The sequence below is a fragment of the Canis lupus genome, chromosome 21, assembly GCF_003254725.2.
Source record: "Canis lupus dingo isolate Sandy chromosome 21, ASM325472v2, whole genome shotgun sequence".
NCBI classification, from domain to species: domain Eukaryota; kingdom Metazoa; phylum Chordata; class Mammalia; order Carnivora; family Canidae; genus Canis; species Canis lupus.
The window spans coordinates 20909817-21024876 of NC_064263.1; the positions used below are offsets into that span (position 1 = coordinate 20909817).

Sequence of the window (115060 nt, forward strand, 5' to 3'; positions counted from 1 at the left end):
ATTTATAGTGTGACCTCAGCTAGGTTAAAATACAAATTTTAAAAAAGATTGAAAGAAAATATGCCAGTTGCCTCTGGGTAATATAATATGGCTGATTAATTTCTTCCATGTCTTTATAAATTTTGTACAATGAACATGTATTTTCGTAATCAGAAACTAATAAAGGAATATTTTTTAAAACTAGGCTCCGGGGCAGCCCTGTTGGCTCAGCGGGTTTAGCGCCACCTCCAGCCCAGGACGTGATCCCGGAAACCCAGGATCGAGTCCCACATCGAGCTCCCTGCATGGAGCCTGCTTCTCCCTCTGCCTGTGTCTCTGCCTCTCTCTCTGTGTGTGTCTCTATGAATAAATAAATAAAAATGTTTTTTTTAAAAGAATCTATAAAAAAAAACTAGGCTCCATGTTTTATTTTTCACAGCCTTTCTCAGTATGACACTGGTCATACTGCAAAGGAGTATGCTGCAAAGGAGATTACATGCACAACCTCCATAGTCTCCACTATAACACTATAACACTCAAGAGTGTGCCAATGCCAGAGTCCCACTAGATAAGGAATAGAATCCTAATGCCTGAGATAGGGATGTCTTAGCCAAGAAACTTCAAACCCTGAAATTCCAGATTCTCCTTAATTCTCTGTTGCAGCAGGAGCAGCTCATTTCCTCTTGTGAGAAGAAAGCAGTCTGCTCTTACCTGGAGATGCTACGAAAGCCTGAACTAAGGCAGGTACTTGATGACACTTGCCCTACTCAATATCTAACCCATCGGCCCATTGGCTGCCAGGCTAATTGTCAGAATCAGGACTGGCCTGGGCTAGAAAAGAAGCATCTCTGTCCTGGAAGGAGATGACTTCTACACCAAATGTATTGTAGACCCTGGCTGATGTGTGCTGAAAGGAAGCAGGGGAGCCTATGTGGAGATTGATCCTGAAAGTATTAGACATAAGGGAATGGATGGAATACAAGGTTGGATAGGGGGAAAAAACCCTCTCAGGATTGTTGGATATGGAGTGTGAGCAGACACTGATTATACCAGGGGCCCCAAAACATCATTACAGGCCTCTGGTTACAATGAGGAATTTATTTTTTTTTATTTATTTTATTTTTAAAAAAGATTTTATTTATTTATTCATGACAGACACACACACAGAGAGAGAGAGAGAGGCAGAGACATAGGCAGAGGAATAAGCAGGCTCCATGCAGGGAGCCGATGTGGGACTCGATCCTGGGTCTCCAGGATTACACCCTGGGCTGAAGCCAGCACTAAACTGCTGGGCCACCGGGGCTGCCCTACAATGAGGAATTTAGAAGCCAAATGATAAAAAGGACTTCTAGCCCAAACCCATTTCACAATGGTGAAATACATTCATAGACCTACCCTGTGGTTAATCCCCCAATTTTTGAGAGCACAGATTGATATATATTTAGCAGATATCAGATTCTTTATCTTAGTTTCCTGATCTTTATAGTAGAAAGTGCCAACTGGAAACTCCTTGATATTACCTGGCCAGCCCACTGCTGCAGCCAGCCCAGAGGATAAATGAAAAGCAACACTGCACCCACAAGGAATTACAGAGATTAGTACCATCATAAAAAGACTTAAAGGAAGCAAGAGTGTTCATCCCATTATATCCCTATTCAAGTCAACTCTGTGGCCTCTGCAAAAAGCAAATAGAACCTGATAGATGATGGTGAACTATCATAAACCTAACCAACTTGTAACCTTAATTGTAGCTGCCATGCTGAATGTGGTATCCTAACTATAATGCAACCTCTGGCACTTGAAAGGTAACTACTGATCTGACAAACGTGTTCTTCACCATTGCTAAAGAGGATCAAAATCACCTTACCTAGGGTGTCTTGCTGGCTCAGTTGGAAGAGCATGTGACTCTTGATCTCAGGGTTGTAAGTTTGAGACCCACACTGTGTGTAGAGCTTACATACACACATACATAAATAAATTATCAAAAATAAATAAATAATCTTTTAAAAAAAATTTTGTTTATCTGAGGCCGAGAGAGAGGGCACAAGCAAGGAGGAAAGGCAGAGGGAGAGGCATAAGAAGACTCCTTACTGAGCAGGGTGCCTAACATGGGGCTCAATCTCAGGACCCTGAGATCGTGACCTGAGCCGAAGGCAGTCACTTAACCAACTAAGCCACCCAGGCGCCCTTATAAACAAACTTTAAAAAAAAAAAAGTCTACCTTTATCTGAAAAGGCTACAAAACCTTCATTTACTTTCTTGTCCCAGGTCCATGTCAACTCTCTTGCTCTGTCACAGAGTGGTCTATAAACCCCTTGATCATCTTCTCATTCCAGAAAACATCAACAGTGGTCCACTAGAATGATGACATCATGCTAGAAGTCCTGGTAGGCAGGAAAGTACCTTAGATGCCCCCAAAGACATGAGTGTTCCAGAGGCTGGGAGATAAATTCCCATGAAGATTCAAGGGCTTGCCATGTTAGAGAAGTTTTCAGTGATTCAATGGCTAGGGTATGTAGAACATCCCATCTAAGGTAAAGGACAAGTTATTGCACAAGCATTCCTATCACTGAGAAAGAGCCACAATGCTTGGTAGATTTTGGAGGCAGTATATCTTAGACTACAAATGCTGCTCTAATTATCTGAATGCTTGAAAGGCTGCCAGTTCCGTTTGGAGCTCAGAGCAAGAGGGTTCTACAGAAGATTCAGTCTGTAGTGTAAGTTACCCTGATACTAAGGCATGTGACCCAGATCTGTGGGGCATAAGAATGTTGTGTACCATCTTTGAAAAACTCTATAAAGAGAGTTGCAGGCTTAGAGTTCTGGGGCAAGACCATGCCTTCTGTGGTGGAGAGCCACTCATCATTTAAAAACAGATTGTGGCATGCTACAGGGCCATAGTAGAGAGTAATTGCTTGGGATACCATACCATGGGATACCATATTTGGTAGGCTGAATAGTGGACTATTGGAACTATTGGAATAGTGGACTCCCAAAAGATATCTATGTCTTATTCCCTGGAACCTGTGAATTCCACCTTACATGGCAAAACAGAGTTTTCAAATGTGATTAAGTTATGCATCTCGGGGTACCCGAGTGGCTCAGTGGTTGAACATATGCCTTTGGCTCAGGTTGTGATCCCAGGGTCCTGGGATTGAGTCCCACATAAGGCTCCCTATAGGGGGCCTGCTTCTCCCTCTGCCTATGCCTCTGCCTCTCTCTGTGTGTCTCTCATGAAAAAAATAAAATCTTTTTAAAAAAGCATGTTGATATGGGGGAGATTATTCTAGGCTATTCAAGTGGACCCTAAATGCAATCACATGTATCCTTATGAGAGAGAAGCAGAAAGAGACCTGACATGCAGAGAAGGAAAGAAGGCATGTGACCATGGAGGCAGAGACTGAAATAATGCATCCACAAGTCAAGAAATGCTAGCAGGCACCAGAGGCTAAAGAGGCAGGGAACAGATTTTTCCCCTTGAGCCTCCAGAGGGAGCATAGCCTGTTGAGACCTTGATTTCAGCCCAATGAAACTGATTTTGAACTTCTGGTCTCCAGAATCGTGAGACAATGCATTTCCATGGTTTTAAGCCACTGAGTTTGTGGTAAATTTGTTACAGCAGTCACAGGAAACTAATACATCAAGTTACTATACAATTGGAGCTGCCCATTATGAGTATTATCAGATCCACCAAGCCATAAGGACTGCAACAGCAATCCACTGTAGGTTGGAAGTGGCACACTTGGTATTGGGCCCAAACAGGTCCAGAAAGCATAGTTACAATAGGCTCAGATTCCCATGTCACTTACCTCTAATGTACTAACATCTCTTCCTGAACTCATACTTATATAGCCTTTGTGGAGAGGGGGGTCAGCCCACATAACATATTGACAGAGAAGGAAAAAATTCAAACCTATTTGAGAGATGGGTTGGTGCAACTTGTTGGTACTAGTCAAAAACGGACAGCTGCCTCATGACTCAGGGATGACTGTAAAGGTTAGTGGTTAAGGGAAAATCTTACCAAGGGACATAGGCAGAAGGAGAAGCCAGCTTCTTACAGGAAGCCCAATGCAGGACTCCATCCCAGGACCCTGGAATCATGACCTGAGGCAAAGGCAGATACTCAACCACTGAGACACCCAGGAACCCCTACAATCAATAATATTCTTGATTAATCACTTTAGGAGGACAGAAAAGTAGCCTGAGGTACAGTTCTACATTTCTCCTGAGCAATAGTAAATGACTTGAAGTGGGTGGTTAGAGACTTGGAAGAAACAATATTGGAAGATTGGATTAAAGAAATCTGGGGAAGAGATATGTGGATAATAGACCTGTGAGAGTCAGTATATATATATGTCTCTGTATCTGAAGTTACAGCTTTGGGACCAACTGCAGCCACAGGAATTGAGACTTGTTTCACTAATTCTCTTAGGTTATCAAGTGATTGCAGCCAGCAGCCACCCAAAAGGACTCCACCCAAAATGATCCACTTGACCTAGAGGAAGGCATAAAGTGTGCCTGAATGGTGCTAGATTGGGCGGGGGGAGGGGGGTGCTGTGTCTCATTTCTTAATCCAGCCATTGTGCACAATGTCTACCTTCACACAGATGCAACCTCACAGTGCCTGGCCCAGGCCCACCACACACCTCTCATTTCCAGCCTCCCAGCCCCTTTGAGTTGCCACAAGGGATAAATATGGGAGTTCACTTAACAGTCATTTACAAGGCACCTAGATGTTCCATAGGGCCACTCTTGACCAATGGGAGATAAATGGATAAATATTTCTCTTTCTTCCCTGAGCAAGATGGTCTTTTTTTTTTTTTAAAGATGGTCTTTAAATGCATTTCACAGAGCTTCTCAGAAGGTCTCCCATATTTGAGAAACCAGTTGCCCTTAAAGGTAGTAAGTCAACAACTCATCCTTGTATTTGCTCTGTTTCATTCTATTTCCTTTGCTCAAGTTTCCAGGAGCATAACCATATCAAATTAAACTCCTCACATATAGATCTGTCTCAAGCTCTGCTTTCAGGAGAATCTAGGCTAAGACAAATGTTTTAAGGCTTTAATCAGAATTGGGAGGCTAAATAAATAGTATGGTCAAAAAAGACCTCTTTGAAAAAAAAAAGAATTAGGAGGCTATTCTGGACTTCTGTCTTCAGTGGCTGGGGATTGGAGTCACATGTCCTCCATTGTGTGCCAACATTAAACAATGTTATTGTTCATAAAACATCATAAATGTTTTCTTTCAATGAAATCAGGTCACCTGGTGACAATCAGCAATCCTTATGCTCTTATGATAGTCTGCTTTCATCTTTCTGCCACTTGATATCCAAGGTAAATATTAATATAATATTAATATTGGTCTCATCTTCTGATGTTGATAAGGGAAAGGATCCAAACATCAAGATGCTCAATGACATCTGGATTCTTCTGGGCTTATGGACAGAGTGCCACAAAGCATGGAACACTCATGAAGACAATGTTGGAAGAGACCCCATGGCAAACACTTCCAAGTCAAGGTCAAAACACTAGGGGCTAGTACAGAAGAGATTTTTTTCTCTTCCCTATATAATTCTTCAAAATATCAAATTGGCAGCTAGGAGAGAAAAGTAGCACAGTGCTTAAGAATGCAGGTACCAACACCAGATGGACTGGTGTGAATTCCAGCTCCATCACCCACCAGCCATGGATACCCAAATAAATTTTGCTTCTTGTTTTTTAAGATTTTATTTTTAAGTAATATCTATACCCAATGTGGAGCTCAAACTTACAACACTGAGATCAAGAGTTTCATGCTCTACAGATTGAGCCAGCCAGGTGCCCCACCTGAGCAAGTTTCTCAAACTGTCCAAAGTTGTCTGCCCATAATGTTTACATAAATGAGATGTCTTTTGTGTCACATTTAGCTCATTGTTTGGCATAGGTAAATGTACGCTAATAGTTGAATAATTGTTATTAATCACATCCTAGTTCACATGGAGCTGGGCTCCAATCAAATATTCTAAAATTTTGTGCGTTATACCTGTTTTTGCCTTTAAGTTATACCAGAACCCCTAAAAGCAAAGATGACTGAAATGGGGATCCTGGCAGCAGCAACAAAATCCATTACAGGAAACAACCCACTGGATACCCTTCAGATCTCAAAAATATAGGTTGTTGGCACAGTGGCTCAGTGATATCAATGAACTAAGAATAAATGAAAACTAATCATCTAGCTCTCACAAACTCTTGCCTCTGAGGACTCATGATAGGTAGCTCAAGTTGTTCTCTCCCAAACAGGGAGAAGCAGCTGTGACTGAAACTTTACCAAGAATACGACATGGGGTCCTCAGTTCCCTCAGAAATCCTGCAGATGAGGCACCTGGGTGGCGCAGTCAGTTAAGCGTCCAACTCTTGATTCCAGCTCAGGTCATGATCTCAGGGTTGTGAGATCGGTGTGGAGCCTGCTTAAGATTCTCACTATATATAAAACAAAAAGAAAAAAATGAAATCCTACAGAACTTTTCAGAAAATTTCATAGACAATAAACCTGGTTAAGGAAGTAGTGCACTTGTAGTGTAAGTAGTATGTGCACTTGCATGCAGGATGTATGTGTGCACATGCACACACACACACACACAGCTGCTTGAGAGCTGAGTATAGGAAAAGACTGATGGGATTTAATACATAAAGCTGGTGAGGGATAAAAGGCAGCTCACTCAACATCCAGCTTGCTGAGGCATTAGGGGAGGGTAAGGAACAAGCAGGTGGAGAAACCTGGTATTGCTGAATAATATACTAGAACAATTTCAGGTTGGCCCTCTGCTTTGAAATCACTTCTTGTGCAGTGGCAGTATGTAGCCAATGTAGTTCATCTGAGGAGTAGTAATGGCTAACTGAAAACTTCCCCCAATACCCCCAATATCCTCCCCCCCCCCCCGCTGTAATGATTTGAAAGCACTTCTTAGCCATCAAATCAAATTCAAGACAACTGTCTCTTTAAACAGGAAAACCTTTCCCAAACCATCCCTTACCCCCAGCAGATTCCTGCTGGTCTTCCCAGACAGAACTGTGTCATCAGGCCTAGCTTCCAGAGAAGCTGAAAGATCAACTATTTAACTTTTCCATTCTCTTTAGAAAAAGTGGAAAAGGGAGAAGGGGATTGGGCATGGAGGTTGAGATAGTCAGTTCACAGTGAGTTTGCAGGTACAGGGTTAGAGAGGTGAACAATTGGATAGTGGATTTCATTGCAACATCATGAGTTCAGTGTGAGATTTATTGAGCTTGAGGCAGATGATAAACTGAATCCCTGGAACCTGTGAATATTACTGTATATGGAAAAAAGTGACTTTGCAGTAATGATTACATATTGGGATGGGGAGATTATCTTGGATTATCCAGGGAGCCCTAGATTGAATCACATATGTCCTTATAAGAGGGACACACAGGGAGACATGACTCCAGAAAAGCAATAGATGTGACAATAGAATGAAGAGGTTACAGTTATGTAAGGAAAGGGCCAGGGAATGCAGACAACTTCTAGAAGCTGAGAAAGAAAACAGATTCTCCCCTCAGAGTCTCCAGAAGGAACAAAACCTAATGACATCATGACTTTAGCCTACTGAGACTGATTTAAGACTTCTGAACTCCAGAACTGTAAGAGTATAAATTTTTACTGTTTTAAGCTTACACTTTGTTTGTGGGAATGTGTTACAACAAGAATAGGAAAATGCAAGTTGCCTTTAAAACAACTAAGAGATGGCACCCGGGGGGGTCAGCAGTTGAGCATCTGCCTTCAGCTCAGGGCATGATCCCGAGGTCCTGGGATTGAGTGAGTCCTGCATCAGGCTCCCCCTGAGGAGCCTGCTTCTCCCTCTGTCTGTGTCTCTGCCTCTCTCTCTGTGTCTCTCATGAATAAATAAATAAATAATCTAAAAAAAAAACATCTAAGAGAGATCAGTTAGATGCATATAAGGGTCTGGAGGTACAAGAAGAGGGCTGGGCTTGAGATATACATTTTAGTGTCATATTTAGATGGGTAGTATTTGAAGATGTAAGAGGGCATAAGCTCCTGTGAAGAGAGTTGAGTGTCCCCTACATGCTATGCTGTCCATCTTTCAGCCCGAAAAGGATGACTTAGCTTCTCCGAAACATTATTTATTGAATCTCTCTTCTGTCCCGGCATCCTATCAAGCTATTTATGTGCACTCTCATTTAATCCTCACAACCACCTTATGGGGTAGATACCATTTTTTATCTCCTATTTACAGAAAAGGAAACCGAGGCTTGGAGAGATTAGTCGTGTCCAAGATCAGACGGTGCATCATGCAGACTAAGTCCATCCCTCCGCGTTGGCCCTTAGGGCCCATGCACCAGCAGCACTGGCACGATCTAAGAGTTTGTTAGGCCTCCTGAATCAGAACCTGAATCTTTACAAGATCCCCAAGTTATGTATACACTGTGTGACAGGCCCGAGACTCAAGCCTGCCTCCAGAATGGATGGGTCCCCGTCGGGCAGGTGCTGCACCAAGAGCCTAGCTCTGAGTCCTAGAAGCACCAGACGTTTTCACCTCTGTATCTTAGCTCCCATCATTGTCTCCGTTCTGGTGCCGGATTAGGCACCTCCAGAACTCTCAGGTGCTTTCGTCTCCTGTAACTCTTGGGTCCCAGCGCCGTCTCCTCCACTTCTCCCTCGCCTGGGTACCCCAACGCCTGGGTACCCCATGCTGCAAGGCACATGCAGGAAACGCCAGAGCAGGCGTGTGCAGCAACTATTCCAGAGGAAGTATGAAGTAGCTGACGAAACTTAGCCTGCCATCCTAAGAGACCTGCGCAGACGCAGCCCTTCCAAGCCGAGCCCCAGCGAGACGCTGGACAGTGGGGGGGAAAAACGGGCCAGCAGGAGATTTAAACGCCAGAGCTCCGCCGTCCCACAGGCGGACTGGCTCAGCGCATGCGCGGAGCGGCCGGCGCCGGCTCAGAAGGCCCTCCCCGCATGCGCGGGAGCCCGGATGCGGATCCGATTGGTTCCAAGCGCGCGACGCTGCGGCAATGGCTGCCCCCGGAGTTGCGGCGTGTGGTGGAAATTGGTTCTCGGCTCTGGCGCTCGGGGTGACTCTCCTCAAATGCCTTCTCATCCCCACCTAGTAAGGGACCCGCGCCGCGGTTGGTCAGAGCGGGAATGAGGAGCGTGGACGCCCGTGGGTGGGAGGAGGAAAGGGGGCTTGGAAGTCGGGCGCTGTGCTTCCCATGCCGCGGATTGATCGTTACCTTTTTTTTTTTTAAGATTTTATTTATTTATTCATGACAGACACTGAGAGAGAGAGAGAGAGAGAGAGGCAAGACACAGGCAAGACACAGGCAGAGGGAGAAGCAGGCTCCACGCAGGAAGCCCGACGCGGGACCCGATCCGGGGTCTCCGGGGTCACGCCCTGGGCCGAAGGCGGCGCCAAACCGCTGAGCCGCCCGGATTGATCGTCGCTCGACCTGAGAACTAGATCACAGCCCTGGTCGCTGGCTTCGGCGTTTCTAAGCCTTGGGTCCTCATCTTAGTGTGCAGGTTAAGGACACCCACCTCCGTCGTTCACTCAGCGGTAGTTCGCAGTGGCCCGGTGGCGAGCCACCAAGTCCTGGAGGTGCTGTGAGGAGAAAGACGTTTCCGGGTTCTGCCCTCGATAGAATTCGTGGGGGCAGATGGACAGAAACGATAGTGTTAGGATCTGTGAAGGAAATAGAGTCACTGCGGGTCTTTTCTCCTTGAGGAGGTGATGTTTAAGTTAAAATTCGAAGGATGAAGGAAGCAATGTAAAACAGCTCAGTCACAGGAGAGAATAAACGTGAAGGAGGCCTTTGTGGTAGGAAAGAACTCAGCGTTCTGGGGACAGCAATGCCCATTGTTGCTGAAGAGCAATATGGCAGGAGGAGAGTGGCACAGGATGAGGTGGGCAGTGGCCAGATCACACAAGGTTAGGCCATTTGAAAAATGGAGGGGCAAGTCTGAAAGCATGGAAACCAGTGAGGAAGCAACCACCAAGTAATGCGTATTCTGCGGGAACTCAATATTTGTTAATATTAGCTTCCACCATCTGTTCTTCCTTCCTAAATCTTATGCAGTGATTTCGCCCTTCCTCTAGGTCTCCCTACCCTTTCCCAGGTTTTGGTTTACTGATAATGTTTGCTTCAGTTCTTGGTGATAACCTGTTGGGTATGGAAGGAAGAGTTGTATGTATAGAGTGTGCATCCACACTGATGTGTATATGTACTTATATAAGCAATGAAGTGTGTGTAGGTTTAGACTTACACTTAGGAAAAGGAGGAGTTGGCCAAACTTTCTGCATCACTGAAAGGAAATAAACTTCTTTCCATTTTAAAGGCAAATTGGAAAAACCCTTCTAAAATGTGAGAAATTCCTTTCAAATCAGAGTGAAAGGGAATTTTTGCATATAAAGTGATGTTTTTTGCTTTAGTTACTTAAGCCTAGAGATGGGTCTTCAGGGTTGTTTCTTTGGTCCAGGATTAAGAATGTATGTAGTTGTAGTTAATGCTCTGCTTCTCAAACTGTAAAACCCGGGGATGTGAGAGGGAAGCTACAGGATAAATGTAAATATAGTCAGCAAAGTGTTAACTGCTTTTTACATACCAGGTATTGTGGGTAGGCAATACAGGGGAGGACAGAATGGATATGATCACTAACCCTGTAAGAGTGTAGTTTTGTGGGATAACAGTTCCAGACACAAATCAACACAAATATGTAATTACATAACTATACTTGTGTTAAAAGCATTACGAAGGAAAAGAATGGGATTCTATAAGGGGACTAACCCGGGGGACTTACTTTAGATTGGGTGTCAGGGAAAGCCTCTGAGGAATTGACATGTAGTTGAAGGCCTGAAGATAGGCCCAGTACATATCTTTTGATAAACATGGGTAAATGCATTTCTGTTGAGTACTGTATATACTTAGAAATGGAATTGCTAAGTCGTGGCTATCAATTTTGAATTGTGATTTTGAGGCATCTGTAGAAAATTTCAGTGTCAGCAGAAATTTGGGGATGTCTGTCTCTAGAACTCAGAAAAGAGATCAAACTTGTATTGTGGTATGGGAGTCATTGTACAGTTGATAATGGACGCAATAAGTATGAATAAGATCATCCAGAGCGGAGTAAGTTCCATAAAAAGAGGACCAAGAACTAAACTTACGGGAACACCAGCATTTACCTGGTGAATACTGAAATGGAAAGCCATGGAACAGACATAGAAGGGGTTGGCTAGGAAACTCAGGAGAGTTGTCACCGGAAAGATTGTATAAAACATTGAGAAGTGTTCATCGGGTTTTGCTGCGGAATTCATAGTTGACTTTGGTGAGTAGTTAACTTAGCAAGAATGTATTGAGCCCATCCACGTATCAGGGGCTCTTCAAGATGTGGAGGGGAAGTACAGCAGTGGACAAACAGAAAAAAATTATTCTAAAGAGGGAAAAGGGTATAGAATATTCCACCCCAAAATAAGGCTCTTTGGCCTAAGGATTATTGGGGGCTGATTATTTGGAGAAACTGCAGACACAGGAAAATCTCTGAAAGCAGAGTAGAAGTTGCCCTTTTATAAAGAAAATTTAGGGGATCCCTGGGTGGCGCAGCGGTTTGACGCCTGCCTTTGGCCCAGGGCGCGATCCTGGAGACCCGGGATCGAATCCCAGGTTGGGCTCCTGGTGTATGGAGCCTGCTTCTCCCTCTGCCTGTGTCTCTGCCTCTCTCTCTCTCTCTCTCTCTCTCTCTCTGTGTGACTATCATAAATAAAGAAAGAAAGAAAAAAAGAAAATAAAATTTACAGTAGCAAGGGGGCCTGTATTGGGAAAGGAGCTGTTACCAGAGATCCCTTTTTCACCTGAGAGACTAATCTGCTGGGAGGGCAACCTTTGTGCACCAAACATCCTCTTCTGGCTCTAGTAAATTGCCGTATCCCCATTGGAAAGCCCAGGCCCCTATCCCTTTCCTCAGCTTAGGGTGGTATATAAGCCTCAATCATTTGGCTGCCTTCTAAATCTCCTATCTTTCTCTGTTCTTTTGGGGCTTTCATATATACATGTATTCTTAAAATTGGCTTTTTTTTTTTCTCCTATTAATCTGTTTTATGGCAGTTTAATTCTTTGGCCAGTTACAGAATTTACAAGGGTAGAAGAGAACCTGTTTCTTTCCCTGCAGTGGAGATGCTTGACTATATTTATGTATAGTGAGGAATTTGGAGACATGGGAAAGGCATGGCAGGAGCCTTTTCCACCTTTGCTTTCTGATGAACTCCTACTTATCCCTGAAGATCTAGTTGGTGTGTGAAGCATTTTCCAGATAATGAATTTTGTTAGAATTCTTTATGAGGGATCCCTGGGTGGCGCAGCGGTTTGGCGCCTGCCTTTGGCCCGGGGCGCGATCCTGGAAACCCGGGATCGAATCCCACATCGGGCTCCCGGCGGGTGGAGCCTGCTTCTCCCTCTGCCTGTGTCTCTGCCTCTCTCTCTCTCTGTGTGTGACTATCATAAATAAATAAAAATTTAAAAAAAGAAAGAATTCTTTATGAGCAAGAGTAAGTTACTTCTGAGCAAGAATAGCCAGAGGACTTCTGTTGTTTAAGTAGGACTTTTGGTCAGCCCTTCAGATAACTCTAAGAACCTTTTCACTTTTATATAGATCCCCAACTTTTCCAGAAGGCCAGATAAGTACAGTGTTTCAGGATTATGTAATGCCTGTTTGTGTTTTTATAGGATCATGAATATCACTATACAGGAGTGTTTGTCCATTTAAAAGTATAATTTTAGAAATGTGAAATGGAGGGGCCCCTGGGTGGCTCAGCCGGTTGAGTATCCAAATTTTAATCTCAGCTGGGGTCTTGATCTCACGGTCATGAGTTTAAGCCTCCAGCTGGGCACTACACCAGGTGTGGTATCTACTGTTTAAAAAAAAAAAAGAAATGTAAAATTAATAAATGTGACAAAATCTCATTTCACTCATCCGATTGTTTTGAATAGCCATTCCACAGATTTTGAAGTACACCGAAACTGGCTTGCTATCACTCACAGTTTGCCAATATCACAGTGGTATTATGAGGTAAGTTTTAATTTTCACTTTTTCGGTGGCTTATCTATTATGGTGATAATGTGATATCATATAAATACTACTGATGTTAAAACAGTTTTCCAGGAGAAAAAGTTTTCCATGTAATTATAAGTCTAATTAATCTTCATAAAAATTGTCTTTTTTACTCCATTCTGTCCTCTGGCACTATTAGGGAATCCTATTACTTCAAAATGAGTTTCCCAAACTATAAATTGGGAATTATAATATTCGCCACACTCTTTTTGAAAGAATTTGGGATTAAGAGGAAAAATTGGATTCTAGGCCTGGCTCTGCCATAGCACAGAAAATATATTTCATTTCTCTGAGCCTTAGTTTCTCATCTGGCACATAAGGATTTGGAATGAATTATTTCTAAGATCCTATTCCCTATATTTAGTGATTTATGAGAAAAGGAATAGTCAAATGTGATATGCAGGCTTCTGGTAATATAAAGCATTCTCTTCTATTATTTATAAAACCTATGTATTTTTGTTTCTGGTATGAATTACTAAGCTGCAAATGGTATTTCATGAAAAACAGACATCACTTCAGAAGTGTCTTCGTCAAAAACAGCACTCTGCTGCAGGGAGATTTTTTTTTTTTAAGACAATCTAAAGCTTTCTGTGAATTTGTTCTTGCTTTGAAGGGGGTTTTTTTGGCCAGATCAGAACAATCCTTAATAGCTTAAGAACAATGACCTGAAGGACCAAGTTCCTTCTTATATATAAATTTGTGATGGGAATATTAAGAATCGGTAAGCAATTACTTTAAAATAAAGCGTTTACTTTAAAGTATTTCAGTTTGCATGTATGCAGACCAATTAAAAGACATTATATGTGGCATAGTGGTCAAGAGTTTGGGCTTTTTATTTCAGACTGTGTCTGTGTGACTTGCAGCGCTGCCACTTAATGCCCAAGCTTGAGTTCTCAAAGCCTCAACACACCTAACTATTAATGATAATAAGTATTAGAGTGAAGTGAATATAATGCTTATAGTACTTAGCACAGTGCTTAGAACAGAAGTGCTCAGTAAACATTATTAAGGGTTAATAATTGGCATTATTCATATAATGACTCTTAGACTGTAAATGAAAAGGCAGCTCCTGTCTCCCCTCTCTTTCTGACCATTTCCTCTTTGTTTCCTTTGCCAGCTCTCCCTCACCTGCACACCCTTCCAACAGCTGATACTCTTCTAGGGTTCTCTTTGTGGTCCTTGTGTTTTTAATTCTGTAGTTTTCTGGATGTTCTTTCTCATTTACTCCTATAACTTTCACTACTATCTGTTATTTTAGGACTCCTAAAACTCTATGTAGGCCAGAGCTGTTTTCTTTATCAGTTTATTTTGGATAAAAGAGGCTTATGTAAAAGATATCCTTGGAGCCCTGGCTGGCTCAGTCACTAGAGCATGTGAGTCTTGATCTTGGGGTTGTGAGTTCAAGCCCCACATTGGGTGTAGAGCTCACTTTAATTAAAAAAAAAAAAAAGATGTTCTAGTAATGGTATACTACTTTGTTCTTTCTGCTCTCCTCAAAAATAACAACAAAAGCCAACAAGGAGTAAAACTCCGTTCTGGGCAAGGCTTGACTACATGTGAGAAGAGGCTCACAGTAGGAGATAAGGCTGAAGAGGTACATTCAGTCAGGTCTGGAAGGGTCTCTCTGTCATACTAAAGGGAGTAAACATGTGAACAGTGGACTGCTTAACTGTGACTTCTAACCTGCCTTTCTGCTCTGGCTTTGCTTAAATTGATTGGTTAACTGATTGGGAAAGACACCCAAAATACCCATAGTAAATATTTACAGAATGAACACAGTTGTTTTGAATCTTCGTATGAAGAGGTTGGATGTTTCTGTATTTGAAGATACAGCTCTTGGAGAGAGCAAGATAAGAGTCCCTCATGTACAGCAGTGTGGTAGCAGCCAAGGGCGTTACAGCTCAGACCAGATATCATGAAACCAGCACAGACTGACGACAGCCAGAACTGATAACCAGCAGAACCAGAAGAAGCCTGCAAAGACCCAAGACTGATTAGACTCCTTTAAAGGAGGATGACTTTTTCAGCAAACTGTTAGGCTCTTCAGACGCTGACCTTTTCACTGCATTCAACCTCTGGAGAGTGACAATTTGCAGCAAAAGTCTTCCCCTTTTAAAGGAGTCTAATCAGTCTTGGGTCTTTGCAGGCTTCTTCTGGTTCTGCTGGTTATCAGTTCTGGCTGTCGTCAGTCTGTGCTGGTTTCATGATATCTGGTCTGAGCTGTAACGCCCTTGGCTGCTACCACACTGCTGTACATGAGTCCTTGCTTGACGTGAGTGACTCCATCTTGATTTCTACAGCTCTGTTGTAGTGGCTTACTGAGCTAATGGATTTGGAGTCAGGAGACCCCAGTTCTGAGTTCCAGCTCTACCCGGTATTAGTTAAATGACGGAACTGTTCACTTGGGAGAAAATGATAGCTAGTAGCTTCACAGGCTTCCAAGCTCTTTAAGTAAAAAAAATGGCCCCAGATGGAAATCCTTGAGATCAAGAGAACCTTCTGGGTTAGATTTGGAAAGTCTTAGGCAGCCCCGGTGGCTCAGCGGTTTAGCACCACCTTCAGGCTGGGGCGTGATCCTGGAGACCCAGGATCGAGTCCCACATCAGGCTCCCTGCATGGAGCCTGCTTCTCCCTCTGCCTGTGTCTCTGCCTCTCTCTGTGTGTGTCTCTCATGAATAAATAAATAAAATCTTTTAAAAAAGAATGATTTGGAAAGTCTTTAGGGAATAAGGACAGCATATAGAGAGCCTCTGAGTGATGTGGGATTGAGAATAGCTAAGAAAGGACAAGGACACTTTGTTTTGGAAAAAAGACAACCTCCCAGGCAGCACTTGTCCCTCCCAATTTTTTTCTGTGCTTCCTGGTCCTTATTTTAAAGTAATAAACGTGTGAATAAGATAAAGTAAGAGAAAACCTCATAGATGTTCTATAGGGTAAATAGCTTTTTAAGCATAGAGTGAACTCTAACATGGAAAACTGTAGCTGGGAACTGCAGATGTTATTGAAGTCAAAGTTAATAATGACTTCCTTGGAATTACATGGAGTTTTAATTTCTAAACTCGTTTCTTAAGTATCTATACCGTAGTAAGAAAACATTGTTGATCATTTGCTATTAAATGTGAGTTTATTTATAAATTATGCAAATACTGCTTTATTAATATACTGTTAAAAATAGGCACTAAAAAGGATGAGATTAAAAAATAGAATTTCTAATTTTTCTATCTACAGTTTATTTTTTTTTAATTTATTTATGATAGTCACACACAGAGAGAGAGAGAGAGAGAGAGAGGCAGAGACACAGGCAGAGGGAGAAGCAGGCTCCATGCACCGGGAGCCCGACGTGGGATTCAATCCCGGGTCTCCAGGATCGCGCCCTGGGCCAAAGGCAGGCGCTAAACCGCTGCGCCACCCAGGGATCCCTCTATCTACAGTTTAATAGCTCATCTTGTTCACAGTCCACATTGGAAACTTGGAATTAGGGAAGGAAACTTCTTGTGAGGGAAAGCTTAATGGGTATGTTCTTAGCTTGAGTGCCCTAGGAGAGCCTCTGGGTTTGCCTCTTCTAAGGCTTCTACATTTTTATACTTGCAGGGGGAGTAGCTAGGCTACATCTGATCTGGACCTAAAGTTGTCATTTATCCTTACCATTAACAAAGAGCTGACAAATAGTTTGTCTGAGCCCCTATTACCTCATTTTATACCACAGAATGACCCTAAATAGTAGTCCTGTGGGCACCCAGTTAGTACCCAGTGAACCCTCAGTGCAATTCCAGAAGGAGAGGGCTTTTCCATTGAAAGGAGCAACAAACACAGAATAGGGAGATTATTAGGTCTGAGCTCTTAGAGGTGCAAGGTCCAAGTTTAGTTTCAGGGACAGTCTATGGTGAGAATAATGATTTTTTAAGTGGTAGTAAATAATGTTTATTGATACTGGTTCAATGCTATATAAACAGTATTTTGTATATGTATATAAAATTTAATAAATAACCCATAAAGTATGTACTACTACTCTGTTGTTTGGATGAGGAAACAGACTTAGAGAAATCTAAAAAAATAATATCCTGAAATTACATACTTCATTTTCATATACTCTACATTTCATATGATCTGCATTTATATTTACTTGTTAGTAACTGTCATTCACTTAACTAATGATTAATAATATACCAGGTACTTACTAAATGTTCAGAATACAGAAATGGCAAAGAGTGGCTTTTGCTCTCTTAACTTCAGTATCTCATAACCTATTGGAACAAAAGGTAAATAGCATTTGTCTTTCTTTTTTTTTTTTTTTAAGATTTTATTTATTTATTCATGAGAGAGACAGAGACACAGGTAGAGGGAGAAGCAGGCTCCATGTCGGGAGCCCGATGCGGAACTCGATCCTGGGTCTCCAGGATCATGCCCTGGGCCGAAGGCGGCGCTAAACTGTTGAGCCACCCAGGCTGCCCCTAGCATTTGTCTTTCATTTTGCCATTTATAACTGTATTTCATATGTATTATATCAACTAACCCTTACAATATGTATTTTACAAATAGGAAAATTGAGTCTGAGTTAGAACTTGAACCCAAGCTAGTGAATCATTTGTTATGCTATAGCTCCCTTTTTATATTTAGATAAGCAGCATTGTATCAAAACCAAGTTTATTACTGCAAGTTTCATTAATTTCCTTTTGAAATATTGTTGATTCTAGTTAAGGAAATTGAAGACCATATTAGGGGATCCCTGGGTGGCTCAGTGGTTTAGCGCCACCTTTGGCCCAGGGCGCGATCCTGGAGTCCCTGGATCGAGTTCCATGTCCGGCTCCCAGCATGGAGCCTGCTTCTCCCTCCTCCTGTGTCTCTGCCTCTCTCTCTCTCTCTCATAAATAAATAAATCTTTTAAAAAAAATTGAAGACCATATTAAATAACTTAGGAACCAGGTGTGGTTGGTGTTCTGCTCAGTCTTCCATAGGAATTACTCTATTAATTTAGGTCATTTTTTGTTGTTGTTGTTTATTTATTTGGGGTAATCTCCAACCCAAACATGGGGCTCAAACTCACAACCCCCAAATCAAGAGTCACATGTTCTTCCAACTGAGCCAGTCATGCACCATAGGTCATATCTTAAACGGGATTTCATTTCATGTGTTTTCTTAAAGACTAGAGAATGAAGATTTTTAATCTTTATATCCACTTTGTTTATTGAGTTATTTAGGACATGTTCTATCTTTGATTTTTACCACAGGCAACTTCAGAGTGGACCTTGGATTACCCTCCATTTTTTGCATGGTTTGAATATGCCTTATCACATGTTGCCAAATATTTTGATCAAGAGATGCTGAATATCCATAATCTGAATTACTCCAGCTCAAGGACCTTGCTTTTCCAGAGATTTTCTGTCATCTTTACAGATGCACTCTTTGTGTATGCTGTCCACGAGTAAGTCTGAGAATGTCATTTTATATGGAAGGTGTTGAGGACATAATATAGTATTAAGTAGCATTAACTGGTTCCTCATTTGGGGAAAAGTAAGTTCATATAATTGCAACTGCTAGAACAGTCTCGAACTCTGTATTTATGTTTTAAATGATAGAGTGAGTAATTACAGTAAACAGTCTCACTGAATCTTGTGGAAGAAAATGTGGGTTAAGGTAGAATTACAAGACCGAGGTGAAACAAGAAATTGTGAACATTGTGAAAGTGGTCCCAAATAGAGTTCTGTCTCCATTTCTCCTGCGTAGAATGGCTCTGTATGCTTTTCCTTCCGTTCTTGTGGCCGGCCCCCAGAGTCTTCTGTGACATACCCTACTCTTTAGGATATACATCCATACATACAGCACACACACATGCATTGTGCTGACTGCCAGTGGAATTTCCATTCTAGTAAACTCAGGAAATCTTACTGAGTATTTTTATTTGTTGTTTCTGGATTCTTTCCTTCATGAAGACCCTTTGCTAATTTTAAGTTATGTTTATATTTTATATTTTTATGTTTTGAATCTTCTGTTATAAGTTAATTTTTACTTGAATACACGTATATACAACATCTTGTACAGTGACTTCCAGGTAGTAAGTTCTCAGTTAATGTTAGTTTCTATTCTGTCCTTACTCCTGCAGGTACAGTTGTGACAGAGCACTAACTATGTCCCTTCAGTGAGCCTTATCACAAATGGATCATTTCTCTTTTGAGGCCCTGAACCCTTGCCCCATTCAGGAAAGAATTCCCGTGGGAATGCTTTAACCTCTGCTCTTTATCATGGAGTATTTCCTGTTTGACCCCTCACTTTCAATCTGTTTGTGACCTAGGAAGAGTTGGAAGGGAAGGCTTTTTTTTTTTTTTTTTTTTTTTTTTTTTTTTAAGGGAAGGCTATTTGTAATATATGCCTTTAAACTCAAAACATTTGAATTCAAGCTCCCAGGGAGAACATATATATAGGCAGAAAGAGGAGGGAGTAGAATTTATTTTCATTTGCAATGTTGAGGGAGCAGTTAAGATATAAATTGTTGAGACCTTATGTGCCAGCTCCCAGAATCAGACACCAACTATAGATAGTAACTTACTTAATTTTCTCAATTATCCTGTAAGGTTACTGTCTCTCTTGATGAGGGAACAGGCTCCATGGAGGAAAAGCAGGTTACCTTTTGGTAATCCCCTTTTCACTGCATCTTTATTGTCTATTTCTTTTGGCTTAGATTCCTGTTTTTAGGATTTGCCAATATTCAAGTGAAACACATTTTTAAGAATCTTTTTATAGGATTATACAGCTGTGTCAAAATTTTGGAAAACAGAAAATGACATATACACATAAAGTAAAAAATTACCCATACTTTTCCACTCAAAGCTATCACTATCAATATTTTGATACATATTATTTCACCCTCTCTTCTGTATCTGAATATAATTTTTGTAAAATAAAGATAGGACAATAATTTTTTGTCACCTTTTTGTTTTTTAAGATTTTATTTATTTACTCATGAGAGACACAGAGAGAGAGAGAGAGAGAGAGAGGCAGAGGAAGAGGCAGGCTCCATGCAGGGAGCCCGATGTGAGACTCGATCCCACCCTGAGCCAAAGGCAGACGCTCAACTGCTGAGCCACCCAGGCGTCCCTCATAGCTCTATTTTTAATTTGGCTGGTATGATATATAATTTAGAGTGCTGTATCATCTCAGTATGCTTTTTTTTTAAATATAGTTGACATACAGTGTTATGTTGTTATATTAGTCTCAGATATGGTCTGCATTTTTTACTCAAGGCTGATACAGTGTGTGCCCTCTCAATTTTCAAAATCCTCAATTTTCAAAATAAAATTGAGTTTATGGTGGTTGTTTTTTAATTTTTCATTTTATTAAATGAAGACTTTGTTTCAAATCATCATAGCTGAGAAAGAGACATGGAACTGTCCCTGAGTTCTTTGTTTCTGCTGTCACCTTTGTAAACAGTCAAGAACAGCCTGGATAGTTTATCAGGAACAGCTAATAAAATGGATCTGAGTGTATCAGAGTATACTCTGTACTAGTCTTGTGATATTCTAATGAAGATGAAAGTTATTTCTGCTTCCTTCCTGCTGTATAGGTGCTGTAAATGCATTGATGGGAAAAAAGCAGGTAAAGAACTTACAGAGAAGCCAAAGTTTATCCTATCAGTGTTACTGCTGTGGAACTTCGGGTTGTTAATTGTGGACCGTATCCTTAACATTTTCTGTACTATTCTCTTACTTATTCTGTTATATATATTAAGTATAAGATTATTTCTACAATGATGATTCTGAAATGTGAGCTGCTATTGAAAATGGGTCAGTGGGTTCCCCAAACTGTGGTTTCTTCGGGTTCTCCAACTATACCAGACTGATTGTTAGCGCATTTTGTCTCTGAAAAGTTAATGATGTTCAAGAACCAGTTAAAGCACTAGTAAGTTAAGCAGTATGCTGGGGTTTGTTAACTGTCTTTAATCATATATCTTAAATAGTTTTATAATATGTTATTCTAAATACCTTTCCTAGGAAACAGCCTACCTTAGTGTTGTTTGTGGGAACAGATAGGCCTTCATGCTTTTCCACCATCTTGTCTTACCACAAATTAACAGGCAAAGTTCTTTTTTTAAAAAAAAAAAAGTTTATATATATATATATATATATATATATATATATATATATATATATATAATTTATTTATTCAGGAGAGACACAGAGAGAGAGAAGCAGAGACACAGGCAGAGGGAGAAGCAGGCTCCATGCAGGGAGCCTGACGTAGGACTCGATCCTGGGTCTCCAGATTACGCTCTGGGCCAAAGGTGGCACTAAACCACTGAGCTACCCAGGCTGCCCAACAGGCAAAGTTCTTAAATCCAGAAGATTTGAGTGAAAATCTCAATGGTAAAAGCCTAATATTCACAATTTTCATAAAGGTAACCACGTATGAGGAAAACACCCAGACTTTGGTTGAAGTCTGACCTGGCCTCATCTCTTAGCTATGGCATTGCAGTAGCTTTAGGCCATATGTGGATTAATGGCTCTGAGCTCTAACTTCCTCACAGGTTCATTGTGAGGCTTACTAAGTAAGATTGTGTATTGATACTCTATACAAGGTGCTACATGCTAGTGGCCTTAAGTAGCTGTTAGGTCCCTTACCTTCTCATCCCTTTTTTTTTTTTCAAAAGATTTTATTTATTTATTCATAGACACACAGAGAGAGAGGCAGAGACACAAGCAGGTTCCACGCAGGGAGCCCGACGTGGGACTCGATTCCAGGTCCCCAGGATCACACCCCAGGCTGCAGGCGGCGCCAAACCGCTGCACTACCAGGGCTGCCCACCTTCTCATCCCTTAATCTAAAAAACAAAACCAAAAGATTTGCCCCATAGCTGCTGGGTCTTTAAGGTAGAAAAAAACATGGGAAAGTTTCCTGGTTTTCTTCTTAAACACAATTTTTTTATGCCCTATAATAATCCTTGACAATATATACACTTTAATAGAGTTTGTCTGATTTGATTCTGTTTACAGAAAACACATTTATGAGACGTCCAAACTGGGAGGAATATTTTTGTCTTTAGTTTTCTCATTAGGAAAGCGTTTACATTTTTATACCCAGTCTGCTAACACAGTTCAATTAAAATTTGATATCCTCTGTTGTCTTTCCTTAACCTAAGTCCAGATATTCATTTCCAGTACAATGGTTTTTTATTTGGATTAATGTTACTCTCCATTGCACGATTGTTTCAGGTAAATACAAAATAGGCTGATGAGATTTTTTTCCCCTTAGGTCTTGGTTGGTGCTTATAAAGGCAGCAGTATAATGAGTGATAGGCAGACTTATTTGACCAACTGTTTTGAATTGCCAAGCACTGTAGACACTTGCATTGAGTGTTTCTCTCAAATCCTGTCTTCTCTTTTGATAATAACTTTCTTCTTTTTATGCGTAGACTCTAAAAACTTGTTAGAGGGTGGCCGGCCTGAAATATACTTGAGGTGCTGTATTTGGTTCAAATCATTTATCTACAATGAAATCTTTAGTTTTTACCATGTAATAACTGATGGTAGGGTTTTACCATCAGAAGCAGGTAGCATGGTGACAGAAAGCATGGGATTTGAAATCAGAAGACTTGAGTTGAAATCCTGACTGACCCTAATAAACTATGACTCAGTGCTCACACAAATGCACTGGCTACTTTGGGTTAGGTACGTTATATTATATATAATATTGAGTAAACCTCACAACTACTCTGTGAAGTTGTAATTACTGTATTGTATTGTAAACCTCACAACTATTCTGTGAAGTTGTAATTATTACCCTCCTCTTTGTAGAGGAAGAAATCAGAAGTTCGGATTTCTGGGGCACCCCTCTGTATGCTGGCTCAGAATCCTTAGCATCAGGGTTTCAGGCTCTACAGAGAATTTTGATTCACAGTCATGTTTGGGAACCATTAACCCAAGCAAATCATTTAACCCCTCAGCCTCAGTTTTTGCATCTATAAAATGAAGTGTACCATTTGTTACATTCTTATTTGTAAAATGGGACTTCCTACTTGGGCTCCTGGGTGGCTCAGTTGGTTGTGAGCATCCAACTCTTGATCTCAGCTCAGGTCTTGATCTAAGGGTTGTGAGTTCAAGCCTTGCGTTGGGCTCTATAGTGGGTGCAGAGCCTACTTAAAATGGGGCTTCCTACCTCACAAGGACTTTGGAAAGATCAAATTTGATAATTTGTTTTAAAGTTCTTTGTCAACTATAAATGTCTAGTTTTTTTCTTCTAACCATAAAAAGCCACATAGTACTTAGAACGTAATTGGCATTCAATGATTGTTGAATAAAAGTTAGCTATAGAACCAGCTAGACTTTCTCTGAATCTCAAATAAATTATAAAATGGGTGACAAGAGATCTGAAACCCCCCATTCTCTTTCCTCATCATTCCTCATTCATCTATTCTAGACCACACCCAATGAGACAGTGAGAGAAGGAACTTGGCATTTCATGGTCCCTTTGGCAGTTTCCTTGCTGGACCACAGGAACATTATCTCATTTGATCCCCAGATTCCTGTGAGGTAGGTAGAATTCAGATTTATTTAGTTAAGTCAACTTGGGATTTTTTTTTGTTTGCTTTAAATCAGATTACCTTTAGTAGGGTCAAGTACTGTACTTGGTGCCTTCAGCCTGATAGTACTATATGTTTCCTTACCTGTAACAGCAGATTTAAATGGTTCTCTGGTAGCATAACATCATATATATTCTTTCGTACCCTCATTCCCAGCTCCTCCATGGAAATCAGCTCCAGCTGTTGTAAAACTGTAAAGGCGGGAAGGGTGATTGAATTCTCTGGGCTGTAGATCTTTAAAGAGAATTTGTAATGTGTTGTTATGATGTGTCCTGTATCTCAGCATCAAGCTTAGTATTGAGTAAATACTTTTTGCAGAAATGAACTAGGCTCAGTATAAAAACTAATGAATCACTTGCCTGTTTTCATCTTAGCTTGCATGTAGAATATTTGCCTGAATTTTAAAAATGTTTTATTATAGCAAACTTAAATCATATACAAAAGTAGAGAAAATACTACAGTGATCTACATACATGCACATACACACATCCCAGACATAGTATTTCATTAACTAGTTCAGAATATATGTTTTAAAATATGTATTTTTAATTACAGTAAAATACACATAAAATTAACTATCTTAACCATTTTTGAGTGTATAGTCTAGTATTGTTAAGTATATTCACATTGTCATGTAACCGATCTCCAGTGGGTTTTTTTAAGGAATTTATTTTTTTTTAAGATTTTATTTATTTATTCATGAGAGACACAGAGGCAGAGACACAGGCAGAGGGAGAAGCAGGCTCCATGCAGGGAGCCTGATGTGGGACTTGATCCTGGGACTCCAGGATCACGTCCTGGGCTGAAGGCAGGCGCTAAACCGCCAAGCCACCGGTGCTGCCAGGGATTTAATTTTTATAAATAGTTTTAGATTTATGGAAAAGTTGCAAAGATAGTGCAGAGTTCCTGTACCCCTCACCCATTTTCCCCTAATGTTACCGTCTTCTATAAAACTATGATACTGGGCAGCTCTGGTGGCTCAGCGGTTTAGCGCTGCCTTCGGCCTAGAGTGTGATCCTGGAGACCTGGGAACGAGTCCCTCATCGGGCTCCCTGCAGGGAGCCTGCTTCTCCCTCTGCCTGTGTCTCTGCCTCTCTCTCTCTCCTTTCTGTGTATGCTCATGAATAAATAAATGAAATCTTAAAAAAAAAAAAAAAAAAACTATGATACTTTCATCAAGACTAAGAAACCATGCTACACACCTGAAACTAATACAACACTGTATGTTAACTAATTGGCATTAGAATTAAAACTTTTTAAAAAAACAAAGACTGAAAAACTGACATTGGTGCAGATTTCACCAGTTTTTCCACTAATGTTCTTTTTTCTATTCCAAGATCCAATCAGGATACTGTATTACTACATTTAGTTTACCCTGAATTTTAAAGTAATGTTTCCCTTTTAAATCTCCTAGAAAAGGCATATGGAAGGAGCATTGCTCTTTGCTGTTCTTCTACATTTCAAGCACATCTACCTCTATGTAGCACCAGCTTATGGTATATACCTGCTGCGGTCTTACTGTTTCACTGCAAATAAACCAGGTAAGTTTCAGTGATAATACCAAAACCTTTATTTTATTTTTGCTTGACTTGGTAGCTTGCTTCATGAGAAGATTTTATACATACCTCTCAGCTATTGATCCTACAAACCCTTTGCCCATTCTGACTTTTCTGTGCCCTTGCCACAAGTAGATATTAGCGTACTATCAGGGGACACTTCTGGTTTTAGCACATTGTATAAGTTATGGTTTTCCATACTCCTAGAGTAATGGTAATGTTCCTTTTCTGTAGATGGGTCCATCCGATGGAACAGTTTCAGCTTTATCCGTCTTATTTCCCTGGGACTAATTGTTTTCCTAGTTTCTGCTCTTTCGTTGGGTCCTTTTCTAGCCTTGGTAAGTCTTATTTTCTTAATAAAGTAATATGTGTTTTTTGTTGTTGCTGATATTGTTGTTTAGAAAAAATAATAAAACCAAGAATGTATAAAATAAACAAAACTACCTTTTTCTTAGTCTTCCCCAGTGTGACTCCCCAAAGATAGGATGGTATTCTTTCTGACATTTTTGTTAATATTCAAACATGTATGTGTATATTTATATGTTTTACTCATGTCTTGCACACACAGGCACACACAGAATCGATGATCACTTTTCACAGATTTCCATATTTGCTAATTTGCCTACCTACTATAATTTATTTGTAACCCCCAAATCAGTACTCAGGGTGCTTTCACAGTCAATCACTGACAGCAAACATTCAAAGTACCTAAAATATTACACATGTTCAATAGATATTTTTCCCTTCTTCCCACACCCTGAATTCAAGTAATTAATTTTAATTCCGGCTAAAACTGAAAAGCATCACATCTTTTGTAAAGTCTTCCTTGGGGCCACCTTCTCTTCAGTAGACTTGAATAAGCTGCACTCTTTGTCCTCCTTTGCACCTCATAAATTCTTCTCTTATTATACTTCTCCCATAACAGTACTGGACTGGTATTCAGTGTATCTTGTCCCCCTAACAGATGAGAAGGTTAGACAAGAGGAGTTTGTGACAGTTGCTCAGGATCACACAACTACTCAAAGGAACAAAGACTGCAACTTAAAACTTTCCACACACCACGTCACAGATAGTTCCTTAGTTCTCTTATTGTTTTGTTGTTGTTGTTTAGTTTTCTTTTCGAATCTGGAAAAGATTGATCATCACTGTTGAATCTCTTTTCTACAGAACCAACTGCCTCAAGTCTTGTCTCGACTCTTCCCTTTCAAGAGGGGCCTCTGCCATGCATATTGGGCTCCAAACTTCTGGGCTTTGTACAATGCTTTGGACAAAGTGCTCTCCGTCATCGGTATAGTAGCAAGCCTTCTTACTTAGATGATGAATTTGGAAAGGATGAGTCACATTGAGAAATGGAAAACAGTGCTTTGTGCTTTGAATGGGCCTGAACTATTTGTCTAGCCATAAATTCCAGCTTTCAGCTCTAGGAACTCAGGCTTCAGTGCAGTAGACAAACTGTCTGTGCTCCTTACGAAAGCTGTCTGTGGCCGTGAGCTTGTTGATCCTTTCCTGGGGGAAAATATAAAATATTTAGACATTCTCAAAGTAATTTTTGCCTTAAGACAGTATTCAGGGATCCCTGGGTGGTGCAGTGGTTTGGCACCTGCCTTTGGCCCAGGGCGCAATCCTGGAGACCCGGGATCGAATCCCACGTCGGGCTCCCGGTGCATGGAGCCTGCTTCTCCCTCTGCCTATGTCTCTGCCTCTTTCTCTCTCTCTCTCTCTCTCTCTCTCTCTCTCTCTGACTATCATAAGTTTAAAAAAAAAATAAAAATAAAAATAAAAAATAAATAAAAGACAGTATTCAGCAGGGAAACGTAGTCTAGCCTGGGTGGCTCAGTGGTTCAGTGCATGATCCCAGTTTGGGGATCGAGTTCCACATCAGGCTCCCTGCATGGAGCCTGCTTCTCCCTCTGCCTATGTTTCTGCCTCTCTCTGTGTCTCTCATGAATAAATAAATAAAATCTTTAAAAAAAAAAAAGTTTGGGTAGTGATAAAAATATATATATATCTTGAGATCATCCTACTGAAAATAATTCATTCTGGAATAATTCTCAGTAGTTTGTGAATATAGCCTAACTTGATGGGAAATGGTGGGATCAAGAGAAAGAAAGGTCTGCAAATTCTGTCTCTAATGGGCCAGATAGTAAATAGCTTAGGCTTTGCAGACCACATAGTGTTTTTGTTTGTTTGCTTTATAACTTTGGAAAATATAAAAAAACTCTTTGTAGCTTTAGGGCTATACCAAAATGAGGGGATTGCTCACAGGCTGGGGATTTGGCCCTCAGGCTAGACTTTGCCAACCCCTGATCTAGAGTCTGATGACTTGGTTGGAGGTCCACCTGCATAAATTAATGGCTCTGTGGCATTGATCAAGTCACTTGATCTTCTAGCAATTATAATAAAGGGCTAATATAAGTGACTGTACCCGTGCAGCATGTTGTAAGAAACACACAATAATAAAGAAATACCGGGTTGTTGGTAGCAGGGGCTTTGGAGCCAGACAGACCTGGGTTTAATTCTACCACTTATCCCTTGTGTGACTTTGGACAACTTACACATCCCTCTGTGCCTTAGGGGCCTGAAAGTAATGGCTACAAAACTCTTGGCACATAATAGCTGCTCTTACTATTTTTGGTGCATACTTGTAGGAAATCATAATGTGATGTTCTCCCTCACCCACTATGAATCCAGCCTTGATGTTCATGGATCCTTACAAGGAATTTCTTAACATTTATATTTCAGAAACCTTAAACAACCAGCATGGTTATGAGATTCAAGGGCCACTTTCCTTGTCTGACTCAGGAAGCTACCCTGTATATTATCTTATTTATCCGTCTCCTCAGAGATGTCTTACCTGGAAAGTCAGTGGCAGGGAAATCATTACTAGCTTTAAGAGTGAATCATCAGACTGAAGAGAAAAGGAAAGAGGTTTAATGAATACAAAATATTTTGGTAGTCTGCACCTTGCTGCATTTCACTGATTTTTTTTTTAATGGATCAGTTGTTTAATTAGGTTCTTTGTAAGAAATTTAGAACACCAATTTGTGAGGGTAAACTCCATTTGTGAGAGAAAACACAGAGCGGAGGTAGCCCTGAAGCTGAGGAACAGCTTTGATTTTTGGCAGAATTTGCGAGTCCACAGCTTTCTGATCAACCTTGCGCTGCTCTGTAATCTCGTATTTCTCCTCTGTGTCAAAAATCTCCCCTTCCTGGTGTCTGGGTTTACACAGCTTCTTCTTGAAATAAGCATCAGTGAGATGTTTGGGGATTTTCACACTGCTTATATCAATTTTGGTGGAAGTGGCAATGACAAATTTCTGGTGTGTTCTACGCAGAGGAACTCGGTTGAGGGCCAGAGGTCCAGTCACAAGTAGCAAGCCACTGCTCAGTTGCTTCAGGAAAACTACCCTCTTGCCTCTGTGGCACCCAGTAAGGATGATCAAAATGGTCCCAGGAGTGATGCTAGCTCGCAACTGTCTCAAATGCTGACTGAAAGGTTTTTTGCCATGGCTCAACAGCTTGCGAGGCATATCTTCAGTAGATAATACCTAGGCATTTTGCGAAGTTTAACCACTCGGGTACCACCATTCTTGTCACCACCAACTGGTTTTGTAACGGTAGCAGGAACCTTCTCCTTCTTTTTCTTTTCAACCCTGGATTTAGCTGCCAAATACTTCCTCTTGTACATGGCTTTTCTGGAATACATAGCCGATCGAGAATATCTGCCAATTCCTCTGACTAGGACAGGGTTTTGGCTGCAGTGGGGCTTCCCCTTCTTTGGCGTTTTAGCCTTGAGGTTACCCTTCTTTGCCTTGCCACCAGCATTAACCTTCTTGGCTTCAGGTTTCTTCTCCTTAATATCCGGCTTCTCGGCTTTTTCGCCCGCCATCTTGCAAGATGGAAAAGAGCCATTTCACTGATTTTAAATGGCATTAGGCCCATGCAGGTGCTCAGATTGTCTGTTCTATTAGCTTATTTGGGATAGGGTTTGCTTCATCATCCTCAGACTTGGTTCATTTAATAAGTATTCCTTGAACCCCTAAGTACTGGGGCTGGAAATGAACTAATCATCATTTCCGCCTTTAAGAAACCCAATTGTAGTGGAGAAGTAAGTCCATAAACAGATAACAGAGACATGTACAAGGTCCATAGATACATATGTGTATCTAGCCCACAAGAAAATCAGCTCTACTTTTTAATTTAAAACCTTTCTCAGTTAAGGGAGTGAATTAGGAGTTAACTTTGCAAAGTGAGTAGGCCATTCTAAGCAAAGGGGACAAGTGTGGAGAGTGCTATGTCCCATCGGTAGTGGCCATGCCACATTTAATAAAGTGTAGGAGATGAAGCTGGAGTGGTAGGAAGGAGCTAGATCATGGAAGATACTCTATGCCATGCTTGAGAATATGGACTTTACTCTGTAGGCAATGAAGGATTCCAAGTTGGGGTGTGATGTGATCAGACCTACATTTTAAAAGCCTGCTTTATTTTCGAAGTGACCCCAGATTGCTCTTCATGCCACCTGCAAGCAAAGATCATTTTAGCTGCATGAATTCCCTATTCCAATGCAAACACTTCTTTGCATTGTATAATCTCAAGACCAGGGCATTTTAAGTAGAGTAGTACAGAATTGAGTTAATATATCCTGACCTTGAAGCAGCAATAAGATTTAGTAGCTTTTTCTTCCTCAAGGAGTTGGTAAAATGTGGTGTGCTATTGATGAAAATTAAACAATCTCTACGTATTCTGTAGGTTTGGAATTGAAACTGCTTGATCCCAACAAAATTCCCAAGGCTTCAATGACAAGTGGTTTGGTTCAGCAGTTCCAACACACAGTCCTTCCTTCAGTGACCCCCTTGGCCACCCTCATCTGTACTCTGATGGCCATATTGGTAAGAATTCACCCACAGTACTCATTTCTTGAGTTTTCTCTGTTTCTCTCTTGTATGGCTGGTTAATTTCAGCTTTCCAGTTTTTCCAGCTGTAGGACAAATACCATGATCCTGCTGCAAATGGAGGTATTTCATAGCAATTCTTGAGTAACTTTGAACACCTGAAGGAAAGATTACTAGTAAAACCCCTTTGAGAAAGATCCTCATTGCAGCTGTCAGATCGTCTGTTCACCCTCCAATGAGGAAAAAGGAAAAGCCCAGGGAGGAGGGGGCAAGGATTGCACTGTGGAGAAAGAAGGAAATGTGTGTAGTGGGGACATCCAGGTTTCTGTTGTTTTCATCCATGCTAACTAGTCAAAAATCCACAGTTGTCTCAACTGCATGGATATTTTTGTTTTGATGACGACTGCAGGTTAGAATCAGCAATGGCTATTTGAGCATCAAACATTGAATCTAACATGAGTCAGATGCTGATAGAGGCTTCATTCATAGCTTTTTTTTGTTAGGAATCACAGTGCTCTCAATTTCATGATATAATTTTAGCAACATTCAATATAAACTCAACCTTACCAACAATTATACTCAGCTTTAATTTTAGTTTCTAAAAGACCAAGCCTCACAAGACACCTGACCCCCACTTAATTAAGTGGCAGTACTAGTAGGTAATTAAGCTCTGCTGGCCTATTTGTTCCCATGTTCTAAGGTAAAAAAACTTTTATTTATCTTTATGTATTTTTTCAAACTTTTTAAAAATCTCAGCCTCATAAGCTGCATATGGCAGGCCATAGTTTTATTATAAAATACAGTCTAGGGGCAGCTGGGTGGCTCAGTGATTGAGTGTCTGTCTTTGGGTCAGGTCGTGATCCCCGGGTCCTGGGATTGAGTCTTGCGTCAGGCTCCCCATTGGGAGCCTGCTTCTCCCTCTACCTATGTCTCTGCCTCTTTCTGTGTGTCTCTCATGAATAAATAAATAAAATCATAAATAAATAAAAATGCTCCAGGCCACAAAGCTGGGTATGTGTTTATTAACATAGCAAAATCTAATTTATTAAAAAAAAATCTAATTTATTATTAGCCCCAGAATGTTGATGAACTTTTGCAGTTTAGCCTAATAGGTTCAGTGACTACTAATTAACTAATTGTGAAGGTATAATAAGGGGTTTTATTGGATATCCTAGAACTTAATTTTGTCATTTATCTTAATTAATTTTATCATTTATTATTATTATTATTATTATTATTATTATTACTTTAATGAGTTAAATATTTCCAAAAGCCTTTTTTCTCTCAGTGGTTTTTTTATAACTTCTGGTGGAGCGTTAAAGTGATGAATTATCCCAGTTTAATGGAGAATAGTCTAAGATCTATGGTTTTTGAGAGATGATATTAATTGTATTTGTCTGAACAATGTTTCTGTAAAGCCTGTTTTAAATGATATTGAAGTTTTACCTTTGCCTGTTGTTTCTAGCCCTCTGTTTTCTGTCTTTGGTTTAAACCTCAAGGGCCTAGAGGCTTTCTCCGATGTCTAATTCTTTGTGCCTTGAGCTCCTTCCTGTTTGGGTGGCACGTCCATGAAAAAGCCATACTCCTCGCAGTTCTCCCAATGAGGTAAGCATGTAGCTCAGCTGGCATTTCTGGCATATTTCACAATTGACCCTCTTGTTTTCTATTTGATCTGTTCCTTCTAGACCTGTTCAGTGGGATGGGCAAAGGCAAAGATGTACAGGAACAGATTTATACTAGGACAGGACAGGGACGCTTAACTTGGGATCCCTGGACCTGTGAAATTGCATGTATAGTTCTGCACTTTTTTTGTTAAGGGGTACTTTAGTGATTAAGAACCATGGCGCCAGGCTATTAGATCTGGATATTGAATGGCAGCATAGTATAGAAAAGTGTGGGCTTTGGTGTCATCACATCTGAGGAAATAAGGTTCCATAGTTGTTGTTGTTTCTTCTTCTTCTTCTTCTTCTTCTTCTTCTTCTTCTTCTTCTTCTTCTTTTTTAAGATTGTATTTATTTATTCAGGAGAGACACAGAGAGGGAGAGAGAGAGGCAGAGACACAGGCAGAGGGAGAAGCGGGTTCCATGCAGGGAGCCTGACGTGGGACTCTATTCCAGGTCTCCAGGATCAGGCCCTGGGCCAAAGGTGGTGCTAAACTGCTGAGCCACCCAGGCTGCCCTCCACAGTTTCTTCTTAAGTATTGTTAGTCAAAGTAAGGATTGAGTCCATTGTGGAATAAAATCTAACTTGTATAGCACTTCGCATTTTGCAGAACTCTTCTTGGGGTATTGGTAGGGGTTGTTTTGCTTTTTACATGTTTTTTTCTTTTTGAGCCTCACAACAACCTTTAACGTAATTAGGATAAATGGATATCATCCTGTCTTAACATCTACAGAAACTGGGGCTCAGAGAGTTTCAGTGACTTAATCCAAAGCCATACAACTACCAAGTAGCACAGCTAGGACTTAAACCAGATGTTATGATGCTGATTCCTATCATCTTTTCACTGTACCATGCTTGAAAAAAATTAAGTGCAATAGTATCCATTTTTGTATAAAATTAAAATTAAAACCAGATAGATAGATAGATAGATAGATAGATAGATAGATAGATAGTAATAGAATTAGCCTTTTTTTCTTGAGGTTTTTCTTAAATCCTGAGAGAAATTATTTAAGGTTTGAAGGAACCTTAAGCAAATTTGTCACATCAGTATATGGCTTCTTTAGATTCATTCAGCAATTTGGAGTTTCCAAAATAAGAAATAGAGCAAAAGTTCTGTCTTTAGTTAGAATTCATACCAAGCATCATCAGGCACATTAAACATTAAACTACCAAGTTCTGTTTCCCTGGCTATCACCACTAGGCAGCTCCCAATCCCACAACATCCCTTTCTCTGGAGAAGGCAGTTCTTCAGGGAAGCAGGACTCTTTTTGACTACTCCCGGTCTATGTGGTACATTCTTTTATGAGCTGCTAAATTTCCCCACTAAATTAATATTCTCAATTGAATTGTACTTGTAGCAAAGATCAGTATGCTATCTTATGCTTAAGCCAGTTCTAGAAATAATAATAATTGCAGTTTATTCAAGCTCTCTCAGTGTAAGTTTCAGTTGTTACTTTAAGGAATTATTATAAGAATTTTTATTTTTAGCCTTCTGTCTGTGGGAAAAGCAGGAGATGCTTCAATTTTTCTGATTCTGACCACAACAGGACATTATTCCCTCTTCCCTCTGCTCTTCACTGCACCAGGTAAACAGCTTTTCTTTTTTCTTTTTAAGAGAAAGAGATTTGATTGCCATGCCCTATGCCCTTTTCATCAGGGCCTAGAGATCAATACTGAGTTAAACAACCTTAAAATCTCTTGGAAGGAAAGAGTTCATCCACTGTCTTAAATAAAACTCCTAATTTGTCCCTAATCCTCATTATCTTTAGGTGTTACAAAAATGCACAGTTAAGCTGAAAAAGCATTGCTAACACTATATAGCTGCATCAGTGTGTTTATATTGCCTTAAGTATCACAAATCTTTTTCTTATCAATTGGATTATCATCTGTATTTTTTTTATTCTTTTAACAGAACTTCCCATTAAAATTTTACTCATGTTACTGTTTACCATCTATAGTATTTCCTCACTGAAGACTCTATTCAGGTAATCCAAAAGAGTACATTTAAAATTATGTTTGCTCTTGTGAAATGTTTATTGCCAAATGGTCAGCTAAGCCTTTTAAGAATATTTTTTACGTTACGACAGTAATAGAACATTTACGAATTGGCAAATTTTTTTTAAGGGAGAAATTACCCATAATCCTGTCATTCTGACATAACAACATAGTTCATGTCTTTATTTTTAGGGAGTATTTGAGAAGGGACTAAATTAAAACCTTATATGAAAAAATTGGAATGTAAAATATGAATTCTGAGTAAAACCACATAAATATAGATGCATAAAGCTAAAATATATATAAAAATTCTTGCCATAGAATTATGGGTGGAATTTCTTCTCTTTTAAACTTAATATAACATTATCTGTATAATTTTTTTTAAGATTTTATTTATTATCTGAGGGATGCCCGGGTGGCTTAGCAGTTGAACATCTGCTTTTGGCTCAGAGGGTTATCCTGGGATCCAGGATCCAGTCCCGCATTGGGCTCCTTGTGGAAAGCCTGGTTCTTCCTCTGCCTGTGTCTCTGCCTCTCTCTCGAATAAATAAATAAAATCTTTAAATTTTTTTTAATTAAAAAAATTTTTATTATTTTAGAGAGAAACCGTGTACATGAGCAAGGAATGGGGTAGAAGGGCAGGGAGAGAATCCCAGACTGACTCCCCCCCGATGCAGGGCTCGATCCCATGACCCTGAGATCATGACTGGAATGGAAACCAAGAGTCAGAGCTTAACCGACTGAGCCTCCCAGGCACCTCTGTATAATTTTTTATTAAAGTTTCCCTGTGATTCATATCTAATTGTATCCACGAGCCTTTTTTACTTAATTATATTAAAACTCAGATATAACCATGGGACCTAGCAATTTGACTCTGAGGTATATACCCAAAAAGAACTGAAGACAGGGACTCGAACAGATCCGTGTACACCAGTGCTCATTGCAGCATTATCCACAGTAGCCGAAAGGTGGAAACAACTCAAGTGTCTATCAGCCAGAGAATGGATAAAGAGAATGTGATGTGTACATGCAGTAGAATACTGGCCACCTGGAGAGGGGAATGAAGCACTGACACATTAGAACATGGATGAACCCTGAAAAACTTAGGCTAAGTGAGCTAAGCCAGACTCAAAAGGACAAAGATTGTATAAAATATCCAAAATAGGCAAATTCATAGAGACAAAGTAAATTAGAAGGTACAGAGTAGGGATGGGGGAAGAGGAATGTGGAATGGATTATTGCTTAATATTTCCAGAGTTCTTTTGGGGTGATAAAAATGTTTTAAAAATGGGTAGTGGTGATTGTAGCAGCATTGTCAGTATACTCAATGGTACTGAAATTCACACTTAAAAATGGTTAAATAGCAAATTATGTTATTTTACCAAAACAAACATTTTAAAAACCATCAATTATGTATCATTTACCATATCTTACTCCATTATCACAGCATCTAGCTGCCTTTCCGCTTTCAGACACATAGCTGATTCTCCTGGCAGCTTCAGCCAGGGGACAGTGTAGGTAGATAACAATTGGGTGAATTTGGATTGTTTGAGATAATGCAATGGCGTATCATTATCAATTTTTTCTAAATGTGGAATTTAATGCACTCTTTTGACTATGGCTTTGACTGTTCCTCAGGTCAGGACAGTGCAGATGGGAAGCTTTAGCTGAGGAATGTTTGCTAAACCAGAATGATTCATTTAAAATAGACTTTTCTCCTTTTTTCTTCAGAAAAGAAAAGACTCTTTTTAATTGGATGGAAACTTTCTACCTTCTCGGCCTGGCACCTCTGGAAATCTTCTGTGAATTTGTATTCCCTTTCACCTCCTGGAAGCTGAAGTACCCCTTTATCCCTTTGTTACTGACCTCAGTGTATTGTGCAGTGGGCATCACATATGCTTGGTTCAGACTGTATGTTTCAGTATTGACTGACCCTCCTGTCGGCAAGACAAAGAAACAATGAATAAAGGAACTGCTGGGATGTATTCCAAGCAATTATTTCATGGGAAATTAATCAGAACTTGAAGAAAGTTGCTGGTGGCATGAGCCATTCATTTCATTTGTTCTGTTTGGAGGACCATTCTTCTAAACTTGGCCTTGCCCAGCCTAGCAACCTGATTGTCACCATGGTGAGAAGCCACTTGTCCTCCAAAAGCAATAAAACACATTTGAAACAAATCTCGCCTTGCCCTGTTAAAATTGTCTGAGATTGCGAGGCTCCCGTGCTTGCTTAAGCAGGAAGCAGGAAGTCTACCAACAGTATGATTATTTGTAGCCTGTGATGGCCATTGTCATTATAAAGCATAATTAAAATCATGTGCGAAGGGAAATATAAATAAAATGCCTTTTTGTATTTCTGAACAAAAATGTTTTGGATCATTACCAACTCCTACTCTTTTCCTATTGGCGTGCACACAAGCAGATGGTGTACTGTCCCCACTCTATACACCTTGTTCCAGGAGATTTTTTTTTTTTTCATTGAAATTACACAATGACAATATTCACAAAGCCAAGGAGGGGGAATATTTAATGAACTGGTTTGGCCTGTCAGCAGAAGATGTAAACCACATCTACGCTTGCATTGAGTTTGGGACATCTTGTACAGTTCATTTATTCTAACAGCAAGTTCTACAGTTTTGATAAGGTTGCCACTTCTTAAACTTTCCTCATGTGAACAAATTTAAGTGGTTTTTGCAGCCTGGCCTTCCATAAGTGAACTTTACGGAAGTACTCTTTCTATCCAGGACCACAGTCTGCCGAATATCTGCTGCACATTCAGATTCAGCCAACATTTTTCTGGCCAACACCAGGACCTTTCACACATTGTATTTACTCATCTCCTAAAAAGATCAGAGCCCAAAGTCAGTGGCATCCTGGGGTGCTAATCTAGCTATTTCATCCCTTAAATTCACTTCCTGAGACTTCTTTTCAACTTCATTGCAGAAATAAAAATGGGAATTTTGCCAACGGGAGAGAAGCATAGCCCCTCTGGCCTATTTCTTACCACAGTCCCCTTTGTACTTTGGGTTCCAGCTGTCCTAACAACTGAAAATTGCCAGAGTGCCATGCTATTTTGTACCTCTGCTTTCTTTCATTCGTTCTGCTGCTTCTCTCTCGGTTGGCCAGCTTTTCCACCCTGTCATCTGATTGTAAGGACTTCAAGATCAAACTTACCCGCTACCATATCTGTGAATATACAAGTAGTAAAGTGTAGTGATTAAGAGTAGGGGCCCTAGAGTCACACAGCCTGATTTGTTTTGTTTTGTTTTAAGATTTTATTTATTCATTCATGAGAGGCACAGAGAGAGAGAGAGAGAGGCAGAGACACAGGCAGAGGGAAAAGCAGGCTCCATGCAAGGAGCCCGATGTGGGACTCGATCCTAGGAGTCCAGGATCACACGCTGAGCCGAAGGCAGACACTTAACCGTTGTACCACCCAGGCGTCCCACACAGCCTGATTTAAAATCCTGCCTCCCAAAAAAATAAAATAAAAAATAAAATCCTGCCTCCCTTTTCTATCTGTAGCCAAGCTTTTTGTTGTTTTTTAAGATTTTATTTACTGAGAGACAGAGAGAGGCAGAGACACAGGCAAGAGGGAGAAGCAGGCTCCATGCAGGGAGCCTGATGGCGGGACTCAATCCTGGGTCTCCTGGATCAGGCCCTGGGCTGAAGGCAGGTGCTAAACCACTGAGCCACCCAGGGATCCCTGAGCCTCTCTGTCCTTGTCTCTAAATTGATCACAAAAAAACTTAAAACCCTGCCTGACACATGAACATTCAATAAATATCACTTGATATTTTTATGAATCCTTTCCCTCTCCCTCCTGTCCTCCTCTCCCAGAATTGAGTACCCTCACCATGTGTGCTCCCATGCTGTGGAGTCTCCTTCTACCATTAACTTGTTTATCCGTTCCCCAGGAGACACTAGCAGTTTGAGAGCAGAAACCATACATGTCCTAATAGCCTCAGTTTTTGGCACAGTTGAATGAATGAAACATAGCAGATAGGTCACGATTAAAATCTAAGTGTTTACTAATACCAATACTCAATGTAGTTCACATCTTGGCCAACTGGTGTGCAAGCCAAAAAAATTAGAAGTTGAATTTGAACCCTTTTGAGGACCATTTGAATGGTAAATGGTTCTCCAACATTTCATTTTCAGGCTGTAGGTGTCCTTAGGTCTAAAATGAGTCTCCTGTAGACAGCAAATAGATGGTCTTGCTTATTTATCCAGTCCGAAACCCTGTGTCTTTTGATGGGATCATTTAGCCCATTCACGTTCAGAGTAACTATTGAAAGATATGAATTTAGTGTCATTGTAATACCTATTCAGTCCCCGTTTTTGTGGATTATTTCTTTGGGCTTCCTCTTTCTTTTACAGAGTCCCCCTTAATATTTCTTGCAGAGCTGGTTTGGTGATCACATATTCTTTCATCTCCACAAGGCTAAATTTAATTGTACTTTGTACATTATTCTGTGAGGTCAGAACTGGAAGAGCTTATCTGGTGCAGAAACTTCCAGAATGTTCTGCAGAGCCTGGAATGTTCTTGAAAGTTGTCTTAGAGCCTCTGGGCCCTGTCCCATCTTCTACCAAAGTAAATATGCTTTGATCTATGTCATATATTGGGCTTCACATAAATTTATGTTTAACCAAAGAGTTCAAAGTCCAAATATATTCTCTTTAAAGCAATTTAACCTCTTATGTTATCAAGAGGGAAATGGCTCCAGAGTCAGAAATAGCTTGTTGGTGCCAACCAGACTAGAACCCAGACCTCTGCATACGTCCCATGACTTTCCCAAATCCTATAGATTGTATTCACATATTTAGACTTTGTGAGATGTGGAGGGTTTTCAACAACAAATTCCTAGGTTCCAGCAGTTGCTAAATAACGTAAGGGAGTTTTAAAAAAATATTTTTTTATTCATTCATGAGAGGATGTTTTTTGGAGTTTAAAAAAAATATTTTATTTTGGGAGTTTTAAAAAAAATGGGGGGGGAGTTTTAAAAAATTATTTTATTTATTCATTCATGAGAGACAGAGAGGCAGAGGGAGAAGCAGGCTCCTCAGGGGGAGCCTGATGTGGGACTCAATCCCAGGACCCCGAGATCACAACCTGATCCAAGGGCAGATGCCCAACCACTGAGGCACCCAGGTGCCCCAAGGTATTGTTTCAAAATGTTCTGAAATCTAGAATTAAGCAATGTCAGGAACAAGCTAATGTTAGCTATCAAAATTTAAATAAAATGTATAAATAACTCATTTTCCCCTGCTGTTTATATGCAGTGTGCCAAGATTTAACAACATAAAGGAAAAGTAAGGTGGGAGAGACTTGGTATTCTTGGTATGCTTGCTCACCTCCAGTGAGAGGGGTGGAGCCAGAACTGGAAGGGAGTGACCAGGAAGATGCACTGCCTTTCCAGCCTGAAACTGGTATGCCTTTCCTTGTTAATGACTTCCACCTGAAAGCTGCTCTGTGTCAGAGAACTGGCCCCCTACATATAGTCCATGTGGCTGTTTGCAGTTAATGGGACAGAAAATCATTCCAATAAAATACGGCCTTTGGAAAAGATGTTTTACTCAAGTAGTTTGAGAAAATTACATTTCCAGCATGATTGTGGCAAAAAAAGCAAATCTTTGACCCCTTTATCCCCTTTCTTGTGTTCCAAAAAAACAGGCTACTATGCTAATGGCAGCTGAAATTAGAACGAACTTAAAAACCTCAAAAATTTGTATCAATACAGTCATTAGTATCTCACCATCAAGTTCCATATTCAGCATTCTGAGAGGATATAGAAAGGTCAATAAGGGATCCCTGGGTGGCACAGCGGTTTGGCGCCTGCCTTTGGCCCAGGGCGCGATCCTGGAGACCCAGGATCGAATCCCACGTCGGGCCCCCGGTGCATGGAGCCTGCTTCTCCCTCTGCCTGTGTCTCTGCCTCTCTCTCTCTCTCTGTGACTATCATAAATAAATAAAAAATTAAAAAAAAAAGAAAGGTCAATAAATGTACCAATTTTTTGTTTTTGTCTCAGGAGTCAGAAACAAAAACAATATGCTAGTACATATAAACAACTATGAAAGGGACAGGACTCAAAGTATACCTGTGTAGAGAGAATCACAGAACTTTAGAAGCCTAGAAAGGCTCTCAGAAGATCACTCCAAGGTGCATTCATTTTTTACAGTTTTCCTGACAGAATAAATAAGTAGTGTGGTGGTGTTCACCACTTCATAAAACAGCCCCTCCCATGTTTCTTAAGGCATTTAATGCTAAGGTCTCTCACAGGCTGCATCAAGGTGTCACTTGGAGCTGTGTTTTCATCCCAAGGTTTGCCTGGGGACAAAATGTGGGACAGATGTGCTTTCCTGCTCACACAGTTGGCAGAATGCAGTTCACTGTGAGTTGTAGAACCAATGCCCTCAGGTTCTTGCTATTGGGTGGAGGCTATCCTCAGTCCCCTGCCATGTATGCCTTTCCATGGGGTAACTCACAACAGAGCAGCAGGCTTGCATCAAAGTATGCAAGAGAAAAAAAAAAAAAAGTATGCAAGAAAGAGAGTCTGCTAGCAAGACAAATGTACATTATCTTACATGATGTAATCATGGAAGTGACATCCAGTCACCTTTGCCCCATTCTGTATATTGGAAGGCAATCACGTCCCACCCACACCGAAGGGGAGGGGATTACAGTTGGCATGAGTACCAGGAGGCAGAGATAATTGGGGGCCATTTTAGAATCTGTCCATTAAGGTATCCATTGTATAACTGGACCATAATTTATTTAACAAGTTTCCTCTTAATGGACCTTTTAGTTGTTTCCAGTATATTTGCTAGTATAAATACTGCAATAAATATTGATATTCATTCTGCACATGTGCTAGGGCTGCACATGTGATAGGATTAAATTTCTAGAAGTAGTTTCTAGGTTGAAAGCTATGTGCATTTAAAATTTGATTGAATATTTGTTTCTGCCAAATTAGTCATAAAAAGCATGCCAGAAAAAAAAAAAAAAAAGAAAGAAAAGAAAGCATGCCGGTCTGGCTCAATTGGTAGAGCATGTGACTCTTGATCTCAGGATCATGAGTTCAAACCCCATGTTGGACAGAGTTAACTTAAAAAAAAAGAAAGGAATTAAGAAAGAAAGATGAGAAAAGAAGGAAAGAAAATGAATTGTACCAGTTCATGTTCCACAGGCAATGCATGAGGATGGCAGTTTCCCCCACAAACCTGCTAACTTCGTGTATCACCAATCTTTTACATCTTTACCAATAATGTCTGAGTCAGGATCCCTGGGTGGCGCAGCTGTTTAGCGCCTGCCTTTGGCCCAGGGCGCGATCCTGGAGACCCGGGATCGAATCCCACGTCGGGCTCCCGGTGCATGGAGCTTGCTTCTCCCTCTGCCTATGTCTCTGCCTCTCTCTCTCTCTCTGTGACTATCATAAGTAAATTAAAAAAAAAATTAAAAAAAAAATAAAACACACTGTAAAAAAAAAATAATGTGAGTCATTTTCATTTACAGTTCTCTTACTGGAGTGATTAGAATATTTTGTATTTTCTCTTCTGAAAACTATATTCTTTGCCACTTTTTCTATTAGTTTTTTTAATGTTTTCTTATTAACTACTAGGTTTATATATATATATATATTTTTTTTTTAACTCATTGCACTTTGTGAAGAATTATCTGGGTACAAGACTATGGTGGTGGCAGTGTGAGGAGAAGCAGATGGGCTTGGAGTTGGAATTGACAGAGGTTGGAAATGGAAATGGATTCAATGTAGGGCTTGAGGGTAAAGACAGGCCCCTATGACCTCTGTATTTTGGGTGTTGCATCTGGATAGTTGGTGGCACCATTTGCTGAGATGGGGAAAATGCAAGAAGCAGGAAGATGGGAAGGTGGTACATGGGCTTTGTTTTGGAAACTGTGAAAAGAAAAACTAGAAACTTGGTTTGGAAAGATTTTTTTTTTTTTTTTAAGATTTTATTTATTTATTTGAGAGACTGAGAGCAAGAGAGAGAGAGAGCATGAGCAGGGGGAGGGGCAGAGAGAGAGGGAAGGGGAGACCAGATTCTCCGCTGAGAAGGGAGCCCACTGTGGGACTCCATCCCCATCCCAGAACCCTGGGATTATGACCTGAGCTAAAGGCAGACGCTTAATCAACTGAGCCACCAGGCACCCAGGAAAAGTTTTTTTTTACAACACAAAACAATACATAAAAAAGGTTAGATTGATAAATTTTACTACATCAGAATTTTAACTGTGACTTCTGTGTAATAGACAGCCTTATTTTTTTTTAATTTTATTTATTTATGATAGTCACATAGAGAGAGAGAGAGAGAGAGAGGCAGAGACATAGGCAGAGGGAGAAGCAGGCTCCATGCACCAGGAGCCTGACGTGGGATTCGATCCGGGGTCTCCAGGATCGCGCCCTGGGCCAAAGGCTGGCGCCAAACCGCTGCGCCACCCACGGATCCCATAGACAGCCTTATAAACAAAGTTAAAACACAAACAACAGGGATGCCTGGGTGGCTTAGCATTTGAGCTTCTGCCTTCAGCTCAGGGCATGATCCCGGGATCCAGGATCCGGGATCAAGTCCCACATTGGACTCCTTGCAGGGAGCCTGTTTCTCCCTTTGCCTGTACCTCAGCCTCTCTGTCTCTCATGAATAAATAAATAAAATCTTGAAAAAAAAAAAAAAAAAGGATGAACAACAGATTAGGGGAGAGTATTTTATAATATATAAAACAAAGGGGGCAGCCTGGGTGGCTCAGCGGTTTAGCGCCGCCTTCGGCCCAGGTCTTGATCCTGGAGACCCGGGATCAAGTCCCATGTCAGGCTCCCTGCATGGAGCCTGCTTCTCCCTCTGCCTGTGTCTCTGCCTGCCTGCCTCTCTCTCTCTCTCTCTCTCTCTTTCTCACTGTTTCTCATTAATAAATAAAATCTTAAAAATATAAAAAATAATTTAAAAAATTAAAAAAAAAAAAAAGGATTCATATTACCTCAAACAAGAGGTTTCTACAAATCAGTTTTAAAAAGATAGCTCGGGCAGCCCTGGTGGCTCAGCGGTTTGGCGCAGCCTGCAGCCCAGGGTGTGATCCTGGAGATCCGGGATGGGGTCCCACATCGGGCTCCCTGCATGGAGCCTGCTTCTCCCTCTGCCTGTGTTTCTGCCTCTCACTCTCTGTCATTAATAAATAAATAAAATATTAAAAAAAAATAAAAATAAAAAGATAGCTCTAGGGATCCCTTGGTGGCTCAGCAGTTTAGCGCCTGCCTTTGGCCCATGGCGCGATCCTGGAGTCCCAGGATCAAGTCCCGCGTCAGGCTCCCTGCGTGGAGCCTGCTTCTCCCTCCTCCTGTGTCTCTGCCTCTCTCTCTCTCTCTCTCTCTCTATGTCTGTCATGGATAAATAAATAAATCTTTAAAAAAAATTAAAAAAAAATTAAAAGATAGCTCTAAAGAAAATAAGCAAAGTATATGACTAGGCAACCAAACAGCAGGAAACCGAATTGGAACCCAAATGGAAAATAACTATTTTCACTTGATAATAGAGAAATGCAAATTATTTTTTTTAAGATTTTATTTATTCATGAGAGACACAGTGAGAGGCAGAGACAAGCAGAGGGAGAAGCAGGCTCCATGCAGGGAGCCCAATGCAGGACTTGATCCCAAGACTCCAGGATCATGCCCTGAGCTGAAGGCAGACACTTAACCACTGAGTCACCCAGGCATCCCTTGTTCCTTTTTTTTTTTTTTTAAAGATTGTATTTATTTATTCATGATAGACACACACACAGAGAGGCAGAGGGAGAAGCAGGCTCCATGCAGGGAGCCCAATGTGGGACTCGATCCCGGGACTCCAGGATCATGCCTGGACTGAAGGCAGGCGCCAAACCGCTGAGCCACCCAGGGATCCACTCCCTTGTTCCTTATACTTGAAAATTTGTTTTAAATTTTTTCAGTGTGAATAAGACTTATTTTTGGACATACTTAATTTGAGATGTTTGTTAGATATCTTGACAGAGATTCAAAGCAAGAGAAGAGATGTATCGTTTGAGCTCAGAAAAGAGTTTGGGCTAGAGTAATAAATCTTGGAGTCATCAGTATATACATGATAATGAAGGCCAATGGAGTAGATATGTCACCTAGGGAAAGAGAATAGTAGTAAAGAGAAGAGGACCCAGGACAAGTCTTAAGGAAATCTAACATTTGCAAGCTGAGAAGAAAAAGAGGAGGCATTAAAGTAAACTGATAAACTGAAGCCAGTGAAGCAAGAGAAAAATTAGGAGTGCATAGTGTCCTGGAAGCTAAAGAGAGTGTTCATTGAAAGGATGGAAAAGAGATTGTGTCTAATGCTGCTAAGACGTTGAGTAAAGTTGTTACCAATGGGTGTGGTAACATGGAGGTCACTGGTATTCTGGTTAGGGTAACGTAATTGAAAGTGAGAACAGAAAGACTTGTCATGGACAATGTTTCTCAGACAAGACACACAATCACAATGGGGGAAAATGAATAAACCTGAACAAAAGCAGTAAATTTCATTCGTGTTGAGAGTATCTTTGGAATTACTAGAGATCAGGGCAGCCTGGGTGGCTCAGCGGTTTGACACCGCCTTCAGCCCCGGGCGTGATCCTGGAGACCCAGGATGGAGTCCTACGTCAGGCTCCCTGCATGGGGCCTGCTTCTCCTTCTGCCTGTGTCTGTGCCTCTCTCTCTCTGTCTGTGTCTCTCATGAATAAATAAACAAAATCTTTAAAAAACAAAACAAAACAAAAAAAAAGAAAGGAATTATTAGAGATCACCCAGTTAAAAAAAAAAAAGGTGATACAAAAGAAAAATAAGTAAAAGATAACAGTCAACTAATTCACAGAAGAGGAAACTGGAACAGTCAATAAATATGAAAAAATATTCAACTTTACTGATAATCAAGGTACAGCAAAAGAGTAATGATACTGCATTTCTACCAGTAGTTTGGCAAAATCAAAGTTTGGCAATGGCAGCAGGCAAGGGTTGCCAAGGATGTGGGGAAACAACAGAATCAAGTAAGAAACTATTGAAACTAATAGGAGTTTAACAAGATGCTGGACATAAGAGCAATATCCTAATTAACAATTTTAAAAGGTAATAAAATATATGTGATCATTCCCAACAGCAACAGAAACTATATATACCTAAAGACAAACTAAAAAAAAATGTGTAATAATTTTATGGAGAAAATTATGTTTTAATGAGGGATGTATCCCTCATTAAGGAAAACTTGAGGGGTGCCTAGATGGCTCAGTTGGTTAAGCATCCACCTTTGGCTCAGGTCATGATCCTGGGGGTCTTGGGATCTAGCTCTGCATCAGGCACCCTGCTCAGTGGGGAGTCTGCTTCTCTGACCCTAACCCCTGCTCATGCTCATGCTCACTCTCTCCCAAATGAATAAATTGCAAATCTTAAAAAAAAAAGAAAAGAAAACTTGGATAAATGGAGAAATATTTACAGTGTCCATGCATGAGAAGGCTCAGCAATTTTTTTTTAAAGATTTTATTTATTCATTTGAGAGAGAGAGTCCACACAAGGAGAGGGGTGAGCAGTGGAAGAGAGAAGGGGACAAGCAGTCTCCACGTGGAGCATGGAGCCCATCAGGGGGCTCGATCTGACCACCCTAACATCATAACTTGAGCCGAAATCAAGAGTCCAATGCTTTTTTTAAAAAAAATATTTTTATTTATTTATTCATGAGAGACACACAGAGAGAAAGGCAGAGACACAGGCTGAGGGAGAAGCAGGCTCCATGCAGGGAGCCTGACGCGAAACTTGATCCTGGGACTCCAGGATCAGGCTCTGGGCTAAAGGCGGCGCTAAACCCCTGGGCCATCCAGGCTGCCCAAGAGTCCAACGCTTAACCAACTGAGCCACCCAGGTGCCCCTCAGCATTTAAAATACATTGATCCTGAGACACCTGGGTGGCTCATTCGGTTAAGTGTCTGCCTTCAGCTCAGGTAATGATCTCAAGGTCCTGAGATCCGGCCCTGTGGGGTTCCCTGCTCCCCAGGAAGCCCGCTTCTCCGTCTCCCTTTGCCTGCTGCCCTGCCTGTTTGTGTGCACGCTCTCTCTCTGTCAGATAAATAAATAAAATAAATAAAAATCTTAAAATATATATATATATTGGGGCACCTGGGTGGCTCAGTGGTTGAGCGTCTACCTTTGGCTCAGGTCATGATCCCTTTGGCTCAGGTCATGATCCCTCGGTCCTAGGATTGAGTCCTGCATCGGGCTCCCTGCAGGAGCCTGCTTCTTCCTCTGCCTGTATCTCTGCCTCTCTCTCTCTGTCACTCGTGAATTAATAAATAAAATCTTTAAAAAAATAAAAAATAAAATAAAATACATTGATTCTCCTCACATTAGTTGATAAATTCATTACAGTTCCAACCAGTATCCCCAATGAGATTTTTCCAGGGAATCTGACAAGGTGATTTTAAAATCATGAGGAATAATAGAGTTGTGCAAATAATAACAATAACTGCTAACATTTATTGTGAGCTAGCTTTTGAAACAAATTGGGTGCACAGTCTACCAAATATAAACGAATATTACAAAGCTATAGTTATTAGTGTGATATAGCTACAGTAATTGACAAAGACAGTAATAGGCAAAATACTTGGCAACAAAATAGAGTTCAGAAATAGACCATGGTTGTTAACTAACCCTTCTGTAGTAATCATTTCACAATATACATGTGTATCAAATCATCACATTTTATACCTTCAATTTGTGTATGTTATATTGCAATAATATCACAACAATGCTGGAGGTTTTTTTTTTTCTTTTAAAAGAAAAATAAATAGACCATAGCGTATCTGAGGGCATGATGTATATTAGAGTTGGAATTGATTATTGGTGGGGGAATGATGAACTATTTGATACATGGTATTGGGTCAGTTCTCATATGTAACATCCCACACTAACTCAACACAAAAATAAAATCCAAATGGATTAAAGACTTAAACATGAAAACCTAAAACTTGGGAAGAAAATATAGGATCATGTCTGTCTAATCACAGAATAAAGTTTTCTTTTTTTTTTTTAAGATTTTAAGATTTTATTTGTTTATTCATGAGAGACACAGAGAGAGACAGAGGGAGAAGCAGGCTCCCTGCAGGGAACCTGATGCGGGACTCCATCCCAGGATGCCAGGATCACAACCTGAGCCAAAGACAGATGCTCAACCACTGAACCACCCAGGTGCCCCAGAATAAAGGTTTCTTAAACAATATGAAAAACACAGACCATAAGAAAAAGATTGATAAATTTGAGTAACTCAGTACTTTAAACCGCTGTATTACACACACACACACACAAAAATCATCCATAAATAATGTTCAAAAGCAAGCAACAGATTTGGAAAAGATATGTCACATATATAACAAGCCTCATTGGAGGCCTCTTGGGGGAGCCCAGAGGACACTCGCATATCCAGGTGTCTACTTGAGCATCTTTAAAATATTTTGTATCTAAAACAAATGCCCTTCCCCGTCTTAGTGGCACCAGCGGCCCAGCTCCATCCACTCTGAATGTAAAGTAGAGACTGCCAGTACTTTCCTTGGTCTTCCCTTTGTCCTTTGATGTCATTGACCTCTGCCCCCCTCCCCCCACTGCCTCCCCCTCCATTTCACTGTCATGGATGGATAGCAGAGGATACCATGCCGTCTTGAGGCCGTCCTGTGTGAGTCCATGATCACTTCTGTTGGGGTTTTGTTGTTTTTGTAACTGTCCTAAACCAGCAGGTGTTTGGAAATTAGGGGAAAAATTAAATTCTCACCAATGGTTGCTGTTACAGTCAAATCAATAAAGATCTTGAGTATCAAAAAAAAAAAAAAAAAAAGCTTAGCATCAGAATATATAAAGAATTTCTACATATCAATAAATAAGAGACAATTCCAAAGAAAAAACGTAGGCGGCCCGGGTGGCTCAGCGGTTTAGCACCACCTTCAGCCCAGGGCATGATCCTGGAGAGACCCTAGATGGAGTCCCACGTCAGGCTCCCTGCATGGAGCCTGTTTCTCCCTCAGCCTGTGTCTGCGCCTCTGTGTGTGTGTGTGTGTGTGTGTGTGTGTGTGTGTGTGTCTCATGAATAAATAAATAAGATCTTAAAAAAAAAAAAAGAAAAGAAAAAATGGGCCAAGGATAAAACCCTGCAATTTGCTGAAGAAAAGACCCAGATGATCAATAAACATATGAAAGACTTCTCATAACCTCTCTAATCATCATATTTACATTAAAATGAGAAATTTTTCTTCTTGGGATGCCACATATTTGGTATAGAGATTACTTAAATAAATTAAAATTTTTATAAAAATGTATTTAGGGGGAAAAGAGGGGGTGCCTGGGTGGCTCAGTTGGTTAAGTATCTGATCTTAGCTCAGGTCTTGACTCCGGGTCATGAGCTCAAGCCCCACATTGGGCTCCATGCTGGGCAGAGAGCCTACATTTTAAAAAGAAGGAACAAAAAAGAAAACAAAGGAAAAAATGTTTTATTGACCCCAAATTGCCAAAATAATCTTTAAAAAGAAAGCTGGAAACCTCACACTTTCTGATTTCAAACCACATTACAATATAATAGTAATCAAGATGGTGTGGTACTGGCATACAGACAGATATGTACACAAATGGAACAAAACAGAGAGCCCGAAATAAACCCTTGAGTATATGGCCAAATGATCTTTGACAAGGGTGACAAGACTGCACACTAGGAAAAGGACAGTCTCTTCAACAAATGGTTTTGGAGGGAAAACTGGATATCCACACGCAAAAGAAGGTCCCTAACCTGACAACCATATACAAAAAAATAACTCAAAATGGATGAAACACCAAAATGTAAGTCCTAAAACTATAAAACTAGAAGAAAACAGGTAAAAAGCTTCAGGACATTAGATGTGTCAGTGATTTTCCGCTATGACATCAAAAACACAGGCAACAAAAGCAAAAATAAACAAATGAGACTACATCAGACTTAAAAACTTCTGCATATTGGGCACCTGGCTGGCTCAGTCAGTGAAGTGTGTTACTCTCAATCTCAGGGTTATAGGTTCCAGCCCCATATTCGGTGTAGAGATTACTTAAAAATAAAATACTGGGGGTGCCTGGGTGGCACAGTTGTTTGAGCATCTGATCTTGGTTTTGGCTCAGGTCATGATCTCAGGATCATGAGATCAAGCCCCACATTGGGCGCTGAGCTCAGTGTGGAGTCTGCCTTGGACTGTCTGTCCTCTCCTTCTATCACCCCACCCCCACCCCCACCCCCCGCAGAGTGCTCGCTTTCTCTCTCTCTCTCTCTCTCTCTCTCTCTCAATCAATAAATAAAATAAAATATTTTAAAAAGCAACTTCTGCATATCAAAGGAAACAATCCACCTAGTGGAAAGGTAACCTATGGAATGGAGAAAATATTCGAAAATATGTATCTGGTAACGGATTGATGTCTAGAATGTATAAGGAACTTCCACAATTCAACAACAAAAAGAACCAAATAGGGATGCCTGAGTGGCTCAGTGGTTGAGCATCTACCTTCCGTTGAGGTCATGATCCCGCAGTCCCGGGATGGAGTCCCACACTGGGCTCCCTGCATGGAAGCTGCTTCTCCCTCTGCTTCTGTCTCTGCCTCTCTGTGTGTGTGTCTCTCATGAATAAATAATTTTTTTTTTTTTTAAAAAAGAACCAAATAGGGATCCCTGGGTGGCGCAGCGGTTTGGCGCCTGCCTTTGGCCCAGGGCGCGATCCTGGAGACCCGGGATCGAATCCCATGTCGGGCTCCCGGTGCACGGAGCCTGCTTCTCCCTCTGCCTGTGTCTCTGAGCCTCTCTCTCTCTCTCTCTCTGTGACTATCATGAATAAATAAATAAAATCTTTAAAAAAAAAAAAAAAAAAAAGAACCAAATAACCTGATTTTTAAATGGCCAAAGGACTTGAATAGACAATTCTCCAAAGAAGATATACATCTGGCCAACATGCTGGTATATGAAAATACGCTCAACATCACTAATCATAAGAGAAATGCAAATCAAAACCACAATGATATAACATCTCACACTTAATAGAATGGCCATTATCAAAAGAACAGAAAACAGCAAGCATTGGCAAGGATGTGGAGAACTTGGAACCCTTAGGCACTGTGAGAATATAAAATGGTGCAGCCATTATGGAAAACAGTATAGAGTTTCCTCAGAAAAATTAAAAATAGAATTACCATATGATTCAAATCCCACAATCCCACTTCTGGGTATATATCTAAAAGAATTCAAGGCAGGATCTTGGGATATTTGCATACCTGTTTTCACTGTGGCGCTATGCATAGTAGGTAAGAGGTGGAAACAACCTAAATGTCCATTGACAGATGAATGGATAAAGAAAATGTAGGGCGCACCTGAGTTAAGCCTTAGACTCTAGATTTCAGCTCAGGTCATGATGTCAAAGTCGTGAGATCAAGCCTCGCGTGGGGCTCCACACTCAGCGGGGAATCTGCTTCTCTCCTTTCTCTGCCCCTCTCCCCACTCATGCACACACTCACTTGTGCGCTCTTTCTCAAATAAATAAATCTTTAAAAAAAGAAAAGAGAAGGAAAGAAAAGAAAAGAAAAGAAAAAAGAAGAAAAGAAAAGAAGAAAATAAAATAAAATAAAATAAAACAAATAAATAAAATAAAATAAAATAAAATAAAATAAAATAAAATAAAATAAAATAAAATGTAGGGGCACCTGGGTAGCTCAGATGGTTAAGTGTCTGCCTTCGGCTCAGGTCATGATCTCTAAGTCCTGGGTTCAAGCCCCAAGTTGTGTTCCAAGATCAGCAGGGAGTCTGCTTCTCCTTCTCCCTCTGTCTCTCCCCCTGTTCATGCTTTCTTTTTTTTTTTCCTCTCTCTCTCAAATGAACAAATCTGTTTTTAAAAAAAAGACTTTTATTTATTTATTCATGAGAGACACAGCGACAGAGAGAGGCAGAGATATAGGCTGAGGGAGCCTGATGTGGGACTCAATCCCTGATCCCAGGATCATGCCCTGGGCCAAAGGCAGACGCTCAACCGCTGAGCCACCCAGGCATCCCTAAAATTGTTTTTTAAACAGGAATACGTAGTATATGTATTTTGTGATGGAATATTATGCAACCTCAAAAAGGAAGAAAATTCCATCACATGCAACATGTATTAACCTCAAGGACATTATAGTAAGTGAAATAAGCCAGTCACAAAAGGACAAATATTGTAAAATTCCATACATATTAAGTATCTACAGAAGTCAGAATCATAAAAACAGAGAGTAGAAGGGTGATTGCCAAAGCTTGGGGGAGGAAGGGAAAGAAATTAGTGTTTAAAGGGTATAGAATTTCAGTTTTGCAGGATGAAGAAGTTCTGGAGGTATGCTGCACTACAATGTGAATATACTTAACACTATTGACTATACCCTTAAGAATGGTTAGGTTGGTATATTTGTTATGTATTTTTTACCATAATAAAAAGTTAAAATTTTAATTTAGCAATATAAATTTACATTACATTAAAGTTATCATAAAATCCAAAAGTATGTAAAATGCATATTAAAGTTAAAAATAGTAAAATGTACACCAATAAACCCACCACACAGCTTAGAATAGTATTAATACCTTAAAGGTCTTCTGTGTGCTTTTCTTCTCCCAGAGGTAACTATTCTGAACATTGATGTTAATCCTTGTCGCTTTTCTTTCCAGTTTTACCACTAATATGTGTATCTCTAAGCAATATATTTTTACATACCTTTGAACTTTATATAAATGGAATTATATATTCCCCTGTAACTTATCTCCTTTTTTAAAAAAATATTTTATTTATTTGTTCATGAGAGAGACACACACACAGAAAGAGGCAGAGATATAGGCAGAGGGAGAAGCAGGCTCCCTGCTGGGAGCCTGATTGGGGCACTTGATCCCAGGACCCCAGGATCACAACCTGAGCCAAAGGCAGATGCTCAACCACTGAGCCACCCAGGTGCCCCTGTAACTTATCTCTTATTCCCTTAATCTTTATTCTCTTTTTAAACATCACTCTCTTTTTTAAGATTCATCATACTAATGCATAGATACACCTTTCTAAGAAAACACCACAGTTTATTTTCTGTTCTGTTTTAGTGGACATTTAGGATATTTCCAGTTTGGAAGTATTATAAATGGCTATTACTCCTGTAAATATTCTTGTACATATCCTAGTCCTGGTATGCATATGCAAAAATTTATCTGGACACTAGATAATACGCTTAGAGTATAGACTTTCAAGGAATTGTAAACAATCTAAATATCAACAAAAGGGAAAAAATAAATATCAACAAAAGGGTAATGAATAAATAAAATGTGACATATTTATATGATAGAATATTATATAGTAGTCAAAAGGAATGAATCATTACATGGAATGTTAAAGTGAGAGAAAAGAAGAACAATGAATTTTTTAAAAAGATTTTATTTATTTCTTCATGAGAGATACAAAGAGAGAGAGAGAGGCAGAGACACAGGCAGAGGGAGAAGCAGGCTCCATGCAGGGAGCCGGATGTGGGACTCGATCCCGGAACTCCAGGATCACACCCTGGGCTGAAGGCAGGCGCAAAAACACTGAGTCACCCAGGGATCCCCAAAAGTGAGAGAAAAGAAGAACAATGAATTTATACTATTCAGGTTGAAAAATTTAAAAACACATAACACAATATTAAATATATCTAAAAATATAAAAAGTGAATTGGAAGTATATACACTAAACTCATAGTGGTTCTCTGGGAAAGAAAGGAGAGGGGACTTTGGTTTTATGTATAGTGTTTTATTTCCTTTAAAAGGTTAGGACTTGCTTGGGTGGCTCAGCGGTTGAGCGTCTGCCTTTGGCCCAGGGCGTGATCCTGGAGAAACGGGATCAAGTCCTACATCAGGGTTCCTGCATGGAGCCTGCTTCTCCCTCTGCCTATGTCTCTGCTTCTCTCTCTGTGTCTCTCATGAATAAATAAATAAAATCTTTTTAAAAAAGAAAGAAAGAAAGATAGAAAGAAAGAAAGAAAGAAGAGAAAGAAAGAAAGAGAAAGAAAGAAAAGAAAGAAGAAAGAAAGAAAAAAGAAAGAAAAGAAAGAAAGAAAGAAAGAAAGAAAGAAAGAAAGAAAAGAAAGAAAGAAAGAAAGAAAGAAAGAAAGAAAGAAAGAAAGAAAGAAAGAAAGAAAGAAAGAAAGAAAGAAAAGGTTAGGGGCATCAGAAGATATTGCTTCCTCAAAACCCCTGCGTCCCCAATTACCTCTCCCTCCCCTGACCCTGAATGGTCCTTCAGCCAGAATTCATCTTTGTATCTTATCAAACTTCCACAGGTAGGCTTGATCATAGTTGTAATTCATCAAAATCTCATAAAAGCTAGTTTGCTGGGTTTCCTGTCGTTTACAGGCACACCTACCAGAACCCAAAATTAAGGTCCAGGCAGCAACAAAGAATCCAGAGAACACCAGGACTGGATCATTTAACCAAACTCTTGAAATTTAGCCTGGGTGGCAGCATCCTAAAATTTTTCACCTCTGGGTCTCCAGGTCCTTGCACATGACTGAAGGAAAAACTGTTCCCTAAAGGTTTGAGGAATGAAAGGAAGAAGGAATTTATAATATTTGGCCAAGTAATGGTCCAGTCTCTACTTACCTGCCTCCAGTAATGGGGAGCTTCTACCTTTGAACAGCTCTCTTTAAAAAACTCTTCCTAATGTGAATGAAAATGTCTTCTTTTCGTATTCATTCATTCGTTAGTGAGATCAACATTTTACCTAGAAGAATGCTGATTAAACCAGAGGTTAACGCAAAGGTCTATGTATCGAAGGTATTAAGCTCCAAAGTAGTAGAATCAAATATCAGTTAAGAGTGATTAAAGGATGGACATTTTGTGCCTATAAAAAGCACTCCCAGATCTTTAATATTTCAAGTTAGGATTTCCTGAAGTTATATACATATATATATACACACACACATATATATATTGGGAGTTTCTTGGAGCACAGCAAATGCTTCAAAGTTTCACACTCTTTGCTCCAGTAACAACAGGGCTGGGAATCTGTCCTATGAAAATAGCATGACATATTAAAAAAAAAAAAAAACAAAAAAAAACAAAAAGCTGTTTTGCAATTAAGAAAAAAAAAAAAACCTCAGAATTTTTATTTTAAAATCACATCAAAAGAAGGAAAGCCACTAAAAATTCTCCCCAGCAAGACTATGTAAATTTTCAAAACTAGATGAACTCTTAGGCAAACACTTAAAAATGTTTAAATAATGTTTACACATTCTTCTCCCACACATTCTTCTGAATCCAACTTGGGACTTTTTTTTTTAAACAAGCCTTAAAAGGCGAAAAATTACAAAGAACAAGAAAACAAATACCCATATCCTACCGTCCAGAAGTAACAACCGTTAGTATTTTGTCACAAATTGTTTTTAACCTTTTTATTTTTATCCCGGAACTCCGGGATCAGGGCCTGGGCCAAAGGTAGATGCTCGGCCACTGAGCCCCCAGGTGCCCCCCTGCCGGCCTCCCCGTCTGGCTCGTTTCCTGCCCCACCACCCGGGTACCAAGGCCCAGAAAGCCCCGCCCCCCCCGCCCGGAGCCAGAATAGCGCGGGCAGGAACAGGAGCCGGGGGAGGTGGGGCATTTAGTATCCCGGAACCTCCTGCGCGGGCCCCGGCCGCAGCGTGCGCGGGGAAGCGTTTGCGGCCTGCACCGCCCTGCGCCATGCCCTTCAGCCGCGCTCGCGGAGGTGAAAGCGCCCGGCGTGCGCCCCGGCAGTGGTCCTGGTGGGTTTCTTTGTAGCTGGCGGTCGGAGGCCAGGCCTCAAGCGGGGACGGCGTCACCATGATGAGCGGACGGCCGGGCCGAGTGCCCTTGCAGCTCCTGCCGGATGAGGCGCGCAGCCTCCCCCCGCCCAAGCTGACCGACCCGCGGCTCGCCTACATGGGCTTCTTGGGCTACTGCTCCGGCTTGCTCGATAACGCCATCCGGAGGAGGCCGGTGCTGTCCGCCGGTGAGGGCTGCTCGCGCGCGGCGGGGCGGCGGGGCGGCGGGGCGGCGGGGCGGCGGGCGGGTTCCTCGCCGTCCGTGGGCTGCCCCAAGTGCTTTGGCTTTCCCCGGCCTTCTCACCTGGCAGCCTCCGCCTCGCCCGCTTGGGGCCTCCGCGGCCTCGGAACGCAGTGGGGCCGAGTGCCCTCTGGCACGTAGGGCGGCCGAGGTCATCAGAAGCCCCGAGCTCACGGCGAGTCCGTGAAAGAGCCGGGGCCGGGCTGCCCGCCCTTTGCTGTGTGCCGCGCGCTGCGGGCCGTCGGTGCGTTACGGCCCGGCTCCTCCAGGTGCTGTGCGGGGAAGCGTTAGCCACAGGGAGGAGAGACGTGGAGGGGCCATCGCCTCTCCCCCGAGGCCGCCGGGTGGTGGAGTAGCCGGCCTGCGCCGTGGCCTCACGGCTGCGTTGGAAGTCCGCGCTTCTCACACTTGCGGTGCGGATGCGTACGGGAAGCCCGGGGATCTTGTTAAAATGAGGACTCCCATTCCGTTGGTCAGAGGCGCAGCCTGTTGTTAAAAACTCCCAGGTACTGCTGGCCTGGGGGCCCCTTTGAGGAGGAGAGGCCCAGCCGCTGGGCGGTCTTCTCTCGAAGAATGGGAGGGGCCGCCTGTCAGATAAATGGCCGTCGTGGTAGCTGTGCTAAGGCCGATGGATTTCCAAAGGGGAGAGAGGAAGGGAGCTTCGGAAGAGGGGTCTTTGAGCTTAGCTTTGATTTACCGGGCAGATACTAGGACACAGCCAGCCTCCCAGGCCCATGGGAGGCCAGGGAAGTAAATGGAGGCCAGGGCCGCTGGGCCAGGAAGAGTCTGACGATTGAGTGTGCAGGGTAGGGTGTTAAGGCTAAGAAGGAGATTTAGGTAGATGATGACGACTTATTCTCTAGGCAGACAGGAACCTTTTTAGGTTTTGAGAGCCGTGGTGGGGGAGCGGAGTGGAGAGATGCAGTAATCAGGCTTGTGGGGTGTTTTGTTTGTTTTTGTGAGTCAGCTCCATGCCCACCGTGGGACTTGAACTCACCACCCTGAGATCAAGAATCAGATGCTCTACCAACTGGACCAGCTAGGTGCCCCAGGCCTTATGTTTGTTTGTTTATTTATTTTTAGAGAGAGAGCCACCCCTGAGATCATGACCTGAGCCAAAATCAAGTATCAGACACTTAACTGACTGGGCCACCAAGGCACCTCTGTGCCTTGTGTTTTACTTATTTTATTTTTTTAATTTATTTATTCGTTCATGAGAGACACAAGGAGAGAGACAGGCGGAGGGAGAAGCAGGCTCCACGCAGGGAGCCTGATGTGAGACTCGATCCCGGGTCCCCAGGACCAGGCCCTGGTCTGAAGGCAGGCTAAACTGCTGAGCCCCCCCCCCCACCCCCACCCACCCCCCACCCCCCCCCCCCCGGGCTGCCCTGTACCTTGTGTTTTAAAAGGAAGGTCAGCTTGGGATGCCTGAGTGGCTCGAGTGAGGGCCGGCTCTTGATTTCTCTCAGATTGTGATCTCAGGGTCCTGAGATCTAGCCCAGCCTGGCTCCTTGCCCAGTGAGGAGTCTGCTTAAGATTCTCTTTCCCTTCATCATTGTCATTGTATCCCCACCCCGCATGCACTGCTCTCTCAAATTAATGAATCTTAAGGACCCCTGGATGGCACAGCAGTTGAGTGTCTGCCTTCTGGCTCAGGTCCTAATCCTGGGATCCAGTCCCATGTTGGGCTCCCTGCATGGAGCCTGCTTCTCCCGCTGCCTGTGTCTCTGCCTCTGTGTGTGTGTGTGTGTGTGTCTCATGAATGAATAAATAAATAAAATATTTTTTTAAAAAGTAAATTAATGAATCTTTAAAAAGGGGAAGGGGGAATCAGCTTTGTCAATGCAAGGCACCGATTGGAGCCAAGAAGTTCAGTTAAGAAGAAAGCTAATAGAGTGGTTCAGGTATCCAGTAATCACATCGCTCCTGTCTCTTTTTGCCACTTTCCAGCTTAATGTCATGCCTGAAGGCTAGCTCCCAGATCACCAAATCTCAGCATTTACAGTGCTCAAATAGTTCTGAAGTTCCATCTTCCTTGAATATGACCCCTCTCCACGGAAAGATTTTTGTCTATTTCTGTCTTTAGGGAGATGAGGTTTTTCTCCCTTTTCATTACCACTCCACATTTGCCCAAGCCTGTCGTTTATTGTAATGGAAAGAACTCCACTTTGGAACTAAATAGCCTTACTCCACTGTCTTCTGTCAGCTTGAGTAAGTTACTTGGTAGAGCTGTTCAGAGGCAAAGTTTCTTCACCTATAAAATGAGAATATTGGGGTCTGGGTAGCACAGTTGGTTAAGCATCTGACTCTTGGTTTCAGCTCAGGTCATGATCTCAGGGTTGTGAGATGGAGGCTGTGTGGGACAGAGTGTGTTTAAGACTATCTCTTCGTCTACCCTCCCCCCACACTCGCTTGCCTGCTCTCTCTCTCAAATAAATAAATCTTTTAAATAAAATGAGAATAATTATCTTTGCATATTTGTTGTGAGAATTAAGTGATATTCTGTAGATAAAATGCCTGGCACACAGAAGTTGCTGGACAGAGTTTCCATTCCTTAGCTGTGGTTATGCAAACAGTTTACCATATATTTGTTTGATCAGCTTTTTTTTTTTTTAAGGACTCTTTTTTTTTTTTTTTTTTTTTTTTTAGATTTATTTATTTACTCATGAGAGACACAGAAAGAGAGAGAGACAGAGACACAGGCAGAGGGAGAAGCAAGCTCCACACAGGGAGCCCGATGTGGGACTCGATCCCAGGACTCCAGGATCACACCCTGGGCCAAAGGCAGGCGCTAAACTGCTGAACCACCCAGGGATCCCCCGTTTGATCAGATTTTACTGAACTTTTCCTCTGTACCAGGCAGTGTTACATCCTGGGTATATGGGGTAAAGAATACCATCCCTGTACTTGAAGAGCTCCTAATCAAGTTGGAGAACAAGTAAACAGTCCATTATGGGTCTAGGCATGGCAGAGAGTGTGTTTTCATCGAAATAGATGAGCAGTGAGCACTTTGGGAACACAAAGGAGGTACAGATTGAAGAGAAACTATTCCAGAGGAAGAGCATAATGGTCAAGAGCACATGATTTTGCATTTGACACCACCTCCATTCTACTAGCCTTTTGATTCTGGGGAAGTTATTTATCTTCATGAGCTTTAGTTTCCTTAGCTACAAAACAGGAATACTATCTACCTCTGTGTGGCTGTGAGAACTAGAAGAGATGATGTATAAAGCCCTTAATCTAGGGGTAAGAATCAGAGTTCTTGAGTTCTGTGGTTTTCCCTAGGTTGCTTTGGAAAATTTAGGTCTTGAGGACTATTAAAATGGTTCTCAGCAGCATTTATTGAAGCATATTGTGTTTTCTAGTTTAATGACTATCATATAATAGTATTCAGCAAGTATTTATTGAATAAATATATGTAGATTACAAGGAAGTCTAAAACATGGTCCCAGCCCCCCAAAGGTTTACAAATCAGACAAGCACATCCATTTAAAAGACATTGTGGTAAAAGTTTAGGCACGTAGGGTAACAAGTGTGACAGAAAAGCAGGGAAGGAGAAAGATATGGTAGATTTTCAAACTACAGCCATGGAGAGTACCTGGCATTTTGTGGGTACTGTTGGAACCCAGATTTTGCACATCTTTTTCAGGTTAGCATAAACTATTAAATAGAATTTTTTCTTAAGCTTCTCTCCCATCTGGAGTTCTAAACCCCTGTTGCTAGTTAACACCTACCTGCCCTAAATTTATAGTTAGTTGGTATCTAAGTGTAGTCCACAAGTTAAATATATTTATTGATTTCTAGTTTAATATACAGTAATTTATGGTGTTCCTGGAAAGGGTACTGTAGCTTCCAAGTTTAGATTCACTTAATGAAAAGGAAAATGATTGTGGAGGGGTGCATGTGGTGGGAGGGAGACCACTGCTGAGAAGTAGAGAAAAGGTTAGGGAAAGGACACGGGAAGAGGCCACGTCAAGGGGCCACATCATGCCTTGAGGACTAGAACACTGACATTGTCATCCGAAACATCCGAGTCTTTTTCTGTGGGTGATATGGGTAAGCATAGAGAGTCTGGGTTTTTGGGTCTGTGTAGTCCAGTGGCACACAGTAGAACCCAGCACACTTTGGTTTGCTATATTGCAGGTGACCCATTAGGGAAAACAATGGCTCTTTGGGGCAAGAGAGAATGCAAAAGAGTCTGGGCCCTATCCAGTCCCAAATCATAGTAATACTTTGCATTTTTATTGTTTTACATATTTTTTCCAAAATATTTTTACATATATTTTCTTTTGGTTTATATAATACTGCTGTAAGAATGATAGGTTAGGTATTATCTTTGTTTTAGAGGTAAATTGACTTGCCCAAGGCCATGTATCTGTTTATTAGATATTAAGTGCTCTCTGTGTGCTAGTACAGAGAGATGAATTAAGCATTGGTTTTGCATGGAAGTAGATGGAAATAATTTCTATAGCAGAAATAGTAGAGAGGAGTTCACTTTGTTAACCTCATTAAGGAAAGTTCTGGGAAGACTTCTTAGAAGTGATGTCTGAATTGAGTCTTGAAGGATGAGGAGGTGTCTGGACAGAGAAATAACCCGTGAGTGGTATAAAAAAAAACAGGAAGAAAATAAATAAGCAAGAAGGAGTCTAATTTGCATAAGGAATTAAAAGTAGCTCAGTATTGCTGAAGCACAATGTACGTATCAGGGAGTGTCAGATGAAGATGGAAGAGTCCGCTCATGAAGGGCAAGGTCGTTATCTAGGAGTTTGGTCACCTATTGGGTATAATTGAAGAAGGAGGAGCTGACAAGCTCGGTTTGTAGTTTAGTAAAAATTCCTCTAGTGACAGGGTAAAGGCTGGGGTAAGTGTGGAATGGAAAATGAGATGAAAGGGGAGAGCAGGTAGTATGAGTGAGAGATGAGTTCTCTGAAGTGAGGCAAGGGAAATACAAGGAAGAACTGACAGGACTCTGACTAGATGGGTGGGGGGAAGAGGGTTAAAAAAAAAAAAAAGGTTGATTACTGTGTTTATTACCCAGGACTTTATTTCCTGGGTGAATGGTCTTATTCTCTGAATTAAGAGGATGAGGCATGAATAGGAAAGAAGTTCATTTGGTGGTATTCAGGTGAACATACTGTCAGACATTTGGATATACATGTTATTCAGCATGGGTATCTGACTCAAGGTCACCAGTATGTGGACAGTAGATAAAACCTGTAGAAACAAACAAGTTCTTCAGAGGAATATGTGTGGGATAAGAAGAAGAGGGATAGAATCCTGGGACATAGCTAGAAAATCAAACCTGCACCTGCAGTTAGCCTTTTTTTTTTTTTTTTTTTTAAGATTTTAATTATTTATTCATGAGAGACACACAGAGAGAGGCAGAGAGAGAAGCAGGCTCCATCCAGGGAGCCCGACGTGGGACTCGATCCCGGGACTTCAGGATCACACCCTGGGCCAAAGGCAGACAGACGCTCAACCGCTAAGCCACCCAGGCATCCCTGCAGTTAGCCTTTTTAAAAAGATACTTCTGTGTGTAAAGTTCAGACCTTTGGATCTCCCCTTCAGAATTTATATTTTGGCTTTCCCTACATCACATGAGTTGATCCTCCCCAGTCTCATTATTGTAGGATGATTTTGCTATAAATATAGCTTTTGAATAGGTAATTCATGCACATGGTACAAAATTTAGAAGGTAAAAAAGAGAATTGATACATTATTTGTAGAGTAGCTGGCTACTTTGGTAACCAATAAATATGCAAATATAAATTAGTATATGGAGACAAACCAAATTGCTTTTCGAGCATTTGTAAAGGACTTCATCTCTGTCACATCACATCTTGAACAGGTTCTGGAATACAAGTTAGTTTAGATCTTCAGGATTTTGTACTAATCCACCTTTTCTCCTGAAGAAATTTGTAAAAGCTGAATTTTAAAAATCTTGGGTTCTATTAATAGTTATGCCTATAGATTTAATGTTGCTTTTCATAATTGCCAGATTTCTTCAGAAAGATATATCAAGGTCAAGACTGTTTTTTCAAAAACGCCATAGAAAAGACTTTTTTTTTTTTTTAAGAGAATGATGAAAGATGTATGTCTGAACCGCAAAACTATGATTTTAAATATACATTGATTTTTGCTTTCTTTGGGATTTGTTGTTTGAATTTTAGGTTTGCATCGCCAGCTTCTGTATGTTACTTCCTTTGTCTTTATTGGATATTATCTTTTAAGACGTCAAGACTGTATGTATGCCCTGAGGGACCATGATATGTTTGCCTATATAAAATCACATCCAGAGGATTTTCCTGAAAAAGGTATTTATTTGACAGAATGAGAGAGTGTGCACAAGGGTGGGGAGGGAGGCGGGGGAAGGAGAGAAGCAGACCTTCCACTGAGCACAGAGCCCAAAGTGGGGCTTGATCCCACGACTCTGAGATCATGACCTGAGCCAAAATCAACCGGGGGATACTTCGCCGACCGAGCCACCCAGGTGCCCCTGGTTAATCTTATCCATGCCTGTACCTTCAGGTACCTTCAGTATTCTGATGATTCCCACATCTTTGTCTATCAACTAGAATTCTCTTGAATTTAAATTCTTTGAATTTTCTGGCTGAGTACCTCTGTGTCCATCAGGCAGCAAACAGAATTTATGTCCCCTTTGCCTGTGCAGACTTCTTTTCTATGTTCTGCACCAGTAAGTGGCACCACTGTCCACCTCAGTACCCCAGCCAGAAACCTGGGAAGGATCTTCTAGTCTTTCTGTGAATTTCTCATTAGTCGTCAAGTCTTCCTGTTCTACTTCCTAAGTATTTCTCAGTTCTAAATTCCTGTCTCTCGCACTGCCACTCCCCCCGGTTCATGCCCTGATAACCTCTTGCTTGGACTGTTGCACTTGCCTCCAGCTCACTTCTGCCTTCAATCTTACTAAAGATCCTGTCTCTGGATAAATGTAGTTATGCCTAAAATAGATTGCTTACAATAGCTGTCCATTGCCTGTAGGATAAAATCCAGACTCCTGAGGAGAGTTTATTTCCCCAGACTGAGCTAATTGCCCATGCCTTTTATCCATCACATGACATGTACGTGTCTGTGTCCCTCACTAGACTGTAGCTTCATCTTTGTTTCCTCAGCCTCCAGGACAGAGCCTCTGCTAGTAAGCAGTAAGTAATAGCTGACCTGATCTACACAGAACCCTGCCTCATCTCCTGTAACTCATATCCTGCCTCATGAAATGCTGTGTCCTGAACCTGCTGTGTATCACTTTGTACACCCTGTACCCTCTTGATCCTCCTCTTGCTCTGTCTTTACCTGTCCACCTAGCATATTCCAGCTCAAGAGTCCTCATCTCAAAGAAGCCCTGGCCCAGCTACAAATACGAAATTCCTTAGCACATCCTACTTATGGCTCTTTACTATGGATTTGATGGTAGTATAACTGTTTTCTGGGGATCCCTGGGTGAGTGGCTCAGCAGTTTAGTGCCTGCCTTTGGCCCAGGGCATGATCTTGGAGTCCCGAGGTCGAGTCCCGCATCAGGCTCTCTGCATGGACCCTGCTTCTCCCTCTGCCTGTGTCTCTGCCCCTCTCTCTGTGTGTGTCTCATGACTAAATAAAATCTTTAGAAAAAAAAAATAATAACTGTCTTCTTATTTGTATTTATATATATACACGTATATATATATATACACACACACATACACACACATAATACAGGTGTGCACATGTGAGTGAATGAATGTAGAAAAATTTTGAACTTGTAAATATGTAGATTTTCCTATTCATATAAATGTCTAGTATTGAGCATTTAAATTTCACTATACCAAATGATGGTCTTTAAGGTCCTATTTAGCTAAAATTGTATTACTCTGTTTAATATTCCCATAGCCTTCAGTCACATATGTGATGTTTATGGTAGATCAAAAAGATACAGCTGTTTTTCTTTTTTTTTCTTTTTTTTTTTTTACCAGTGAAGAGTTCAAAGACTAGAGTACAAAGCCATCAATAATGGATGTATCAGGGATGGGGAATACTCAAAACTATTGGGTTTTTGAGTTAGAATCTTGGTAATATTGATTCCCAAGAGTGAGACCCAGTGGCAGTGTAGTCCTCAGTCTCAGGCCTCTGGCTTATTGCTTCCTCTGCATACTAGCTCCCTCTGTCAGCAGGAGCTTGTGTAGCCTCACAGACTCCTTTTTTTTTTTTTTTTAAGATTTTATTTATTTATTCATGAGAGACAGAGAGAGAGAGATTGGCAGAGACAGGCAGAGGGAGAAGTAGGCTCCATGCAGGGAGCCTGATGTGGGACTCGGTCCTAAACCGCTGAGCCACCCAGGGATCCCTCTCACAGACTCATTCTGTCTTTGAGCAGCAGATTAGTGGCAGTTGTGCCAAAAGCCTCCTGCACTGACACGGAAGCTTGATCACATCAACTCCTGGCCCTCCCAGCTGACCTGTGCCTCTCCATGTTCATTCCTTCTTTGACCTCTTCAGTCAGGACCCCCTGGCAGCAGCCATCTGGATGTCACCATGGATTCTTTCAAAGTTATCCTTCATCCAGTGAAACAGAATCTCTCAGTGGTTGCTAAGCTATGGTTGAGAACAAGAACATAAGGAAATTCTTAGGAGTTTATATCTATAGAATATTAAGTTTATTTTTCTTTAGGAAATATAATTTCTAAAACATAATCTAAAAATAAGTTTTTTGTGATCTTTTTATAGATAAGAAAACTTATGCTGAACTTCTTGAAGAATTCCATCCAGTGCGTTGAAGTCTCCAAAATGCTTACTTTGGTTTCACTGATACCAGTTACTGAATTTTGTGAACGTGTTCCTATGATAACTGAAGTTTATGTTAATCTGTATGTTAACACTTTGTGATTAAAATGGTCATCATGAACACTCTGACTCCTTTTTGTCATAAGAAAAATAATTCATCAGAGAATGGTCAATTTCTATTCACCTAATTTTAAGAAGATCTCTGACAGATTTAAAATGGAGTTTAGCTGAGCCAAATCTTGTCTACTGCCAGTATGTTTTATTGGAGCACAGCCACGCTTATTTGTTTACATGTCTATGGCTGCTTCTATGCTATAAGGGTAGAGTTGAGTAGTTATGACAGAGACCTTATGGCCTGCAAAGCCTGAAATACTTAATATATAGCCCATTACAGAAAAGATTTGCCTGTTCCAGGTCTAGTAGAAAATAAAACAAGCCAGATTATGGAGGGTTTTCTGAATCATGCAAAATAATTTGGACTTGATCCTGTGGGTGGTGGGAAGTTGCTAAAGGGTTTTAGTGGAATGACATGATCAAGCTGATATTTCTGAGCTCTCTGCAACAATCACTATAGAGGGTGGATTAGAAGGAGGAGACTTAGGACCAGGAGAACGGTTAGAAGGCTGATACTGCAGAGGGGTCTTTGCTTGTAGATGGATCACCTTGGAGAAAGTGTGCTCAGCAGCTAACGCTTGGCATGATTAAAAGGAAAAATCCCACCTACCTGGGACAAACTTACTGTTTATGACTTTTTGAGTCCAAATATTTGTCCAAAAAGTTTCCACGGTCAAGTTATTCTTTTTTTTTTTTTTTTTAAGATTTTATTTATTTATTCATGAGAGACAGAGAGAGAGGCAGAGACATAGGCAGAGGGAAAAGCAGACTCCATGCAGGGAGTCTGATGTGGGACTCGATCCCAGGACTCCAGGATCATGACCTGGGCGGAAGGCAGGTGCTAAACCGCTGAGCCACCCAAGGATCCCCCAAGCTCAGGTTATAATCAGATTAGTTTTGGGAGATTACTAAGATTATTTCTCTACATGATTTAACATTAAAATGATTGTAAGCATATGGTTGCTGGGCAAAATCAGATGAGTTCCATGTCTATTCTCAGGTCTCACTGGTTAAAAATGAAGTCATGCCTGAGAAATTACTTTAGAAGTAATAAAGATTCAAGTTTTTATTTTTATTTTTTTATTGCTACTGTAACAAATATGTTTATAATTCACTCTTGCTTGGCAGGTACAAGAATGAAGCATTCATCCCAAGGGACTTTACTATCCCTTAGTCCTGAAGGGTAAAAAGCAAGATCTAGAACAAATACAAGGTGAAGGTGGGAGAAAAAAAGTCAACCTATAATATAATAGCACTCACATGCCAGCTGCTTTTGATTCATCATCTTGTTTAATTTCTGTAAGATTTTATGAGGCCAGTAATAGTGCATTTTATAGATGAGGAATTTTAGGCTCCAATGGGCTAAATAACGTAGAAGATCATGTGAATGCCCAGAGAAAGGATGTGAATTTCATTCGGTCAGATGCTAAAACCTACATTCTTTCTACCATACCACACTGGTCAGGTAATATCTAGTCCCTCACAAACCATTGGCCACCACCTCAAACTGCTAAGAGGAGTAAGCTATGAATAGCAACAAGCATTCTAAAGGCCTGGTGCCAAGTCCACAAATTGGTGCTCAGAGAAAGGCATGGAAGCATCCCAGAGAACCAAGTCGCCTTTGCTTCCAGCTGTAGGTCCAGGCCATTCTGGTCTGCATCAGAGCTAGTCAACTGTTCCATGTCCTTACCAGAGTCACTGCCTTCTGTCACTTAAAGGGATCTGTGGAGAGCAGAAATTTAAAAAACCAGGTTAGTATAAATTCATATCACATGCCTTCTGAAGTAGGAAAGAAAATGCAGCGACTCAACAGTAGTGTTGCTGTAGGAAAATTGGCTGTGCGGTAACACCCTAAGATTGAGTTATCAGAGCTGTGATAAAAACTAGTATCCCCACATCTTACTGACAGGGACATTGCATTGCTGAACAGTGAAATCAGTTGCCTAGGGTCATACAGAGGTCAGTGGAAAAACCGGGACAAGAGCCCAGATTTTTAAACTGCTAGGCCAGATTGCCCTTATGAAAACCAGGTCATGGTGTACTGAAACCTGGCACAGAATTGCTGCTCTGGTCTTTGAAGGAGTTGGGCTGATCAAGGAGTGTGCTTGTGGCTTGCATTTGCCAAAGTTGACACCAACAAGTTGGATTTCTGTTCTTGTTTTTTAATTGAAGTATAGTTGACACACAAAACCAGATTTCTCTACTCTGTCATCCCTGAGCCCCACCTGCAGCCAGACTGCGGAATCCTAAGGTGTGAAGGCAGCCTGCTAGCATAGAGGAAGGGGACAGGACCCTTCCAGGGCTCCTTCACGTGTTGGCTCTGCCATTCCCTGAGTAACCATGGACTCCTTTCACTTCTCAGGCCCCCAGTTTTTTTCATCTATAAAAGGGAACGATGGTTCCATTAGAAAATTGATATGCAAGTGATTTTAAACTAAAAAACTATTCAAGTGCCAGTAGTTATTTTTACTACTACAGTTAATCTTCAGTGAAGAAACGGAAACCCAGAGAAGTGAGCCGGTGAAACCAAGGCCTTAGTGGTGGAGTCAGAAGCTGAACCCAAGCTGTTGACCAAGCATTCACATACTAGTAAATGCACATATGCACAAACACACGTGTGCACACAGGTATGCATTCACAGGCCACCTTCCCTACTGTCACTGTGAGTTTTTTGGCCATTACTCACCAATCCTGGGTCAAGAGAGTAAGACAGGCCTGGCCTTGAGCCCTCCCAGGTCATAGCCCTAATACCCTGAAGTGAGGGTGCCTGCCTGAGACCCAGGCTCTCCCTCTCCCACTGCGTTGCACCACTGCTCCAGCTCATCTCCCCTGGACTCTGACACCCACCGATGCCACCATTACCTTCCCTAGAATCCAAGGCCTACATGGCCTGTTCCATTATCTCCTGGTATTTCCTTGTCACCTCCTCAGCTTTCAGGGTAAGGTGGGTGAGGATGTGATGAAGGCTGGAAAAGTGAAGGTGGAACTGGGCTTCTAGGTCCAGCTGCCCCAAGAACCCCTCCTCCTCATCCTCTGTCTCTGCAGCTTCAGCCTCAGCCTCATGGGCTCTGCCACCTGCCACCTTGGACCACCACTCCTCTCGGGGTAACAGCCCATGGTCCACATCCACGCGGATGGCCTTGAGCATGGTAAAGTAGTTGTAGAGATTGGGGGCCTCATCCTTAGCCTGGTGCCCGTTCACATTCAGCTGCATGTCTCGCAGGAGGCTGGGGATCATCACCACCTGCTCCATGTTGCGCACCACAGCCGAGTAGCGATCCATGACAGTCAGCAGGCAGTTCTTGGGGTAGCGCTTGACTTGCCTCTGCATGGTGGCTGCTGCTTCCGTGCCCAGCACACTGCCCCAGCACTATTTCGAGACTACTTTTATGTCTGGATGTGACAGCACTTGGACAGCATGCAAAAGCCCAGTCACTGGGGCAACACAACCCTTCTTGAGGCCAATCCCAGAGCTTGGGCACCAAGGTCTGTATCAGGTGATCCATCTGCCCAAAGACAGACCAGCCAGCCCTCTGTCATTTCAGCACTCTGGGACTGCCTCCGCAAAAGCCCGCCTCTTCATTCATCAGCTTGACTGGCCAGTTAGAGGGAAGCTTTTCCCTTTGGCAACCGGTGCTCTTGCCCCAGGGCAGTCATGAATTCTTTCAGGTTATCTGAGACCAAATTGCCTCTTCATTGCCTGCCTCCTTCTTCAACCTGGGGTGCCTTGGCTTTGAAACGAACTAGGCAGGAAGGTTTTGAAGTGAAATAGCTTAGTCTGGGGCAAAGAGCACTGACATGGGAGCCAGAAGCCCAATCCTGCAGCTTCCCAGCTGTGTTTTCTGGTTGTTTGCTGGCTAACACTTAATCAAACACCTAACTTCACATCAAGTTCTACACTAAGTTAAAGTAACTTGCCCATGGTCCCACTGGAGCTGGGATGCCAGCCCAGACCCACCTCTCTCCCACCTCTCAGTGCTCTGGACTGGTGTTCAAGGCTGCATAAGTTATACGAGTTTGCTGGATCCATATCCTTGGCTGTAAATTTGAGGTGTTGAAAGGATAGAATAAGATAAAGCCAATGAAAGTGCTTTATAAACCACACAGCACAGTCCCCAGATGATTCTAGGTGAATGCAGATCACTCTCAACTTTAACCTGTAATTCCACAAGTTACAATGCTTCTTCACCACAGCCCTAGTCCTCTAACCCTGCAGTCTTGGAAGCCACATTATCGCAGTTGACACATTGCATTTGCTGTATTTATTTATGAGATAAGGAGGAAAATTGAGGCCCAGAGAGAGGTTCAAAGTTGTACAACAGGTGTAAGAGTCACCTGTTGTACAAGTGGAGAACAAGACCTTCCAAATTCCGGTTCAGGCACTTGCTCACAACACCGCCTTGGGTGGAAAGATCAGCTAGGTACGCTCTGCCCCAGCAGTGGGGAGAGAGGAGGAGGAGAGAATTGGGAGGGGATCTCGTCTCAACTAAGCCACCCTCACCCCCACCCCAGAGTGGAGCCCCCTCTGCACCCTCCTGAATAATCATCGTCCACTTGCCCACTCACTCCCATGCCTATGACCATAGCTATAAGAAAGTTAATCTTTTTTAAAAAACATTTTATTTATTCATGGGAGACACAGACAGAGAGGCAGAGACTTAGGCAGAGGGAGAAGCAGGCTTCCTGTTGGGAGCCTGACGCAAGACTCAGTCTCAGGACCCTGGGATCACGACCTGAACCAAAGGCAGATGCTCAACCACTGAACCACCCAGGTGCCCCAAGAAAAATCACCTTTATGTTGAACTGAATTCTACCTCCCTTTGGCTCCTCCCCATTAAATTATAATATTCACCTCACCCCACCCCAAAGTTGCCCACCTTGACCACACTTATGTTAGCACAGCAGGGTTGTGTGAAAAACCATTTGCTGGTCTTTAACTTGCTCAATCCCCACAGCAGCCCTATGAAGCAGAAACATATTTTTGTCCTCTTCTCAGGTGAGGGAAATGCAAATGACAGGGGAGGTACTTATCTACTTTCTCAGCCATCATGAGGCAAGTTGAGGCCTACCTCTCTGGCCCTCAGAGGAAAATCAAGGACGTCCCTCTCATCAAGTGCCCTTCATGGACTGCCCATGCACACAGCCACGGGCAAGCTGGAGTCATCCTGCATTGGACAGGTGGCTCTGCTTCTCCAGGGCAGAGAGGGCAGCCAAGTCCAGGTCATGGGCTTGCTGTGAAGGGCAAAGCTTCCACTTTAACCTTTCCTGTGTCACAGCTCAGGGGGTGGAACAGAGTACATGAACCAGCTCTTCCTCCCTATGGCTGTGTGGCCCTGGACTAGTCACTGCTCCTGTCTGAGCCTCAGCTTCCTCCTCTGGTATAATCATGATAACATTGGGCTTACTTTTTTTTTTTTTTTTTTTTAAGATTTTATTTTTTATTCATGAGAGGCAGAGACATAGGCAGAGAGAGAAGCAGGCTCCTTGCAGGGAGCCTGATGCAGGACTTGATCCTGGCACCCTGGGATCACACCCTGAGCCAGAGGCAGATGCTCAACCACTGAGCCACCCAGGCATCCCAAGGGGGCTTACTTTTCTAAGCAGTGCTTAAAACAGAATTCAATTCTCCCAACAATGACATGTGGTAGGAGTTCCCCATTTACAGATGAGGAAATTGGGGTCCACAAAGGTAAAGTAATCAACCTAAGAATATACATTATTAGTTCTTAGGAAAGGAGGATTTGGGATGAGTAATAACTCCTACTCACAGATCATTTTGAGGATTACAGATGATTATGAAATATCTGGCATATCGCAAGACCTCAATAAACGTCACTACCTCCTGGCTCTTCTATTTTCCTCTGTTCTGCTCCCCCAATCTTCTTTTATTCCTCCATTCTAGGACCTGCTACACATTTCAGTTCGTTTTGTACCCATCCCAGGGCCCAGCACTGCCAATGCTCAGTAGATACGAGCTGTAAAATGTATCAAGATTCATTTCTCGATACATTCTAGGGTGTTTGGTCATAATGTCCAGTCACCTTGAAAAACAGGGTCCCTGGCTTGACAGGAGGCAGTAGTGAGGACTCCAGCAGGTGAGGGAACTGAAGCAGCTGCAGCCACACCTGCTTTCCCAGGAGTTGTGTGCAACTGCAGGTGCTAACCTGAGCCTCTTTTCCAGAATTACTCTTCAGGGAAGGAGCTTTCATTGTCTAGGTTGCTCTCCCAGTACTTTACGAGCCCAATATTACCTCCACCAGTCACTGGGATAAAGAATTTGCATAAAATTGTTTCTTCAACTATGAGCAGAAAAGGGCAAGTTTTCTAAATGTGTAGAGTAAGTGAAAGATTTTAATTTGTACAGGTTACTTAAGTAAATATTTGATCAGTTCATTTCTGGCTCTAAAACATTTTTTTGTTTGTTTTTGACCTTTATTGGGAAAAACATCCTTTTTTTTCTTAAAGATTTTATTTATTTATTTGAGAGAGAGAGAGAGGGAGCAGGGGGGAGGAGCAGAGGGATAGAGAGCATGGAGCCCAACAAGGGGCTCGACCTCATGACCCTGAGATCACGACCTGAGCCCAAATCAAGGGTCAGATGTTTAACCCACTGAGCCACCCAGGTGTCTGACAAAAAATATTCTTAAAATGTTTTCTCTTCAGGAAAAGAAGGCTTCCTTTGTATTGAAACCTTCAGGATGGCTGAGCAGTGGGTACGAGGCTAGACACTGTGGTTGGGCTTGAGGCTGCTGCCAGGCCCACTTGCAAGCGGGGTCCCTGAGCTCCAGTGCCCATGGCTGTAAAGTGAAGGGTTGGGGGGGTTTCCGAAGGGAAGGCCCTTTCAGCCCTGGTTGTATAATTCTTTCTGAATCCATGTCCAGGTCATTGAGGGCATTACCCTGCCTTAGTTCTTGTATTTTGAACCCAGCCCGGGGTGTCTGGCTCAGAAGGAAAATGTAATGTGAACAGGCCTGGGAAAGCTGACCCCAGTATGATGGGCAGGCCAGAAGTGCCCTCCAAGTGGCAGCTTTTTAATCTTTTACCTAGTGCCCCGGAGCCAACCGATGCCTCCCTGGGCCTTCTCTGCCCCATCTATTCAAAGAGGGTGCTTTCGTTAGGGACCCACAAGCTCAGACTCTGGGGGACTCCACATGAGCACATGGCCTCCTTTGCCTTCTGTTATCCTGCCTCTGCATTTATGACCTCATCTTATCTTGAGTCAGTCTATTCCCAGATGTATTCCTGGGCCTGCTTCAGAGGGACCAAGTAGGTGCCACGAACATGAATGAATAAGTGAGTGAATGGGTGTTAGTAAAAATGGAGAAAGTGAACAAATGGGTCATTGGGAGAATAAACAAGCCATATGAGGGAATGAGTGCAGAACACACAAGGGACCCTATGGAGGTTGGAGAGGACGGTCCATGTGGCCATCAGGCTACCAACTGAGACCGCCTCCAGGTCCACCTAGCAGATGGAAGATCCTGGATGAAATGTTGCTGAATTAGTGGTTGCCCAGCATCTACAATTAGAAGACGGGATCTAAGGGGATCGGCCAAACTCAGACAAGTTACAGGAGTAGGAGGGGAAAGGAACAAAAGGCAGGAAAGAAGGAATGTGGGGTCTTTTCTTTTTTTTCTTTTTATAAATTTATTTTTTATTGATGTTCAATTTGCCAACATATAGAATAACACCCAGTGCTCATCCTGTCAAGTGCCCACCTCAGTGCCCGTCACCCAGTCACCCCCACCGCCGCCCACCTCCCCTTCCACCACCCCTAGTTCATTTCCCAGAGTTAGGAGTCTCTCATGTTCTGTCATCCTTTCTGATATTTCCCACTCATTTTTTCTCCTTTCCCCTTTAGTCCCTTTCACTATTTTTTATATTCCCCAAATGAATGAGACCATATAATGTTTGTCCTTCTCCGATTGACTTATTTCACTCAGCATAATACTCTCCAGTTCCATCCACGTCGAAGCAAATGGTGGGTATTTGTGGTTTCTAATGGCTGAGTAATATTCCATTGTATACATAAACCACATCTTCTTTATCCATTTATCTTTCGATGGACACCGAGGCTCCTTCCACAGTTTGGCTATTGTGGACATTGCTGCTAGAAACATCGGGGTGCAGGTGTCCCGGCGTTTCATTGCATCTGTATCTTTGGGGTAAATCCCCAAGAGTGCAATTGCTGGGTCGTAGGGCAGGTCTATTTTTAACTCTTTGAGGAACCTCCACACAGTTTTCCAGAGTGGCTGCACCAGTTCACATTCCCACCAACAGTGCAGGAGTGTACGTGGGGTCTTTTCAGGGGGCGTGAGGGGGGGCAGGACAGGTGGCTCTGCTTCACCCAAGGTCCACTGGACTCAGGGGTCCTTGCTTTCAAGATGCCACATCCCAGGGTTGGGAGATTATCTGGTCCAGCTGGGCCATTGCTGGTAAGGAAGTCCTGGCATGGGGTGGGGAGAGGTAGCAGAAGCTAGGCTAGACTACAAGTCTCACTGAGTTTCCCCAGTCTTCCCTATATCCACCTTCCTTGCTTCCCTGCTCTTAGGGGGGGAAACTGAGACCGAGTGAGGCCTTACTTGAAAGACCTCTGCAAAGCTGCCAGTGGCCTCACCCTCAGGGGATCCGAATGCCTGAAGTTGGATAAACTGGCCCCAGATGGACTAGGGTCAAGGCCCCTGAGGGACAGGGCCAGGAATACCATGTGAATGTGGTGCAAGGGGTAAGATGATCAAGTAGTGGTCTGGGGCTGCTAGTGTCCAAGCAACCCCCACTAAGCTTGGGCCCAGGAAGCTAGAGAATGGACTAGACTAAGGTTGCAACAAGTTTCCTAATTTTAAAAATGACTTTTATACATTCACATCATGTGATATATGTGGGCCTCAAGCTGTTTTTGTGAGAAACACAAGGGGTCAGGAGTCAAGAGCTGTTTTACCCCCTACCCCCAGATACCGGATGCCTTTGGTGCACTCCTACTCCCTGCTGTGCCGCGGGGAGGCAGGAGGACACAGGACGTGGTCCTAGCTCTCTGGAACCCAGGGGACCTCATATACTGAGAGCTTACTCTGTCTGAACCTGGAGACATAAAAAGGCACAGAGCAGACAAGGTATCCCACTCAGGCAGTTTATATCTAGTTGGGAGAAAGTAGCACATTGAACATATGCACAATGAATAGTATGACAATATCACACTGTGACATGTTCTAAAAATAAAATAAAATAAATTAAAATAATAAGATAATAATGAGTTGGAGCCTCACTACTTCCTACAGGTGTGGTCTGCAGACCAATAGCATCTGATCACCAGAAAGCTCATCAGGAATGCAGATTCTCAGGTGCTGCCCAGGACCCACTGAATCAGAAATTGCATTTCAACAAGGTCCCCAGGGCATGTCTGTGGCCAAGGGGTCAAGCATTCACTCCAAACATGGTTATTACTCCAGGGAAGAAGAAAGATCTGTACTGAGACCTGAATGCTCCATTTCTGGAGGATCTATCTCCCAAGTGAGGGAACAATTAGTGCTACTGATCATAAAATATTCTCTTTAAAGACTCAACTAAGGGACACCTGGGTGGCTCAGTGGTTGAGCATCTATCTGCCTTTGGCTCAGGTCATGATCCTGGGGTCTTGGGATCAAGTCCCACATCAGGCTCCCCACAGGGAGCTTGCTTCTCCCTCTGCCTATGTCTCTGTGTCTCTCATGAATAAATAAATAAAATCTGTAAAGAGAAGAAAGAAGAAAAGAAAAAGAAAGAAAGAAAGAAAGAAAGAAAGAAAGAAAGAAAGAAGAAAGAAAGAGAAAGAAAGAAAGAAAGAAAGAAAGAAAGAAAGAAAGAAAGAAAGAAAGAAAGAAAGAAAGACTCACCTAACTCACTGGGTAACCTTAAGCAAATCACTCCACCTTTCTGGTCCTCAGTTTACCAAGTGCAAAATTGAGGATTTGGACTAAGTAAAGACACTTTCAAGCTAAAAGAAACAAACAAAACACTGTCTTCTGAATGGAGGATTTTGAGACATCAGGAGTGCAATGGCCAGGTAAGAGAGAGCCATTTGAGGGAGCGGCAAGGTCCCTTCTCTGGAGTCCTTAGGTCACCCCAAGAGGCCCGGGCCTTCTCTTTTGGGAATACAGGCATCTCTGCAGTTCGGAGAATCCACAGCAAACTTCACTATTACAAAGGCTCTGTGTGCAGGGCTGACCAGAGTAGGACCCAGGAAACTAGCAGGTCTTCCCATCCAGCCTCCACTCCCAATTTCCTCCCTATCACAGTCCTCCCTCAGTTTTAGGAAAGTCCAGTCCTTCCTCCTGCTGATGCAACTAGGTTGGGGTCAGCCTAAGGGCTTCTGGACTTGCTGAGTAAGAGGCAGAGGCAGAAATGCTCCCTTGCAGATTGGTCAAAGGTCCAGATTATCAGAGTTGGGTGGATTATAGCAATCATGTAACCCAATCTCTGCTTTCTGGATGAAAATACTGAGGCTCCAATTTATATTTCTTTATTTTTTTCTTTCTTTCTTCTTTCTTTCTTTCTTTCTTTCTTTCTTTCTTTCTTTCTTTCTTTCTTCTTTCTCTCTCTCTCTCTCTCTCTCTCTTTCTTTCTAAGATTTCATTTACGTATTTGAGAGAGAAAGCGTGAGCACAAGCAGCAAGAGAAGCAGAGGGAGAAGAGGGAGAAGTGGACTCTCCGCTAAGCAGGGAGCCTGATGCAGGGTTTGATCCCAGGGCCCTAGGATCATGACCTGAGCTGAAGGCAGATTCTTAATGGACTGAGCCACCCAGGTGCCCCTCCAATTTATATGTTATTTATTTATTTATTTATTTATTTATTTATTTATTTATTTATTTATTTATTTATTTATTTATTCATGAGAGACACAGACTGAGAGAGAGGCAGAGATATAGGCAGAGGGAGAAGCGGGCTCCATGCAGGGAGCCCGATGCGGGACTCGATCCAGGACCCCAGGAATCCAAGAAAGTCTCTTTAGTTTATTGACTGAAAGGATGTATGAATAAAAACTGTGGGAATCTGTCTACCTGGGTATGCTTCCCAGGAATTTCTTCACTCCTTTTATCTTGTTCATTTAACACACATTTACTAAGCTCCCCCCAGGGGAAACCCTCAGGGGGAAGGCTGTCAACACCTGCACAGCATGTGGAATCCAGAGAACTCATTAGTGCCAGAGCCTTGGCTCAGCTGCCTCCTCCCAACATGGCCAGTCCCTGACTGAGGAGCTCCCTCCCTGGAAAGACCACTCACTCTGTCCATGGGGCTGGCCCCCAGGCTGGGACCCAGGCCAGAGTCCAGGAGGTGACTAAGGACTCTGTGCCCAACCTTGGACAGGTGCGAGAAGGGGGCCTGATTGGGAAAGCAGGTGACACGGATTAAGAGCCATAAACCCATACCTAAAACTTGGCCTATGAACTCTTTCTTGTGGGTTCTCAGGCTTCCAACCCTCAATCCGTCCCCAGCCATCTTTTGGGGCCTCCTTTCTCTTTCCAGCCTGAGATCCCCAATGCCTCCTGCTCCTGCTCCTCTATGATTCCTCCTGGCACAATCTAACCATGGTACAAGAAAGACCAGCCCCTCTTGAACTCAAATATCTTTGGTAATTCCTTGTATTAGCTTCCTATGGTTGCTGTAGCAATTTACCACAAACTGTGTGGCTAAAGCAACACAAACTTACTATCTCACAGTCCCAGAGGTCAGAAGTCCAAAATAGGTCTCATTGGCCTAAAAATCAAGGTGTCAGCAGGGTATGTCCTTTCTGGAGGCTCTAGGGAGAATCAATTCTCTTGGCTTTTCCATATTTTAGAGGCTGCCTGCATTTCTTGCTTTGTGGCGCCTTCTCTTTGGTCTTCTCTCTTCCAGTTACAAGTTGTTATTGCATTAGGCTCACATGGATAACCCAGGATAACCTTTTCATCTCAAGGTCCAAGGATTAGCAATCTTCATTCCATCTGCATCCCTCATTCCCCTTTGCCATGCAACCTAACATATTCACAGGTGTCAGGATTAGGACATTGCACTTTCCACAACCCTCATCCCTTTCTATTTTATTTTAACCTGCCATTCTAGTTCTTCAAATGAGACGTTGTGCAGAGACCAGATGAATGAAACAGGTTGAGAAGAAATTGATTTAGCTGAAGTAGGATGAGGGGAGGCCCCAGCTGCATCCTCTTAACCATCTTTCATTAGCCCTTGGGTCACCTCCAGAAAAACATAGCTCCATGGACCACAGCTGGAAAATCATTAGCCAAGATGAAGTCCAAAGTCTTACCTTTGCATTCAAGGCCTCAATTAGCCTTTCTGGCTTTATTCTCCTGCCGTCAAGTAAATAAACCTGAACCTCACGTCTCGGCCAGGCTCTGTGCAGGGCAGAAGGGACATCCTGATGCACAATCCCAGCCCCCAGGAAGCTCAGAGCCTGATGACGGAGAAGAATGGACAATTAAGCAGGCCATTTCAACCTATCTGGGTAAGTATCACTAGAGCACAGGGGACAGAGAGGAGAGGTGCTTAGGGAAGTTTCCTGAAGGGGTAGCAACTTTGTGGAGTTAGCAAATCAGAGAAAGGAACAATCTTTTTTTTAAAATTAATTAATTAATTAATTTATGATAGTCACACAGAGAGAGAGAGAGAGAGAGAGGAGAGAGAGAGAGGCAGAGACACAGGCAGAGGGAAAAGCAGGCTCCATGCACCAGGAGCCCGACCTGGGATTCGATCCCGGGTCTCTAGGATCGTGCCCTGGGCCAAAGGCAGGCGCTAAACCGCTGCGCCACCCAGGGATCCTCCAATCTTTTTTTTTTTTTTAAGAGATTTTATTTATTTATTCATGAGACAGAGAAAGAGAGAGGCAGAGACACAGGCAGAGGGAGAAGCAAGTCCCATGCAAGGAGCCAGACCGGGGACTTGATCCTGGGACTCCAGGATCATGCCCTGGGCTGAAGAAGGCGCTAAACCTCTGAGCCACCCAGGCTGCCCAGATAGAAACAATCTTAAATGCAGGGTGGTAAGGGGGAAAATGTTTTTCCCTCTCTGTTTATATATACATATTTACTATATACACAGTACATGCATGAAATACTAATATATACTATACTATAGTGTATATTAAAGTATACATATATAGTATATATAGGATAAAGGATATATCTATTACAATTTTTCTGATTTTCTGCATCTATATTTATGGATACATACATGAACAGTAAATAAAAACCTATGAGAATAAAAACATGAATTTAAGGAGCCACGGGGTGGTAGTGAAAGAATACTTTATATTTATTACATCTTATTTCTCAAGCTGAGTGATGAGTACTGAATTTTTATATTCATTCTCAATATATTTGAATACAATAAGTTTTATTTTTTTATTATTTTTTTAAATTTTTATTTATTTATGATAGTCACACAGAGAGAGAGAGGCAGAGACACAGGCAGAGGGAGAAGCAGGCCCCATGCAGGGAGCCTGACGTGGGACTCGATCCCAGGTCTCCAGGATCGGGCCCTGGGCCAAAGGCAGGCACTAAACAGCTGCGCCACCCAGAGATCCCTACAATAAATTAAAAAAAAAAAAAAAAAAGAAGGAAAATCAAGAAATATTTTCCAGGTCGAAGTACCAGCTTCAGCAAAGGACCAGGCACAGGGCCCTGGGTGGCTCGGTGGTTGAGGATCTGCCCCTGGCTCAGGTCATGATCTTGGGGTCTTGGGATGGAGTTCCCACATCAGGCTCCTCACAGGGAGCCTGCTTCTGTCTATGTCTCTACACCTCTCTGTGTCTCTCATGAATAAATAAAATCTAAAATAAATAAAATTTTAAAAAAAGAGGGGGGGAATCCCCGGGTGGCTCAGCGGTTTAGCGCCTGCCTTCGGCCCAGGGTGTGATTCTGGAGTCCCGGGATCGAGTCCCACGTCTGGCTCCCTGCATGGAGCCTGCTTCTCCCTCCGCCTGTGTCTCTGCCTCTCTCTCTCTCTGTGTCTCTCGTGAATAAATAAATAAAAATAATAATTAAAAAAAAAAGCCCAGGCACACAAAATAGCAAAAATACTGATGAGTCCTCAACATGCCCGCACCCTCCTGAGCTCCGCAGTAAACTTCCAAAGCGTTGCCTCCCCTCCTCCTGCCTCACCGTCTTTTGCCCGGACTCAGCCCCTGGCCCCCCACTTTCCGACCGGATCAGCTCCCTCCCATGGGGGAGGCGGCCCTCCTCCTGGCTGCAGGGTGCACCCCTCTCCCCTCGCGGGCTCCAGGCGGGCGGGGCGGGGCGGGGCGGGGCGCGGCGCCGGGCGCTGCGGATGCCGCCGGCAGGGGGCGCTGCGGCGCCGGCCAGGCCCTCCGCTCCGCAGCCTGGAGCTCGCGGCCCCGCCCCCGAGGCCGCCGGCGGGGACTCGTCGTCCGCGGAAACACCCGAGTTTCCAGGCGATGATTGTCCGCCTCGTTTCACTAGAACAGGGCTGGTCTATAGGGGAGGGAGTGGGAGGAAAATCTTGTCATGGTTCCAGGGCCCCACCCACAGGACGGGTGTCGTTAATATTTTGCGGCTATTTGTAAAGAGGCTTGACTCAGCAGGTGAAAGCACGAAGGGGTTTTTATCTCCCTGCAGTTGCCCTTCCGGACGGACAATCTCGGCAGGTCCCCAGGCTCCTCTGTTTCCCGTTTATTGTTGAGTAACTGAGTCCAGTGCGGGCCTGGGTCCCGCACGTGAGGTCCCCCCGGCGTACGCCCCGGTTCGGCCGCCGCGGCTGGGACACCTGCTGGCCGGGAGGCTCCTCGCCCTCCCGGGGCGCTCGGGGTCGCGGGGCCGCGCGCGGGGGAGGAGAGGCCACCGCCGGAGGGGCGCTTGGGCGCGGCAGGTCGCATATGCTGGCGCTTTCTCTCGGGAGCCTGGGCTGGGCTCCTTGGAGATCCACCGCACTGTGCAACGCAGGACCCCCAACAAGGAGGGGGTGCTCCTGCTTCGGGCTGCTTACAACCCCTCGGCTCCAGCATCCCTCCTTACACCTCCGGCCTCGGTCTGCTGGGGCCCCTCACCCCTAAATGGAGGCGCTCTTCCGCGGGGTCCTTTTCCAGAAGGCTTACGTTCTGTTCTGTTCCTTTCTCTGGGGTCTGCACGTCCTTGCACAGGAAGCAACTGGAAGTGCATGCAGCCCCTTGCCAGGAGCCCCTCCTTTGGCCAGCTCTCCCCAGGTTCCAGACCCCAGAACTCCCCCTCCAAGACTCCCCAAAAAGTTCTCCCGAAGCCTCTCTCTCTCCTGGCTTGAGGGGAAGGGAGGACAGCTTCTTCCAGTCCCTGGTGAGGAGTGGGCTGGAGAACAGGCAGGGTGAGTGCTCTGACAACTCTCCAAAGACAGTGTCCTCCCACGTTCCTGGGGGATTTAGCTTGCTCCCTGCCCCCGGGAGGAGTAGGGGAGGACTGGGTCCTCGCCCTTCCCTGCCCTCCCCCCTTCGGGGTACTGCCCAGGTGGTCCAGCCTGTCTGTTTAGCCTCAGCGCCTCTGCCAATGTTTTCGGCTTTGGGGCCTCAGCTGAAATTCTCAGGTGACTGAGAAAGCCTTTGTTTACACTTTATTAATTTCCAGACATTGCCAGAGAGCGGGGTGTCTAACCTCAGCCCAGATAAGACCTCATCAGAAGATCCATCCCAAACAGAAATCTGATCGGGCACTCTCCAACCCACCCACTCCGCAGAAAACCTTCGCTGACCAGCTGCTCCTAGACGTACTGCATTTCAGCTCCCGGGCTTTACAGACACTTCCCTAGCCTCATGCTTTCTCTCTAACCTTTGCCTTTCCTTCTACCAGAAGAGTTCTAGCTCCACTTCACCATTTAGCTGACTCCTTGTAACTGCAATGAGGACTCCCCTTTGAAGAGGAGAGTCAAAAAGTCACTTCCCTTTGAAGAGGAGAGTCAAAAAGTCACCTCCTCCACGAAGACTTCCCTGACTGTGACACATTCCATTCATGTTCCCACAGGTCTTGTCACAAATAGTGTTTGGTTCTAATTATTTCAATCTATACCTATCTCTTCACTCTGATTCTGAGCTCTTTGAGGACAAGGATGGTATTTGTTTTGTTGAGTGTGTTTACATTTTTTATATGAAAAATACCCCCCAAAGTAAAAAAAAAATTTTTTTTAATATTTTATTTATTTATCCATGAGAGACACAGCAAGAGAGACAGAGACATAGGCAGAGGGAGAAGCAGGCTCCCTACAGGGAGCCCGATGCTGGACTCAATCCCAGGACCCCAGGATCACGCCCTGGGCCAAAGGCAGATGCTCAACCGCTGAACCACCCAGGCGTCCCCCCAAAGTCAAAATTACACATAATCTCACCACTTCCTTTTGATATCATAGAAAGGACAAAGAATCTTCCTTCTCTGGCCTGTCCTGCCAATACTAGCCTCCAATGACAACCATTTTTAAAAGCGTGGTATGATTCCTTATTGTCTTTTCCTGGTGTGCATGCACACACACACACACACACTTTAATAATTTAATAATTCTTATTATACTTCTTGATTCACAATTTCCAGTTTTTTAAAAGATTTTATTTATTTATTCATGAGAGACACGGAGAGAGGCAGAGACACAGGCAGAGGGAGAAGCAGGCTCCCTGCAGGAAGCCTGGTGCAGGACTCCATCCCAGGACCCCAGGATCTCGCCCTGAGCCAAAGGCAAACGCCCAACCATTGAGCCACCCACGCATCCCGACACAATTTCCATTTTCACTTAATCTATTTTGGGTATCTTTCCAAGTTAGTGCATATGGTTCTACCTCACTCTCTTTTCTTTTTATTGTGTATATATATTTATACATATAAAACATAAAATTTGCTATTTTAACCATGTCTAAGTATACAATTTAGTAGCATTAATACTATTCACAGTATTGTGCAACCATAGCCACTACCAGCTTCTAAAACTTTTCAAACCCCAAACAGGACCTCTGTACCCATTAAGCAATAACTCCTTATCCTCTGCTGCACAACCCCTGGTAACCTCTAATGTCCTTTCTGTCTCTATGAATGCTGTATTCTTTTCTAATGGCTGAATATTAATCCGCAGTAGGAGACATCACCATTTATTTAACCATTCTCTACTAATGGACATTCAAGGTGTTCCCAATTATTTGATAATACAAACAGTGCTGCCAAAAAAAAAAAATCCTCATACATAATACATGTCAGGATATTTTGTTAGAAGAAAGTCCTAAGAGTGGGCTGCTGGAAGCCAGGGTGTGTGCGTTTAGAAGTCTAACAGATACTTACCAGCCTTTACATCAAAATGATCTTTAACACAAAAGTTCCTGACTCCCATCTCCAGATATTCTGGTTTAATAAAGATGAATTGGGGCCCAGCAACCTGAATTTTTATAAACATCCTACCTGACCTTTGTGATGTGAGACCACACAATGACAAACATGGTCGTGGGGCCTGACTGCTGCATTCCTGGGTCCCCAGCATCCAGCCCTGGGCCTGCCCACAGAGAAGGGGCTTCCTCCTGGGAGCAACATAAACTCCAGTGCCCCTACCCACACCCTGCTGCCACCATGCCAAGGCTGCCCTGGTGAGTCATCAGGCACAGCATTGTAGCCTCCACGATGACAAAACCTCTAAGGGAAGCTTGATTGATGGACTGTGCATCTCCTAACCTGGAAGCCCTGAGTCATGCTGGTTTACCAGGCAGCTCCCAATTATGAGATTGGTTAGCTTTGTCCTTTGTGGGAGGCACATTCGTTGCTCATTCAAATCAAGGCCTATCAAAGAAAAGGCTGCCTTATCTCCCTGGGGAAAATCTGACTCACACGGTAGGAGTGGTGGGTGGAGGACAGAGAGCCACAGAGGAGAAAGAGAAAAGAGACAGAAATAAGTCTGAGTTCCAGGAGGAAGATGAAAAGGTGAAAGGAAAGATTAGAGAGGCGGAGAAAGTAGAGAGAAAAGAGGCAGAGAGAAAGAAGTCCCATGTCAGAGGGGAAACACGGAGGGGAGAAGTGGAGGGAGAAGGAGAAAACAAAAAGAAAGAGAGAAAGGGAAGGGGAAGCAAGAAGAAAGAGAAGACAGGAGAAAGAAAAAGAGAACATGGAGCAGGAGGTGGGGTGAGTTCCTTAGCTGGTATGTCAGATCAGTCCAGAAAAAAATAAATGCTCGTGCTTCAGATCGCAGGAAGACAGCGGTAATAGAGGTGACTTGGCTTGGGCGTCAGGGGCGCCTGTGAACCAGCTTGTTTTCAGCCCTTAGAGCCCGCTCCAGGGGTCGACCCTGAACCTAAGGCAAAAACGTACTCAGAGGCAACCACACCGTGTGCACCTGGATGGTGGGCACAGCCTTCCTCGTCATTTGGCAACAAGGAAGAAGATCCTCAAAAAAGGGCATATTCCTTGCACACTGTTTTAGATGTAAAGGATGCTTGTTGCAGTGCTATTTATAGTATAAAGGAGAATAAAGAAAGAAAGAAGGAAGAAATGAAATGTGGTTTAATAGATTTATGACACATTTGTACAACACAGGGCTGTGTTGTCATCACAGATGGGTGCATCACAGAACCCCCATAGTGATATGGGGGATATCCTCACAGTACTAGATGGAAAAAAGAGTGCATTCGTGTTCAAATCAATCTTTAAAATGGGATGATTCAAATCTTAATAGTGGATATGTGTGTGAGGGGAGTGGCACAACCTCTGCCCCAACTCAGAGATTTCGCAAAAAGTCCAGTTCAGTCCAACCCTGTGCCAAGACATAGTTTTGTTTTGTTGTTGTTGTTGTTGTTTGACAATCTCAAGTCCAAACCCTACCCCTTCCCTGTTAGCCCATGCTCTCCCTTTTGGAGAAATTCACATTAAAGCCTCAGGATTCCTAGTCCCTGCTCTCACTAGAGAAGCTCAAGTGATTGGATTCTTATATACTTTTTATTTTTTAAATTTTTTAAAAATTTTTATTTATTTATGATAGTCACAGAGAGAGAGAGAGAGGCAGAGACACAGGCAGAGGGAGAAGCAGGCTCCATGCACCGGGAGCCCGATGTGGGATTCGATCCCGGGTCTCCAGGATCGCGCCCTCGGCCAAAGGCAGGCGCCAAACTGCTGCGCCACCCAGGGATTCCGGATTCTTATATATTTTTTAAAGATTTTATTTATTTATTCATAGAGACACAGAGAAAGAGAGGCAGAGACACAGGCAGAGGGAGAAGCAGGCTCCATGCAGGGAGCCCAAGGTGGGACTGGATCCAGGGTCTCCAGGATTACACCCTGGGCTGAAGGCAGCACTAAACCGCTGAGCCACCCGGGCTGCCCAAATTCCTAGAAATTTTCTAAATAAATTTTCCAAATGCTTAGAGTTTCACGCCCTGGGCTGAAGGCGACGCTAAACCGCTACACCACCGGGACTGCCCTGGATGCTTATTCTACTTGTCCCTGGTACAGGTAGGCCCCTGCCTGTGACCATAGCAGCAGAAGCCACCCGTTCTGCAGTGTGATCTCAATCAGCTCCTGCTGCCAGGGCCCTTCGAGCTCCTGATCCTCAGCATCAGAGTGAACATTGACAGCCTTCTAAAAAGTTTTCTTATTGTTCAGGAGCTGACATTAGGCCTCTGTTGCTTGCCACCAGAAGTACTGTCTGTCACTCTTGCTGGGTTAAGCTGCAAGGAGTTCTGCTACCACCACCTACTAGATGTGCACAGCACCACCCCTTCCTTTGGGTTAAGGTGTCCTGGGGCTGTGTAAGAAGGTGTCCACAGGCTGGGGCTTGCACGCTAAGGGAGGCAGCCAGTGAACCGGAAGCTAGATGGGATGTAGATCATTCCTCTCCAGGAACCCAAGGGCAGAGGTCCTGAATACAAGCCATGAGAGGTGTTCTTCTAGCCCCGACATAGTATCGACATAGTATCTGGGCTGGAGGCTACTAGCATGCCCATAAAAATGGAGATGGGGAGGAGTAGGAACGGTATCCAAGCTCTTACTCAGACTGTACCAGAGGGAGGCCTTCAGGGCTTCCTATGAGATGTTGAGGGATAAGGGAACTGCCCATCAGGAGCAGGGACCTGAGGACTCAGGAGGTCCCAGGACTTAGGTCACTGCCATATTACTTCCTTTGTTTTACTCTGTCCCTGCTCCTGCTGGGCAGGCTTCTATCAGAAACTCTTAAATGAGAAGGGTCTCTGAATATGTTTGCAGGAGTATTGAGGGAGTATTGAGAAGTACTGGGGAACCCTGGGGCAGGAGTGGGTAGCAATGATTTTTTTAAAAAAGATTTTATTTACTCACTCATGAGAGACACACACAGAGAAAGAGAGGCAGAGACACAGGCAGAGGGAGAAGCAGGCTCCATGCAGGGAGCCCAACGTGGGACTCGATCTGGGACCCCAGGATCATGCCCGGGGCCAAAGGCGGTGCTAAACCGCTGAGCCACCCAGGCTGCCCAGCAATGATTTTTTTAAAAATAAACTTTTTATTAAAATACAACTTATCCACAGAGGAATGCACCCAGGTAATTTTCACAAAAAGTAGACACACCTGTGTAACCATTTCCAGTTCAAGACAAAAAAACATCACTCAACATCTCGGAAATGCCCCACCCCCCAGTTTGGGCCGCAGTGATTGTAAAGAGGGAATTGGGCAGGGTCTGAAAGCAAAGGAAGGAAGAAGGAAAAGATCCCCCACCATCACCCACTGGGCTGCTGGGTGGTCCTGCAGACTCAGCAGGAGAACCCCTCTGCTTTGTCTGCACCAGCTAGTGAGCTGGCCTATAAGCGGATTTCATGGACACACCACACACTTGGTGTCCAGGACCGGCCCTCGGAACTTGGCAAGCAGATTATTAGCCATAGGCAGCCCTGCAGAGAAAGGCAAAGTACAGGGTGTTTGCAGAGACTTATGGACCAGATAGGGCCGGGCTGAAAGCAGGAGGACAAACAGGGAAGAGGATCCTTTCCTGGCTGGGCCGGCAGTGTGTGTGCCCAAGAGGGTCTGGGAGTGGCCAGTCCCAGGGGCGAGGCCAAACCAGACTCTATTTGCTCCCTGAAGTTTCTATTTGTCTAGGAATGATTCACATGAGTTCCACTGATCAATCCCTCCTCCACCCCTCCCATGGTGAGGCATGGAGGGGCACCTGGGAACATGCACAGTGGTGACAGCAGGGGACCTGTGTTTGAACCCCGCCTCTAAGCTGCATGACTTTGGGAAAGTCACATTCCCTCTCTGACCTCGGGTTCCTCATCCGCAAAATGGGACAATAACATGTACCTACTAAGATGGTTGTGAAGAGAAATTGAGATCATCCGTAATACATTGAGCAAGCAAGCCCTTAATATATGTTCATTCCTTCCCTTTGCCACTTTTTCATTTAGCAAACCTTTATTTGGGACCTAATGGGTAGCAGACAACTGTGCCAGGCACTGGAACGAGAGAAGTGAACAAAACAGGTATGGAAACTGGCTGCCTTCACGGAGCTTAGAATCTAATGAGTGGGACAAACATTAAATAAATAAACAAACAAACACATCCTTGTCATGAAGGAAAAGCCCCATGCATTATGAAGAAGAATCTCAGGGGGAGCCCAGGTGGCTCAATCGGTTGAGCAACCAAGTCTTGACATGGCAAATACCCAGTAAAATCAGTTCCCTTCCTGTCCCAGCTCATGATTAACTGTCATGTGATGGTATAGCAACAGTGCATGCACACGAGCACACATGTGTGCATGCACACATGTACACTCAAGAATACCTACAGGCAGGACACATATGAGCTCAGTCAGGCTGCATATTTGAGGAGAGTGTAATAATGGCACTCTTTATGAAGGTATGCCAGCACCAAGGAGTGATGTGTCCCCCAGGGCTATTAGCAGGAGGGAGCCTACAGAGGATGAGGGAGAGAGCAGTCACCAGAACCCCAGAGAATAGTTGTGTGGACTGGGCACCTGACAGGAGCTGGGACCTTCAGAGGAGGGGAGCAGCACTGGGTGGGAAGGAGACTGAGGCAATAAGGACACTGACCTCAGCCTCTCCTTACCTTCTCATATCCTCCTAGGCCTCCCATGGGACAAAAGCAGATGGAAGCCAGAGGGCAGGGAGCCTATGGAAATACTCCCTAAAGATCAACCTCCAGAGAGCAGAGCAGGGAAAGGATGAGGTGAATCTGGAGAAACAAATGGCAGAGACACAGCACAGGATCCATACCCACTGGGCCTCTTTAGAATGTAAGTGGTGGATATAGCCAATGTAAAAATGGCCTAAGTCCCAACGGAATACTTGAGGTACCTAACTGGATGTTCCAAGGGTGGGACCTTAGCAATAGCTTGGTCAGTGTTCCCATGATAGCTAGAAACAAATTTCTCATCGTCTCTCAGTTCTGCTTGCCTTCATATGTCAACTGCATTCTCAAGCCACATGTAATGGGCAAGATGGTGGCAGTAAAGGAGGGATTGGTCCCCAGAGGGAAACTGGTCCTTCACAAGGAAGGATGTCAGTAGAAGGCAGGAGGAAATGTTATGCATGTCCGCTACAGTTCATGTGTGTGTGCTTACCTTCCATAAACTCAGGTAACCAGGATTGGTACTACTGAAGCCATGCACAGCAGTTTCTTCTGCTTCCCTGTGGCCAGTTGGGGGAATGTGGATCACTCAGGGCCATTCAGCCTCCCCTCTACTCTGAAGAGACCTGAGGATTACCTAGCTCAGTGACCTTATTTTATAGGTAGCAAAACTGAGGCCCATTGAGAAGAGCTTTTCACAAGACCACGTAGTTAATAGCAAGTTCAAGACTTAAATCCAGTCCTCTACAGGACTTGTTTTTGTGGTTTTAAAAGATGTTTTATTTATTATTGTTTGAGTAATCTCTACACCCTACATAAGGACTGAACTCACAACCCTAAAATCAAGAGTTGCATGCTCCTCCAATTGAGCCAGCCAGGCACCCCTACAGGACTTGTTTTTTAAAAAGAAACAACAGAGGTGCCAGGTGCCTGAGTGACTCAGTTGGTTAACTGTCCAACTGTCTTGGTCTTGGCTCAGGTCTTTTTTTTTTTTTTTAAAGATTTTATTTATTTATTCATGATAGACATAGAGGGAGAAAGAGGCAGAGACACAGGCAGAGGTAGAAGCAGGCTCCATGCAGGGAGCCTGATGTGGGACTTGATCCCGGGACTCCAGGATCGCGCCCTGGGCCAAAGGCGGTGCTAAACTGCTGAGCCACCCAGGGATCCCCTCAGCTCAGGTCTTGATCTCAGGGTCATGAGTTCAAGCCCCATGTTGGGATCCATGCTGGGTGTGGAGACTACTTAAAATTAAAAAAAAAAAAAGAAAAGAAAAACAGAAAATACCTCTTGAGAATGTTTAGAAGGAGTAAGGAAGAATAGATGGAAGGAAGGGGAAAGGAGATAGAAGACAGACATACACACAGTAAGAAATTAAGACAGTATGAAAAAATATACAATGAAAAGTGATTTTCCCCCATGGCAGACTCCTAGTTCTCTCTGGAGAGGTGATGATGACCAAGTCTCCTGTATATCCTTTTTGGAAATTATCAATGCAAATGCAGAAGTGCCTGTATATTTATAATATATTATTATTGTTACTATTATTATCTTGGAGACCTTTCTATATTAGCACGTAGAGGTCTGCCTCATTTTTTTGTAGTGGATGTAGAATATTCTAGAATATGAATGTAGTCTAATTTATTCAACTAGTCCCAATTATGGCCATTTAGGCTGTTTCTATTCTAGTCTTTTGCTTTTATAAACAATGCTGCAATGAACATCTTTGTACACACCGGGTATCTTTCAATACTTGTGCTCTAGTGGCTGATCCTAAGAGTGGAGGTGGCACCCCATGGCTTTAAAGGGTTCATCCTGACATCACTTCCACTAGAAGGAACTAAGACTGATCCTGTTGGAAGGGATCTTAACCATCATCAAGCCTAGCGGTTCACTTCATATTACGTGAGTGAGGAAACTGAGGCCCTGGGTCTGACAAGAGGCTGATGGGAGATTTGGGCTAGACCACTGTGTGTTCTCAAAGAGGTTGTGGAGGGAGGAGGGCAGGCATTGGGAGTTGGGCAGTGCTGGCTTTGTGCCCTGGCCTGCAGGGCAGGGAGTGTTGACACAACAGGCTCTGGAGCAGGACTTCTGGATTTCATCCTGACTTAGAAAAATAGCCTTTCTAAATTTTGATATCCTCCCTTGGAAAATGGGGATGATTTGGATCTTCCTTTACACTTCACAGAGTTGCAGTGAAGATAAAGGAGACAAGTAGAAGTTGCCTTTTATTACTATTCCCCACTCCTGGCATCTTGGTTCCTGTTCCTTGCAAGGGGCATCTCAGGAGTTAATAGGCCCGTGAGTTGGAGAACTCAGGGCACACTTGGCCTCCAGCCATGATCTGTGTCTCTGCAGTCAAGGCCAAGTCAAGTAAATTCTAACTCTTCTTGGAAGCTCTGGCTGCCTCCTCCCTCTAGAGAGGAAGGATCTGGAGCCGGTCAGGGGGAGGGCTTCAGATGGAAGCCCAGCTAAGCTTCCTCCCTATGCAGGTCTCCAGGATAGGCACCTGTGCCTGCCCTGTGCCTGGCATTGCTGGTACATTACCTCCTGGACTCCTCCCAGAAACCCTGCTGGGGCATCATAACTCTCATTTTTGAATAATGTGAGGCTCCCAGAGTTAAGGAGACTTGCTTCTATTTTCTTTTCTTTTTTTTTTTTTTTTTTTTGAGACTTGCTTCTAAATAAAGAATTCCCCAGGGCAGAGCTGGGGGGCTTTCTAGAGGGACAGGAAGGAGCACATGCTGATGGATTATTAAGTTGATTTATTGAGCCACTGCATTGGGGGTTTATAATGTGGCCTTTCCATCAAGAAGTTGTCTCGCCAAAGGTGATGGAAAAGGGGCACCCTTCTTCACCCCTGCCAGACCTCCTTTCAGCCTCTCCCCTAACTCAGCACCTCCCTCCTGCCTCAGGGCCTCAGAGCCCGTGTACCCCTACCTATGCACCCCCTTCCCCTTCCCCTTCAGACCTCACCCCTGGAAGGCTTCACTGCCCTGTTCCCCACTAATAAGCTCGCCATGATCTGTGTGCTCTCACAATTCTTTGGTCTTTACCTACAGAGCATTGATCACTGCGTATAACCAAATATTTATTTGCATGGTTATTTATCAGTCTGTGTCCCTGCTGACAGTTCCCTGCAGTTGGCTCTTGTCCCAGGGCTTGGCACCATGATTGACACAGGGTAGGCCCTCAGGTATCTGTGTCCCTCCTCTCTAAAAGGGAATAGCACTACCTGCTATGAGTGTTGTTCTCAAAATTAAATGGGACAAAGCTCTCCAAGGTGCCTGGCCCAAAGCCAGGCCAGCCTGGCCCGGCCCTGGACCATTCTCTAAGGACCTGCATATGTCTCAAGCCGGTGTGGAGCAAAAGGAAGGGAAGAAGGTCCTTGTGGGTTGGCAGGGGTCTCCCTTGCTTTGGAGCCCACAAAGGGAGCCTTGTGTGAGACCAGTGGCAGGATGCCTTGTGGGACAGCTGGGACTGGGGCTGCCAGGCCTGGGCTGTGCTGGGCTGGGCACTAGGCCACAGGCAACCCTCTAAGGACCCTTTCATCTGAGTCCCAGCTGCCACTTGGCTGGCTGGCTCAAAGCCCAGCCGCCTGGAGAGGAGAGGGCTGGCAGCTTTGTCTCAGGAAGAACAAAGAGTGGGAGGAGGGCAGAGGGAAGCAGCGCTTGCTCTTGGAGTCAGGCCAAAGGGAAACAAGATCCAGTCATAGGCAACACCAAGGGGCTGTTTGAATTCCCTTGTTGCCATAGCATCAAACAAGACAGGATTGCAAAGAGTATCTCTGGCGGCATCCCAACCCCACCGTGTTAGACTGGAGAATTAAGGCCCAGAGTGGGGCAGAGACTTGCCTAAGGTGACACACGAATGGCTGAGCCAGAATTAGAACTCTGGTCTCCTGTCTCCCACGGCTGACGGACTCTGAAAGAGCCACTTCATCTCTGGGAGACTCAGAGCCCTCATACACAAAGTGGGGGCCTCATATGTAAAGTGGAGGGGCTGATTCCTATTTTAAATGATGAGGGTCAAATGTCCTCATGGATATAAAAGGAAGATGACGTCCATTTGAGTTGGGCCTTGAGAACTGTTTTCCAAAGAGAATGACCTATGGCGAAAGGTATTCTGAACAGCATAAACAAAGGCAGGAAGGCTGTGTTTCAGTGCAGCTGGGGCTGGGGAAGAAACAGGAAATGAAGCCAAAAGCCCAGGCTGCTTGATCATGTCACAAGTTCCCAGTGTCCCCCCTAAGTGTCCGGGCCTCTTTTCTGGGGTAATGATCCCTCAGAACTCAGTCTCCCTGTAGAATCATCCCGGTTCATGCGGCTGATCAGCCTGCTGGGATGAGTTGCACTATGTGAAAGTAAGTGGGCACAGGAGCTGTACAGAGCCTGCAGGAGACTCTCCACCCAGGTATGGTGGGCGGGGAAGCCTGCCTGGAGATCACAGCAGCCTCCCCATGCTCGATCCCATCTGCAGAGTCATAGTGTTCGAAGTACACACTGTGCCCAGTGTCTTAGCCCATTTAGGCTGTTATACCCAAAATACCATAAACTGTGTGGCTTGTAGACAACAAATATTTCTTTTTCACATCTCTGGAGGTTGGGATGTGCAAGATCATGGTGCTGGTAGATTTGATGTCTGGTGGGACCCCACTTCCTGGTTCATAGATGGCTCTCTTCTCACTATGTGATCATATGTTAGAAGAAAGGAGCTAGCGAGCTCTCTGGGAGTCTTTTTTTTTTTTTTTTTCTTTTATAAAAGCACTAATCCCATTCATGAGAGAATGAGAGATCCAGCCTCATGACCTATTCACTTCCCAAGGGTCCCACTTCCTCATACCATTACATTGGGCAATAGGTTTCAACATAAGAATTTTGGGGGAGCATGAACATTCAAACCATATCACCCAGACACAAAATAATTCTTCATAATTATAGAAAGAGAATTTTGGTTGAGCAAGACATGGGGTCGGTGTGGCTCAGCCAAAGACCAGCTGTGTGTCCTTTTAGCTGTTCACTTAACATCTCTGAGCCTTAATTCCCTCATCTGTAGAATAGGTCTAATTGCTTGGATGGATTGATACAAGTGACTATGTTCAGTATAGGTACTCAGCACATGATTATTTTCTTTCCACTTCCCTCCTTCACTTGGCACAGCTGACCCCTCTGCTGGGAGGAATGTCACACAGTCCTCTCTCAACAATCCTCTCCCTCCTTCAAAACCCGGCTTACATGCCACCTCTTCCATGAAGCCTTCCCAGATTTCCCAAATTGAAAAGCTGACTTCTTCCTGTTATGCCTTGTGCTTGTCTTACGGTGTTGCCTTTTCTTTTTTATTTTTCTCTTTTATACCTTTTCATGTTCACTGCAACTAATGCCATAATGCAAGGATTAAGAAAAAAATCAATAATCTCCCTGTCCATTTTTTTAAAAGATTTATTTATTTACTTGAGAGAGAGAGAGAGAGAGCATGAAAGGGAGGAAGGGCAAAGGGCAAGGGAGAGAGAATCTCAAGCAGACTCCCCTCTGAGCACAGAGCCCAATGCAGGGCTTGATCCCAGGACAATAAAATCATGACCTGAACCAAAATCAAGAGTGGGACAATTAACTGACCGAGCCACTCAGAGGCCCCTCCCCTGTCTGTTTCTCCCACTATCTTACTGAATAACCAATGGCAACATCCAATGAGTATTATTCTACACCTTTGTGATTATGCTGACATAATTAGATATAAATTTATGTAAGAAGGGGTTTGTTATGTTTATGTTTTTATGCAAATAGATTCCCACTGTATACACCCCTCTGATGTTTATTTTTAATCACTTAATGCATCATGGATGAATGAATATAGATTTTCCTCATTTGTTTTGTTTTTGTTTTTATTTGTAGCGAATAAAACCCTTTGTATCCAGGGGGTGCCAGGGTGGCTCAATCAGTTGACTGACCAACTCTTGGTTTCAGCTCAGGTCATGATCTCATGGGTTGTGGGATAGCCCCATGTCAGGCTTTGCACTCAGCAGAGAGTCTGATTGAGGATTCTCTCCCTCTGCCTCTCCCTCTATTCACGTGAACGTGCACACACACTCTCTATCAACCTTTAAAAAACCCTTTGTATCCAGATATAATTTCCACCATATAGATTCTATCAAATAACTAAAGATCTTTTTTGTTTTGGAACTTTTAGTTTTTTAATTTTAATTCCAATATAGTTAACATACAGTGTTATATTAGTTCCAAGTGTACAACATAGTGATTCAACAATTCTATACATTCCTCATTGCTTATCATAGTAAGTGTACTTTTTTTTTTTTTTTATAGTCACAGAGAGAGAAAGAGAGAGAGGCAGAGACATAGGCAGAGGGAGAAGCAGGCTCCATGCACCGGGAGCCCGATGTGGGATTCGATCCCGGGTCTCCAGGATCGCGCCCTGGGCCAAAGGCAGGCGCCAAACCGCTGCGCCACCCAGGGATCCCAGTAAGTGTACTTTTTAATTCCCATCACCTACGTCACCCAGTCCCTCACCTACCTCCCCTCTGGTAACCATCCTTTGTTCTCTGTAGTTAAGAGTCTGTTTCTCTTAACTTTCTGGTTTGTCTCTTTTTTTTCCCTTTACTCATTTGTTTTGTTTCTTAAATTCCACATACAAGTGAGATCATATGGTATATGTTCTTTGACTGATTTTTTTTTTTTAAGATTTTATTTATTTCCCCATGAGACACACACACACACACACACACACACACACACACACACACACAGAGGCAGAGACACAGGCAGTGGGAGAAGCAGGCTCCATGTCGGGAGCCTGACATGGGACTCGATTCCGGGACCCCAGGATCACGCCCTAGGCTGAAGGCGGCGCTAAACCGCTGAGCCACCTGGGCTGCCCCCTTTGACTGATTTCACTTAGCATTATACTCTAGTTCTATCCATATCATTGCAAATGGCAAGATTTCATTCATTTTTATGGTTGAACAATATTCCATTGTGTGTGTGTGTGTGTGTGTGTGTGTGTGTGTGTGTGTGTGTATACTACATCTTCTTTATCCACTCATTCATTGATGGACACTTGGGCTGTTCCATAATTTGGCTATTGTAAATAATACTGCAGTAAACATAAGGGTGGGTGTATCCTTTTGAATTAGTGTTTCATTTTGAGGGTAAATACCCAGTAGTGTGATTACTGGATCATAGGGTAGTTCTATTTTAAACCCCTTCTTAATAAGATTTTATTTTGGGACCCTGGGTGGCTCATCGGTTAAGCACCTGCCTTTGGCCCAGGGCATGATCTTGGAGTCCCAGGATCAAGTCCCTCATCAGGCTCCCTGCATGGAGCCTGCTTCTCCCTCTGCCTATGTTTCTGCCTCTCTTTGTCTCTCATGAATAAATAAATAACATCTTTTTAAAAAAGATTTTATTTTTAACTAATCTCCATACCCAAGATGGGGCTCGAACTCACAATCAAGAGTCATGCTGTACTAAGTCAGCCAAGAGCCACCTATTTGTAACTTTTTAAGGAACCTCCATACTGTTTCCCAGAGTGGCTGCACCAATTTGCGTTTCTGCCAACAGTACATGAGGGTTCCTTTTTCTCCACATCCTTCCCAATACTTGTTTCTTCTGTTGTTGATTTTAGCCATTTCAACAGGTGTGAAGTGATAGCTCATTGTGGATTTGATGTGCATTTCCCAGATGATAAGTGATAATGAACATCTTATCATGTGTCTTTTGGCCAACTGTATGTTTTCTTTGGAGAAATGTCCGTTCATGTCCTCTGCCCACTTTTTAATTGTTTATTAAATTTAATTATTTGTTATTTGTTTTTTGGGTGTTGAGTTGTATCCATTTTTAATGTATTTTGGAAACTAACCCTTTATTGGATATGCCATATCTTCTCCCATTCAGTAAGTAGTCTTTTATTTTGTTTATTGTTTCCTTTGCTGTTGAGCTTTTAATTTTGATATAGGCCCAATAGTTCATTTTTGCTTTTATATCCCTTGCCCCAAGAGACGTATCTAGAAAAATGTTGCTACAGCTGCTATTAGAGAAATTGCTGCCTGTGCTCTCTTCAAAGATGTTCGTGGTTTCAGGTCTCACAAATAGGTCCTTAATCCATTTTGAGTTTATTTTTGTGTGTGGTGTATGAAAGTGGTCCAATTTCACTCTTTTGCATGTGGCTGTTCCATTTTCCCAACACCATTCGTTGAAGAGACTCTGTTTCCCATTGCATGTTCTTTCCTCTTTTGCTGAAGATTAATTGACCATATAATTGTAGGTTTATTTCTGGGCTTTCTATTTTCTTCCAAGATCTGCCTCATTCTTTTTAGTAGTTACATAGTATTCCAAGGCATCAACAAATCAAAAATCATGTTTTATTTAACGGTACCTCCAAGTTTCTAATTTTTTCCACCACAAACAAAACAGTGATAAACATGTTTGTTCATATCCTTTCAGAGATGTGCTTTTATTTCTTTTTTTATTTCTTTTTTTAGCAGTGCTTTTATTTCAATTGGATAGATTCTCAAAGTGGAACTGTTGGGTCAAATGGTATCTGCTTTTTAAAATTTTTGTAGATATTACCATGTTATTTCTTTTCTTTTTTAAAAGATTTTATTTATTTTAAAATATTTTATTTATTTATTTATCCATGAGAGACACAGAGAGAGAGGCAGAGGGAAAAGTAGGCTCCATGCAGGGAGCCCGATATGGAACTCCATCCCGGAACTCCAGGATCATGCCCTGAGCCAAAGGCAGATGCTCAACCACTGAGACACCCAGGCATCCCTTTTTAAGATTTTATTTATGTAATTATGAGAGACACAGAGACATAGGCAGAGGGAGAAGAGGCTCCCTGCAGGGAACCTGATGTGGGACTCGATGATCCCAAGACCTTGGTATCACAACCTGAGCCAAAGGTAGACGCTCAACCCAGGTGCTCATCATTTTTTCTTAAAAGATCACAGCAGTTCACATTCCAATCAGCAAAGTTGGAGGAGCTGTTTCCCTCCATCCTTGCCACCTCTGACATATTGCTATTCTCCTCAATATTTGCCAAAATGATGGATTAAAAGCAGCACAGCATTGTTCCTTTTTTAAATAAAGTTTTTATTTATTTACTTGAGAGAGAGAAAGGGTGAGTGAGAGAGAGCATGAGCAGGGTGAGGGGCAGAGGGAGAAGGAGACTCCCTGCTGAGCAAAGAGCCTGATGTGGTGCTTGATCTGGGACTCTGGGATCATGACCTGAGCCAAAAGCAGATGCTTAAGTAAGTGAGCCAGCCAGCATTGCTCCTTTGATTACATTTTCTCAACCCTTACTCAATTTCGGTAACTTCAGTTCAGTTGTTTTATTTTTCATTTCTAGAAGTTCTATTTGGCTTTTTTCAAGTCTGTCTGGTAATTTTTTTTATCATATCTTCTTGCTCTTTGCTCATGTTTTAAATAATCCATATATTTATTTAAGCACATTAAACACTTATTTTATATTCTATATCCAATAAACTCAATATCTGAGGTGCTTGTGGATCTGCTGACTCTGAGCTCATTGTATCTTGTTTCCTTTTATATTTTAAGACTTTAGATTGTGAGCTTGCACTTATTGGACTGTGTGTGTTCTTTCAAGTTTGGTGTAATTTGGACGTTCTTCCAGGAAGGATTTTCATTTTCTTTTGTCAGGCATCTGAGAGTACTACCAACCTAGGTCCATTTAAATTAAATTCCTAGCTGTTGTTCACTAAGAAAGTGAATATTTGGGTCCTAGATCCATTTGAGCTCTAGCCTATAGTCACACCTTTTCAGGAAGACTTTTCTGCACCCAGAACCAAGGAATAAGACAAGTACAGCATTCCCATTTGAGTGGAGGATTGTTTTATAATTGAACTTTTTGTAGTCTCTGACCCAACATCCCACTTTGTGAGTGGCCCAGACTCTGTCTCCTACTTTCTCTCTCTTCTTAAAATGCACACATACCTTTTTTTTATTATGCTTCTCATTATTATACTTTGCAGATATTGTGTTTTTTACAAACTGAAACTTGTGGCAACCCTACATATCAAGCAAGTCTATCACTGCCATTTTTCCCAACAGTATTTGCTTACTTTGTGTCTCTGTGCCATATTCTTGCAATATTTCAGACTTTTACACTATGACTATATTTGCTATAGTGATCTATGATCAGTGATCTTTGATGTTACTACTGTGATTGTTTTGGGTGTCGTGAACCATGCCTATATGATATGGCAAATTTATTTTTTTAAAGATTTTTATTTATTTATTCATGAGAGACACACAGAGAGAGACAGGCAGAGACAAGGGCAGAGGGAGAAGCAGGCTCCATGCAGGGAGCCCGATGTGGGACTCGATCCTGGTACTACAGGTGACCCAATATGGCAAATTTAATCAGTAAATGTCTGACTCCTCCACTAACTGGCCATTCCCCCCATTTCTCTCCCACTCCTTGGGCCTCTCTAGTCCCTGAGACACAACAGTATTGAAATTAGGCCAATGAATAACCCTGGCCTCTAAGTGTTCAAGTGAAGAGACTCATAGGTTTGACTTTTAAACCAAAAGCTAGAGAGGATTAAGCTTAGTGAGGATGAGGAAGGCTTACTGAAAACTGAGATAGCCCAAAGCCAGGCCTTTGACACCAGTTAGCCAAAGTGTGGATAGCAAAAAATAAGTTCTTGAAGGATGGTGTGCCTGGGTGGCTCTATTGGTTAAGCACCTGACTCTTGGTTTCAGCTCGGGTCCAGATTTGTGAGATCCAGCCTCATGTCAACTTCTGTGCCCAGTGGGGAGTCTGCTTGGGATTCTTTCTCTCCCTCACCCTCTCCTCTTCTCTCTCTCTCAAAAATAAATACATAAATACAAATTTTTAAAAAGAAAAATTCTTGGGATCCCTGGGTGGCACAGCGGTTTGGCGCCTGCCTTTGGCCCAGGGTGCGATCCTGGAGACCCGGGATCGAATCCCACGTCGGGCTCCCGGTGCATGGAGCCTGCTTCTCCCTCTGCCTGTGTCTCTGCCTCTCTCTCTCTCTGTGTGACTATCATAAATAAATAAAAAAATTAAAAAAAAATTCTTGAAGGAAATTAGACGTGCTACTCCAGTGAGCACACAAATGATAAGGAAAAAAAAAAAAAGAAGACAAAACAGCTTTATTGCTCATATGGAGAAAGTCTGAGTGGTCTGGGTATGAGATCTAACCAGCCACAATATTATCTTAAACCAAAGCCTAATCCCCCAGAGCAAGGTCCTAACTCTCTTCCTCTCTATGAAGGCTGAGAGAGGGTGAGGAAGCTGCAGAAGAAAAGTCTGAAGCTAGCAGAGTTTAGTCCATGAGACTTAAGGAAAGAAGCTGTCTCTATAGCATCAAAGTGCAAGGTGGAGCAACAAGTGCTGAAGTAGAAGCTACAGCAAGTTATGGAGAAGATCCAGCCAAGATAATTCATGATGGTGGCTATACTCAACAAAAGATTTTCAATGCAGATGGAACAGCCTTTTATTTAAAGAAGTTGCCTCTAGGACTTTCATAGCTAGAGAAGAGAAGTCAGTGCCTGTTTTCAAAGCTTTAAAACAACAGGATGACTCTGTTAGGGGCTAATGCAACTGGTAACTTGAAGTTGAAGCCATTTAATTTGAAATGAAATGAACATTTGAATGCTTATTTACCATTCTGAGAATCCTAGGGCTCTCGAAAATTATGGTAAATCTACTCTGTGCTCTACAAAGCCTGGATGACAGCCCATCTGTTTAAAACATGGTTTCCCAAATATTTTAAACCCACTATGGAGACAAGTTGCTCCAGAAAAAAATATTCCTTTCAAAAATATTACTGGTCATTGACAATGCACCTGGTCACCCAAGAGCTCTGATAGAGATATACAACAAGATGAATGTTGTTTTCGTGCTTGCTAATACAATATCCATTCTGTAGTCCATGGATCAAGGAGTCATTTTTACTTTCAAACTTTGTTATTTAAGAACTACATTTCATGGAGTGCTTGGCTGGTTCAGTCAGTAAAGAATGTGACTCTTGATCTTGGGATTTTAAGTTTGAGCCCCATATTTGGTGTGGAGATTACTAAAAAATAAAATCTTAAAAAAAAGAAATACTTAAAAAATATTTTTTTTTATTTATTCATGAGAGACACAGACAGAGACACAGGCAAAGGGAGAAGCAGACTCCATGCAGGGAGTCTGACGTGGGACTCGATCCGGGGTCTCCAGGATCATGCCCTGGGTTGAAGGCAGCGCTAAACCACTGAGCCACCCAGGCTGCCCAAGAAATACATTTCATAAGGCTCTTGCTGTCATAGAGAGTGATTCTTCTGATAGATCTGGGCAAAGTCAACTGAAAACCTTCTGGAAAGGATTCACCATTCTAGGGGCACCTGGGTGGCTCAGTGGTTGAGCGGTTGCCTTTGGCTCAGGTCATGATCCTGGGGTTCTGGGCTCTAGTTCTGTAGCAGGCTCCCCAGAGGGAGCCTGGTTCTCCCTCTGCCTATGTCTCTGCCTCTCTCTATATGTCTCTCATGAATAAATAAATAAAATCTTAAAAAAAAAAAAGGATTCACCATTCTAGATACCATGAAGAAATTTGTAATTCATGGGAAGAGATCAAAATATCAACATGAACTAGAGTTTAGAAGATGATTTCAGCCATTATGGGTGACTTTGAGGGGTTCAAGACTCAGTGGAGGAATAACTGCAGGCGTGGTAGAAATAGCAAGTGAACTAGAATTACAAGCAGAGCCTGAAGATATAGACTGAATTGCTGAAATCTCATGATAAAACTTGAGCAGATGAAAAGTGGCTTCTCATGGATGAGCAAAGAAAGTGGTTTCTTGAGATGGAATCTACTCCTGGTGAAGATCTTGTGAAGATGGTTGATATGACAAAAAAGGATTTAGAATATTTCATAAAGTTAGTTGATAAAGGAGCAGCAAGTTTTGGGAGGATTGACTCCAATTTTGAAAGAAGTTCTACTGAGGATAAAATGCTATCAAACAGCATTGCATGCTAGAGAAATAATTCATGAAAGAGTCTATCGATTTGTCACACTTCATTGTTGTCTTAATTTTGAGGAATTTTCACAGCCACCCCAACCTTCAGCAACCACCACCCTGATGAGTCAGCAGCCATCAAAACTGTGGCAAGACCCTCCACCAGCATACCGATTATGAGCTTCGTACTGTTTTCCCTAGTGGTTGTATTGTTATTGAGTCAAAAAAAGTTTTTTTAAGTTTTTTTTTTTAATTTTTATTTATTTATGATAGTCACAGAGAGAGAGAGAGAGAGAGAGAGAGGCAGAGACATAGGCAGAGGGAGAAGCAGGCTCCATGCACCGGGAGCCCGACATGGGATTCGATCCCGGGTCTCCAGGATCGCGCCCTGGGCCAAAGGCAGGCGCTAAACCGCTGCGCCACCCAGGGATCCCAGTCAAAAATGTTTTACTTTATTTTTTAGAACAGTTTTAGATGTATAGGGAAATTGAGAAGATAGTACAGAGAGTCCTCATATACCCCACACTCAGTTTCCCCTATTGTTAACATATTTCATTAGTATGGTACATTTGTTACTGTTAATGAACCAACATTGATACACTATTATTAAATAAAGCCCACAGCTTATTCATATTTCCTTAGTTTTTACCTAATGTCTATTTTCTGTTCCAGGATCCCATCCAGAATTCCACATTACATTGTATTTAGTTGCCATGTCTCCTTAGGCTTCTTCTTTTTTTTAGATTTTATTTATTTATCCATGAAAGACTCAGAGATAGCGATAGAGACAGGCAGAAGGAGAAGCAGGCTCTCTGTGGGGAGCTTGATGCAGACTTGGACTTGATCCTAGGACCCCAGGATCACAACCTGAGCCAAAGGCAGACACTCAACCACTGAGCCACCCAGGTGTCCCATCCTTAGGCTTCTTACTTACAACAGTTTCTCAGATTTTCCTTATTTTAATGACTCTAACAGTTTTGAGGATTATTGGTCATGTATATTGTGGAATGCCCCTCTACTGGAATTTGTTAGAGGATTTTCTCATGATTAGATTGGGCTTATGAGTTTGGGGTGGAAGATCACAGAGCTAAAGTGCCATATTCACCCCATCATACTAAGGGTACTTACTATCATCTTGAGGTTGACCTCGGTTACCTGGCCACAGTAGGGTTTGTCACTTTTATTTTTCTTACTTTCCATATTGTCCTTTGGAAAAAAAGTCACTCCGCACAGACCATATTTTAGGAGTGAGGAGTTATGCTTCCCCTCCTTAGGGTTATGTTTTAACAAGCCAAATAATCCACACAAAGGGTATCTTAGTTCTTTCCGCCGTTGGTCAGGCTTTGCACTTTTAGCAGCTGATCTGAAGTGGGTAAATATTCTACACTGGCCACCCGATCTCTTGGAGCCTCACGTTCCTCATTTGTAAAACGGGGGCTGTTGATGCTTCACCCCCTGAGACTGTGGAGAGTAGAAAGTTTCCCGCTGTCAAGGTCAATTCCCTCTGCCTCTGGGAATCCCCTGGGAGGGAGGGTCAGTGACTGGGCCCAAGGGTCCACCGCCTGCTTGGCTGAGCCAAAGTCAACCCCGGGCTCTAACCACACCCTGGGCCCAGGTTGCCCCACCCGGGGGCGGGGAGCCAGGGTGCACTTCCGCCACCAGCGGCAGGTAACCTCGCACGTGGCTGGGCCGGGCGCCCAGCCACCTGCGGGACCAGAATGAGTCTGAGCTCGGCGCCCCGCTCCCTGCGGCCCAGCCAGGCCTGCCCCGCCCCGGGGCCGCCGGCGGTGAGTGCGCGGCCGGCCCGGCGCCCTGTCCGCGCTTCGGCCTGCCTTCGCTCCCTTCAGGGTCCTCCGTGCGTCCCTCCCTCGCGCCGAGTCCGCCAGCCCCTGGGCGCGCCTCTGGCTGGACGCTGGCCCCCTCTAGCTGGTGCTGGCTCTGCTCGCCTTCGGCCACCGCTGCCCGTTCCCCATCTGCCTGGGTCCAGCTCTCCTCTTTGCCCTCCTTCCTGTGTGGCCGCCTTTGTTTGTCTCCTTCCTCACTGTTGAGTCTTTGTTTTAGCTGTTTTCTGTGTCTTCCCTCAGTCCCCTGGCTTGCCCTAGTCCACGGCTCTTCCACTGTCCCTCCTCTTCCTGGGAGCAAAAGACCCAAGGAAAGGCTGCGGGACTATCATTCCCGCCCCCACCACATCCCCATCCTCTCCAGCCTGCCCCTGCCCTCTGGCAGGATCTGGAGTCTGCCTGCTTGCCTGCCTTGATCCGGGGCTTGGTTGAGGGGAGTTTGCCGGGTGGATCAGGAAAAGGCCCGGGGCACTCCAGGAGAAGAACATTCCAATCTCTCCTGGGCTAGGTGCCATTCTGAAGACTTGTAGGAAGGGAAAGCAGATCCAGCAGGAGGAGACTGTGGCTCTTTCCCATAGGGCAATGTCATTGTGGTTGGCTGACAAAGTCACCTGCTTAGTGTCAGGGCTGCCCTAAGTGCTCAATAAATGTCTCAATGAATTACTGAGCAAGAGAGGAGCCAGCATAGTGCAGGATGCCAGATAGGGAAAGACTGGTTTTTATCAGAATACCAGTTGCTCCTGTAAATCAGTGCAGCAGGTAAGCTCCACTCAATTGAACATTTATTGATCATCCTGGTGTCAGCCCCTGTAGTAGGTACTGGTGACATAAAGATGAATCTGGAATAGTCATCCCTTAGGAACCTCACAGCCTAGTGGGGGATACAGATGAACAAATGGAACTATAAGAGATAACTACCATGACAGTGGAAGTACACAGACCTGTAGGATTACAAGGAGACAATCCATCTAGAAAGATTTCTGGAGGAATTAACTTGAAGGATGAGTAGTCTAAGTGAAGGGAGTGTGGGCAGCAAATGCACCAAGTCCTGGAGGCCAGGGGGACCAGTCTGCTCTGGGTGGGTGGGGGAGAGTGGTTCTGGTAGTTGATTGTCAGGGCTGCAAGGGGGCTTATTAACCTTATTAAAGTATCTTGAGTTTATCTGGAAAGAAATGCAAAGTGACAGAAGTGTTTAATGCAAGGTGTGACCAGATCAGATTTGCATTTCAGAAAAACTACTCTGGTTTCAGAGGCTGGACTGGGGAAAGGCACTCCAGGGAGCAGGGAGCCATGGAATTGGCCAGAATTTAGAATCACCAGGACTTGGTTACTGACGACCTATGTGGGAGGAGGTTGAGGATAGGAGCAGATTACAAGATTATAATCTGGATTTCTGGCTAGATGACCGAAATAGGGAACAATGGAAAAGGTCAGGATTGGGGTGGGGAGAGATCTAGAGGGGCTTGGGAAACCTGAGTGGAGATGTCCCTCCATTGACTCTACTAAGGAACCTAAGGACATGTATGAATGCTTGACAGGGCGTTTGTATGTGTGTAGTGACCCTTTAGACTACAACTGGGTAAGAGCTAGGTCTGTCTGATTCATCTCTGTCCCCTCACGGCCAGTGCTGGCCTGATACCCAGCAAGGGCTCCTAAAGATCATGTTTCCCTAGCCCATGCACACAGGGCCTGAGATAGGCTTTCTTACCCAGGAATCCTTCAGCAGGGTGACTGGTAGGTAGAAAAGGTAGGGAAGAGGAGCCACGAAAATGAACAGGTGGTCCAGAGAGGGGTGGAAAAGAAGTCTTTATCTGCTAGAAACATAACTATAGTATTTGTGAATGAGTTAGGAGGTCTAAGGTTTCCGAAGAAATTGGAAGATTTGGGGACAAAAGAAGGGAAAAGAGGGGCCCTGGGTAGCTCAGTGATTGAGCGTCTGCCTTTAGCTGAGGGTGTGATCCTGGGGTCCTGGGATCGAGTCCCGCATCAGGCTCCATTCAGGGAACCTGCTTCTCCCTCTGCTTATGTCTCTACCTCTCTCTCTGTGTCTCTCGTGAATAAATAAAATCCTAAAAAAGAGAAAGTGAGAGAAGGGAAAAGAGAGACAGAATTAAGAAGTTTGGGAACAAGACAGAGGTCTTATTTGGCAAACAAAGAAATGGGCGTGAGAATATCAGAGTGGGAAGATGTTTGGTGAAGCATCTGGAAATGAGCTTCAGAAACAACATTTGAAGTGATTGGATTCATTAGACTTTCAGAGCCAAAGAGACTTAGAGCTCTCTTTGTCCATTTTGCCTCCCTATCTCATAGATGATGAGGCTTAAGCCCACAGAAGAAAGCGAGCTTACTCTGACACACTGCTAACTACCGGCAGCAGTGGGACTGGATGTCGGGAGGGGTACCCCCATCCTCTACCAGAGTCACACTGACAGGGTTTGATTGCAGCTCTGACTTCACTTCCTAGCTGTATGACCCATCTTTCTGAGCTTTCCTCGCCTGTAACAAAGGGACCTCAAGAGCACCTGTGACCTTTCAGTGGCACAGGAGTGATGAGAGCACATGAATCCATTCAAGGGTTAAAGACTGTAACTTTGCACCTGTCTGCTTTATAGAGCCACTTCAGGGTTAACCCAACAGTCTTGCCCAGGAGCTTTGAGGTTTAGGGGAGAAAGAGGAAGTCACAGTTTCTCCATTTATTTTTCTCCCGGCTGTATTGTTCTGCTGCTGTCAGAATGCATCCTCTTGGTCTCCCTTCTCTGCTCCAGCCAGCAGAACTGTTCCCGGTAGGAGCTGTTTCCATGGCAACTCAGTTCTTTTTTTTTTTTTTTTTTCCTTCCCCAGCAGTTTGGCTGCCTCTGGCTCTCTTTATTCCAGTACTTTAATCTTAGAGGTAGAGCCCACAGACAAGTTGAGAATGAAGTCACACCTAAATGAGCATCCAGGACATTCCTGAACCCTGTCACTCCTCCTGACTCTCAGGTGACCTGTGGCAGAGTCTTCAGGTTGGAAATATAAGCCTTCCCCTCCGATGCTGCCTCCGTCTTTTCTGTGGCTGCAGCCATCACCCACCCAGGAAACCTTCCCTGACAGCCTCCAACACACATCCACGTGAAGAGCCTCTGAGTCTCCCCTCTCAGCGCCTGCGCCTGCGCGGTGAAGCCCTCTGTTTCCCTCTCTCCTCTTCGAGCTCCTTGAGGGCAGGGACTGTGCCCTCTTCATCTGCTCAGGAGGAGGCCTGGATGTAATAGGCTTTTAACTAAGGGAATGAGGAGTGGAGGTATTTAAAGTTGAAACCTAGCTGATGTCAGGACAAAGACCAAGTGCTTCAGGGTAATTTGGCCCCCAGTTCAAGTTCTGAGTCAACACTTAATAGCTGGTTTGATTTTAGGCAATTTATTTCAGCTCCTTAACCCTTAGGTTCTTCATCGATAAAATGGGGATTTAATTCATCCTTCATCAGACTGTTGTGAGGATTGAATTAAAGATTGAATGTAAAGCACTTTGCATAGTTATTAGACTATGAGTGGAGAAACTGTCCTGCTTGTTCCTCAGTGTGTACCAGGCACCTGGCACATACGTATTTTATTGACTGCGTGAGTCCATTTTAAACAGCCAAAGTTATTCAGGAAGCTGGTTTGTAAGGATAACAACTAGTGTATCACCGCACACGTAATAATCTTATGGTATCTTTATTAGGTCTGTTGGCAGCCCTCAGTATTCCCCAAATGCAGTTTGTTTCCACGTCCCCCTCGAACTGGCCTGTGGGCATCTCCAGGCAGGTACCACGTGGGTCTTACCCACATCCTTAGTGCTCAGCTCAAGGTTTGGCATAGAGAAGAGGCCTCTACAAATTCTGTAGACCAACTTCCATTGGCATCACACTTTAAAGTTTATGAGGCCCATTTTATACACCATTATTATCTGGTGTTAGTGACCTTTTCAGAACCAAGGATATTCCTGTTATTTACTATCTACTGGCCCATATTTTGAAAAATATCTTTCAAACAAATTCCCTTAAAGAATCAAAGTCATGCCAGCTGCTAATCAGAACTTCTGACCTATATTAAATAAGAATTTGTACTCTCATGGGCAGCCTGGGTGGCTCAGCGGTTAGTGTCTGCCTTCAGCCCAGGGCATGATCCTGGAGACCCGGGATCGAGTCCCACGTCAGGCTCCCTGCATGGAGTCTGCTTCTCCCTCTGCCTGTGTCTCTGCCTCTGTGTGTGTGTGTGTGTCTCATGAATAAATAAATAAAATAAAATAAAATAAAGAATTTGTACTCCCAACTCCCACCACAGGATGTGGACACACAGTAAGTACCCAAGAAATGCTTCTTGAATGAACACGTGTATGGTTTCTCAGCCTCTCTGAAACCATACCCCCCCCCTTTTTTTTTTTTACTATATCTTAGATCTGAGCATCCTACCTTGGGAATTTCTGACTTCACAACAGTTCCATATCCACATTTTATAAATGAGGAAACTGAGGCAGAGGGAGGGAAAAAGCTTTCCCAAAGGCCACAGGCTTTGCAAGCGTTGTCACTGGGACTTGCTTCCATAGCAGCCTCCTGGACTAATATTCTGTAATATCCTATGGATGAAAATAAGCCATGAGCTCCCTAAGGGGACACCGCTATTTCACTCTGCCTCTTGTGCCCTCAGGCATCTCCTGTCGTGGAGCTTAATGTAGGAGGAGAGTTGTACACCACCACCGTGGGCACCCTGAGAAAACTCCCGGGTTCAAAGCTAGCAGAGATGTTCTCCAGCTCACCTAAGGCCTGCACGGATGCAGAGGGCCGGCTCTTCATCGATCGCCCGGGCACCTATTTCGGACCCATCCTGGACTACCTGCGCAGCGAGCGGCTGCCCACGCACCACATCCTGGAGGTGTACCGTGAGGCGCAGTTTTACGAAATCAAGCCTCTGGTCAAGCTTCTGGAGGATATGCCACAGATCTTTGGGGAGCAGGTGGCTCGGAAGCAGTTCCTGCTGCGGGTGCCAGGCTACAGCGAGAACCTGGAGCTCATGGTGCACCTGGCCCGCGCCGAGGCGGTGGCTGCACGCAGCTCCGCGGTGCTGGTGTGCGCCGTGCGCTCCGAAGAGGATGCCGCGCTGTGCGCAGACGCCTTGCGCATCCTGGAGGGCGAAAAGAGGTCTGTGGTCAAATTCGGGCCCTGGAAGGCGGCCCCGCAGGTCAAGGACCTCCTCGACTGCGTGAAGATGGACATTGAGGCCCGGGGGTACCAGGTATACTATGAACAGTACTCCGAGAGGACATTGCGGGCCAAGTATTTAAATTACTTTTATACATTCATCTTCAGCTGGTGGTGATCCCTAGGGGGCGGGGACAGTTTGTTAAGGGTTCTGGGGGGACTTATGAAATTAAAAGTCGCCTTCAAAAGCCGCCTAGGTGGCTCAGTGGTTGAGCCGCTGCTATTGGCTCAGGCTGTGATCCCTGGGTCCTCAGATCGAGTCCTGCATCAGGCTCCCCACAGGGAGCCTGCTTCTCCCTCTGCCTGTGTCTCTGCCTCACTGTGTATCTCTCATGAATAAATAAAAAAATCTTAAAAAAAATTTTTTTTTAAGGCCGTCTTGGGATCCCTGGGTGGCCCAGCGGTTGAGTGCCTCCCTTCTGCCCAGGGCGTGACCCAGGAGTCCCAGGATGGAGTCCCGCATCGGGGTCCCTGCATGGAGCCCATTTCTTCTCTCTGCCTGTGTCTCTCTGCCTCTCTCTGTGTGTCTTTCATGAATAAATAAATAAAATCTTAAAAAATAAAGGCCATCATTCTTTAATTTCAACAACACAAAACCCCCAAACCAAGCAACTTCCAAGGTGGTCTAGGAGGCTTGCCCCCACCCCCCATTAATTATTTCCCTGTTGAGGATTTTCCACTCATTGCAACTGACTCCACTGTGCTTGCCTAGTGAGTTGCAGCAGCTTCCTCCTTAAAGCCTCACCTACCTGCCAGATGCTTCCTTATAAGTCCAAATAGCAAGGTGGAGGTAAGTTAGAATGTTTCAACAATACTTTGGCTGGAGATGCGGGATGATAGCTGGAAGACAACAGATACCATGAAGCTAGATAAAATGATCTGAAAATGTAGTCTACCCAGCAACCTCAGCTTGTGGTCCAATCCTCTAGCCCTGTTACGTGCCTTCATGAGGAAGATGCCAATTTCATACCTGTAGTAGATGCCACTCAGATATCGTTTTCCAGGTACTGTGAGTGCTGACTGCTAAAGCCTCACATCTGTCTTTTTCTCAAGGACAGTGGTTCTCAGAGGATGGTCCCTGGACCAGCAGCATTGGCAATACCCTGGAACTTCTTAGAAATACAAATTCTCTGGCCCCCACCTCAGACCTACTGAATCAGAAACTCTGAGAGTTAACCCCACAATCTGTTTTAATAAGCTCTCCAGATGATTCTGATGTACCCTAATTTTGAGACCTGCTCTAGAATTGCTATCTTGCTTGTGTGGAGGTATGGAAGACTGAGCCCTTACCTCAAGGAGGAATCAGCTCTAGTGCAGTTCCTGTTCTGGTGCTCCTTGTGGGATCTGGCTGGAGGCAATCTTCATCTGCCACCACATTCTTTTTTTTTTTTTTTTTAAGATTTTATTTATTCATTCATGAAAAACAGACAGAGAGAGAGAGAGAGAGAGAGAGAGGCAGAGACACAGGCAGAGGGAGAAGCAGGCTCCATGCAGGGAGCCCGATGTGGGACTTCATCCAAGGACTCCAGGACCACGCCCTGGGCCAAAGGCAGGCACTAAACTGCTGAGCCACCCAGGGATCCCCTGACACCACATTCTTGTTCAGCATTCTTCCTCTGCTATCGTCTACTTCTCTCACTCTCCATCCTCTGAAAGCACATCCTTTTTTTTTTTTAATTTTTATTTATTTATGATAGTCACAGAGAGAGAGAGAGAGAGGCAGAGACACAGGCAGAGGGAGAAGCAGGCTCCATGCACCGAGAGCCCGACGTGGGATTCGATCCCGGGTCTCCAGGATCGCGCCCTGGGCCAAAGGCAGGCGCCAAACCGCTGCGCCACCCAGGGATCCCTGAAAGCACATCCTTAATAAACCACTGGCAAAAGTCTCTGTTTCAGGTTCTGCTTCTCAACCAAAGACAGTAATGCAATGCCAAGGAAGACAGGTAGATATCCTCCTTCTCTAAATTCAGGTCTGGCATAGATGGCCCTTTTCACCTTCCTGACTACTAGGGTGACCAGCTGTCCTCAGTTCCCTGGGGCTAAAGATCAAGGTTAATTTCCAAAGTCTAAGGAATTACCACTGTCAGAGAGTTTCAGATTTAAACATAAAATTGCTCAGAATAGTCATTTTCAATGAGGGTTATGATTCAATAACCACATCTGCATGTACATTTTTTCTTATTTTCAAAAGTTCTGCCATGTTTTCCTTTTTGGTATATAATATGACCGACAATTTTAAGTGAAAAAAATCCTGACTATTTGAACTTTTTTTTTTATCATGAACCAATTCAACATTATTTATCAAGAGCCTGAAAAAAGTTTATACTCTGATCAGTAATTACATTTATGAGATTAGATTCCTAGGAGACACTCTGTTCTATAAGATCTAAATAAGATTGCTTAAAATCTCAATTTTGTTAATTATGTAAAGGTCAATGTCCTCCTCAATATTTCTGTACATTCCCAGAGAGCTTGTTATCTTATATTAATTCTGGTTCTTTGCTCCTGCTGGATTCATGGATCATCTAGATGTCTTGAGCTTGTTATTGCTGTTCTATACAATGCTCACCCAGGTTGAACACTCATATCTTTTTCTTAATTTTTACAAATGCTACTCCCATGAGCTACTTGTGCACATAGCAGACTGTGGCACATACAGGCAAATAAAGGGGAGGAAGTTTACAAGACAGTGTATGCAGATAACTTCAGATTGAGTATTGGATGCATCTATTCTTAAAGTCTCAGTCACCCCTAACACTAGGGGCTTTTTACTAGCAGATTGTATTTGTTTCCTATTCTTTCTTCCCTCCCTGTTCTTGACATGCTTCTCTGTAGGTGGGAGTAATCTTCCCACCCCATTGACTTCGTGGTTGGCTTCATAACTTAATCTGGCCAATGGAATATGCAGCAAAGTGATTGTGCCAGTCCTAAACTCAGGCTATAGATGCATGCCAAGTTTCCATCAGCCCTCTTGTGTTCTTGTCATTTGCCAGGAGAAGACCACGTTCCAGTTTAGTTACCTTTTTTATTGCTTTGGCTTTTGACTGCATGCATGCATTTTGTATCTGACTTTCTTCCTTAGCAATTTTCCAAATTATTTTATTAAACAAGGGCAATTTCAATATTCCCTCTCCATTCCCAATCCATAACACAGTTAAGATAACATACTATTTTCATCCCACTTAAATTCTAAAAGCAAAACAATGGGAAATAAGTCAAGTGTATTATATTATATCTATATAATGCAATGTTATACAGCGATTAAAATTACATTTGTAGAGGCTTAAAATTATTGGGGAGGAGAATACTCATTTAATTCAATGTGATTTAATTTAATCCATCCTCCAAAAAAGGATTTAAGGTGGTGGGGCTTACAGGGCTATGAAAAAAAAAAAAGAAAGAAACATCCAAAATTATACAAATTAGAAATACATAAATGAAGGGGACATTCTTGGTTGCCTACCCAATAATACCATCTCCTCCCTTCCTGTTTCTTAACAGAAAAAGCAAAATAGTAAAGCATATTAATTATGTTCAAAAAAACTATCTCTGGATATTTGTAGGGGTACGTGGTATTTTTCTGATCTATTGGAATTAACTAAAGAGACAGAGTCAGGAGAGAAAAACTTAAAAATGAAAACTTTAAAAACTTAAAAATGTCATTATTATCCAAAGGAAAACACAAAGATTGAAACCTGTGAGATTGCCTTCATTAAGGCACCCTACTTCATAGCACTATGCCAGGTCTTCAGGTCTCCTTTGTTCTAGAGGACTTTTTTTTTTTTTTTTTTTTAAATTCTCTATTTCCCATCATTTCCCACACCCCTCCCCCATCCATTTCGGCTATACTCAGTGTTCTGGAAGCTGGTTCCTAAGTGCTGCATGCCCAAGCCCCTTCCTGGTTATCCAAAGACTGGAAGGTACTAGAGTGGAAGATCAGTGACAAGACCTGGGGAGTTGGTTTGTTTGCGGATGGACCTCTTGGAATGGTGAAAATATTCGTGTTTCATATAAATGCCCACCAGAGGGCATCCATCCTAGAAGAGGCTCAAAAAATAAATGGACACAATGATAGAACCTGTGGATGTCAGCCTCTTTTTCTAGCTTCTCAGTGCTTGCTCAGTGGAATCATGAAAAAAGTGGCCATGATGGTTATGCATGGGCTCTACAGTATAGATTTCCTTTCACCAGAGCTGGTCTAGCTCCTGATGGATGTCCAACAGCAGAAACCAACAGTGAGCCCCGGTATGTTTCCTGCAGAGTTGGGGGTAAGGGGACTACACACTGCTTGATGATAGGTTGATTGCATTGCAAATTAACTAGCTATACTACTCTGTAACAAACAGAAGTGCTGACATTTCTAAGCAAATGGCATTGACAGCTTTGTTTGAGAATGTTTGGAAAACTGTTTTGGGATAGGGAGATTTCCTTATCTCCAAAAATTTAAATAAATATTAATAATAAAGATAATAAAGCTGGCATCACCCTCCAATCCTGGAGATATTTCAGGATGCCTTAAACAATGTCTCCCACTGGGGTGCCTAGGTGACCAGTCGGTTAAGCATCTGTCTTCTGCTCAGGTCATAATCCCAAGGTCCTGGGATGGAGCCCCGCTTCAGACTCTCTGCTCAGTGAGGAGTCTGTTTCTCCTTCTCCCCCTGATCAAGCCCTGTCTCTTTCTCTTTCAAATAAATAAATTAAATATTTTTAAAAAGAATGTCTCCCACTGTGTTGGAAGGCAGATTTATATCCTGACCAGTATAATGAATTCTCCACAAGGCAAGTTTGCTAGCATTCCTCTTTTAAGATTGAGGGTTTCCTATACTCAGTGTTCTTCATCTGTGTTACAGATCTATTTTGTGCATAGCATTTATCTGCATCACCTCCATGGTGCTTGGGGGACAAAGGGAACCAATGAAAACATGAGGTTCATGCCACCTGCTATGCTTTGAACAATAAACTATCTAAATCCATTTGTGCTTGTTTCCTTACTAGCTGAATCTATGGAAGTATCCCAAATCACCATATTAGGGAATGTCTGACCATATGACAACTTCTTGACCCCCAAATTGAATGCCTTAAGGCTATAATCATTAATTATTTTTCACAAAATTACAGATAGGGCAATTCTTGTGGTCTTGGTTGGGCTCCCTCATGCATCTGTGGTCAGATGGTGGAACAGCTGGGGTGGATTGGTCTAAGATGGCCTCAGCTGGGTCAACTTGGCTTATTCCATCTGGTCACCCAATAGCTGTAGACTAGGTTGGAATTATTCTCATAGCAATGGTAGGGTTCCACAAGCAAACAAAAGGTCTGGACAAAAACTGTTGCACTGTCACTTCCGCTACTTTCTATGGGCCAGTCATAAGGACAGCCCAATTTTTTTTAAGATTTTTTAAAAATTTATTTATTCATGACAGATGGAGAGAGAGAGAGAGAGAGAGAGAGAGAGAGAGAGAGAGAGAGAGAAGCAGACTCCATGGAGGGAGCCTGATGCGGGACTCAATCCTGGGACTCCAGGATCATGCCCTGGGCCGATGGTAGGCGCTAAACTACTGAGCCACCCGGGGATCTCCCCAAAGCCAGCCCAATTTAAAGGAGAGAGACATAATTCCATCTCTTAACGGTAGCAGCTTCAAAGCTGCATTTCAAGGGGCATATGTCCAGAGAGGGGGGAGTATCGGGACCTTTTTTGTAATCTTTCTACCACACACAAGATCCTTTCCATCAGGGAGGGAGAGGTGACTTAACTCATAGGAATAGATACATATTCCAGATTCATATTTGGCTTTCATAATGCTATAGACTGGATTTGTGTGTCCCCACCCCAAATTCATGTGAGGTCCTAACCCTCAAAATCATGGTTAATACAAAGGTGGGGTCTTTGAGAGGTAACTAGACCATAAGGTAGTATCCTAATGAGTGAGATTAAGAGAACCTAGAGAGCTCCCTTGCCTCTTCTGCCACATGAGGATAGTGAGAAGGCAGCTGTCTATGAACTAGGAAATGCACTGTTGCTTGACAGTAAATCTCTCTGCCCCTTGATCTTGGACTTCCCAGCCTCCAGAACTGTGAAAAATAAATTTCTGTTGTTTATAAGCTGCTTGGTCTATAGTATTCCGTTATAGTAGCTTAATATGTATCATCTATCTATCTATCTATCTATCTATCTATCTATCTATCTATCATCTATCTATCTCTTATGGTTCTGTTGCCCTGAAAAGTCCTGACTAATACACCTAACTGCAGTGTTTTTCTCAGCCCTGCTATGCATGGATACCTTATGCCCTTATGCATTTTCAGAGTATTTCATACATCGCTTTGGATTAAGGAATTTATTTTTTTAATATTTATTTATTTTTAGAGAGAGAGTGTGCACGCATGCGTGCAAGTAGGGGAAGGGGTAGAGGGAAAGAATCTTCAAGCAGACTCTGTGCTGCGCATCGAGTCCCACATGGGGTTCAGTCTCATGACCCTGAGATCATGACCTGAACCAAAACCAAGAGTCGGATGCTTAACTGACTGAGTCACCCAGGCACTTCCTAAAGAGCTTATTTTATGATGAAAGAATTATAGCAAAGAAACTCTTGGTCTTGCTAGGTACCCCATCACTCCAAGGTAGCTGCTATGATAAAAACAGTGTATGACCTTTTGCGGACTCACTTATAGGGCTGGCCAAGAGACAACACATTGTGAGTTTTGGGTGCTGTCTTACAGATTTGTGCTATATACTTTAGACCAATAGCTAAAATATACTGCTGTCTCTCTCACAGTTAGAATATATAGGTATGGGGACTAGGGTCAGGAGGTAGGAGTGATTCTTATAATCTATATACCTAATAAATCATTTATGTGCTCAGAGAGTTTGGAGTATTTGGTTCCCAAGGGAAGAACAGCTCCACTAAAGAACACTGTCATTGTTCATTACATTATAACATGTAATGAGACTGCCCCTGGTCATTTGGAGCTCTTTTTGAGCCAACAGGCAGAGAAGGGGTTACTATACCATCCTGAGTGAGCAACCCTTGGAAATTGGGTTGCTGTTATGCAATAGGGACAGGGAAGACTCTGAAGCTCAAGGGATTCACTAGGGTGCCCCATTCTATTCCTATGTGCAATGATGAAGGTCAAATGAAAATATCACCAATTCAATAAAGCAGTTTTTCACTTCAACATTAAAGAATGTGGAATGTTCTTGTTCCTATACCAGTCCAGCCCCAGTTTCTCCCTGTATGCAGTTTACTCTCAATATAAACTGAATTTTCTTTTGTTTTTGAAAATTTATTTGAGAGAGAGCACAGACCAGGGAAGAGGCAGAGGGAGAGGGAGAGCAGGAAGCCCAACTGGTGAGGGAGGGGGGGAGGGCTTGATCCCAGGACCCTGAGATCATGACCTGAGCCAAAGGGAAATGCTTGACCAACTGAGCAATCCAGGCGCCCAATGAATTTTCTTTCATTTTCTAAGTGTACCAAACTTCTTGCGCCATATGTAATAATGATATTAGTACGTTTTAAAATTGATGCACTTTTAACGTCTTTGAAATAAGCACACATTTTAAGATTGTTGTTGTCCAATTGTTCATGTGTAGATTGGATCATAGCAGTTCATGTTGCCATCGCTTCCCTTGAGCTCTATATCTCTTATCTTTGATTGCCATTTAATGAATCTTCAAAGAGATTACCTTATAATTTGCATTGAAATGAAAAGTTTTAATAGGCACAGAAAGGCATGGAAACACAGTAGTATGACACAAGATACAAATCTATGTGTAAGTTTGTTTATTTATTTATTTTTAAAGATTTTATTTATTTATTCATGAGAGACACACACACACAGAGAAGCAGAGGGAGAAGCAGGCTCCATGCAGGAAGCCAGATGTGGGACTTGATTCCAGAACTCCAGGATCATGCCCTGGGCTGAAGGCAGACGCTTAACCGCTGAGCCACCCAGGCATCCCTGTAAGTAAGTTTAAAAGAACTCTTCCAGTAAACATGCATAACAAATCGAAGCAATAATAAACCACTGGTTTTAATTTTAGTATTTTTTCTTAAATCTTATTTTTTCAATTCTCCTAATTTTGTAAATGTTTTTGTAATTTTTTAAGTGTTACATAAAATGATGATTTGTTTTACAATTGCTGGCAGTTTAGATTTGGTAGAATATGGTAATGATAGTATTAGCTGCTAACATTTACTGAAGGTACTGTTTGTAAGTGCTTTTCATTTGGTTTGACACATTTGTTTATGTCGTAGTCTCTGTGATCTGGAAAGTGTCTTTCCTGAAAATTCACTATTTTGAGGGCACCTAGGTGGCTCTGCTGGTGAAGTGCCCAACTCTTGATTTCTGTTCAGGTCATGATCTCAGGGTCTTGAGATCAAGCCACATGTCTGACTGCACTGGGCATGGAGCTTGCTTGGGATTCTTTCTCCCTCTCCTTCTGTCCCTCCCTCCCATGCTCCTACCCCCTCACCTGCTGGCACTCTAACTCTCTCTCAAAACAAACAGACAAACAAAAACACACTCTTTTTTTAAGATTTATTTATTTATTTGTGATAGACATACAGAGAGAGGCAGAGACACAGGCAGAGGGAGAAGCAGGCTCCATGCAGGGAGCCTGATGTGGGACTCGATCCCGGGTCTCCAGGATCATGCTCTGGGCTGAAGGCAGGCACTAAACCACTAAGCCACCCAGGGATCCCCCAAAACACACTATTTTTAAAGCCAGAGCAAAAATCGTTTCCTCTGTACTTCCATGAGGCATTGTAGAAATGGAAAACTTTTCTTCCCTTCTAGTTTCTTTGGCTGGTTTAATAATTAAATTGATATAAGACTGATCAACAGGAGAAAAACAAGTTTCATGTGTACAGGAGCCCGAAAGACATGAGGCCCAAAGACAGGCAGTTGAGGTTTATGTCATCCTGAGCTTGGGAAAAGAAGAGGCCTGCGGCTTCCCAAAGCTGAGAAAGACAATTCATAGAAAGATGAGAAGAGCAAATGTTTGGTGAACAAATGTTTGCTGTACTATGCAGATTAAATCTGAGAATACATTACCTTTGGTGCTAGTGTTCTCCTGGTACAGGTCCTCTAAATTCTTTTAGGAAGTTAAGGGGAAGGTAAACAGCTCTTCCTGAATCTATTACGCCTTGATTATCTTCAGCTAGAAATGATCCACATACCAAATGGCATATTTTGGGATCGTTATTCTACCCCTGCCCCATCCGGAGGAAGCTCATAGGTCTGTTTGATCAC

The 115060-nt window shown here is 43.1% G+C and overlaps 5 protein-coding genes and 1 long non-coding RNA gene across 13 annotated transcripts; 3 read left to right on the top strand and 3 right to left on the bottom strand.

The window, feature by feature from the left end:
• Positions 1-8945: 8945 nt before the first annotated feature.
• ALG8 (ALG8 alpha-1,3-glucosyltransferase) lies at positions 8946-35948 on the top strand. Of its 6 annotated transcripts, none has more exons than XM_025419533.3 (13): positions 8946-9103; positions 12975-13053; positions 18324-18517; positions 20654-20763; positions 22231-22298; positions 25080-25206; positions 25456-25559; positions 26389-26509; positions 29971-30110; positions 31579-31718; positions 33264-33361; positions 33688-33760; positions 35502-35948. In XM_025419533.3, exons 1-13 carry the CDS (start codon positions 9009-9011, stop codon positions 35731-35733), a joined length of 1581 nt encoding a protein of 526 aa, XP_025275318.1. In that variant the 5' UTR covers positions 8946-9008; the 3' UTR covers positions 35734-35948. The 6 variants fall into 6 exon arrangements, with proteins under 6 accessions (XP_025275318.1, XP_025275320.1, XP_025275319.1 ...); XM_025419536.3 differs by lacking the exon at positions 8946-9103 and adding an exon at positions 9589-11316; XM_025419535.3 differs by lacking the exon at positions 33688-33760.
• On the bottom strand, positions 9270-54306 carry LOC112642122 (uncharacterized). Of its 2 annotated transcripts, XR_004807937.2 has the most exons (5): positions 54170-54306; positions 53431-53562; positions 23750-26727; positions 17274-17339; positions 9270-9595 (listed from the first exon to the last, which is right to left on the bottom strand). It is a non-coding gene; the product is annotated as an uncharacterized LOC112642122 (long non-coding RNA). The 2 variants fall into 2 exon arrangements; XR_003125061.3 differs by lacking the exons at positions 9270-9595; positions 17274-17339; positions 23750-26727 and adding an exon at positions 36036-36956.
• LOC112642119 (60S ribosomal protein L6-like) lies at positions 28203-29146 on the bottom strand. Its single transcript, XM_035704139.2, is given in 2 exon segments — positions 28203-28762; positions 28765-29146. Coding segments are annotated over 2 exon segments (858 nt in total). The 5' UTR covers positions 29111-29146; the 3' UTR covers positions 28203-28250.
• Positions 53910-63742, top strand: NDUFC2 (NADH:ubiquinone oxidoreductase subunit C2). Its single transcript, XM_025419538.3, has 3 exons — positions 53910-54796; positions 61020-61163; positions 63565-63742. The coding sequence occupies exons 1-3, from the start codon at positions 54628-54630 to the stop codon at positions 63612-63614; spliced, it is 363 nt and encodes a 120-aa protein (XP_025275323.1). The 5' UTR covers positions 53910-54627; the 3' UTR covers positions 63615-63742.
• On the bottom strand, positions 63037-67241 carry LOC112642120 (thyroid hormone responsive). The gene is made up of 2 exons (XM_025419537.3): positions 66598-67241; positions 63037-65457 (listed from the first exon to the last, which is right to left on the bottom strand). The coding sequence occupies exon 1, from the start codon at positions 67064-67066 to the stop codon at positions 66617-66619; it is 450 nt and encodes a 149-aa protein (XP_025275322.1). The 5' UTR covers positions 67067-67241; the 3' UTR covers positions 63037-65457; positions 66598-66616.
• Positions 67242-85586: 18345 nt separating this feature from the next.
• KCTD14 (potassium channel tetramerization domain containing 14) lies at positions 85587-106375 on the top strand. 2 transcript variants are annotated; one of them, XM_049098727.1, is made up of 3 exons: positions 85587-85923; positions 92078-92233; positions 105261-106375. In XM_049098727.1, the coding sequence occupies exons 2-3, from the start codon at positions 92135-92137 to the stop codon at positions 105927-105929; spliced, it is 768 nt and encodes a 255-aa protein (XP_048954684.1). In that variant the 5' UTR covers positions 85587-85923; positions 92078-92134; the 3' UTR covers positions 105930-106375. The 2 variants fall into 2 exon arrangements, with proteins under 2 accessions (XP_048954684.1, XP_025275324.1); XM_025419539.3 differs by lacking the exons at positions 85587-85923; positions 92078-92233 and adding an exon at positions 100389-100545.
• Positions 106376-115060: the final 8685 nt, after the last annotated feature.

Bases quoted from the DNA above. Each gene is read 5' to 3' on its own strand.
- ALG8 (XM_025419533.3), top strand. From the start codon at position 9,009: ATGGCTGCCCCCGGAGTTGCGGCGTGTGGTGGAAATTGGTTCTCGGCT. The intron at 18,518-20,653 runs GTAAGTCTGAGA...CCTGCTGTATAG, and splicing joins TTTGTGTATGCTGTCCACGA to GTGCTGTAAATGCATTGATG. The intron at 33,761-35,501 runs GTAATCCAAAAG...TTTTTTCTTCAG, and splicing joins TCACTGAAGACTCTATTCAG to AAAAGAAAAGACTCTTTTTA.
- NDUFC2 (XM_025419538.3), top strand. From the start codon at position 54,628: ATGATGAGCGGACGGCCGGGCCGAGTGCCCTTGCAGCTCCTGCCGGAT. The intron at 54,797-61,019 runs GTGAGGGCTGCT...TTTGAATTTTAG, and splicing joins GAGGCCGGTGCTGTCCGCCG to GTTTGCATCGCCAGCTTCTG. The intron at 61,164-63,564 runs GTATTTATTTGA...ATCTTTTTATAG, and splicing joins AGAGGATTTTCCTGAAAAAG to ATAAGAAAACTTATGCTGAA.
- LOC112642120 (XM_025419537.3), bottom strand. From the start codon at position 67,066: ATGCAGAGGCAAGTCAAGCGCTACCCCAAGAACTGCCTGCTGACTGTC.
- KCTD14 (XM_049098727.1), top strand. From the start codon at position 92,135: ATGCACCGGGAGCCCGATGTGGGATTCGATCCCGGGTCTCCAGGATCG. The intron at 92,234-105,260 runs GTAAGTGTACTT...TTGTGCCCTCAG, and splicing joins TGCGCCACCCAGGGATCCCA to GCATCTCCTGTCGTGGAGCT.